Source organism: Paramisgurnus dabryanus, chromosome 1, assembly GCF_030506205.2.
Source record: "Paramisgurnus dabryanus chromosome 1, PD_genome_1.1, whole genome shotgun sequence".
In the NCBI taxonomy this organism is placed as follows: Eukaryota; Metazoa; Chordata; class Actinopteri; order Cypriniformes; family Cobitidae; genus Paramisgurnus; species Paramisgurnus dabryanus.
Window position 1 is genome coordinate 50,543,850 of NC_133337.1, and position 103,881 is coordinate 50,647,730.

Consider the following 103,881-nt stretch of genomic DNA (forward strand, 5'->3'; position numbering starts at 1 on the left):
GTGTCTGCTGAGTGGCGCATCCACTAAGTCGTATGCATAGAGATCCTGAGTTCATGGGTTTGAATCCCACCTGAGGCAGGTGTTAATTTCTTCTATTAAAGTTTTGTTCTTTCCCACCTATTCTTCTTGACCTGTCTGTAGTTCACATATGTTCTATTTTTGCCATGTTTTCTGTTGCTGCTCTGCACTGCGGTGGTTCTGCTCTGTCATTGCAATGCTTTGGGTACTTGCTGCGCTTTGTGTTCTTGATGCACCTTGGGTGGTCAGTGAGCATTGGGTGATTGATACCTTCTATGTTGCTTGCTGTGCTTTGGGTGCTCATTGCGCTAAAGGTGCTTGGCCCCGAATCGCTGCTTGCAGCTATATTTATTCTTCTTCTTCTTCTTCTTCTCCGAAATGGATCGCATTTTTGAGGGCCTAAACATACCCGAAAACTCATGAAAATTTGCACACGCGTCAGAAGTGGCGAAAATTTACATGTAGTATAGGCGTCAGAAGTGGGCGTGTAAAAATGGCTCGATAGCGCCACCTGCAAAATTTCAAGAGAACAGCCCCCCCACTACGAAAAACTTACAGATACGAAATTTGGTAGGATCATCTATTACTGCAAGACCTACAAAAAGTCTCTTGTAGCTAAGCTCTAAACCCCACAGGAAGTCAGCCATTTTTAATTTTCTCTGTCATTTTTAGACATTTCCAAGCGTCGTACTTTAACGAACTCCTCCTAGAGATTTAATCCGATCATCATCATATTTGGTCAGTATCATCTAAAGGCCTTTGCGATGCTAAATTGCGGAGCTTTTGACTTTTCATTGGAGGGCGTGTCCGTGGCGGCCTGGCAAAGTGTAATGTTTCGCCATGAAACAGGAAGCTGATGTAATTCAGGCATACATTGTCCGATCTGCCCCTGACTTCACACGTTTGATAAGGGTCCAGGCCTGAACACATCAACATGGCATAATTCAGTAACACTCATAGCGCCACCTAGAGGCAGCAGGAAATACCATGTTTGATGCTGTGACTTACTGCTCCTAGGTATTTAACCATATCAACATCATATTTCACCAGTGTAATCTCAAGACCTTGTGTGATGATAAAAAGCAACGACCTTGACTTTTCATTAAAGGGCGTGTCCGTGGCGGCCTGGCAAAGTATCGCTAATTGAATCGCATTTTGACAGGCTAAACAAGCTCAAAAAGTTATAAAACGTTGCACACACGTCAGAAGTGGCAAAAATTTACATGTGGCATAGGCGCCAGAAGTGGGCGTGCAGAAATGGCTCGATAGCGCCACCTGCAAAATTTCAAGAGAACAGCCCCACCGCTACGAAAATCCTACAGAAACGAAATTTGGTAGGGTCATATATCACCCCAAGACCTACAAAAAAGTCTCTTGGAGCGAAGCTCTAAACCCCACAGGAAGTCAGCCATTTTTAATTTTTGCTGTGATTTCTGTGCAAATTTTGTCATTTCCAGGCTTCGTACTTTAACGAACTCCTCCTAGAGATTTTGTCAGATCGTCATCATATTTGGTCAATCTCATCTAAAGGCCTTTGCGATGTTAAATTGCGGAGCTTTTGACTTTTCGTTGGAAGGTGTGTCCGTGGCGGCCTGACAAAGTTCAGCGTTTTCGCCATGAAACCGGAAGTTGTTATAACTAAGGCATACAATGTCCAATCTACCCCACACTTCACATGTTTGATAAGAGTCTTGGCCTGAACACATTTCAATGCCAATATTCAGCTTCAGTCCTAGCGCCACCTAGAGGTAGCAGTAAATGCCTTGTTTTACGCTGTGATTCACTGTTCTCAGAGATTTAATCAAATCATTATCATATCAGGTGAGACTGATCTTAAGCCCTTTGCGATGATAAATTGCGAAGATCTTGACTTTTCGTTGAAGGGCGTGTCCGTGGCGGCCTCGCAAAGAGTGATGTTTCTCCATGAGAAAGCTGTTGTAACTCAGGCATGCAATGTCCGACCTGTCACAGACATCATACGTTTGACAAGGGTCCTGGCCTCAACACATCAATGTTACAACAATCAAATACAATCATAGCGCCACCTGCTGCACAAAGGAGGTGTGGCACTTCAAAGTTCCTTTGAATATCCGCCTATATTTACCCACTGAAATTTCAATCCCCCTGGTTCATTGCTTTACTAAGGCCATAGAGTGGCGGTGCACATGCGTGCGAGGGCCCTTCCATCACTGCTTGCAGTTTTAATTATTATTTATTCTTCTTCTTCTCCAAAGTGAATCGCATTTTTGAGGGGCGAAACATGCTCGAAAACTCATGAAATTTTGCACACATGTCAGAAGTGGCGAAAATTTACATGTGGTATAGGCGCCAGAAGTGGGCGTGTAAAAATGGCTCGATAGCGCCACCTGCAAAATTTCAAGAGAACAGCCCCCCCGCTACGAAAAACGTACAGATACGAAATTTGGTAGGATCATCTATCACCCCAAGACCTACAAAAAAGTCTCTCGGAGCAAAGCTCTAAACCCAACAGGAAGTCCGCCATTTTGATTTTTTGCCTTGATTTTTGTGCAAATTTGGTCATTTCCAGGCTTCATACTTTAACGAACTCCTACTACAGATTTAATCCGATCATCGTCATATTTGGTCAATCTCTTGTAAAGGCCTTTGCGATGTTAAATTGCGGAGATCTTGACTTTTCGTTGGAGGGTGTGTCCGTGGCGGCCTGACAAATTTCTGCATTTTCGCCATGAAACAGGAAGTGGCTCTAACTCAGGCATACAATGTCCAATCTGCCCCACGCTTCACATGTTTGATAAGAGTCTTGGCCTGAACACATTTCAATGCCAATATTCAACTTCACTCATAGCGCCACCTAGAGGTAGGTGGAAATACCATGTTTTACGCTGTGATTTACTGCTCTTAGAGATTTAATCAAATCATCATCATATTCGGTCTGACTGATGTTAAGCCCTTTGCGATGATAAATTGCGAAGATCTTGACTTTTTGTTGAAGGGCGTGTCCGTGGCGGCCTGGCAAAGTGTGATGTTTCACCATGAAACAGGAAGCTGTTGTAATTCAGACATACATAGTCCGATCTGCCCCCAACTTCACACGTTTCGTAAGGGTCCCGGCCTGAACACATCAACATGGCATAATTCAGTATCAGTCATAGCGCCACCTAGAGGCAGCAGGAAATACCACCTTTTATGCTGTGACTTACTGCTCTTAGAGATTTAACCATATCAACATCATATTTCATCAGTCTAATCTCAAGACCTTGTGTGATGATAAATAGCAACGACCTTGACTTTTCGTTAAAGGGCGTGTCCGTCGCGGCCTCGCAAAATATCGCTAAATGAATCCCATTTTTGACAGCCTAAACAAGCTCAAAAAGTCATAAAACGTTGCACACACGTCAGAAGTGGCAAAAATTTACATGTGGCATAGGCGCCAGAAGTGGGCGTGCAGAAATGGCTCGATAGCGCCACCTGCAAAATTTCAAGAGAACAGCCCCGCCGCTACGAAAATCCTACAGATACGAAATTTGGTAGTGTCATATGTCACCCCAAGACCTACAAAAAAGTCTCTTGGAGCGAAGCTCTAAACCTCACAGGAAGTCAGCCATTTTGAATTTTTGCTGTGATTTCTGTGCAAATTTTGTCATTTCCAGGCTTCGTACTTTAACGAACTCCTCCTAGAGATTTTGTTAGATCGTCATCATATTTGGTCAATCTCATCTAAAGGCCTTTGCGATGTTAAATTGCGGAGCTTTTGACTTTTCGTTGGAAGGTGTGTCTGTGGCGGCCTGACAAAGTTCAGCGTTTTCGCCATGAAACCGGAAGTTGTTATAACTAAGGCATACAATGTCCAATCTACCCCACACTTCACACGTTTGATAAGAGTCTTGGCCTGAACACATTTCAATGCCAATATTCAGCTTCAGTCCTAGCGCCACCTAGAGGTAGCAGGAAATGCCTTGTTTTACGCTGTGATTCACTGTTCTCAGAGATTTAATCAAATCATTATCATATCAGGTGAGACTGATCTTAAGCCCTTTGCGATGATATATTGCGAAGATCTTGACTTTTCGTTGAAGGGCGTGTCCGTGGCGACCTCGCAAAGCGTGATGTTTCCCCATGAGAAAGCTGTTGTAACTCAGGCATGCAATGTCCGATCGGTCACAGACATCATACGTTTGACAAGGGTCCGGGCCTCAACACATCAATGTTACAACAATCAAATACATTCATAGCGCCACCTGCTGCAAAAAGGAGGTGTGGCACTTCAAAGTTCCTTTGAATATCCGCCTATATTTACCCACTGAAATTTCAATCCCCCTGGTTCATTGCTTTACTAAGGCCATAGAGTGGCATTGCACATGCGTGCGAGGGCCCTTCCATCACTGCTTGCAGTTTTAATTCAGTTTGTTTCTCTCTATCAAAGCGATTGGAGTTTCTCTACCATTGAGAGGGGAAAAAGAAATGGAAACCTGGAGTGAATTTGATTACAGGACACTTTGTTTTATTTCGTTGTATGTTTTCTGGCCACACGCTGAGCTTGATGTGTTGGTATTTTATGCAAGTTGTTCGTTGGTGGAAAACACGCAAACTGGCCACACTTTGACTGAAATGTAAGTTACTCAGTAATAAACTTCTTGTTTATGGATCTCTCAAAAAAAGCAATATCTCTCACTGCCATCACTGTCCCAGAAAAAGCTGTAAGATATTTTGGTTTCTCTGTCTGTCACTGCAAGGTGTGCCGTATTTGATAAGCAGCCACTTCCTTCGGATCAAAACCACAGCCAATACGCAGTGTAGTTTTTATAACCTCATAGGTCTAGGCGTATACAGGCTTTGAAAGGAATGGCTTAAATCTATGATAAGGCTGTCACGAGAGGAAAATTGCTTTAGTGAACGCTAATGCAACCACAAGGCAAACAGCCCATGCTGAGGATTATAAATAATTACACTGAGATCCTAAATTCCCGCTACCTCGAAATAATTTTATCACTGCTGTGATTGTTTTCCAAATAAATTGTTCTCCCTATGTTCTCAGTGGCTGAGTACTTCCTTTCATTGGTTACAAGAAAAATGAAGTGACGTGTAATTACTGATTCCCTCTCTCTCTCTCCTCTGTTGCCTTTAGGTTCCAGTCAAACTCGAAAACTAATCAACAAAGCGGTTTAAATATGAATATGCAAATTGTTGTCCCCGCCCATTCCGGAGAAAAGATGGATGGCACTGACGTTCCATGCACTCGTCTCGACCAGGGAACGGCCTTTCTTTCTCCTTCATACCGAGCTCACTCTGTACCCATAATCCCATCTGTTCATGGACCTGATTATGGGGAGGGGCCTGGAGAAGAAGGCGGGATCAACGGTGGTGGAATTTCTTCCAGCTACAATGTAATTAATCCTGAGACTGAGGCGGAGTCAGCGGCAAATTCCAGCCAATCACTTGCCAGCTCCTCTGTGATGGTACAGGATTCACAGACACTTAGTTGCTCAGAGTCTTTACTGATGTCAGGGGGCCAAATCAAACACAAAAGCCTTGTTACCTACACGACAGCCTTGGGATCAGGCACGGGCCCCGGGAGAGCAAAAACTGTCATTTCTATGACTGTACTGGGATCAGGGGTGAAAACCACACAGTATACCGCCAGTCTTCTGTCTGGAGGACAGGGGAATCGACATGTTCGGTCTACTTTTGGAGAAACTTCAGGACAGGAGCAGGGTGATGGTTTACAAACTCCAGATTTGGAGAGCTCATTTTCTGGTGGGTTTGGAGGTGTGGCCTGCCACACGTATCCCAAGAGCTGATTGGATAAATGCAAATGTCGTTTCGGAAACGTCACGTTGTTGGTGTTGATATGGATGGGAGCCCATTTGTGTTGACCAACCATCAAAAGACTTCATTTTGGAACTATTTTACTGCATTGTGAACTACAGAGACAACTACGGACAACAAAAATTTTAAGCGCCGAATTACTGACGACACGATGTGAATAGATAATGCGAGAAAGGTGACTATGGCTGAGATGCTGATTTAAAGAGGTACTGAAAAAGATTTATATGCCACTATTTAACAAAAGCTTCAATTTAGAAACCAAATAGTGTGTCATCTCAATGTTGTTTCTCTACTGTAAAAAAGAAAAATATAATAGATGTCAAAACTATATGTATGTCATATATGACATACCGAGTGACGAAAATAAAGATGCAAAACATGGTAATGCAGGAGCTTTTGTCCAATAATTTTGCTGTTCTATAAGCTCAATCCAGCTCTGTCTTTTGTCTGTTTTGCTTGAGGTCTTGAGAAAAAAAAAACAGCAGTTTCTCAATAAAATCTGAATGTCACCCTACATGATTTGATCAGAGAGTCCCTCGCCATGCTGATGTTCGCAATGAATGTTGAGCTTCAAACCCCTTCTGTTTTCAGCTTCATGAGCATCACAGTCAGGTATCTCTATCACCTAAAACGATCCAAGGAACGTGCTGAATGGATAGAAACATCCAGTCACCGTCTGTCTCCATGGCAACAGAGATCGGAAGAGTCTGATGCGGCAACCCTCTATCCAACAAGACCATCAACGGATTTAATCATTTACTTGTTTATCTGCTGTGGAAGTAGCTCTTGCTAATTAGGCCCAGACTCATTATTTTGCATCAGCTATTTTCAAACCGCAAAAGGGGAGGAAAAAGTTTCCTTAACTAGCTGATGTTTTCAGGTGAGGGTGTTTTTCGGCAGAGTTAATCGGCAGAAAGATTAAAGCGGGGTGTCATTGATGCTTGTTTTTTTCATCGTGCTTGCCTCGTAGACGAGCGAAATTTGTACCCCAAATCCTCCAGCTAATTCTCCTAGTGTGACGGGTAAAGACATTATATCTAAATATGAAAAATGAACTGCGGCTCTCCGTGTACCAACAATTACGTCCACTTGAGCACTGAAAAGGCAAATGGTGTTTTTTTGTAATTAATTTGGAGACAAATTTGTTTTGTCCTCTTATTCTCTACTGATCTTGCGTAAGCCGTTGGCTTTCAAACTCATAACAAATGATCCTTTCATTTTGTGAGAACATAACACGTGTTCAACCAACAGCTTAATATTCAATCTCAAGTCAATCTTTATTCCTGAGGGAAGGAGGCATGAAAATACGAATGTAATGTACAAAGACCAGGAGTCCTGGGTGGATATATTTTTGTTGTTGCTGTCTTGCTGTTAGAACGCCTGTTAACGTTTTTGAAGGGCACGCTTAATTACATTTACATTACATTACATTTATGCATTTGGTAGATGCTTTTATCCAAAGCGACTTACAGTGGATTCAAGGTATACATTTTGTATCAAGATTCTTTTCACATACACAGTTATTTTCATTGACAACCCATAGGAAAATGTTATTCTGGTCATCCCTGTAGACTGTGCAACAAAACGTTTTAGAAAACAGATTACTGTGCAAAAGTCTTGGCCACCATGCTATCATTAGATGTGTTGTTTTGCAATTGTATAGTGATCATATATAATTATTTCTCAGTCTCTTCATTAAAATACAACCAGAAAATACGGGAAACTTGTATGTAGTATTTAAAACAGTATAAAAGTATAAGCTAAAGTGTATTTAGGGCAAACTCCCCTTGCACTTGAGAAATAGCAGGCAGCGCCAGGATCTCTTAAACCTAAATGAAATTAAATCCTAATTTCTAACTCTAATCGAATGACTTCAGGACTTCATTCTCCTCAAAAAAGCTCAAGATGTGTTTCGTGCCAAGCGAGGTCACACTAAATACTGACTGATGCCTGAAAATGACATTTAGTTCTGAAAATTGTTTTGTTTTTAATGTGTACATATTTCCTGTATTTTCTGTTTGTATCTTAATAAAAAGAGTAAAAAAAGGATGAACATTAAAACTTTGCTAAAACAACAAAGCTGGTGATGGTGGCCTAAGACTTTTGCGCAGTACTGTACAGAACAAAATAAGATTTGTTGGTTCAATCTAAAAAAGTAAGTTTTCATGCTACCTTAAAACTTTGAGTTAATTAAACTTAAAAATATAAGTTGAATTAACTAAGTTTACTAATATTTTACTTTTTTACACATACTTTTTAAGTTGAACCAACAAATCTTTTTACGGTGCAAAAATATGAACTAAAAACATGTCCTATTGTCTAAAAAATAATTGATCAAAGGTTGGAGTTAAAGGAATATTCCATTTTCTTAAAAGAAAAATCCAGATAATTTACTCACCACCATGTCATCCAAAATGTTGATGTCTTTCTTTGTTCAGTCCAGAAGAAATTATGTTTTTTGAGGAAAACATTGCAGGATTTTTCTCATTTTAATTTCGCGTTCGTCCTCTGTGACCTCTTGACTTCATTACGTATTGTGTGGGGTCAGCTGGCGCATCACAACCGGATCTACATGACGAGAAGTTGTGGTTTAAAAGTGTATATTTGTTATTTTTATTGTCAAAAATGACAATCGTTTCGCTAGATAAGACCCTTATGCCTCGTTTGGGATCGTTTAGAGTCCTTTGAAACTCCGTTGGAAAAAAACGTTAAGTGTTGAGTTAAGTATTAAATGTTGTGCTCTATTAAAGTCCATTAAAATTAGAAAAATCCTGCAATGTTTTCCTCAAAAAACATAATTTCTTCTCGACTGAACAAAGAAAGACATCAACATTTTGGATGACATGGTGGTGAGTAAATTGTCTGGATTTTTCTTTTAAGAAAATGGACTAATCCTTTAAAGAATACAATTAAGTTATAAAAAGAAGATTAAATAAAAAGACATTAAAGGCTGAAAAAGTATGTTACAACCGAGGGGTAACCTTCCGATCTCTCTGATGAAGCCAATACGGAAGTGACTTAACCTGCAATTCATCGACTGGCCGCTAGAGGCTGGCTCCAAAAGGGAGTCAATTCCCATCGACCCCAATTTTAAAATGCCCAACTTTACAGTAGAAAATAATATGTTTAAAGCCTGGTACAAAAAGTGTTTTTGGTCTGTATTGCCCTTCATGACAACTGTGAGGGGGGTGAATTTTTTTGTAACTCATCCGTTTAAATTATATTAAGCCTTAAAGTTCTGCATAATTAAGGGCGTGGCCACTTGAGTGACGGTTGAACAGCCACTGCCGTCACTAGAGTCGAGCTAGGCTGGCGTGGTTTCAGCAACCAGTCACCTCAGCTTCACCCACGTCCCGCCTCTTTACCCATTTTCGGATATCCAAGAGTGATGCGCGGTGACGTGCGGCCAAGATGGCAAGGCAGGCACCGCCAACTTTAAGCTTCAAAAACGATCTTCAGAAACCTATGGGTGACTTCACGGACACTACGTCCATCTTTTTTACAGTCTATGGTTACAACAGAAGAACCAAATGAAACGGTAATGTGCAAGTGCATTGTGTCTGTAAATAAATGCTAAAACACCAGATTACTTAAAGGATTATTAAATCCTGATAATTGACTTACCTCCATGTCATCCAAGATGTCTTTCTTTGTTTAGTCAAAAATAAATAAAGTTTTTTTAAGGTAAGCATCATGATTTTTCTCTACATTGTAGACTTTAGTGGACCTCAACAGATCCCAGTTTCAAAGGGCTCAAAATAATCCCAACCAATGCATATGGGTCTTATCTAGCGAAACGATTGTCCTTTTCGCCAAAAAAAGACAAAATATGTACTTTTTATCTTGCACTATCCGTGTAACGCCCATCGCGACCTTATGTATTACGTAATCACATCAAAGTCACACATTAAATATGTTCAATGCACACTTGTGGTACTATTTATACTATATAAACTGACACAAAGACATTACTTTGTATAATTCCACATACAGCAATGTCAGAACGGTTCTTTCTCTCCACACTTGTTAATACTAGAGCGGTAGATTTGCATACATCATGCACGACCTTATAACATGATTATAAGGTTACGCTGGCGCATCACAAGGCTATAGTGCAAGACGAGAAGTTGTGGGTTAAAAGAAGCCTATTTATTTTTTTAATTTTAATGTTTTGCTAGTTTGGAGCCTTATGTCTCGGTTGGGATGGTTTAGAGCCCTTTGACGCTGCACTAAAACTGTAAACTGTTGAGGTCCATTAAAGTTTTTTGTGAAAGTGCAGTATTCCTTTAAATTGAACCCATTGCTCCGCTAACACAGTGCTCTGCTGAGCAACAGGAGCAAATTATTCCTCCTCTGTAATGATATTATTAATAAACACAGGATATTTCCTCAGGCGGGTCGCTAACATTACACTGAGTACAACAGCACTAAACTACAGGGATTAGACCAACATATGCTGGTGGGAGATGCGGGCAGAGCTGAACAGAAACCAAAATGAATGCAGAAGCAACATGTGAAATGTTTTCGTCAACCGAAATGAGTCGCAGTATCTTTCAAATTACTTACTGCCGTGTTTCCTTGCTTCCATTTTTTGATTAGCTTGAAGGCTTTTTTACAAAGAAGAACCGGGGCTTTAGCACTACCACAGAATGAAACTTTACAGTGGAAAAAGTGTCATTTTCTGATAACCGGTAATAAAACTTTCAGAATTCAAATCACAGCCCAAACCAAAACAAGAAAAGAGACTTTTTTGTTGGATGACTAGCTTTTTCATTATTCAATACATAATAGATTAATGAATACTGTCAGTGACACGGTAGATAAACAGATTGCTTATTTTTAATAGCCTAGTTTTGAAAGGCTGTGAAAAACTCATTGAGTGACAAAACACAGTTTATGGAAAAATGCGAAACTGAACAAATCCAGATTTAGATGAGGTGCAATTCGTGAAGACCAAAAATAATGAACCAATAAATAGATAATCCAGACACAAACCAATCGTGGGTGAAATTGTTTGCGTAAGTAATTTCCACATTAAGAATTGTGGTATGTAAATAAAAAGGAAAGTCAGGGTGTTTTACAGGTGCATGTGCGGTAGATATTGAATCTTCGTTTGTTTTATGATGCCACTTTTTTGCATTTTAATTAAATGAAAAATGACATAAATATATCACCAAAATTGGCATGTTTATATTTGTGTATTGCATTTAAACTCAAACTTAGGTGGTGAAGTAAAACTGTGAAAATGAGGGTTCATCTCAAGGGGTTTATGCAAGCAATACATTTACTGTACATGGTTAACATTAAGCATTTCCTTGAATCACAGCTTTCTGAGGAAGTTGACAGTGAGGTGGGTTGCATAAAAAGAAGATGGATTTCTCTTTACTCACTGGAAGAAATGACAAATGAGATCTATTACTAACTCAGCTGTTTCTTCAAGACAGTAATGAGATAAAATATAAAGCAAATAGAGACTTTTCTGTTCTCTTGATAAAAGCCTGAGAAGCTATGTAGGCAATAAGGAACGAGAGACTGTGCTGTATAGTGAATAAGTCACGGTTGAAGGGAGTTGCAGGCTGCAACCTCTACACCCATGCTGAGTTATTCACCATACAGTACTAGCCTCGACCTTATTGCTTTTTCAAAATGGTTACCACACGATACAAATATTAAAGCAAAAAAAACATGAATGAGTGCAAATTTCATGAGGTAAAATCACTTTAGTCAAGTAGATTTAGAATGCGCACAAAACAGAGAGAAAATTTGCTCAGGTGCGTGGAACAAAAAAGTTCAGACCAAAAAAGGTCTATCAAAATATATTTTTTCGCCTTCAGAACTGCCTTAATTCTAGACGTGTCATTGATTCAACAAGGTGCTGAAAGCATTCTTTAGAAATGTTGGCCCATATTGATAGTATAGCTTCTTGCAGTTGATGGAGATTTGTGGGATGCACCAGGGCATGAAGCTCCCATTCAACCACATCCTAAAGATGCTCTATTGGGTTGAGATCTGGTGACTGTGGGGGCCATTTTAGTACAGTGAACTCATTGTCATGTTCAAGAAACCAATTTGAAATGACTTTAGTTTCGTGACATGGTACATTATTCTGCTGGATGTAGCCATCAGAGGATGGGTACATGGTGGTCATAAAGGGATGGACATGGTCAGAAACCATGCTCAGGTAGGCTGTGGCATTTAAACAATGCCCAATTGGGACTAAGGGGGTTAAAGTGTGCCAAGTAAACATCCCCCACACCATTACACCACCACCACCAGCCTGCACAGTGGTAATAAGGCATGATGGATTCATGTTCTCATTCTGCCCGGTGCGTAACTCCAAGGTAAATTACTATAGTGATAGAAAAGAGACCGCACTCAGAGACTGAATCAAATACAAAAACTGTATTAAAGTATTAAACACTAAAGTATTAAACACTATTCGGTACTTTAATACAGTTTTTGTATTTGATTCAGTCTCTGAGTGCGGTCTCTTTTCTATCACTATACTCATTCTGTTTACGCCTGTCAACAGAAATCGAGACTCATCAGACCAGGCAACATTTTTCCAGTCTTCAACTGTCCAATTTTGTTGAGCTTGTGCAAATTGTAGCCTCTTTTTCCTATTTGTAGTGGAGATGAGTGGTACTCGGTGGGGTCTTCTGCTCTTGTAGCCCATCCGTCTCAAGGTTGTGCGTGTTGTGGCTTCACAAATGCTTTGCTGCATCCCTCGGTTGTAACGAGTGGTTATTTCAGTCAAAGTTGCTCTTCAAAGTTGAATCAGTCGGCCCATTCTCCTCTGACCTCTAGCATCAAGAAGGCATTTTCGCCCACAGGACTGCTGCATACTGGATGTTTTTCCCTTTTCACACCATTCTTTGTAAACCCTAGAAATGGTTGTGCGTGAAAATCCCAGTAACTGAGCAGATTGTGAAATACTCAGACCGGCCCGTCTGGCACCAACAACCATGCCACGCTCAAAATTGCTTAAATCACCTTACTTTCCCATTCTGACATTCAGTTTGGAGTTCAGTAGATTGTCTTGAACAGGCCACACCCCTAAATGCATTGAAGCAACTGCCATGTGATTGGTTGATTAGATAATTGCATTAATGAGAAATTGAACACGTGTTCCTAATAATCCTTTAGGTGAGTGTATATTATGCATATATATATATATATATATATATATATATATATATATATATATATATATATATATATATACATATGCAAAAGTGACAGTGCAAAGTGAATAAAAACAGACCAGAGATCAGACGTTTCAGCCCATGCTTTCTTCAGTGCTCATTTGAATCTGTTTTTATACACTTTGCACTTTTTCACTTCTGCATATGAAAATAAATAAAAAATATTTTTGATAGACCTTTTTTTCGTCTGATGGAAATGTATTCAGTGTGCAGACAATTCCTACAATTTATGAAGTAAAATCACTAAAAGCCTTTCTTCAGCTGGAACAAATATAATCCCTGACCTACTGTGAACAGCAATAAAATATTTAACATATATTTATGTTACATGCTAAGGATGCTGTACAGTAACACATAGTTGGGTACACTGGTTTAATTTATGATAAACCACAGGTATTAACCAATCAAGGACTGGAACTAAACAATACCACATAGCTGCATGTACTGTGTGTATAATGTCCTCTCAAAAAGTACACCTTATCAAAGGAACATATTGGTACCAAATGTATACAAATTTGTACAAAATTGACTTTTAGACAGCGTAATTAATTGGTTTAAAAATATTAATTGGTAATATTAATTGGTCTAAAAAAAGACCTTACCTTCCATCTCATCTGTTTATTGTTGTTGGAGCGCACTGGCAGCATTTAAACATAAATTGCTACTTGCTATTGGTGGCAATAAAACTTGACTTACACAAGTATGTACCGTTGACATTAAACACACGCCTTTGCAATTCTCATACACACATGCACGTTATCAGATGCAAGATAAGCATTATGGGTTTGGGCTTTGTGATGCTCCTTTCCACTGATATTGGTTTGCTTTTTGAACTCATGTACAGCAGAATTGATAGGAGCAATGCGATTATGCTTATGAGCTTAATTAGAAAGATGCTATCTAATTTCTCGTGCAAATACCATTACAGAAATCATAAGCAGATGAGAGAAGGGACTGAAAAGAGGCTAAGTAAAACAAATCTCAGTGGGTGTTCCCAAACATCGGTAAAAATACACTATTATTATCATTATAATATTAATAAAAGTTGTTTCTTAAAGATTTGGAATGTTGGTGGATTAATCAAACACTGTAAAATCAATGTTTTGCACAGTAAGGCATTAAAAATAGGGAAATAAAATTGTGATTTTAATAATTTTGGGCTGCAGAGGTACACAGTTGATATTTTGTTTCCCAATTGACAAATATGGTCAATGATCGCAGGTAATTGATTTTTAATAATGATTAAAGCGATAGTTCAGCCAAAAATGAAAATTCTGTCATGATTCACTCAACTCTCATGTTGTTACAAACCTGTATTCATTGCTTTGTTCTGATGAACACAAAGGAAGATATTTTGAGAAATGTTTGTAACCAAACCGTTCATGGATCCTATTCACTTCCATAGTATTCTTTTTTCCTACTATGGAAGTGAATGGGGTCTACGGACGGTTACAAACATTTCTCAAAATATTTTCCTTTGTGTTCATCAGAACAAAGAAATTTATGCGAGTCTGTAACAACATGAGAGTGAGTCAATGATGACAGAATATAATTTTTTTGGTGAACTATCCCTTTAATAAGTTGGACCTACTTAAAAGATTACTTCAATTGGTAACACTTAAAAAATATAAACTTTATCAACTATTTCGCTGCAGAAAATGTAAGTTGAAATAGATTTAAGTTAATCCAACTTTCATGTTTTATAATGTGATTGTGAATAAACATCAAACAAAAGTGGCACTGACCTGCAGTTTGGCCGCCCAAAATACATTAATAATAACAATATTATTTATGATTAAATTTGACACATCAGTTTACATTTTTATACAGTTTTTAATACTATTCCTGTATTTTCTGGATGTATATTATTAAAGAGACAGTCATTATCATCACACAGTCTTGGGTTCCATGCCCACACCCTGGGGATATCTCCATCCTAAGACTAGCCCAGTTCATTGTTGATGGTTCCAACCATATCATCACTGTGTAAAAGAAAGCAGAACATTGTCTGCAAAAAGCCGAAGCAGAACAGATGTAGTGTGTTAAGGGAGCCCTGCTGATCTCTGGCAAATAGACTACAGTAATCTGTTTTTGGTGTGTGCGAATAAATGAGAATGTGGTTGAGGAAGATAATGAAGAAGAGAGGGAGAACAAAAGTGTAAGAAGCAGCGAGGCAAGATGCCTCAAGGAATGTAAGAGATGGGAGAGAGAGCTGCGAGGAAAAATATATCAGGTTTGCTCAGAGGTCGCTTTGTTATAGCTCAAGAGGCGTGATGAGTTCTTAGTTATATTTCATATGCAGTAAGCAAAGTCAACCTTGTCTGAGATGTTTCAGCTTAAATACCTCAGGAAAAATTAAATAAGGCACATAAAAGAAAACTATTGACATACTGTAAGCATATAGACCTATACATTTTTTGAAAGACTAAAGTCCAGTGGCAGACGGTGACTTCTTTTTCTGAGGGCGCTCGATGCGAAGTTCGTCAGAACATATATGTAGCCCTATGTGTGTGGTTCCTTTTTTCAAAATATGTGTTCTGCGCGTTGAGTGATCCTATGTGCATCACGTGTCTTGTCAAAATAAGTGCCTGCTTCAGACGCGTCTAAAGGGTTTATGATAAAAGAGATTTGCCAGATATTCACATAATCTCATGCGTAATCAGAGTTTACTGTTAAGGGAGAGTCTTGCGTGTGTTTTGTGAACGTGAGCGTCTCTTTTATCATAAACGGTTTTGACGTGTGTGCAGCAGGCACTTATTTTGACAAAACATGTGATGCTTATGGTCAACCTTGCAAAGTATTGTATATTTGACTCATATGTGTCGTATGACGTGATACCATGCAATGCATTTCCTGGGCTACTACATTCTCCTATAGGTGCATGCACAACCAACATGTACAATGTACGCAGAGTTTCAAAAATCAGAAACGTACAGTACACAATCTTTTGATGACAACAATTGCAAAAAGCTTTTTCTGAATTTCTGAAAATGGTGAATGGTAATACGCAAGTGCATTTTGTGTTTAGACATTGTGTGACATTGCGTCATGCAAAGGCCGCAGTATAGTCTCTTCTAAAGTAAACACTCACATACAAGGGAATATACTGTACTTCGGCCGGATATGTTTGCAAAACAATGCATTTTTCACGTACAGACAACAACTTTGTACATAATTCCAGTTTACATGGATCCATAAAAATGACTAAAAACACTAGGGGCTCTATTTTAACGATCTGAAATGCAAGTGCGAAGCGCAAAGCACAAGTGACTTTGTGGGCGGATCTTGGGCGCTGTTGCTATTTTCCCGGCGGGAGAAATAACTCTTGCGCCAGGCGCAAATCAATAAGGGGTTGGTCTGAAGTAGGTTCATTATTCATAGGTGTGGTTTGGGCGTTCAAATAAACCAATCAGAACGTCAATCAACATTCCCTTTAAACGTAAGTGCGCAAGTTCCATGGTGGGTTGCTATTATTATGACGTATTTACCAGGCGCACACCAGGAGCGGTTCACAGCCGAGGAGACCGACGTTCTTGTAAGAGCAGTCAAAGAAAGAGAAGTTGTTTTGTATGGGGATGGGAGAAACCCGCCCAAATCAGCGTCGGTTAAAAAGGCGTGGGAGGAAATAGCCACAATTGTCTCATCAGCTGGCATCCCCAGGACGTTGCGCCAAGCGCTACAATGATGTCAGGAGACGGGGGAATCCCAAGCTTGCCAGCATAAATCGGGCATGCCGTGTAACGGGAGGTGGATCTGCCTCTACACAAGACCTGACGCCAACAGAGGACATTGCTGCATCCACCCTCACCGCTGAAAGGGTTTGGGGTGAAAGCGTGAAGATTTGTCATTAAGTGCATCTTCTTTATATGAGTAGGAAAAATAAGTAGGCTATAATAATGTATACTAATTAATATAATAATAATATAGATCATGTATAATAATATATAATGCAGAAAATATTATAATATAAAATATAATCATGTAAATTTTATATATCAACATTATTATAAACATTATAAATACCCTAATAGTGTCCGTGATTATTGTGTACGAGTGGTTTTAAGTTTTCGTGATTTTTGTATACATTTAGAAGACATTTTGATAGGAATGTTTTTGTTGAATCATGATTTGTTCGTGAAAGCATCCGTATGCACATCTCACGCACAAATTTGTGCATACGCATGCTTGGTGAATGGGACCCATTGTGTTGGCATGCCAGGCCAGTAGTTGGCAAAGTCACACGATGCACATGTGCATGACATCACCATTTTCAGAAATTTCCTTTGTTGTTTACATGGACACAATAATAGTGTCGTTTCAAAAAGTATACTTTGAAACCAGTTTTGCATGTGCGTGTTCAAGCCCCCAAAATGCCATTGTTGTGTAAATGAAGGGTAAAAAAAAACTTTTTAGTTGAAAACGGTGTTGTGTAAACAGACCCTCAATCTTTATTTGCATGTATCTTACTGAAATTTTTTTTTTAATAATAAAGATTGATCTAATGTGTGTAGACTACGAGAGAAAAGAGAGAACAAGTCAATAAAAACAGAACGCGAGATGAAGAGACAACTAGGACACAGTTAAACGAAAAGAGAGATAAAACACTTTTGTATGAGTCAGCCTCTTGGAAGATTTCCCGTTGTGGGGTCATGGGTCAGCACCGCTTAGACTAGATCTGTTGACCTCTCGCTCTCCTGACCGAAGTGTTTGTTAGGGTACTCCGGCGGTCAATGTTTCATCTGGACATACACCATACTCCACTTGACAAATGGTTTATGTGAGTCGAGATAATACATCATTTACTGGGAGGAATAAACAAGTCGTAGATTTACAGGTTAAGGTAACGTTTAATCACATCCACTCGTTCGTGACCACCCATACCTGCAGGATGAATAAATGAGTAATGTATTAAACGATAATCCCTGTCTGTGTTGAAAGGTGGAGTACGCCGGTTACAATTCTCGAGTGTGTGGAACACAGCTACTTACCGTATTATAGGACAGAAGTAGTACCATAACCATTAGTAACCTCTGCTACTCCAATGAGCAATCCACCCCCACTAATACTTTAAAGCCTGGCGATGCAAACATGCTGGAGAAAATTGAAAATGAAAAATCCACAAGGCTCTTATTATAACAGGCTTCACTCTCACGATGAAAAACGGAGCACCCGGCATGCTCAGATAAACTCTTTACAAATACAATAATTCAACATCTCATACAGTTAAGGATGCCAGTGTGATGACTATAATTTTATGCTTCCGTACAGAAGGCAGAGGATGTTTTTTCCGCTTGTTTTTTCCCATGTCTTTTCAAAACATGCCAGGAATCCACTGTGTTGAGAGCAAGCTATGCGCCTCTGTGGTCCAAGCTTTAATACAACAGTAATTTGTCACGAATGGCAGTTGCTGTGGCCCCACCAGGCTTTGGATCTTCTCTGCAGTCTAGACAACACTGCAAGATGGCCGCCCAGCCTCTCGCGAGCAAATTACTCTCGTTGTTGTCTACGTCGTTGACCCCGCTGGGACCCAAACTCTCTTTTGCTTTCTATGGCAACGCGCCAGTTTCCAGGTACTGCCACTTTCGCTTCAATCAGCAGGCCAATTTTTCTCTCTCTCTCATTCGCACAGACATACAGACACACACTTCTTATCTCGCTTAATTATTCTAATTAACATCACCACACAAACAACAACAAAGCCTCCTAGACCAGACCCACGACCGTGCAGAGACTACAAAGAGATGTTTCGCTTTAAACAAATCAAACGTTGTATCTGCTTCAATTAGCACCTTGCACAAGGGGAAAGTAGCACGGTTACTGTTACATACGAGATTTTTGGGAAAACACTGTAAGGAGTGAAATTAGTAGTTTCACCCGACAGAAACATTAGAGAACACGAAGGGGACTTTTATACGGCAATGATTTGAACGTTTTTATTCGGTTTGGCTGTACATTTACACAATGATATTTTGGGGTCCTAAATATGTAAACTTTTAAAGATGAGCTTTAAAGTGCCAGGTTTTGATAACTTCTGTGTAAACTACATACTGTAACTATGAATCTGTGATACTTTTATGCATTACTTGTGACGTTTATCTTTTATACGCAGAGATATGTGCACATGAACAAAACTGTAAGGAAGCCAGTTAAGGTGTTTACAGGCAAAACGAAATCGGGGTAATGAGCAAAAAACGACCTATGGCGATCAAATTTTGCTTATGCCGTTTGCAGATAAAAAAATGTTTTGCGCGTTTACATGATCTCACACGTTAACCGTTTATTAAGCATTATCAATGTAAGACTTCGCGTGTAAACGCACTTATTGGTGGCCTACAGTTTTTGTGCTGCTCAAGTTTCGCCTGACAGTTCCGCCAGACACGTCCCGAACAGGATTTCAGGTGCGTTCTCCAGAAGTCGCGTTGGTCAACCGCATACGTCATCAAGGTTTAATATATCTGGTTCCATTTCAGAAAAGCAACCGTTACATTTCAAGGTAAGAATGAAACTACAATGATTGTATGTCTTAAAATAAATTAATTTTAATTTTCTAATGTATTTTAACTGAAATGTGAGAACCTCGATGACGTATGTGGTCGAGCAACCCAACTTCTGGAGAACGAACCCGAAATCCTGTTCGGTGGACGTGTCCGGTGGAACTGGCAGAATGGCCACCCTATTTATAGTTGCGCCTACTTTTTCGTCCATCTAAATAAAACTGCTTGATGCTTATACCATCTTGATAGTATTTATCGCTCTTTAGACTAATGGGTATGTGCTCAGGCTCCCAATGTTTATTTACAAGATAACAACTACTGCCATCTACTGGCTTGGCAGATAATACAGCGAATTTAGTTAAATCAGAGGTGGGCTTTTCTGGTCCTGGTGGGCCACTGTCCTGCAAAGTTTAGTTCCAACCCTAATCAAACACACCTGAAAATCTATCAAAGGCTGCAGGATGGCATTGAAATGACATGTGTTTGCTTAGGATTCAAGCTATACTTTGCAGGACAGTGGCCCTTCAGGGCCAGGAATGCCCATCCCTGGTTTAAATAGTTATTTTTGACAACGTTGTCACGTTTATGTGAAATTTTTCAAAAACTCAAAGGAAACCCTTTTCCGTTTCACTACATCATTATCCTGCAAAAATAGCCTAAGACACAGGTGCACAAGTACATTTATACAGCAAGCATACAGCTCGCAAACAGACAGAGAGGCTATACGGTATGCATCAAGCTAGAAACCTGATCTCATGGGAAATCACAGCTGTTTTATAAGGTCATGATTATCTCTGAATTCATGACATGCGAATGGTTGAAAAAGTGTAATTATGTGAATATATTGGGGTCGAGCGCTCGCATCTGTGCGTGCTCCGGATCTCCGGTCAGTCAGTGCAAGGAAGATTGTTTTCATGTCGTATCGCTCTTAAAGGCAGGGTGCATGATCTCTGACAGATAATGTTGACCTTCCCCACACATACACAACCCAGTCAACGATGCGGTTAATAGACACGCCCCTTACTGCTGATTGGCTACAAGTGTGTTTTGGTACTCGGCCCGACTCCGTTTTCCAAAGTGTTTTTCAAAAATCATGCACCCCGCCTTTAATAACTCTTTTAACATCAATCAGGTCCCGAACTTAATCTTTCTTAATAGCTATTTTAACATCAAGCAAGTCCTGCGCATAAAAATAAATATTTTCTAATTCCTGCTTGTTTTAAAACCAAAACCAAAATGTCAAGCACAGAGCTCAGAAAGCATACAAATACATATCATTTTAGATATTTAGAGCATTGAGATCGCTAGACGAGGGCTCAATGTATTTATTTTTATGAAAACCTCAATTTTCACCAAAATCGACATTTATACTTTCTTTTGCCTCTAACTTAAAATTAGATGGTGCACATTCCGACTCATTTTGCCAGCACGGGTCACATTTGTCCATTTAGGGCTACTGTAGAAACATGGCGGCGACTTTCATGTAAGAGGACCCACAGTGTATGGAGATAAAAACGCCTCATTCTAAGGTAATAAAAACATATCTGTTTATTATGTATGGTCTTTACACCCCACTAAAAACATAGTTATGTATATTACATTATATTTCTGTCAATAGATCCTCCTAAATTTTACACATTCCACCTTTAATATATATTTCTTTAAATCACTAAAATGTATGGTTCTTCAAAATTACCATAAAAATTTTTCGAAAGCACATGCAAAGTTTCTAACATCTTCATGGGCCTCAGGGGAACAATAAACACCAGATTCTTGTTTCAGCATGAATGCCTGCAGCTAAAGAAGTGTGAAAAATACACCAAACATTATCGACAGTTCTGCATTCAAATGTGCCACCGAGCAAATGCAGTGTGAGATCAAAGCTTTCCTAGCACGCAAACACACACTCTCTATCTCTCCGACCATAAATCAAAGGTTTAAAAAAAATTGAGCTGGATTGTGATGGATAAGGAAAAGCACTGGGATTGTGAGCTGTAAAAGACTGCTACAGGATGTTCATCTTTCTCTGATGAGATCTGTTTGTGTCGAGAGAACCTTCCCAGGAGAAGTCATTGCAAAGGTTACGTCCGCATTGTCACAGACAAACACGCAATCCCAAACACACACACAGCATATCTGTCTGTCTGTGTCAATGTCTGCCGCACTAATTCCTTCCTGCCGGGGTCTGACTCAGCAGACCCGAGATGGATCTGGCAGGACGATATGGGGGGTCAACCAAGAAGACCCTGCGACTGCAAAGAAGCGCTCTCAAAAAACAGCACAACAAATCAAAAAAGCTGTGAGAGAAAACACTATGTGAATGACAGAAGAAGAGCAGGAGTTTGTCACATCTAAGTGTCTTTGTTCAACAAGCTGCGTTTCAAGTTCTTTTTTGTTTCTTGCTATTTCAATCTGGGAGACAAAGCTTGCGTTGAGTGCCATTACGTAAACCGTTGTGGTCCGTGACAAACAAGACAAAGTGTGGTCGAAAATGCATCTTCTCCGTCTCTCCAGGTCAAAATCAAAAGCGGGCAGATCAATAAATAATAAAATACAACTCGCTATCATAAACATGAAGGGCACTGCTGCGACCTTCTCAGGAGCCACATGAAAATATTTATCAGTGTCACAATTCTGTCTCTCTCCATCCACTTGATGGCTTGTCTGGTTTCCGTCTGCTACGGTCAGGCGATGGCAGTCAGGCACAAAGTGAATTTTTACACCTTTCGACACTGATGACCGCACAAGCCGCGAATAAAAATATCATCTATATGCTGGTGCCAGCGAGGCACAGCTGGCGTGGATGACAGAGTCTGACAAAGTCTTCTTCAGAAGAGTGACCTGCGGGATGCGTCCTTTGAGAAAGTCAGCGGGGTTCTGTGACGACAGAAACCGATTCACATGCTGTGAAATGAAGGTTTCGCTTTCAGACGCTTTCTGCCTCCGTCATTTCTCATATACATAGGGTAGTACGGATGACCTTTACTGTGTAAATGAGACGGGAATGCGGAATTAGAGTACGGTGTGACTGCTGGGTACGTGTATGTGATTACCGCTCGTGCCTTCTCATCCCCAGGTCGAATTGACATGTTGTGTCATCCTGTCTCAGTATTGTCCCTCATTTTCCTCCACTTTTATTTTCTGAGCAGTTCTCATTACCACTCACGGCAAGATTCTGCCGGATGGAGCTCAGGCAGGCTGGGCCAATTCTGGCTGCAGTAATTATGTTTTGAGAGGAAGGTAAGGACACAGACTTTCATCCTGATGATGGGTTTCAGCGCCGCCCTGTGGTTGTGCTGAGAAACAGTGGCCTCTAGTGGTCACAGCAGACATCTACAGACATGATTAATGGTGACTTGATATTAGCAATTCATTATATTAATATGGCACTTTTCTCTCTCAAAGTGTTTGGAGAGACTAAGGAATATCCTCAGCCACCACCAGTGGGCAGCATCCACCCCTTGGTGACGTGATAGCAGAGAAAAAAGATATTTACATTTACGCAATTAGCAGATGCTTTCATCCAAAGCAACTTATAATGCATTCAAGATACATTTTGTTATCACTCTCTGTGTTACATGAAAACCCATGACCTTTAGCGCTGTTAATGCAATGCTCTACCAGCTGAGTTACAGGAACATTGCCCACATTCCTCGGTGCATAGAAGTTTAGTAATGCTTCAGTTTATTAAAGGGGGCACTTTTCTGTTACAAACTCAAAACTGCTTTACCATCAGAAAAAGAGTCCATAATATAACTACATGATTTGGGGTGCAGCTTTTGTTTTTGTATGAGGTCTCCCATCCAGATAATAATGAGCTTAGTTTCAGTGAGAACCCAGGCAAGCACTGCGTCCGAAATCTTCCACTTCCATACTATATGGTAGGCGAAAATCAGTATGACAGTAGGCGAAAAGTACCTGGATGACCTACTACTTCCTGCTAGATTGTTAAGTGTGCATTCAATTGACACTTTAATATCACATGAGGCCACCCAAAATAATGGAAATCTATGAACCGGGCAGATCTTTAAAGGTGCCGTAAAATGTAAAACTATTTACCCAGGCATAGATGAATAATAAAAGTTCTGTACATGCTAATGACATATTGGAGCCTCAAACACGATTGTTTCCATTTAAACCTTATGCATGCAAATGAAAACAGCCCAATCTTAATATAACACCAACTGTGACGTTACAGTCGAGATGTATGCCCCAACATTAAATTACAAATTAAATTAAGTACAATGTTGTTACAATGCTAAAAACAAAGTTGTGACTGCTGAGTTAGCGCTATATGCTAGTTAATGTTATATGCTAACATTTAGGCTGAAGTTTTATTGACTTTATCGTTACATTTTGTAGGTCCATAATGAAAAAAAAAAACACAAATTTACCATTGAGAAGTGTTCATTAACAATCTCCAAACAATTGATTATTTCTCAAATTCCATATTCACACAGAGTTATTCAAAAGAGCAGCTCTGAGAAACAGCCAATCAGAGCAGAGCTCAAAATTATTATTCATGAACCTTTCAAGTAAGGTAATAAAAGATTTCATTCTGGGGCAAATTCTAGCATTGTAAATGGACCAACCTGATCTCACGAATTTCCGTGGCATAGTCACGGAATTTTTTGCTCATTTTTCCGTGGCATTCTCACGGATCTCCTCATATTTTCGTGGCCCTGCCACGGACTTTCTTTTCCGTGGCATTCTCACGGATTGGTTACTCAACTGTTTTGTCCTATTTTCTTACCATTGTCGCTTCGGTTTAGGGTTAGATTTACATAAAATGACATCCCTACCCAAACGGAAATATGAGGAGATCCGTGAGAATGCCACGGAAAAATGAGCAAAAAATTCCGTGACTATCCCACGGAACTTCGTGAGATCATGTTGCAATGGACATGTAAAACCATTTCTGGAGAATTTTTGCTCTTAATAAAGCCAGGTACTATCTACATAGATTTTAGAGAACAAATTAACATATTTATATTTCATTGCATTCTTTGGCACCTTTAAGTGATTTACCTATGTAAAGTTCTATCTCAAAATACCATATACATCATTTATTAAAGCATGTTAAAATTGCCACTTTGTAAAATGTGCAGTATTTGGGTGTTTTCTTTAAAATGCAAATGAGCTGAATTATGCATTAAATGCAAGTGCCATGGTTGGATAGTGCAGATTAGAGGGGCGAGATTATCCCCTTCTGACATCACAAGGGGAAACAAATCTTAATCCCCTTTTTTTCACATGCTTGCCGAGAAAACCAAAACTAAGTTACTGGGTTGATCTTTTTCATATTTTCTAGGTTGATAGAAGATAGGGACCCAATTATAGCACTTAAACATTCAGATTTTCATGATATGTCCCCTTTAATTTTACTTTTTGAACAACGCGTACATAATTTTTGGTCACAATTATTTAAAGGACATAAGGGCTCACACGACAATAAAAAAGCCCGATGCAGTATGAATACATTTTGGATACATACTATATAGGACTTCATCTAATTATATATCATTATGTACTGTCACAAAATGTGATTTTGGCCACAGCAAAGATCTGCAATAGCTGTAGGCTACAGAAAGCACCAGGGGCTCTTACCAATGTAAATATCTACTACTGCATCCCTCATGCCCTTACCTGCATTTAAACGTGCATTAAACTTCTTCCATGAGAGCGAAGATCAAAGAGATGCATCCTATCTAACTGTGCAGCATTAAATAAATACATACTAAAATCAATCTTGAATATAACCTTAGCATATTGTGGATGGATATGATCAAATGAAGTAAATAATTATAATTTAACGACCTCTCATCTCAAAAACCTCCTGTGCTGCATTAGAATCAGACAGCGCCTCCGCTGTCTTTAAAGACCAATTTGGCCAAACAGGTCAGTAAAGACGAACGTTCAGGTTTTATTAAGCAGAACTGACATGCACATACAGCACACATCTTTAATAATGTTGCACGCTGCACTAGCAATTTAAAAGCCACTGCTTTCTGCATAATGAAAGTAAGGATCTTTCGGGTCACAAGTCTGTGGGGATGAATGGAAAAGCAAACGCAGAACGCCGTCCAATAGGGAAAAACTGCAATGCATAATTAGTCCGACTGAATTCGCCCACTATGAATTAGCTGTGTTAGTGTAAATACACAGCTCAGATGGGCATTACAAGGTTTTGTTTTTGATTAATTACATTTGATAACAAGTCTTACTGTTCGACTTCGACATGTTTATTACATTAAATGGGATAGTTAGCATTTGTTTGGAGTTGGCTTTATGAACACGAGAGCTTCATTGACAGGTGTGGATGAGACGATATTACTACTGTAATGTCTTGGAAGATTAAATTCTTTAAAAGGATTTGCAAATCGCCAAGTGCATTAAAATATTCCTGTCACAATTGTCTTCATGTTCCTTTAATTTTTTATTTTGTTTTACTCTCTTTCTCTTTTCCCTCTGGCTAATGGTGACCAGGATGAATAGGTGGCACCTGAATAATAGCCAAGGGAGAGGAGTAATTATGAGGTTATGGGGTCTTTATGCTGAACATTAAAAGCCTGTGTAGAAATCAGGACCGAAGGGTGGCAGGGGAGAAAAGGGAGGAGATGAAATTACTCACGTCAGATTGCCCTTCATGTTATTACGAAGATTACAGAGAACATGTAATGGAAACGAATTAGGCTAAATTAAATTAAATTAGGCTAAAAATAATGATAACATGTAACAATAATGTTTGTTAGACATTGTTTAATACCAATATGGTAAATCACCTGCTTGGATTTGACATCATAATGTTTATAGATGTTATCTAATAAATATGTTACCAATAATAAAGCAGTGGGTCAGCACATATGTGCGCTGTTAGAACGAACTAGGCAAAAAATGCTCCCTACCTGTCACTAGGTACCCTTTCAAAAAGTATACCTTTGCACCTAAAAAGTTCATATCAGTACCAAAGAAAGTACATATTGGACTGGTACAAAATGTATACATACTGTATACCTAAATGCACATAATATGAGGATCTGCACCAGTGACAGCTTGAGAAAATTTTTTGAGAGTCTGAAATAGTTATTGCATTAAGTCTCCAAGATCAAAAAATAAGGAGTAAAAACATGATTAAATTTTTTCCTCTTTATATTTATTTATTTTTTGACAGGCGGATTTTAAAAGAGTTGTTTGTAGCACTGAAAAATGTTTATGGCACCAAGCAGAAGGTGGTTTTATTTCATTTCACTGAAAGATTTATTGAAGGTCCAAAATAAGGCACTACTATAAAGAGTTATAGGCCTTAAAGGACACTTATTTCATTGCTAAAAACAATGTTATTTTGTGTTTGGTATAATACAATGTGTTTGTGGTTCAAATCACACATAATTTTTCCACTTCCTGTACATTTTTGTAGCTCCAGATTTCCCTCTCTTCCTGAAATGCACGGATTTTGTACAAAACTCTAGTTGAAAAGCTCAGTGTCCCTGATTGGCTAGCTAATCTGTACGTTGTGATTGGCCTGAATACCTCTGAGGTCAGCAGGAAATGTGACGCTCCTTACCATGTTTGAAAGATTCGCTCACAATGCAATGCTGACAGGAGTTAACTTACATGCTGAGTCCGAAGCGGAAGAATTATGATAATGTCGGTCTTGTCTATACTAATCCCAGGAAGTAAACTGTTGCCTATAATCCGTGTGTTTGTTGTTAAGAGATTTACGTTGGAGACAATAACTCATGCCATCGTTTACTTTGGGGTTTGTACCTTTTGCATATGTTTAACATGTACTAATACACACGTACACATCAAAGGAAATGTAAAAATCGTGAATCGGACAAAAAGGCATGTGATCATTGTGTAACTAAGACACAAAACCAAAAACACAAACGCAGTGTTTGTGTTCAGTGGTCAGTAAAGGCATAAAATTGAAAGGTTCTTTTCCTCTACTCAAGCACTATATATGATCAAGGTTAAAGGGGGTTGGCATGGGTGGGTTAGCACTATTTGCTAGTTTGGTGCTATGGCAACATGAGTCACAGAGATACAATTACACTATGGAAAGGTAGGAAGAAAGGAATAGGTCAGATAACATCCTGTTACACAAAAGTGCACACGCACACATACACATTCATTCACCCATACAAATACTTTATATTCTATACTTTATATTCACATCTATTGAAACATTTTAACCTCCAAGATGAGAAAATAAGTCTATTTAATAACTATTTAGACCTGTCAAACACACCTGGGCTATGGGTCACTGCAGGTGACAGTTAAGAGGGGAGAGAGGGGTGAAATTAAACCTTAACACGAGAACAAAAGCCTGGCTGGAAGTGAGCAGTGGAGAGAAAGCGACCACAGCTGGTGAAAAGTTTGGGAGAAGAGGAAAGCGTGTAGTTGTGAAGTGTAAAACAGGTAAACAAACAGGTATACGGCAGTTATGGCACACTCAGAGGAGCTTTAGATCCACTTTGCATTTCAGTAGACCTTTTTCTGGAATTTAAGTTCATTCTATAGAAGACACGGATAGTGTTTGGCTTACTGACCACAGTGTCTGGAGACTAAGGCAGTTGGATCAAAAGACTTGAAAATACCGAAGTCTGCCTTTGCTTCTGTCCATCAAAGCTCTGCAAAGATGCTGCAACAGATTCTACGGGATATGTATATAGAGCCCGACCTGCTGGCTGAGCTGAACGAGGAGCAAAAACAAATCCTCTTCTATAAGATCCGGGAGGAGCAGGTGAGACGCTGGACCGAGAGGGAGAATAAATCTGACCTTCCTGTATGTAAGAAGAGTGAGTCCGCCTGTATCTTCTGTATTTATTAATTGTGCAATGAAAAAAATTCAATTGGAATTTGACTCATTCTGAAAATCTGGGTTTTCGTGTCTAATTTAAACCTGGACACAAACAAAAAGTTTAAAAAAAGTCTCTAAGTCTCAATATAAATTTAACCCAATCTGTGAAATCCAAGATGAAATCTCATTATCTGATTATGAGATTACACTCTAGAAAAATGCTGGGTTATTTTCAACCCAGCGTTGGGTCAAAAAGGAACGAGCACAGCCCCTTGGGTTGTAATTTAACTGGGTTGTTTCAACCCAAATGAGTTGTTTTAAACCATTGTTGGGTCAAATATTAACCTTTTATGGGTTAATTTAACCCAACAGCAGGGCTCGTTCCTTTTGGACCCAACATTTTTAGAGTGGATCATCAAAGTTTGATTTTACTCACTTATTTCACATTTATTTCAATATTTGACCTAATCTTACTCAGACAATATTAAAGGGACATTCCACTTTTTTTGAAAATATTCTCATTTTCCAGCTCCCCTAGAGTTAAACATTTGAGTTTTACCGTTTTGGAATCCATTCAGCTGATCTCCGGGTCTAGCGGTACCACTTTTAGCATAACTTATCATAATCCAATGAATCTGATTAGACCCCTACTATTGAAAGTAACCAAGGGGAATATTTGCGGGCAGTGCGTAATATCACTACGCCTGCTGCAGCCATGTTACGGCAGCAAAGTCCTTGATTATTACGCCAGAATGAGAGTATAGTTCCTAGCTATCTGCCTAGAAAATCGCAACTTTCAATTTTCCATCAGTCTTAGTATACAATGTAACTATAAAAGAGTCAAGTTTTAAATAGAAGAAATATCAAAACTCTTTGGTAATTTTTTTGTGCGATGCTAATGGACTAATCAGATTCTATGAATTGTGCTAAGCACGCTTAAAGTGGATATCAGCTGAATGAATTCCAAAACGGTAAAAATCAAATGTTTTACTCTAGCGGAGCTGCAAAATAAGCATATTTTCAAAAAAAGTGGAGTGTCCATTTAAGGTATAAAGATATCAATGTTATATTTTCACAGAATGCTCTTTACATTATATAGGATGATTTTATGAAAATCACAATTTTTTTTTATATAGGCAGGGTTACAAATGCTCTTAAAAGTGAGGAAATATTCTAGCTCACTAATTTGAAACATTGACCATTTTTACTCCTTTGCCTTTGATTTCCTTGCATCCACTAAAGCACACAAGATGCTCTTTGGCACATTCTCAAGTCATGCTAGGAAAACATCCCAGCAAGCAATTTCGTGTTAAAAAGACATCTAATACGTCTTAACACAGCCCAGACACCTAGGCTAAAACAAGGTAAAATAAAGACTGTCACTGAAAAGTTAAAGGGATAGTTTGGCCAAAAATGATATTAAACCCATGATTTACTCACCCCCAAGCTGTCTGAGTAGCATATGTCCATCGTTTTTCAGACAAACACATTTTCGGATATTTTAGAAAATGTTTTAGATCTTTCAGTTTATTAAATGTAATGTTACGGGGTCCACGACCTTCAAGTCCAAAAAAAGTGCATCAATCCTTCACAAAATAAATCCAAACGGCTCCAGGATGATAAACAAAGGTCTTCTGAGGGTAATCCGTGCAGTGTTGTTGTAGAAATATCCATATTTAAAACTTTATTAACGTAAATAACTACCTTCCGGTAGCGCCGCCATCTTAGTCGCGTCCGCATTCAGGGTGAGAGTTTACGTAGCCTACAGAGGCTACTCTGCTGCTGCTCTGTGCGTTAAAAGAAAAAGAAAAGTGCGTACACTACGCTAATACTCTCTCCTGAATACAGAGGAGTCTAAGATGGCGGCGCTACCGGAATGTATTTAATTTCGTTAATAAAGTTTTAAATATGGATATTTCTACAACAACACCGCGCGGATTACCCTCAGAAGACCTTTGTTTATCATCCTGGAGCCGTTTGGATTTAATTTGTGAAGGATGGACGCACTTTTTTGGACTTGAAGGTCGTGGACCCCGTAACTTCACATTTAATTAACTGAAAGATCTAAAACATTTTCTAAAATATCCAAACGATGGACATATGGACAGCTTGGGGGTGAGTAAATCATGGGTTCATTTTTGGCCGAACTATCCCTTTAATAGACGTCTAACCATAACCCAAAAAAGTAATGAAATAAAATAAATCAATAAATAAAACACTATTATTCATTTTTGGAAAAGTTATTTTGGAAAAACGACATGTTACCAAATTAAAGTGTATTTTGGCTAGAAGTGGATTGTTGCTGGGATAGATCAAAATTTGTTATGGAGGCTTGTGGAGTCCATCCCAAAAATATTAAAATAATAATAATGCAAAATACACATCCTCACTGATGGAGCTTTTTCGACTCCATGTGAAACAAAATTAAAAGACACAATTTACAGCTAAGCAATTGCTTTGACATAGCTAAAAATTTTCTGTTAATGTAGCATACAGAAGCATCCCTGGAGGAAACGTATTCCTCATAAATTCTGTTACAAAAGGTTAAGGCAGTTGTAAAAATGTGCAGGGTTAGGTTTACATCATCTTGGCAAGTGCAATGCTGTAATATCTCTGCATCAGAGAGCGTCACTGATTGTGTCTGAGCAATGACAGGTAATGTGCCCTTGTTTTCAAAAGTGCTAACATTATCTTGTTTAGACGTCTTGTTATGATGTTACTGCAGCGTACAAGGGATTGCAAAAGACGATAATCTCTTTCCGCTTTGTCGTGCTGTCTGTTTTATTTTGTTTTTATCTTATCTGAATACTCTCCACGGGTCTGGAGAGTAAAGGGAAGATGCTTTCCATCATCTCCTAATGCAGGAGATGACCAGAGAGGCGTTGAGTGGCTTCTGAGCTCAGATGGAGAGGTGTGGGTGTGGGTCATGGGGGAAAGCCCTGGGGACAAACCCTTTGAAGACATCGTGGAAGAGCTGATGGAGGAGAGAGCCAGGAAGCAGGCCCAGCAAGAAGCACAGGAACTCCGGTGAGCCAACCGTGGGAAAGGGTCGAGGGGAGGGACGTGGAGAAACTAGGGATGATGAGAACAGGTGAAGATTGACAGGATTCAGCTTATGTTTGAGAGAAAGAGAGATAGAGGGTAATAATGATGAAAGTAGAGAGAGATCGAAAGTGCATCACTCAACCCCTGCTGAATTTCCTGAGGCGTGTGAAGGAGGCAGAGATTGAAAAGAAGTTCCGAGATGGCATGGCGAAGGAAAAGGCTCGTTTCGCGGCAGAGAAATGGAGGGAGGAGATGGATGACAGAAAGGCAGCAAAGCAGGAAGAAGAAGAAGATGACCGAATTAGAGAGAAGCTTAAGGTGGGTATGGATGAAGGTTCGGCTGTTTAAATATACATGACAAAGATTCTTTTGAGAATTCTTAACAAATTAAAATAAAGCATAATTTTTCTGCATTTACTTTGACAAAATATCCCAGGGGATCAAATTAATGTTTTAGGTTTAAAACAAATTATGCTCAATCAAAAGCCTTTGTTAATAATGCCTAAACGGTTTCAGTCAGGCAATTTAACAAAAATGGCACCTGCTTCCAGATGGTGTAAAGCTCATTTTATTACTTAATGCATTTACATTAACTGTATTATGACTTAAAGTCGATTAAAGTGGGAATTTTTTATTTTTTAACCAATGTAATATCTGTGGGTGTCGCTAATACATCAAACACAGGCATGTCACGTATCCGTTGTCAGGTAAAGACGCAGTGGGCGTCTTTTTATAGACCGTTTCTGACTTTTTCCTTAACGGACATTATGAACAGATGGAGACAACAGGAAGAAGTTTGTTGTCGTCATGACAACAAAGTAAAAAGATATTTTAACAAAGACAAGGTCAGTAAGCAACGTCTCGCATTGATCTCACATGAACACGCATAATATTTACATCTTGCAGTTGTACTGCAGCGATGCCAATTGAGATTAACTCAATTAGGAACTTAGTATTGAATTAGGAACTTTCCAATAATGGCCCTTGCATTTGTTCTTTTAACAGGCATTTAATTATAGACTGATAATAGAGATGAAGGTTAATTAGAGATAATTACTGTGTTTCATGATCTATGAGTGAATTATTTAAAAGTTGATATCCTCGCACAATGTAGATAGTGATCTCTGATAGACAAGGCCAACGTTTGTACGTCTGATCTCTAATGGAGTCGAAGCACTGACGTTTGGGTTAATGACACTGTCCACCGAATTAATCATGAAGTGCTTAATGGCATTGCAAATGAGAAAAGTTACGTCTTTATGCTGTCTGGTACTCATTACTGTCAAATTTTACAGAAATGTGAGGAGGAAGAGAGAAAGAGAGGCGAAGAGGAAATTCGGCAAACCGAGGAGCGGCGAGCAAAAGAACTTTACATCTCTCTGAAGCAGGAGGAAAAGAGAAATGAGAGATATGACAAAGAATGGCAAGAACAATGTGCGGGAACACAAGAAATTTGGAAAAAACAGGTAGATGGGCAGCAGTGATATAAAGTAGCATATTTCTATTGAAATCTTTCACTGATTTCCACAGTGCAACGCTCCAAGGTGGCGGATGAAGAGATGAAATGTAAAGCGAGACGGGCTAGAGATGAATACAAGCGGCAGTCTTTGAGGGGTATCGAGAAGGGGCTGGTGGCCGGGCTAAGTGGACTGTTTCATAAAACGGATCTGAACCAATCGGGTCACGGCAAACGCCACGGAGCAGTCATCGAACATCCGGCACTTCGGGATGAGTCCAGCCATTCATCAGCTGCTGGTGCTGGCTCACTTACCTCAACCCATTACCAGGGGCAACAAAACTGCCGTTATTCCAGTCCAGTGACACAGTCGCTCACAGAATGGTGAGAACAATGTTTAAATTTGGTTGATAAAATTGTATTTAGGCTATTCATTGTTCGTTTGCTTTTGTGTCTAAATCTCGACGGACACAATAAGAAACAATGTTTTAGAAAGTATACTTGTGTCCTAAATGCTATATTACTGCATTTAACGCTTCATTGCAAGAATATCATGATTTTCAGAGTTTCAGTGCATTTTGAATGTGTACTGTTACTACATTTTTTTTTACAGCCCAATTTGGATTCGTCCTCCAAGGCCAAACTCACTTGAATCTATAATCCGCTGGTTTAAAGAGGAGCAAAAGCCAAAGCGAGCAGGATATGAGCGAAACAGCAACAACATCGCACCCTGGTTTCATGGTGGGCAGCTAAATCTGTTTAGTATTTTTGTCTTGTTTTCAGTAAAAATATCTAAAAATTCTTAAATTAAGATGCATTTTCTTGATTAGCAAAATGACCTAGAAAAAAAATTCTAGATTTAAGACAAAAAATATAAATTAGCGCTTTAAAAAATCTGCCTATGGAATAAGAAAAACTTTCTTGATTTCAGTGTTTATGAAAAAGTTAACTTATTTCAAGAAATATTTTCTTATTCAATTGGCAGATTATTATTTATTTTAATTTTTTGCTTGTTTTAAGCACAAATTCACTTACATTTTATATTATTTGTCTAAAAACTAGACTTATTTTCCTGGGTCTTTTGCTCATCAAGAAAATACATCTTAATTTAAGAATTTTTAGATATTTTTACTGAAAACGAGACAAAATAGTAAGTAAGAAAGTCACTTTTTTGCAGTGTGAGGAGAGTTGAAATCAGGTCAACTTTATGGTAATAACTAAGCTATGACGCGGTTTGGCGGCAACCAATCGGAAGACGGAAACCAATAGAAAGTTCCAGATCCGAGCATCTACTGTACTACTCTTTTTCTATAGCGTTTTTGGCAGGGCAGCCAGAGCATTTTTTGATGCTCTTGCCGGCAGTGTGAATGCACAGTAAGGCCTTATGCTGGCTTAATCTAAAGCCCGATTTATAGTCGTGTGTAGGTTCTACGCCATAGGCTATTCGTAGATATGCGTAGCTCTGCGTAGCCTGATGTGCACCTCGCAAAAATTTTAACAGCGCGTCAGATCTACGCGGACCGCAAGCGCTGTGATTGGTCCACCAGAACCCCTCCCGTCAGGTAAAAAAAACTGCGTCATAGGTTTTTTTTCGTTTGCGACGGTGAAAACAAAGATGAGCCAAGTTGAGGAGTGATTTAACATAAATTGCAACAAAAGTCGCTGTTTATTTACTTCCATCATTGCTGGTCTTCTCAAATCCTACACAACAAGTTGCTGTTTCCTCTTCGTTTGTGGGTTAACTTGCCAAGCTTCTTCTTCTCTGACGGTCGCGCTGCTACTGTAGTTACACGCGTGGATACTGCCTACCAGCGGTTTGCGCGTGTGTTTGCATGTCGACGTGGACGACGACGCAAAAGTATACATAAAAACCGTCGCGGCTACGCCGTAGAACCTACGCACGACTATAACGAGCCCTTAAGCCTTGTCTGTGAACCCAGGCCATTATTTAAATAAGGCCTAATCCTTTAATCTAAACATGGGAAAACATGGAAGTGTTTGGTGGCTTCTAAATTCGTCCCTGTTTGAATCCTAAGGAATGAATGGGGCTAGGCTAAATGCTAACATATTTACGACACGCTGTACAAAGACTAGTGCATACAATGAAAAAAGATAGGTATGTATTAATTCGTCTAAATTGAGGTAAGAACATAGTAAAATATTGAAAACCGGTGGTGTTTTCCTTTAAGCCATATCTCATGAACCGTCTAATGTTCAGATCAGACATAATAACATTGTAATGATACTTTCCAATATAAATTTTCTTTCCCTCATCTGCCGTCTTGGTTTAATTTTTTCCCTGACCTTGTCAAAGTGCATTCTGCATCCTCTGCGACACCTTGTGTGCCATCCTGCTTAAATTTAGCCTAAAACAAGGTATCACAGGATAATTAAGTTCTGCATAATGAACCTTTTGAAACAGCCTTTATGTGGTAAAGTATCTACAACACAAGGCTCATTAAGTTTTGAAACATAGCACAAGAGTAATGAGTTTGTATGCCATCCCAAATATAGCCCTCGATTAAATTGAGAAAATGATGATGAAAGAACTTTCTAGAGGAGGTAAGAGAGACAGAAAGAGTCGATAATTCACAGCTTGTAGCAGCTTGCTTAGCGGCACAATGATTGTGCGGCTTGTGATTGGACAATGATAAAAGTAATGAGCGCCTGAGTGATGCTATTTGACCAGGCAACATGAAAGCAATGCCAGCATCACTCGGAGATTACTGCAAAACACCTGTACTGCCTGGCACTTACAACTGGACTCACACTCAATCTCAGTCCATATCTCTCTCAACCTGTCTATCACTCTGCCTCTGGCTTGCTCTCTATCTCCATCTGTCTTTCTCACCATCACCTATTGCTCTCTCTGTACCTCTGCAGGAATAATATCACGGCAGGAGTCAGAGGATTTGCTGACGAATGCCGCAGAGGGCTGTTTTTTGGTCAGAGTGAGCGAGAGAATCTGGGGGTACACGCTGTCCTACCGCACCATCACTGGGTTCAAGCATTTCCTCATTGATGCCTCGGGGGATTATTACAGCTTCCTGGGCGTCGACCAAAACCGTCATGCCACCTTAGCTGACCTCATCCACATCCATAAGGTAAGAACCATTTTAGACTTTTCCCATACCTCTTATATGTGCTGTAGAGTACACGTGTAGCCTGTCTGACGAACACGCTCGCTGGGCGATCGCAGAACCCATGGGGCACGGGTAACGTAGATGTGGCAAGCGCAGCTGTCCTGCCATCTGTGCGTTTGATGGGGAGAATTGATTGTGTCGCTAATGTCTGTCTAGCATTGCTTTTCCCAGAACTGATGTTGAGATCTTTAGCTGATGGTCTGCTTTTCCTCCAGGAGGAGGTGATTACTACATCTGGAAGAGAACTACTTAAGGAGTCCTGCAGGCTGAGAAGCTCAATAGTTGACTATGGAGGCCTTTTCCAGTGATGTTTTTCTCAGTCTTTACTTTAATGCCGAGCATGCACATTATTTCAGAAAGTTGAATCTCAGAAGGATTTAAAGCAGAAATGGATATCGGTTTTGTTCACAAAGTGCATGTCAAGGTTGTTCTTTCAGATGTTAATAATAAGCACCTTTTAGTTGCTCTTATTTGCCTGTCTGCAACAAATATGTGACCCTGCTTGTGTGAAAACCCAGCTAATGTCATGTTTTTCTACATAAAAATCATCCTATATAATGTAAAGAACAGTCTGTGAAAATAAAACCTTGATGTCTTTAATATTGACAGAGTCAGGTCATGTGAAAGATTGAAATCAAAGTAAAATTCATGGTTTTAATCAAACTTTGGGTCAGGGTCACGATATGATCAATAGGATATGTCACACATCTTAACTTCTGTTTTAGATAAATTATAAATAATATTAAAAATGTTAAAATACAACATCTCCACTTGTGTGCATTGCAAGTCCTCAAGCTTGGCCGTTATTTTGGTTTCTTTGTTTTGCACCACCAACAGGTCAATCAATGCCATTTATTACCTCTTTAAGTCTTTTTGTTATATGCATTGACAATATAACTTAAAGGGACATTCCACTTTTTTGAAAATATGCTCATTTTCCAGCTCCCCTAGAGTTAAACATTTGATTCTTACTGTTTTGGAACCATTCAGCTGATCTCCGGGTCTGGCGCTACCACTTTTAGCATAGCTTAGCAAAATTCATTGAATCTGATTAGACCATTGACATCACTCTAAAAAATAACCAAAGATAGATTTAAGATTTAAAACTTAACTCTCTGTAGTTACATTGTGCGATTTTCTAGGCTGATATGGCTAGGAACTATACTTTAAAACTGGTATAATAATCAAGGACTTTGCTGCTATAACATGGATATTATGCATCACCTGAAAATAGTCCCCTGCTATTGAAAGTAACTAAGGGGACTATTTTCGGGCACTGCGTAATATCACTACACCTGCTGCAGCCATGTTAAGGCAGCAAAGTCCTTGATTATTACGCCAGAATGAGAATATAGTTCCTACACATATCTGCCTAGAAAATCTCAACTTTTAATTTTCCGTCAGTCTTAGTACATAATGTAACTACAGAAGGGTCAAGTTTTAAATAGAAAAAATATCAAAACTCTTTGGTTATTTTTTTGCGCGATGCTAATGGACTAATCAGATTCAATAGATTATGCTAAGCTAAGTTAAAAGTGCTAGCGCCAGACCCGGAGATCAGCTGAATGGATTTCAAAACGGTAAGAATTAAATGTTTAACTCTATGGGAGCTGGAACATGAGCATATTTTCAAAAAAAGTGGAATGTCCCTTTAAAAGTTCCAACATCCAACATTCATTGTAGTAAGAGCCCTGAATTGTTCCTGACAGGCTGCTGAGACCTTAACCCTAAACCTAGTGAGCCTGTAAGGTTAAACACCCTGTCATGAACCAAGCGGGGCAGTCACATGCATGCATGAATGCACTGACCGCGCATATGAATTAAAGTCAAAGGCCGCCTCATAATTCTTCACACGCTGATAAAAGGCGACACGCCGAGTCTAGTAAGTCTTTCCACCAGTCTCAACGATTTCCAACCCTGAAAGACAGATTAAAACATCCTTTTATCATTAGGCATGTTCCATGTCTCTCAGTATCAACATCACCACATCAGTTTCCTCTCTGCTTCCTTGCACACTCAGACACGGATGTAAGGAGGGATCAGATTTCTGTGAAGTGCATGGCTGACCTTGCTAATCTGCGCGTTGTTCGAGGGGAAGGAGTTATTTCAGCTGATGGTACCAACAAGAACAACACGGAGGCTGGTGAGGGGTGCAGGGTGACGGACAAAGAAGCTGTGATGAAAGAAAGTGGAAAAAACATTGGAAGTTTCAGTTTACCTTTATGCTTCCAGTCAAGTGAGAGTTTTTCCGATGCCAATCGGCAATTGATAAGGTGTGTTTGTTTACGTGTAAGTGTATCTTGGGGGGAAATGGAAAAAGAGCTGGGCATTGATATGCCAGGCCACCAGCGACGGTCAGAAAACAGTAACAAAGCCATTATATTCTGGATACAAAGGTTTCCTATCAAATGGTGAAAACATCAGAAACATGATAGCAATGAGCACTGACCAACAAATAAGCAATGTACAGTGGAGGAAATAATTAGTTGATCCCCTGCTGATTTTGTAAGTTTGCCCACTTAAAGGAGTCATAGCGTGAAAATCTGACTGTTTCCACGTTAAAAGAGACACTCCACTTTTTTTCGAAAATATGCTCATTTTCCAGCTCCCCTAACATTTGGTTTTTACCGTTTTGAAATCCATTCAGCTGATCTCTGGGTCTAGTGGTAGCATTTTTAACATAGCTTAGCATGATTAGACCATAAGCAACATGCTAAAAAATAACCAAAAAGTTTCGATATTTGTCCTATTTAAAACTTGACTCTCCTGTAGTTACATCGTGTACTAAGACAGACAGAAAATTAAAAGTTGTGATTTTCTAGGCAGATATGGCTAGAAACGAAACTCTCATTCTAGCGTAATATTAAAGGACTTTGCTGCTGTTACATGGCTGCAGCAGGCGTAATGATATTACGCAGTGCCCGAAAATAGTCCCCTTGGTTACTTTCAATAGTAGTATTTCAATATTTTCAGGTGCTGCATAATATCATTGCGCCTGCTGCAGCCATGTTACAGCAGCAAAGTCCTTGATTATTATGCCAGAATGAGAGTATATCTCACAATATGACCCCTCTAAAAAAAATTAAAATGTTTATTATTTTTTATGGTAGGTTTTTATTTTACTAATAGAGAAAGAATATAAAAAACCAGAAAAAATGTATACAGATGTTAAAAAAGGATTTGCATTTCAGTGGGTAAAATAAGTATTGGATCTTGAAACAACCATCAGGAATTCTGGCTCTCACAGCTTGCCACAGAAGAGCCATTTTTGGTTCCTCAAAGAACTTTTCAGTCAAAGATTCTTAAAAGAACTACTTCTTTCTTGCTTTTTATAATCTAAGGAACCTTTTCCACTACAAAGAGGCTTATGTGAAACCAAAAGGTTCTTTGGATGTTACATCTTCTTCATGGAGCCATACAAACAAAACTGGCACCTTTATTTTTAGTGTAAAGCAATACTAGGATGGATTATAAATTGTCACTTGCGGGGATCAAATCCACAATCTTCTGCCCATTAACCTAGATCTTTAACCACCATAATGCTACAACTTTGAAATTTCCCAAAGAGTCATACCACCATTAGACAGCCTACATAAATCATAGCTAGGAAAATTGTATTATTGTTACAGCCAAATGGTTTTGAGTACAAACAAAAATTCATTAGATAGCTTGGCTAACATGGTCTGGAAACCACTTAGCTAAATTCAAGAAGAAATGAGAAATTTTTGTGAGGAGCAGTGAAAAACAAATCTGTACTTTATGAATGGATTTAATGCTGGTAAAATTGTATTTATTGAACTCTGTGTTTCATGTTATGAATGCCGGTGAGAAATAAAGACATTGTTCTCATTTATAAGTTAACTATCCATTTAAAGGGATAGTTCACCCAAAATTAAAATTTTGTCTTTAATCACCCTCACATTGTCCTAAACCTGTATGAGTTTATATTCATTAAATTATTAAAGAGCCCCTATGGTCTAAGGGGTATGTTAGCATTGCATTGTGACCAAATCTTTCAAACATGCTAAGGAGCATCACATTTCCTGCTGACGTTATTCAGGCCAATCATAACGTACAGATTAGCTGGCCAATCAGGGACACAGCACTTTTAAAATCGATGAGTTTTGCACAAAATCAGTGCATTTCAGGAAGCCAGTGAAATCTGGGGCTACAAAAATGTACGGTATGTGGAAAATAATGTGTTTTTGAAACATAAACCCACGCAAACACATTGTATTATACCAAATACACAAAATAACATTGTTTTTACCAATAAAATATGTGACCTTTCATTTATAGTTGTAATTATTTATCAAAATATCTCTTTTAAGGGGTTTAGAACAACTTGAAGGTGAGTAAATAGATAGATTTTTAATGACAGAATTTTCATTTTTGGGCAAACTATTGCTTTAATGCTCTCGTCATCCAAAAAAAAGGTGATCAAAAACTTTTGGTGATCAAAAGTTGCTTAATCACCAACAAATCACAAGTAGACATAAAGCGATACTGCCTGCAATATCAAACATCTGCCCGTACAATCTCTGATGCTGACACACTGCAGTACAGCTGCTATTTATAGAGTTTTCATCAACCTGGCTTCAGCGTTTTGAAGATTTTTTTTGGGAAACTCAACTCAGCTGCAGTCAGTGGATTATCCGATTCAATAGTGCACAGCAGCACTAAAATCACTCCAACTCCCTATTAAAGTCTCTAAAATAAAGTCATCGCACAGGGCTCGACTCATCTGGGTCAAATGAGCAGCCAATACCATAACAGTAGATCAGTGGACTCACCCAGCTGTCCCCACATGACGACAACACTACTTGGGGAAAAGGTACTTAAAAAATCCATTATAATCTAATGCTATTGTATTTTCACAAAGGCAATAAACATTAATTGCTCAGCTTCATTCCAGACACACTGATTTTTTTTATTGGAAACCAGTATAATAAAACAAACATAAGAGGTTTCATCTGACTGGTAAAACACAGTATAGCCGTTTTGACAACGTGAAACTTTTTATTTTTTGTAAATTCCTTGACAGGTTTACCAGGCAGTTTCACTGTTCTTGTTTATGGGGAAATTGTATCCATTTTCAGATCTCCAGCAGTGTCGATAGCCACACGCCTCATCCAGCTTAGTAAAAACAGCTGGTGTGAGAATTAAGTCTCTAGCATATCGCATACAGGCCTGGAGTCATATTTATCTAAATCAGTTATGTGTTAAGGTGGCCTCAATTGTCCTTGGACGCTCCCTTCAGACTGGATTTGAGTTTCTTCTTCTCTTTCTGTCCCATGGAACGGTATACCTTCTTCCTCTCCTCCTTTTGTCTCTTTTGCTTCAACGTCTCGTCCTTCTCCTTCAGCTTCAGGAATTCTTTGTGCTTGGCATGCTGTTCTGTTCTCGCCTTCTTGTTTTTGTATGCGTACACTGAGCTTAGAGCGTCGAGCAATGCTGCCACCTGGTGGAAGAACGTGCAATTTTAATAATAATACCTGACAACAGATCTCATGTTTATAATTAAGATCACAAATATTGGATTTAACCCAAAAACCTTCATTTTCTGGGATCAGAGACCTGGAAAATCATTTTATAATTTTGCATAAGTCATTTGCATCATTTTAACGTATTTCTTGGCATTAAATGTTAATGACGTATTAAAAGAGTTTTATATAAATGAGTAAGTTTAAAGATCAGTGTTTGGTATACATTCCGGGTCGATAAAGGCCCAAATATGTAAAAATGATTGGCAAAATATTTGTGGATGTACTTAACTGCTCAATAACCATGAAAAAAGCTAAAATATTTGGCAAGGACAGCTGTGCCCGCTATGAATATTTACTATATTGCAAAAAATAGCAAGAATATTTTTCAAAATTCCCCTTATGTGTGAAACAATTTAATTGTTCAGTTCAATTGTTAATGATCCCCTGACCAAAAAAATTGGTTCAGATTCAATTCAAATGAACAAAGAACTGAGAGTTACATGCTTTTGGCCTTGCTGCTCTGAGCGACTCATAATGTTTGGCAAGTAGATAAAATCGAACCTTTAAGATGAAAAAATTGGCTTTATGAATCCAAGAAAAGATGCATTTAATGACTAAAAAATTCTGTATTACTTATTCATGTCAATGGTTAACAGATCTTGGAAGAAAAAGTGGATTTAAAAAGATAACCCCCCCATTTCATCTTTGGGGCAGGAGGATTTTAAAGGCGATTGATTAAGAAATTGGCCTGCAAGCTGTGTGTGGTATTTGCCAGGGACACGGATTAAAGAAACATGATATTTCTCAGCCAACACTCTGGAGGCTTTGCTTGCTGGATTAACTTGAAACTAATAGTGGATATTAAAAGCGTCTTTGTGTAATGACAGCAAAAAAGCTCACCGAGGCACAGCTTATGTAACACGGAGACGGATATTAAGACAGCACTCACTTTTTTCTCGTGGGGCTCTCTTATAACAGCCGGCCTGCTCAGGTCTCGTGGGGTTTTGCCCTTGGACTGCTGCTGTTTGGGTTTGCTCTTAAAGGGGAGGGCTTTCTGCAGCTCTCTAGGAATGTGGAGAGGGTTGAAATGTCGAACTTGCCTCACGACCGGCTGTGGAGATACAAACACATGTGAGGAAAGAATATAGGGGACTTAAACAAGCATTTTGTTTATGCAAGCGATTGTTTACCTTGTACAGAGAGTCCTGGTTTGGTTTGTTCCGGATGCCCAGGTCGTGCTTCAGCTGCCCAACCGTTCTCATACCGGTCCATGTGTCCTTCTTCCCAACAGGCATTAGCATAGACGTCACTGGATTATACAGTTTAGGAACCGAGACGGGATACCAGGAGCGCAGGAACACGATGTCTAAAAGACACAAAGGGGTTTACTTAAACTACTGGGTATTTTAAAGCCCCTGGGGATGATTTTTATTTAAACAGATAAATAAAAGTGAGGTTTTATCAAAAGTTACAGTCAACATTTATCAAGTAAACAAAAGGTGTCTATAAAAAAACGCTTAACAGGACATATGGTACAAATGAGGTGTGAAAAAATTTACATTTCTTTAACACGTCGTTTGTTTGCAAGTAATACACAATGAGCAACACTTCTACAGCATTTATTAATCATAGTTTGTGTTAATTTTAGCATTTAAAGGGATACGCCTGACAAATATTAAAATTACCCCATGATTTAACTCACCCTCATGTCTATCATATTTTTTCAGACGAACACATTTAGAAACAACTTCTAACTTTAAACCTCAAAAAAGTGCATTGTTTGAGTCAAAGATTGCAGTGTTACAGGAAGCTAGTTTTCTTACAAAACCAAATCAACTATCTGCAAAAGACCTTTATTAACCCCTTAGAGCCGTGTGAATTTTTTCTGTCAAAGATGGATGCACTTTTTTGGGTTTAAAGTCAGAAGTTGTTCCCTGATCCGTGTTTTCTACCATTATAAAGCTTGGAAGGGCAAGGACATTTACTAAAATAATTTCAAATGTGATCGTCTGAAAGATGATGAACATACAGTATGTATCTCAGATTAATTGGGGTTAAGTAAATCATGGGTTTATTTTGATATTTGGCTAGAGTATCACTTTAATAATACTTTTTTTTTTAAATCTGAAGTTTGTAACCAAACCGATCAAAAGCACCATTCACTTCCACAGCATTCTTTTCCATAATATGTAAGTCAGTGGTGCTTCTGATCAGTTTGGTTGCAAACATTCCTCAAAATATTATCCTTCGTGTTCATCAGGACAAAAAAATGTATACAGTTTTATAAAAACATGAGGGTGCACAATTATAAATAACACAATTTTCATTTTTGAACAAACTATCCCTATAAATCAACATTTAAAAAGATTATTTAATGAAAAAAAAAAACTTATTTTTGCACTTTTTTCGAAGTTTGGAGTGTCCTGGAACTTAAGTTCAGGTGCAACTTATACGTCAAAATTATTTCATATAAACCACGAGAAACCACGAGATTACCGTCTACATCTGCAAGAGACTGCTCTATGCTGCTCCTGTATTTATGTAATTCAATAGATTCAGTGATGCGGAATGAATTCGGGACCTTTTTGAAGTGTTAATTTAGCCTATTCAGCCTCCCAGGTATGTTCTGTATGATATTGTGTATCGTGTAAATAACTGTTTATGTTTATAAATCACTTGCCTTTCCAGATTAAATTTCTGTTCTTCGGCTTGGATTTTGTGAAATCATTTTTTAAATAAAAGTGACATATAGTCCAGTGGGACTAATATATGTTTTTCCTCTTCAAAACGAATTTTTGACTGATGCGACTTATCCTCCGGAGCGACTTATAGTCCGGAAAATATGGTATATTGCTTATTGTTAGCTCATGTTAGCGAATGCATTTATTAATGTTAACAAACATAACCTTATTGTAAAGTGTTACCATATATTGTGTTTATGGTGTCATAATATGCACACAGTATCTAGCTATTGATATAACAAAGTAAAAGGAGTCTGAGATTTTACTCCCCAAGTGTTCAAAATGTAATTTCCACTACATATTTTTATAAATCCCAATATATATTTGAAGATGCTACAACAGTTCACACGCTATAAGAAAAGCGTGTGTAATGTGTGAAATATGTATTTTGAGGATTTTATTTTCTCATTGTCCTCATTGCCCAAAGTATCAGAAGAAACAACCATAAGCAATAATCATCTCAAAGATTTAGCAGACCTATTAAGCTTGGAACACACAAACTGCATCACGCCAACATTTTTCCTTCCATGCCCATCTCTCCAGAGACAAGTATAATAATAATAATCAGTAATAACACCCCTTCATTTTAACAAGATTCTTGTTTATGTCCACTGGGTCTATCATGGGAGTTATTACATTCATAGACACTTCTGAGAAATAAAACACAAGTGAATTAAGTCCCAGAGCACAGCTCATTATACGAGCATTTAAAAAAAAAAAAATGCATCGGCCAAATGAATGCACAAAATATTTATAATCAAAAAGTCTCACCGCTCATCAGTAATCTGTCTTCAAACGTTCCTCTAAAGGCGCCCGGCGGTGTCCGCAGGGCTTTCTTTATCTGCCCTTTAATACCACTGACGGTGCGGACGGACGCGCCCTCAAACTTTGCCACCTCCAGGACGGTGTTGAACATTCCCTTAGAGTCGGAAAAAGAAAGTTATAACCAATTCTACGATGATCCAATTATTCAGAGAGCATAGGCATTGTATTTCAGGAGTTCCCTGGTGTGCTGTGCCGCTACGCTGCAGAAATGATCCTGAGTCTGCAGGACTCCCTACCTGGACGAAGCAAGTGTTCTTAAAGGTTTTATAAGGGTATCCAATCAGTTTGAGCTTCTTCACAATTGTAACCGATTTGTCGAGGTCCAGAACGACTCCGGTGGCAGCGATGCGGAAATTGGCCTAAGGGGAAATAAGATGAGGTTGAGTCAAAGAAAAAAGGAAGGCCCTTTCATCTGACTGTGGTTGTTGACTGAAGCTGTGACCCAGGCTGTGGGTTTGCTCCCAAAATATGCCGGTTACATACCTGAGTACCTGCAACAGACTGCACAGCCAAGAAACCTGTGCCCTGTGGTGTTATAGGTCCTGCAGAAGAGAAGAAAATTAGTAAATGCATTAAATGAGAGAAAGAGAACAAGAACAATATGCCACCCTGTCTATCAAAAACAGACTTACTCTCATAATCCAAATAGGAGCATCAAAGTTTGATTTTAATCATTGACTTCACTTTCATGCATTAAACAGTAAATCACATAAACACTAAAATCAAGGGATGTGTGTGTTGGGGTTGGTGCGCCTCATCTCACCCCAGATGGTGGCACCGCAGTGCATGTGCTCAGGTGTGTATTTCAGCAGGCGGTGACGTCCATTATGGTCCTCGATGTAGTAGAGGGGGATGGTCTGAAAGCGTCTCCAGCCCAGAGACAGGATGAGAGGGTCACGGGTTTTCAGGATACGACTGTGCCAGCGATGTTTCTTTAGACGCATCTGAAAAAGACATACCATGGTTTGTCAAAACAAGGGAAGTTGTGATGTACGTCTTTTATAGACATTTAAATGTCCTTGCCGGCTTACCTGCAAGTAGCCTACGTTGCCTTCACTCGCTCCCAAACCGCCGAGTAAAATAGGATAATGAGGGTCAAAGTTGGTGACGAACTCGCATGGCAAAGCAGGGATCTCCACGCGTACGTACATGCCAGGCCTGAAGCCCTCGTACTGAACCCGAACTTCATCATCCACATCTTCAAACTCTTGCCTGTTTAGCTGCAAAGAAGAACCATGTAATGGTTAAACAACTTAACATAAGTAATAACAAAACACGAAATGCACAAGTTTCAGGTGCAATTCACTCCTCTCCTGATCTCAAAATTACAGGTAATTTCAGTAATGATATGCATGGGTATTTGGAGCGAGGAAAATGTAGATAAATTCCTGCCCCTCTCGTAGCACAACTCGAAAAGTGCTGCAATTATCTGTGCTCCATAAACTGCAAGCATTCATCTTCTCTCTATAACAGGTTTAAGCTACTGAAGTGCTGTACAAATGAAACCATCTGTACTTGTTACACCGATTCAACTTTGACCTCTGACCTCTGCCTGTTTCTGCATCTCCTCCTTCAGGTCATCGAAGTACGTGGCATCCCCGTCATCATACTCTGCATCGAATCTCTCCTTCAGCCTCTTTTTCTTCTCCATACGCTTGTTCTTCTGAGCTTCATCTGCATCAAATTTCACAAGAGGAGCCTCCTCCTCTTCATCATCATCATCATCTCCATCAGCATCATCATCACTAGCTCCCTGTGTTTAAAAAGGCACAAATATATAATGCAAAATATTGAATAAAGCATGCAAATCAATTGATGTATATAAGAAGATATAGTATAAGTATATATGATCAATTAGTTTATCATCATCCTTTTAAATTCCTGTAAGAATAGAATAGTTCATTGAAACATATGTTTCAGTATGTTTCCATGGACACTGCTACAATTGACCAATCAGATTGGAGTATTCCACAGCGTTCTGTGACAATCCATTTAGTAAATAGTTTAAATATAAAACCTCAGTTTGGTCTTTATTCCCAGTCTTGGCCTTGTGAACTTCTCCTGTTTCCAAATCTTCAAAATCTCCATAGAGTTCATCTAAAGACAATATTGATGAGAAAATGTAAAAAAGTAGAGAAACACACAGATTCTCCAAATCAGAGAGTGGATTTATATATCTTACCGTCTTCCTTAAGCAGTGTTGCAGCATCTTTGTCCTCTTCCCATTTGCCAGTCACAAAACAGTCTCTAATAGAGGTCAGCATCTGAAAACAAGAGTTCTCCCTTAAGAAAATCCAATAAACTTGACATAGACAACAAATCATAAACTTTTAATACTAATTCTTACCTCGTTCTGGTCCCAATCATGGCTGCTGTCCGGCTGAAAGCGAGAGCAGTCCATCGCATCCGCTCGTACTCTCTTATTCTTCTCTGGTCGACTGACTTTAAATAAACCACCCAGTTCCTCTTCCTCAGACTCCTCTTCTTCCACCTCCACCACTATGGAGCAATAATTTAACAGAAAGAAATTAAATCAGTGGCATTTACATTTGAGACCCTGCCTGTGAAAACCCATCTAATGGCGCTTTTCCATTGCATAGTACCCCACGGTTTAGTTTAGTTTGGGTCGGGTCAGCTTACTTTTGGGAGCTTTTCCATTGGGTGCAGTACGTAGTACCCGATACTTTTTTTCGTACCACCTCGGTTGGGGTTCCAAGCGACCCGAGCTGATACCAAACGTGACGCGAAAACACTGTAGGTCACTGATTGGTCTGAGAGAAGCGTCATCGCTATAATGTAAATATTAGCTTTAGCTTACTGCTAGCTTGCGCTGTCTCAAGCAAACATGTTGTTATCTGTGTTCTGCTATAAGTTTCCAAACACCCTTTTAGCGATGAAAAACATCCACAGGTTGAGAATCCGGGACACAATAACAGTTTTTTCCAGACTTGAAGTTTGTGGCGGCACATTCGCGACGTGCACGTCTGCATTATAAATGCATAAATGCAACTTGACTGAGGCTCAGCGGAGCGCCGTCGACTGACGCCACGGGTCGGGTGTTTAAACAGAAACTGTCATGTGAGACAGAGGTAGTTATAAACGCGATGTGCAAACATCTATTTGTGGTGGCCAATTTTAATTTTGTGGCAGACTGAGAAATAAATGAATGTATGGGAATGTACAACAACGCTCTCACGTGTATGATGTCACAGCAGTAGGCAGCGTAAATATAACGACACGCCTATAATCCCTCCCACTACTAAGTGATACTAAACTCGATGGAAAAGCTAACCACGCCAAAGTGAGGTGAGCTGACCCGACCCAAACTAAACTAAACCGTGGGGTACTATGCAATGGAAAAGCGCCATTAAGGTCAATTTTGCTGATTTACAGTTTTTTACATAAAATCATCCTGCATAATATAAAGAACATTGTGTGAAAATATAACCTTGAAGTAAAGCCATGTCAAAGATTGAATAAGTTAAATCAAACTTTGATGCTCCAAATCTCATAATTAGATTATAAAACTTTAGCATGGATTTTACAATCAAGGTTACATAGGCAAAAGCAACTCATCGTGCAATACAAGCCAAGGTATGCGTGTTGATCTTGACTTTAATACGTGTGCCCTGGAATTCAAAGCCATGACCTTTGCGCTTCTATCGCAATGCTCTACCAGCTGAGCTACAGGAACACATCGAGTTAGGTCTTCTTTTTTGCTCACCTGTGCCGTACACTAACTTGCGCAGGTTAGGGGTTGCACGCTGTTGTCTTAAGTACGCATCTGTTGCCTTCTGGGCTAACCCTTCTTTCCAACGTAGCGCACCTGCAAGAGATACATTAACATTAACACAATGCTTTTGACATGTTAAAAAAAAGATAAGAAAAAGAGACACACTGGATCCCTGGGCAAATTTAGTATGGAAAAAAATAGCTTAGGATAGGATCGTCATACAAGAGAATAAACAAAGACTATGTGAATATGTGATGGGTGATTCTCGCGAAATTAGACTTTTGAGGTGTCATGAAACATTTTGATAAAAAAGTAAATGCAAAGTAAGAGTATCAAAATAAGAAGCATACAGTTACAAACATCTCTTCATGTATTTTGCACATGATTTCAAATGACATCATACCGACCAATTTTGTTGTTTAAGAGGAAAATTTTCATTACCGCAACGTGTCCATGACTGGATTTGGGTTTTTTGACATGGAAATATTTATAATAAAAAAATCAAAAAAAGAAAAAGCTTCAGTGCATGTTATACTATAAACATTTACAGTAAAGAAACATGTGGTATTTGGTGATCATTGGTAAATGTAGAGACAATAATAAGGAATATAAATGTGTCCCATTTTCTCATCCTCCGCAACAATTTTCAATCATTGTTTAAGCCCTCAAGGAACTAACACTTTCAAAGAAAATTGTTGGAAGGGACATAAATGACTGACACTTAAGATGGCTAACAGGTAAGCAGTTTTTATTTTTTTCTCTCCAGATAAAAGTTGAAATTTTGTTTGTCATAGTACCTAGACAACTTTTTAGTTCTCATTACTGAAACATGAGTTTGTAAATGCATATATTTAATGTAATATCATGTTGCGGTAATGATAATTTTTTATAATGATAACCTAAAAAATGTAAATAATTCTATAGGAAATATTTTTTAAATCCTTTAAAAATAATGGTTATAGTAAGTTCAGAACTTAATCTTATATGTTCCAAAAAAATTGGCTTCAATGGCTTTTTTAAAAAATCTGATGCTGGACACCTTTTAAGTCTGGATTTCGTGAGAATCACCCTGTTATTTTATAAGTACTGGTAACTTTAGGAATCTTTGGAGAAAAGATTATACATTATAAGTGCTAAGTTATTTACATGAAAGAGTGAGAAAGAAAGAAGTGGAGCTATGTGAAATGTTATTAAAGAGTCAATATAATAAACTAGAATTAAAAAAAATCACCTGTACATTTATTGTATTCGGCAAATGCTTTTATCCAAAGTTACTTACAGTGCATTAAATCAATATATTTTTTATTAGGATGCATGTTCCTTGGGGATTAAACCCATGACCATTGCATTGCTAACACAATGCACTACCAAGTGAGCAACAGAAACACACTGTATATTAGTTTTTTTGTTTAAATTAGGGCTGCACGATTTGGGTAATTTTTCCCATTGCGGTTATTCATGCTAATATTGCGATGTGCGATTGCGATTATAATAAATGGTATCATGAGTCAACTTGATGGGTTTTAAGGAAAATCCACACACAGTTTAGTGATAATGCTAAAATGTGTATTTGTAAAACTAGAAATGTTTTCGTATTGCCACGTGATGTAGCAACTGCTCAGTGTCAGTAATCCTAAATCCAAAATACTGCCATACAACAGACGTAGAGTTTTTTTTTTAGCTACCAGATCACTGTCAACCTCCTCTGCATCCATCTTCGCTCTGGTATTTCCGCGCTGCGCACACACAAGTGACGACGCACACCACACAGGTGCATGTCACACATGCACTACCTTTTTTGTTCGTTTTTCTTTCTTTTTTTTAAACAGCAAGGAAAATCATCAAACTGTTATCAGAAAGTTGGTGTTAACAAGTCCACACATGGATTTATTTAATATAATTGCAACATTTTGCTGTCATATAATTGCACAGGCTGACATTGCGATTGCGATGCGATTAATTGTGCAGCACTAGTTTAAATCTTCCGTTTTTAATTAAAGTGTTGAACATGAAACAAACAGGAAATTGAAGATGAAAGAAGGTACCTGCAGTTTCATAACCCATCTCTCCATCCTCCTCTGTATCCATCTCTTTATCCTCTGGATGCTTAGGTGATATCTCATTTTCTTCCTCCACATCCGAATCTTCATCATCTTCATCTTCCTCAGAGCAGTTGCCAGAGTCTGGACCTGAGCCTCTTTTCAAAGCTCCCCCCTCTTCCATGTCATCATCCTCTTCTTCACTATCATCATCTTCACTCTTTTCTAGCTCATCATCGCTATCAGCAAACACTGGCATCTCTGCCACCGGCTCCTCAACCTTTTTCTTCTTTACGGGAGGTTCTGCCTTATTCACAGCTTTCTTTCCCGGCGTCGCTGTATCTGCTTCAGTGTCCTCATCATCTTCGTCATCCTCCTCCTCCTCACTCCCGTCCTCCTCTTCTTCACTCTCTCCCTCCTCGTCGCTTTCACCATCATCATTATCATCATCTTCCTCCTCCTCCTCTTCATCAGCAAATACAGCTCTTCTTCTCTCTCTCTGAGTTTTTGCATCCCATTCTCGGCTCTCCGTAGGGCTCTGCTTCCCGCTGATTCATTCAGAGAACATTGTCAGAACATATATACATAAGTGGTGTTAAATTTTAAAAAGCTTTTAATAATGTTTAAAAGCGTGTTTTGTGTTCAAATCAGTTGCACTCTGTCTAGGTTCTTTTTAAAAGCAGGAATGCATCCTATCCATAAAACACTGAGATCTGCTGTGGTCTCAAACCGCCTGATTTAACAATCTGGATAATAAATAAACTAATAAGCAAATCTAATAAGCAAATCTCACCCGCTTTCCTGCACCTCCTCGGGTGCGAGCGCAGCAGTGCCCGTAAACAGCGACACTTTGCTGGCAGCCATCTTTGCATCCAAAGTGGCTTGTGTTCCAATAAGAGACTGAACGAGTTCAGTGGTGGGCCGCACGTCCTCCTGAAATGCACATTTCTTACACCATTAAAAACTCATTTCCAGCACATCAGTCACAAATCATCCTAATCACTCAAGCTCATATACCTTAATGAAACAAGTTTCTAATAAAGGAAACACTAGATTATTACTCTGTAATGGGCTTCGACAAGCTTGTAAGCTGCAGATAATATTGTGTCTGGCATTAAATCGACTGTAGTTAATGCTGTTATAGTGGACGCAGCGACAAGCTGTGACAAATTCTGACCTGCTGCTGCTTGGCATGGCCACCGGGCATATCAATGTAGACGGCATCCTTATCATAAACCAATCCACCGACTCCGGCCATGGGGGCATACAGCAGCCGTTCCTTTTCATTTAACGCCCTCTTTTTGAGCACCTCTGGTAAAGGGCAGGGGTCCGAAAGGAAACTAACGTCTGACACTGAGAAATCTCCCACACCTGCAGAGGAATGGCAAAATAAATCAGTGGTTCACAGTTTTTGGTTTTCAGTCATTTCCGTTTTGGTGATGTTGTGGACAGCATGGAAGAAGAAATACTTAACTCGTATACTAAAATGTAACTATGTGCAATGTTAGCAAACCTAATCAAAGCAATAGGCTTTACAATTTTACAAAAGGGAGACGAAACTGCTGCAAATGCTGTGCATCCAATTCTTTAAATACCAATGACACAAATCCCTAAACATAAAAAAAAAACACGTTGACTCACCGGGAATGTGGACCTGGCATTTATTCTTCAAGAATGTTCCACGCAGGTAGCCGTAGAGAGAGACGGTTCTGTCACATTTGGGATTTAGCCTAATAGCCTCTGGGTCAGTAAGATCTTCCATACTGCAAGAAACGCAATTATGATCAGTTATTATAATGCTTTTAAAAGCTTAAAAGCTCCCCCGTTCATATGTAAAGCGCTTTGAGTACTGAGAAAAGCGCTATATAAATGTAAGGAATTATTATTATTATTATTAAAAGAAGCATTTCAAAAAGAAACACTCACCGGTCAGCGACCACATAAGGGTGAGAGGTCTGCCAGCAGAGAGGTCTAAACTTCATGACTGAGATGAAGCGCCCAAGATTCTTTACTTCCTGCGTCTGGTATTCTCCATACACCATTCCAGACAGATAAAACAGTTTGGCACCCTGCAGATTAAACAAAGGACTTTCATATTCAAACAGTTTTCTTTACACAATTGTGACACTACCTTTGAAAACCAAGCTAAAGATTATTTTATAAAAATAATGCCTTGATATATTTAATATTGACTGAGTAAGGCCATGTTCAAGAATGATCATGTTAAAATGAATAGTTAAAATCAAACTCATGCTCATAAACTACATTAGGCGGGATCACATGTGTTGTTATTTCAAATAGGATTGTGGATATACCTGGTAAACCTCAGTCCAGAACCGATGTTTGAGACGTTTCTTTGTTTTTCGAAGAGTCTTGTTATTCTTGAAGGAGTCCAGATGTGTGAGGACACCCATGATGCGAGGGAAGCCGTGAACTTGACAAATGTTCAGAAACTCAAAGGTCTCCATTTCAAAGCCAAAGCTGGCATCGATCAGCATCAGAACCTAATGAAGTCCACATATTAAATACAGTTTTACCATAAATTACATTACCATAATTACATTACATTAATACCATAAATTACATTAATATCAGACAGACAATACTCACCAAGTCAGCAACCTTTGCCAAATCAATCATGGTGTTGATGTCATTATTGCACTCAATAAAAGTCAGACGACGTTTCTTACCTACAAATATTTAAAATAAAACGTTACATAGTCATTATCAGAATATATTAACATTATGTGTTAAAAGAACAATGAATCATGTACTGTATAATAAAACTGACCAGATACTATAGTCACAGGTCCACAGATGTCAGAAAGCTTTTGCCGTGTGTAGTTTTTGATCAGGCAGCGGATGAGGGTACTTTTGCCAACTTTTGGAGGGCCCATCACAACTACAACAACAGGTGGGGGTTCCAGAGGGGTACGGTCTACCAAAGGAATGTGATGCTTCTTAGTTTTAATGTCCTGAGTCCTGAGAAGAAAAAAGTGTTATAAACAGAGGTTTTAATCATCCTGCATTTTACAGGCAAATTAAAAGCTTGTAAGCTTGCAAAAGTGGTATGGTCACAATATAAAACTCATCATCATCGCTTATGAATTTAATGCAAGTTTTATAAGTTGGTGGCCATAGTGCTTGTACATTTAAAAAGTCTACTGTCAAAGCAACCAGTTGGCATAGGGTTCTGCCGCATAAAGGTGTCTGAGCACTGACCTGTGGAAGGTTCTTGCCATACGCACAGCTGACTGCACAGCAAATGCTCGTGGGTTCCTCTTTCGCTCATCCTGCTCATGTTCAGAGCCCTTGTCCTTCTTTCTGTTCTTCTTTTGGGCTTTGGGCCCACTGTGCTTTTGCTGGTGCTGTTTTTGCTTGTGCTGTTTCTGCTCCTTCCCTTCCATCTTTACTCTTCTGAATCCAATGATAAATGTAGAAGATTAGCAAGCACAGATCATGATGTAACCAACTAATCTTTAACGCAAATATCCGAGTGCACTTATGCAAGCAAACTAAATTACTTCAAAGACTCGGTAAGCAGCAATGTTAAATATGAATTTGCTTACAATACTAATAAATATACGAGCCTGTGAATGACGAACTTGACATCTATCAAATCTATAAAACAAGATGTTTTATTAATTTTATAAAATAAGTCTTCCGCATGACAAGTCATGGTGCAAAAAACTATATTCTTTGGCATACAGCATCGGTGTGACATTACAAGCGTTTTCATTTTATGTGTAGCAAATTAAAGTTAAAACCAATGTTATAGACAGAACATAGACTGTCTAATACAGCCTGCATCTTACTAGCATCCACAAAACCTTTCAATCTAACGTTAGTTACCTATCACGGTCACGGCCAGACTTACAAGAATAATGAAAACAAATATGTCTTTAAATCAACATATAAATGTTGAATATAAATCCCCTCTGTACATAAAGACATTGAAAAATACGCTTACCTTCCGTTATTATACTTTATTAAAAACTGATGCTTATATGTAGTGAAAATGTAAGAGTTTAATTCACGTTATCATATTACAGCCACAAGCATGCCTGCATCTCCCCACTGTTTACACGTGTGTTGCTCTTCCGGTTAGAAGCGGAAGTGGTTACGATCGACAACGTCTGTCGGGTCAAGCTGTCTCCATAATTAACGTTCCGCATAGCAAGTTTTTCTCGTCGTTAAATTAATTAGTTTGTGGATAAAAAATAAGTATAATAAAAAAGCTAAATAAATACCGAACTATAAAATATAAATACAATATATAAATAATCGTATAAATAACTGAATTATACGAATAAAGGTGATTGGGTCTCCAGTACTTAAGAGTTATGAAAAATACATGTTTGTATGAAATCCACAGACAAATTGATTCATTTTTAATATTTTATTTCAAATAAATATATATAAAGTAAAAGCAAGTGTCAGTATAGGTCAGTAGCCTTCGTAAAAATATGAAAAAATAAATATACCAACTGCACTGTAATACCTTTAAAGAGCATAAAAATAAATAAGACCAAAATTAAACTGGTCAAGCAAAGGGGTTCCATTTCCAATCTACTACTTAGTAGAAATAAATTAAAGTAAAATTAAGTAGTAAAATAAATAAATAATTACACAATGTGGATCGAACCTGCATTTCCACAATATCATGCTTTTCAGATAATTCCTAATAAATAAAGTCCAGAGGAACCATACTTGATTTCCCCCATATTAAAAACAATGTCCCTAATAGTGTCCTGGGTACTGGATTTTGAAAGATTACTGCAGATCCATCTGTCCATTGAAGTTCCACCAGGCTGGTGGCATTTCGCCAAGGACATCCTCCAGACACTGAGGACCCAGATCTGGAAGTGGAGCCACAGGCTGCTGCTCCTCAACAAGCCTGTCCCATGGGCTATCACACTCGGAGTATGGCAAATTTGGAGAGCTGATTTCCAGACCCATGTCCCAAAACGCAGAATCAGAAGAGGCAGGGGAAGTTGGGAGTGACTCCAGACCGCTAACACACTCAACTCTGGCACTTCCATGTGGGTAAGGAGGTGGTGGGTAGAGAAACATGTGACTTTCATCATTGTAAGACTGTCCAAAACTCTGCGCTGCTGGACTCCATGTAGACTCAGGAGTGGACTGTGTGCTTCCCCCAGAGCTCCAGCTGTCTGCCATACCTTGCGGATCAATAGGAAAAGATGGAGAGCTGGTCCCCATCAGTCTGCTTTGCCGTGGCTTAATAGTTGGTGTGCTGTAGTCCACTGGTGGAAAGATAAAGTGCTGTGGAGATGTCTGAGGCATCTGAGGATGAGGAATGTTGAAGGCTCCTTCTTGAATGCATCTCTGCTGTCCGTTGCCACCCATGCTTGACATGTAAGGGGGTAGAAAAGGGCTCGGCAGAGGAGATGTGCTGTCGAGCTGGGGTGAGGTTCTAGTGGCTCTGTTCTTTAAAGTTCTGGCCCTCTTGTTTTGAAACCACACCTGAAAGCAAACAAAATCAATTAGCACAGTTGCAATAAAAACACAATAAAAAGTTACAGTTACAATAAATACAGTTATCATATGATCATACAAGGATATTAAATACCTGAATACGTGATTCTGGAAGACCAGTGGCTTGGGACAGACTTTCCCTGACACTTATGCCGGGGTAAGGATCAACACTGAAAGCCATTCGAAGAAGTTCCAAGTGCTCTTTGGTGAAGCTGGTTCTCTTCCTGCGGCCTGCAATTTTACTGGCCTGTGAGTTTCCATCTTGAGCTGTAAGAGTGAAAAGATATAGTTATACTTATGTTCATAAACATAATTGATCCAGATAAAGACATGCTAGCAAGAACATTAAGATTAGAAAATCACTGTAAAATTGCTGAAGGAAAAAAAATTCTCACCTATGCAGTCTGACCACATATCTGATAACGAAATGTTGTTCACTTGTAGAATGTAATTCTGAGATGTGAGTAGGTCGAGCTCAATGCTCTGTTACTGCTCCTTGTGCTGCTGATTAAGGACTGGAGGGCTGTCACTATTTATACCTGACCTCCTAGGTTCAGGTGGGCTGTCCTAACATCTGTACACTTTGAAGCTTAAGTGGGCTCTATAATCTTTAACAGTTAAGTCACACCTTAATACATGCCACACCTTAATTCACACCTCATTCATCCACTTTCTTTTGTTGGTCATCAAAAACATAATGCTGCAAACATATTAGAGCAATTTGTAAGACTGTTGTAATGATCCTTATGATTTACTATTTTAAAACAAGTATTAAAGTGTCTCAAAATATTAACAGTTTTAAACTTTTAAACAAAAGATACAGTGTTAGCATATAAAATCTTTTAGTAAGGGTGGTAATAAAATAATAAAAAAAGTTTTTTATATTACCACTGTAATTAATTTGCTAAAATTTGTTGTTGTATTTATATAATTGTATATATAAAAAATGGTCATGTAGTGTTACAATATAAAAATGGTAATATATTAACAGAGAATTGCAGAACAAATGTATTAACTGTTATAATGTAATGATGTTGTTGTTAATTTTTATTTGTAATTTTAGGATTAGCATTTAAATTAAATATGCAATTCCATGCAAATGTCAACCTTATAATGAACGTAAAGTTTTAACCCAAAGTTTTTAACCATACTGATATCTCTAATGTCAATATTTGTTTGTTAAAATACCCATGCAAAGTCTCTGTTAAAGTTTTTTATTATTTTTTGTAATTCATAAGTGCAAATTTCTGAATTGTCACATCCATAAAGGAGAAATGTCAGAATCATAATGTTGTTTCTTCCTCATAAATGTGCATACAAAAATTGTATTAAAATATTAAATGTTCTTTGAAGAGCCGTCCCTTCTCCATGTTGGGTATTATTGCTTCTGGTCTGTGCCATTTAATTCATAGAATTATTACAAAGTATTTTGTCTCAATACTAGAGTACTTTTTTGTCACATCTATAACACATGTTTCTCTCATTTAAAACAGTAAACATGAGTATAGCCTAATATTTTTTTATGTCTGGGGTTTATCATCAAGAGTTTAGAAAAATAATAAATAGATGGGTCAAGATATTGGTCAAAAAATTAATGATTTTAGCATTTATATTTCAAATTTTGACTGCAGATGTCACATCCATAATGCTGGAATTGCTCTAATAATTATTTTCACTAAAATAAGCTAGTGTATGCAATGTAATATACAACAAAATGTATGTTTAAACAGCTAATATTATAAGATTATCAATCATTTCCCTAATCATAAACAATAGTATTGCAGTTTAATAATTTTCTCTTAACATATACAATCTTAGTGACAGTGTTGTGTTTTTATAATATACAGGAAATTCAAAAAGGGAAATTCATTTCCACTAAAAGTTTAACATGTGTTATATTCTGTTTAATCAACTTGAAAGATCACATGACATCATGGGTGCAAATAGGTCTGATGAATGTGCCAAAGCCTCTTTGATTGATATTCCTCAATCAGTTCATACAAAGACTGCTATAGTGCTGATTCATACCGTTTAACAGCTCTGATAATGCCCTCATGAATATGAATGAACCCCAGGCACATAGACCTATAACTGTATATGGTCATATTCTGACAATAATAAAACAACTGTGATTAATTACTGACATATTTCTTAACTACCTGAAAACAGCACATAAATGATCTTAATAAACAATAAATGCAATAATAAAGCTCAAACAAAAGCTAGTTCAATTTACATACCGCATTAAATTCAAAACCCATTTTATGTCTGATTATAAACTGTTTGCTTCTCTTGTTTATATTTTGTTAATCCATGTAAAATCTTGTAAATTGCATGGCTGGTTTATAGCATAAGTTCCTGCTGCAACTGGTTTGTATAAACCAGTGGGTCAATTATTATTATCAGGCACGTTTCAATACTGCAATTTACAGTAACGTTTATGAGGTTAATTGTATAAATGCCTTACTAACAATTAACCATGTAATCAAAGAGGTCAAACATTAAATACAGCTGTTTCAGAGGTTTAAATTTAAGAGACATTACTTTCCCCCAAAAAATTATATTTTATTATTGTAATCTATTTATCTCAAATACTTCACCTGTGTAAGGTTTTAAACAGTCACTAAACCAATAGTTTACCAAAGCATTGTGTTAAAGATATCAAACATGTAATAAATTTAATTTTACAAATGTCTAAGGGAAAATTATTTAATTTCTAACCTAGTCTTAACCTACCTTTGGCCTAATATATTTTATTATGCAAAACAAATCAAGTCCATTTGTGACATCAGTTATCCAGATTTACCTGATAGGATGTGGCCAAGCCAGCACGGGATGAACTGAATACCCTAAGACATGCCTGGTCACATCCCATCTTATGGTTTGAAAGCATTAAAATACTGCTACATGCGTTCGAGATAAAAAAAATAAATGATATTTAACCTCAGTGTTGACATTGCTCATTTTAAAAATATGATTTCTTACTTTAAGCTTATTTATTTTTTATTTCTAGTATGATTAACAAATGCATGTATCAACCCTAATGAAAAATCCAGCTAAGACCAGCATAAGCTGGTAGCTGGTTTAAGGTGGCAGTAGCTTTATCCCATCTTGGAAAAGCTGGTGAGTCCGGTGCTGTCCTAGCCTGACCAGCTTAAAAAGTGACAAAAACACAGCTAGAACAGCTTACCAGCAAAACCAAGCTGGGAGACCAGCTAAAACCAGCTCACCACTTTATGCTGGTCTTAGCTGGATGTTTCAGTTGGGAATGCACACAACAACAAAAAACATTACACATTTGCTTACCTTTAAATGTCATTAAAATACAATTGATATCCCTGCTGAAAAAACCAGCATACCAGCAAGACCAGCATATGTTGTGTTTTGGTGCTGGTTTGCTAGTGAACACCAGCTAAACCAGCATCAAACCAGCATCAGCACCAGCATTAGCACCAGCTAAACCAGCACCAAACCAGCATTAGCACCAGCTAAACCAGCATTAGCACCAGCGTATGTTGTGTTTTGGTGCTGGTATGCTCTGACCACCAGCTAAACCAGCATAGACCAGCATAATTCCCATGCTGGTTTGATGCTGGTTTTTTCAGCAGGGATATGCAAAGACTCCAAGAAAACTGTGGTCACTTAGAATTAGCATATAGTATAATAAATAAAAAGACAGTAATGTAAAGTCACAATATTAATGGGATTTGCTTCATTGTAAATACTAACGACAACTTTCATTACTTTAGATTTCATTTAGAAGTGGCAGAATTATTGTCAGTAATGTAAAATCACATTCATAATAAAAATACTGATAAATATCACTTTAATTCCTCATTAAAACAAATTTGTATTCAACAACAATTGTAGTGAAATGTTCTTTGTGTTCAGATAGTTATGATGAGTATTATTTGTAAATGGTGGGCAATTTGCATAGCAATTGTTACATAGTTAGATAACTACCATAGAGGAAATATCACCATCATCATAATAGCACAATGATTCAAACATCTATTTGCAGCATGTTTGGGCGCCATTAACATCATAGACTGAGCTGATAAACGCTGTTGTAACATTGGAGTAATGATACAGTAAATCAAGATGGCGTGCTAAGTTACATTGAATCATGGCGTCCCTAGTGTCTACAAAACAACAGCATGGCCAGCTCCGAAGCGGACAAACGCTACACGAAACTTAATTTATATTAATTCATCTGAAAATTATTATTTATCACCAGAAGGAAAGTTTTATTTCACGTAGATAATCTGACTTGAGAGAAAAACAGAAATATCTGTTGGTAAAGCCAACCTAATGAGACTTTGCAGGTAATCCATATTCATCCGCTTCGAGTTCCTGCCTCACGCGCTTCAGAGCAAGCGGAACCCGGATGGAACTGTCATGGCTGCCGTCACTGACCTGCCAGTCTGAAGAGAAAAGAGAGGTAAATTCATTTTAACTGCTCGATTTACAACGGGTTATTTATATTATGGCATATTTACATAACACGCGGTTGTAGCCATCACTTTTTAGAGTAACACGCGCTTGCGGCGACTTCGTTTTTAATCGTTTGATAATGTCTGGCGTGGGTGGGGGGCGAGTTGCTTTTTGTGTTTATATCGATAAATAACTATGTTATGGATGAAGTGTTTTTAGTGACGCGTGTGGATGTGTTTGGTCGCGGGATAGTTGCTGTGCATCAAGAAATGCACGGCCATCATTGTCGTGTTGAGTCGATTGACATGGCACTTCCTTTTTAGTTGGCTGTGCATTGTGCTTGTCCGCGTTTCACAAAGTTGGTGAATGTCAAGTTAATACAAATTGCCGACTTTAATTATTTGCATAAACAAGCTTTGTTGTTTGCTGTTGCTTGTTTGTAGCGCGAGTTGTTTTCTTTTTAAGTTTGTTTGTGCATCTGTAGATTGTGAAGTGCTTGATGTATATTAAGTCTGGTCAAAACTTTGACCAATGCAGCAGCTCTGGAATTGAATACACTTTTGCATTTGGGACATTGTGACATTACTGAAAAGCCTGGAAATGCATAAAGATATTAGGATCATACCAAAAGTTTACACTAAACACGTGAGGTTTTATTATATGTGTAGGCTAATGCATGAGTTTTCAAAAGTGACCCTCTCACTTGACATCTTGGGTAAACGTGGGGGTAAACGTGGGGGTCTTGTTAGACTGTAAGTTCACTTTATCAATATAATTTACATTGTGAAATAGCACACTCACTTAAAGAGGACATATCATGAAAATATGACTTTTCCATGTTTAAGTGCTATAATTGGGTCCCCAATGCTTGTATCAACGTAGAAAATGTGAAAAATATCAACTCAGTAACTTAGTTTTGGTAAAGCATTCTCTGAAAACATGTGAAAAAATAGGTAATTGAAATTTGGCTCCCCTTGTGATGTCAGAAGGGGATAATACCGTCCCTTAATCTGCACTATCCAACCACGGCACTGCCATTTAGTGCAGAGATTAACTAATTTGCATTTAAAGGACACACCCAAAAACACCACATTTGGCAATTTTAACATGTATAATAAATTATCTTTATGGTATTTTGAGCCAACTTCACATACGAACTCTGGAGACACCAAATATTTATTTTACATCTTTAAAAGTTCTTGCGAAATGTCCCCTTTAAAGGAAAATTGTTTGCATGGAGGTCATCAAACAATAAACTCAATTTGGTACTAATAAATGTGTCCCTGCCTGTGAAAACCCAGCTAAAGTAATTTTTTTGTGATTTACTGTTTTCTATGTAAAATGTTACATAAAGTGACAATATAAGCGTATGATATTGACTGAGTAGGGTCATGCCAATGAATGAAATTGAAGCGAAATAATTAGATTAAGAGACTATAGCCTGGAATTTACAGGGAGATTGTTGTAGGATTATTGAACGAATATTAAATTAAGACATTATCATCATCATTATCAAGGCATTGAGTACAGACAGAGACAAATAAATATACTTTTTGATATAAAATGTAGCTTGTGGCAAATTATTTCCTGTTGAAAAGTTCCAATAGTGTAACATTATTTTGGAGCTTTTCTTTAAAGCCTGCTTGTGCAGCCTTGACATTGAGATAATGACATTGAGATTATTTTAAAGTAGCATTTTGAGTCATTTTGTAATTGACTGCTCAAAAATATAATTTTAAGCTTAAAATAAATGTGACATGCAAATCAAATTAGTTTTTCAGTGTATTATATTTTTAGTGTGTTATATATCATTCAAAAGTGTTTTGCTCAACCATGCTACTTATGCAGCATGCCAAATCCTTCACAAGAACTACATTTTTCAAATGGCTTATTCTGTAATATACAGCAAGATCTATAAAAGACTATAGTGCAACTATTGTCACAAATAAATAATAGTGTTTATTATGAAAGATCACATTATAAGCATATTGAACTGTTTCTGGTCTGCTCTCACAAGTTTGAAAATAAGACAACAACACTTATGCATTTTTTTATGCATAATCGTAGTCTACACAAAAAGGGCTGTTTACACAATGGCATTGGCAACTAACTTTGTGAAGGTAATTATAGTGCTGTCCAGCTGAAAATACATGATTTGTGTAATAATTGAGGAGTTCAGATGCAATGCAAAAGCCTCTAAACGCCACCATGGTCAAAAATTTGACAACCAAATGCCCTCGGCATGTATTATACGTTCATCAAATACTTTTAGAAATCTGCTTAATCCCAGCCTCAGGTCATTCAGAAATACCGGTTTGTTTGCAGAATCTACTGAGTATATTTTTAAACAATACCATGTCAGACGCACTTTGAAGGTTTTGCAATTGAGTTCTTCATATATAGACATGACTGCATTGGAAATATGCCAGTTTATGTTAATAATAATAACAGTAGTGATAATACTGATAATAATTACATGTTTAATTGAATGTTTTTTTTACCTTTTCAGGAACCTTTATTCTAAAACATGGAGGTTGACTTGACAACACCAGATGATCCCCCTGAAAGCCATGACCAGAGCCAGGATGATGACACTTCGCTGGTCCAGGTTTTGCCTCTTGATTTTCCTTCACATCAGCTTCCAGAGACAGGGTCTTGCAATGAGCATGGTGACCAAGATGAAACAGTCCCTGAGGAGTCAAGTACCAATCATCTTCACACAGACAGCAAAGCTCCTGGAAGGATGCAGCAGGGTGCGATCTTCTCTGGAAAAATACTTAGTTTCTGTTGCTCTGAATGCAAAGACGACACCACTTACAGCCCTAATGACTTGCTAAAACATTTTCAAGGTGCTCACAAGGGAACCCTTCCAACGTATCCGTGTGACCTGTGCTCATTTTTCACCAATGAGTTTTCTGCCCTTCAGAGACACCGCATTGGACATCGAAACACTTTAGTCACATGCGAAATTTGCAATGACGGGGTGCAGTATTCGCTTCTTTGGCTCACCAGGCACTTCACCAACTGCCACAGCCACAATGGACATTTCCGCTGCAAAAAGTGTGACTTTTCGACAAGAGATGCAGGAACATTTGTTCAACACATTCATCACCACAACGAACGAAATCACAAATGTGTAAAATCTCCGCACGTTAGCCCGGCGCAAGGAGACCTTCAGAGGCATAACCAGGTGCATTCTGGGACTTTTCCTTTCTCCTGTCAGATTTGTGGCTACAGTGCAGCTCGTAAAGAGTACCTGAGCAAGCATCTTACTGTGACACACGGCGATGAGGTGGACAGGACGAACAAGTGGAGAGCAAATGAGGACAATTCTGGTGTCAATTCATCTGGACTTAAACTGTTCCTTAAAAAGACTCCTCCAGGTGGAGCACCTAGAGAACAACAGTGGATGTCAAAACTAAACTCCCTCCCTGCTGTAGGTCTGCTCGATCAGAATGGCAGATTGTTTAATCCTGAAAAAACTTTGGAGGAAACCCAGCAGTTCCTTGAGAGAGCTGTTGGAGTTACAAAAGAGAGTAATAAATGGACAAAGTCTCCCCTAAAGAGTGAGCCGCACCCCATTTCATCGTCAACACCGCAACCGCAAAAGTTACAAGAGCATGAGAGTAGTCCTGCACGAGAACTTCTGTATCCAACCAACAGTAATGGACTGACTGTTCTTATGGTGAAAAATAAAATTTCAATTCCACCAAATTGCACCACTAAAGTCATCGGCTTTAAGATGGTAGATGGTAAAAAACACTTGGTTCTTAAAGTCATACCAGCAAAACAAGAGGACTCCACTGAAAGTGAACTCTATAATTCACACATTGGTGAAGATAAAGAAAAAACGACGAGTAACCCCAGCTCCTCATTCTCACCGATCTCTCTTGTCAGTTTAGAGTCTGGAGAAGCGAACGATTCTGGTGCTAAAAAGGATTTGAAATCTTCAGTAAAAGAACAGTCAAAGGAAGTTGAAAATCACATTGACAACCATCTTCCCTTGATAGAGGATCCCAAAGTAAGCTCTCAGAAGGCAAATAAAGCAGGCTCTCCTTCTGTCTCAAAAGATCTTACACTTTCCCCATCTCAGAGAAGTCAAACCAACGGGAGGTCATCACCTCATGAGGAAAGTGAAAGAAGGTCTAATGATGACATCCAGCTAGAAAGTCCACCCAACGCACTTCCTGGTTTAAGTTGCACTGACATGCCAATGGCTAAAAACAAATCATCTAAAGATAAAACTATATTGTTGGATTCAGTTAGGGATGAACCCTCAGTATCTGCAGATGAAACCACAATTTCCAATGCAAAATCAGACTTGGAGACAACCATTTCTGTGATCTCAGAGGAATCACATATCCAGAATTCCGATAAATACTGTAGTAAAGTTTTTTCTGAAGATTGTGAATCATGTGATAATACAGAAGGGAATGCCCTTATTAAAAATCCTTTAGAGAAAAACACAGTCCACAGTTTATTGTCTGAAGAGGGACTTGATTCTGACAAACTTGACACCTTATTTGAGACGACATTGTCCTCAAATAAAGTGGTTAAAGATCAAATTCAATTTCCCCCCAAAGTTAGCTATGCTTCTTTTGACTCTAAAAACATCACCGTTTTAAACTGCAAGTCCTCTGAAGTAACTAAAAAAGATACAAATGTGAGTACTAGTACAGGTAAATTAAAAGATACCAAAGATTGTAATGCAGATATTGTAAATAACTCTCTCACTTCCCCAAGTCAAGAAGTATTTAGTTTTCACAATTATTCTAAAGACACCTCAGGCAGCTCACCTGAGTCACTGCAGCCTGATGAAGATTTACCGCAGGGGTTGGAGGAGGAAGAGGAGGAGTGCGAGGAAGATTATGGTGACTGGAGCTTAACTCTGCCTGCATCTCCTCCTCTTCCAAATGATCAATCTGAAGAAGATTTAGAAAGTAGCAAAGAGGGTGGGGCTAATGACAGTGACGCAATCGCTGAAAGTGGAGAGAGAGCATTAGAAAGAGTCTCGGACAGCGATATAGAGGTGGATGAGTGCATAGCTACTGTTGACGATTCACTACTTCCTGAGAAAGAGCAAGAAACTGGTTATTTGTCTGTCACGGACACAAACCAGGAAGGTGCCGCCAACGTGGGCGACAAGTCGGGAGTGAATTTGAACAATGCGGCCGTTTTGGGCAAGATACTTGAAAAGCACTCTGATGCCATCATCAGTCAGCAACTTGAGAAGGAGAGAGTAAGGAATACAGTACAAGAAACTGTCCGGCCAACCAAAACCACACTTAGGATCTTGCAGACACCTGAAGGAAAACAGCAGATGTTCCTTCAAACTGCGGAGAATCCGTACGCTGTGCCGGTTCAGCTAAAAAGTGGCGCTGGTTTCAAGTTGATTACCAAGTCAAGTTCTCCCAATATTAATGTGTCCTATGTACCTGGTATTGAGACGCCTAATAGTACCACAGGAGTGGCGTTTACTTTAAATGGAGGTAGAATTGGATTGGCCACACAAAATTCAAGCGGAGAAAGTAAAGGACAAACAGCTGCCCAGTTGGCACAAGGCACCCATGGAAAACGCTACTTTGTCAATGCCTCTGCTCTTAAAGGACCTATTTTGTTATCAGGTGCTGTCAAGTCTTCATCAGGGGAGCAGGCAACCAACATCCCACAGACTTGTTATTTAGTACAAAGACCACTCCCGGTTAGTCCGGTTAACAGTGAGTCTACTGGTGCGAGTTCTAAGACTGTTCTTTCAACCCGTCCTGTATTGGCCATGCCTGTCAACGCGGGAGACAAAACCGGTTCCCTACAGACTGGTAGACAAGCCTACTTGGTGAGATACATTTCTCCAGCTAAGTCAGGTGTGCTTGTAAATAATTCAGATGGGAAAGCTTCAAACCAGGGTAACCAAGTAAATGAAGGTGGGAAAAGAGTTTTCCTTAGAATTGTTAGAGGTGCAAATGGTGCCAGATTTCTTACTACCGCTCCATACACGACAGCCAAGAAGCCAGTATACGTTGCCGCTAGCTCTTTACAGTCACCTTGCTTATTTATGTCCACAGGCCTGACAACGTCTAATTCCCAAGGTCCTAAACTCATCCCTGTTCAGGTTAAACATGTCATATCCCCATCAAACATTCAAATGAAAAGCGGCACTGATCATAATGTAGCATTAAAGAACGTGCCACTCATTCTCAGTCCCACCCATCCACAAAGTAAAAGAAAGAGGAGGAGAAGGGCACTGTTCAAAGAGTTAATGGAGAGCTCTCCTAAAGTGAGGAGAATGTCAAGCAAGTCACCAGCTGACAAAGACGCTTACTCAATTTGGGAGCCTGCGGCCAAGGACGTGGAGAGAACGTTGAGGCTCTGTCCCTTTAGTCCGCTTCAAGAAATCAAATATCCCCGCCGAAACCAACCTGTTGTCGTGCTGAACCACCCTGATGCGGACATCCCTGAAGTCGCTAGCATCATGAGGTCAGTGAACAGGTACAAAGGAGATGTTCATAAAGTGATGCTGTCCGAAACTACGGTTAAAGCCCTTTCCGAGCTGAACCCCACCCATCATCCAAATGTACTTTCAATGCAGAATGCTTCCAACAGCGATGCTGGTGCTAGACCCAGGCCAGTCGGACGCACTGTCGCAGAGAGATTCATATTAAAACTTAAGTTAAAAAAGACGAGCAGGAATAAGTATGAGGTGGTGAGGTCCTCGTCTGGTGGTTCAGAGCAGCAGGCAAAGTTTTGTTGCTGGTTTTGCGGCCGAGTTTTCGGTAACCAAGAGGATTGGATTGGCCACGGTCAACGGCATCTTATGGAAGCAACTAGAGACTGGAATAAGATGTTCTGATGCAAATACAGAGCCCCTGGATTGGGCTTAATGCCATCCTTCATTGTAGAAAAACAGTTCTTTTATTATGATTTCCTTTTTTAATAGTACATTAAGATACCGTTAACCTGTCAATATTATTTTTCCATAGATTTCTCTTCAGAAGCTTTTTAAAGGGTATAGTGTAATAGAAAAGAGTTTGGTACCTGAAACCAGTTTGTATGTAAATAATTTTAACCCTTGTATATTTAAATATGGAAACTTTAGAGTATGTATAGAACGGAACTGTGAAAACTGGACACACTGTATGTTTATGGTGCAAGCAGGAAGATCACTGGTAAATAAAAGAAGGTGCTGTCTCTTATAGACCTCTTTAAATGCAGACAATTCAACCGATTCTCAGGTAATTCCATAATCTTTGTATGAATGGTCCAGTTTAAACTTTATGTACAAATTTAGTTGGCTACATTCGTCATACCTGCATTGTAAAAGGTCACAACACATTTTTACTTCCCATTAATGTCTTGGATGATTTAAAATTGTTAAAAATGAATGGAGTAAATATGTTTGGGTTATAAAATTGTTCGAAATGAATGGAAAAAAAAGATTTAGGTTTTTACCTGTGGGTTTTAGTATTATTTTAGGAATTGTAACAAACATGACGAGTTCTAAAAACAAACCAATTGGTTCCTGTGGAAGCCATTCTTTTAAAACTATTGCATGTTTTTTTCCTGAGGTGGTTTGCTATTAATACGCTGTATTTTCATGTTCTCATTTTGGTTGTTAGCGTCAGATTTACGTTTGGCTGGTGCCATGCATCTCCCCTCATTACATCAACACAGACCCGGGGTCATTTTAGTAGCAATAATGGACTTTAAAGTTGGCATCATTTCAGTTTTTGTCTCTGTCCTTCCTCTTTTTAAATGAAGAAATGCACCTGTATGTGTATGATTATGCTTTTAGGATTACACGGGATTTATTAAGATGCAAGCCAACAAACCTCAGATAGCCAACCAAACACTAACTGTACTTTCATTTTCTGTGATACTTGAGTCCCTCATTTTGCCTCAAAGTTTTGACTGGAGGGTCTTTTTCATCGTAAAGTCCAGATTTGTATGATTCTTACGTGCTTGGAGTACACCAGGTTGTTCGATATTGGTGCTATACCAATAACAAAAATGTCTCAAGTTCACTATGGTTGTCTGTTCATTTGTTGATACTTGTTTATAATCCATGTAAACAGCTATGGCTAAAGCATTAAAGCAGAGTTAAGGCAGTTAGCATATCTTTTGATTCTTTAAGAGGTCAACTGAGATTCTTTCCAGAACTAATAAAGTGTGATCTCGCAATATGGAGCAGTCAATTTGCTAATCTTTTTTTTTTAAGATTCCTTGTGTTGATTTTGGATAGTATGCTCACAAGTGATCTTATCTGCTACACTGTTAGGGTCTTCATCAGAGATGTTTTAATATGTTGGTCTGTAAATCTCTGTTCATGGTGCTTGATGGTGTAAGACAAAGCTTTGATGGCAGAAAGGTAATAATCCATCCTTGATTTAATAGTAGTGTTCAGTGTTCTTAATTGTTGTTAGGATGTATAAGTGGTCATTTCCTAAAGCTTTGCTTTCCCATGTTTGGACAGTTATTGTTGCAACCATTAGGTAACATTATCATGTTTTTGGACACGTTACTTCAATGTTCACTCTACGTTTGTTTCTCACCATCTGTGTGACATGACAATCACTGTTATACATGGGAAGTAGTGGAATTGTTTATGCAAACCATTAACAGCTGACTAATATTCGGCTCAAAAGGCCCAGTGTGAAACTAGTAATGCCATGCCTTGAAAGAGCTAAAATATAGTCTTCACTCAGTCACCTGTCAACCAAATAATGTTTGTCCGAGGCAAAAAAAATGTTCTGGTTGTAATGCCCATATCACAGGTTTTATGAGAGACAAGTTTATTTTTTTATGCTAAGTGCCTAAAATGTGATGCACCAGGTCGACACTATATTGTACTGTATTTACCTCCTTGCAGTTCCTTCTCTAATAAATGTAAATATCTTTGAAGATGATGATTATTTTATGACTCTATAATGTTTGACACTTTTATCATACACACAGTTGCCCATTTTTATTTATTTGCTTTTTCAATATACTGAAATTAACACAACACTCTTTGAACATTCCAATGTTCGGGTACAAAAGTTGTCACTGGGATGATACATTTATAAAAGGTCCTAATATTTTTTTTAAGAGGCACCACCCCAGTGACATCTATAGTTGTACTTTTCTTGTACCTTTTGTTGTAGTGTAGTGGTCAAATAAATTGGGCAATTTGGGTTAAAATAATTTGGAAAAAAGCCAACCGAGGTAAAAATGAAGTATATTTCAATTTACTATAAATATACTTTAGTACGTTGTAAATACTAGTATAAATGTTATACACTACAAATATACTAATTAAAATTATAGTTCTACTTAAGTAGTAATTTATTCCCCTTTTAAAAAGTATACTAATAATACTTAAACTGATTTTTAGTAATTAATGGTGTCTTAAAATAGCACAGTTAAGTAAAGATGTTCATAAATTTATCTTAAGAAATACTAAAGACAATTTTTTTTGGTATATCAAGTACAAAATTAGTACTTGAAAATAGTACATTTACTTAAATGGGACATTTTACAAGACAAATATTTGGGGTCCCCAGAGTATAAATGTAAAGTTTAAGCTGAAAATACCATACAGACAATTTATTATTGTATGTTAAAATTGCAACTTTGTAGTTGTGAGCAAAAATGTGCCGTTTTGGGTGTGCCCTTTTAAATGCAAATGAGCTGATCTCTGCGCTAAATGGCAGGGTCGTGGTTGGACAGTGCAGATTAGAGGGCGGTATTATCCCTTATTGACATCACAAGGGGAGACAAATTTCAATTAGCTATTTTTTTCACATGCTTGCAGAGAATGGTTTACCAAAACTAAGCTGGTTGTTCTTTTTACATTTTCTAGGTTGATGGGCACACAATCAAAGCACTTAAACATGATAAAAGTCAGATTTTCATGTAAAGTGTATTTTAGTGCATTTCTTTTTCCTGCGGGCAAACCACAGCATATTAGGGAATGTGGGATTTATTTGAATACAAAAGTACAAAGAGAAACAAAAAGCTCCCTGGTAATAAAGCATACTGTACATTGACTACAATTTTATCTGTTATTAATATTTGATTCTCTTTTGTGGTCATATTTTGTAGTCGTTGTCTTTTTAAACGTTGTACATGTGTTGTCATTTTGGCCAAGCCTTGAATTTTTCATCACCTTAGGTCGCTATACACATTTTAGGTACCGTTGCTATTAGTTACTTTGACTCTAGGTGGCAGTATTTCGTAAGGTTATAAATTCACAACTGGTCCTAATGAAATAGCCTGAATTCATAAAGTATGGTACAGGAAACCGAATGGTATATTTTATGTGCCTATATTTATACATATTACTTTGCTCTGTCATTTATAATAGAGTAAATGTTAATGTACACATTACTGTGTGACAAGTCATTTACATTAAGAGTTTTAAATTGATCACTTTTTTTGGAAATTCATCTTCTGGAATGATCATGATGACATGCCAATTCAGCAAACTTTATCCCATGCAATGAATTTTTATATTACTGTAATTATAGAAGTTTCTTTGACATATTACAGTGGTATTACATTGCCAGTTATTGGATCATACTAATTTTACACTGGATGCGTCAGCAGCAATTAATGTATATGTGCGTGTGTGTACCTGGTAATTATCACGTTGTGAGAACATTTTGAGGTCCCCATGAGAAAATAATGTTTCTTTAAAATGTGAAGTAGCAGAAAGTTTTCTGTGATGGTTGGGGGTTTGGGGAAAGGAATAGAATAGAATATACAGTTTGTCCAGTATAAAAACCATTACATCTATGGAATGTCCCCACAAAACATGAAAACCAGACTGTGTGTGTGCGTGCGTGTGTTTAAATCACTAATTTAGTAGCAATGTAAATATACATAAATATGTAGCTTAAAAGAACAGAAAAAAATGTATTTAAATATTCAATTTTATCTAACTCTGGCTTCCGCTCATTACTGAGGTCTCACCTCATGATAACAATGGCACAATTTTCCCCGAGCTGATTTGCAACGCATCATTATCCTGTGTCATAATAAGGATGTTAAAGATGCATAAATGAAACATTGTATCTAAGGACCCTTGTAAATGACACACAATCAAAAAGATTACCGATTGGAGATTGACCGACTGATTTTGGTCTGATTAATCATACTAATATTCATTGCTACGCTTCATTAAAATCTGTGCACCCACAGTGCAAGGCAAGTAAGCGAGTTCTCTGCTTTGACAGGATTTAAATAGGTCAGGCTTGTACCAGAGCTGTCTGCAGAGTGCCTCTGACTTCCAACTATTGAAGTGGTTCAGGCCATGAAGTGGCCTGCGGGGAAGAGGGCTGGCAACCCACTCCATGACAAATGAAGCATTAATATTTCTTGATGATAAAGAAGTAAAGAAAAATAAGAGACTATTCTGTTGCCATGCAGTTACAATAGGCTATACATTTACAGCATGAACCCAGTTAATGCACATTTATCACCTGTAGAGCGTACCATGAAACTACTTTAATGTAGAGCCCTATCTTTAAACTATAACTATAACTTATTCCTATAATCAGAGGGAAATGATAGGTCAATAAGAATGATAAAGAAGCACATTACCCTGACTGTTAGCCTAACTTCACTTTATTGTAAACCTATCTCTTAAATCTGATTGGTTTATTGGAATGTTGTCTCAGGGTCAACAACAATACTGACCCAAGAACATCTATCACTTGGCAAAATCAGGAAGGTCTGTGCTGATGCGTGAGAGTTTCACAAATACATAAATTGACAGCCCATGCAGGACTTCCTATCACTGGACAAACATGACTTTCACAGAAAATATATAAATATTTAGAGGACTTAAATCCTATCAAGATATGAAAAGACTTTCCAGTATTACAAAAAAATTATCTAAAAAACATACCTACCCTAGCTTTAAATAATAGTGGCTATTTATATGACCTGTCTGCTTACAGCCCACACCCTACCTCTCTCTCTGTCTCTTTCTCTCTCTCGTCACATGACTCTGAGTTGTGCTTTCTGTCCATTACTTCTCAAACAGAACAAAGTAACCTGCCTGCCTCCACAATACCATAAGGCACTAAAAAATAGGTCACGCAGCCCTGTTAAACTCTAAATAAATAATGCGTCGAAGGGTGAAGCAAATGCAATTCTTTTGGTTGCACTCACACACTGGGACCTCTCCGAAGGCACGTATAGTGGGCTCAGTCTTGTCTTCCATAGTCTTTAATTGTCTATGTTAAGGTTTTTCCCATGTGTTCCTCTAAAGCTGGGTCAGAGACATACCGATCTTTCTGCAGCTCTGCGGATTGTCAGATTGGGGGGAACAGGTTCATTAAACACATAGTTTAGCCAGGAAGTCATCTGTGACAAGTACATACAGCAGCTAATTTCTGCATGTGTGTTGACCTCCGCCAGTAGGTGGCAGTGAATAGCAGCGCCCCTCCGTTTTGACAGGATTATGTGATGGCGATCCTATGTGGCGATCACGGCGTTCATTTCCGGAACATTTAACAACAGCACCCATGGGTCACTCAGTGAACCTAACAATCCAATGAAACTTTGAATTCGTTTTTTAGCTTAAATGGATTTTGCAGTTGGTGATCCACTACCAAAGTCTAAAGCAAAATCTAATCTATAAATTTATGTGCTCTTAAACATCGACAATATATGCATTTAGAAGATAAGCGTGCAGTCTCCCACTTCCGTCCACAAGCATTAACTATTTTTATGACGTCATTTGACACTTCAGCGTCCCATCAGATTCAAGACTGCAAGAGTTTTTTTGTTATTCTACATACAAAGAAGAAGTGGTGAGGATACAGGCTGAATTTTATTATTTTTCCCCAGTAGACTAAGGACGATTGCACCCGTTTGGAGGATATTGTTAATAAAAAAGCAAAGAAGACCTGTATTTTTTAAGCTAATATAGTTTTCAGCTTAATTAATTAACGGCCGACATGTTGTGTGTATCAATCTGTTCATTTTTGTATACTTTTACTGGTTAATAATATAAAATAATTAATAAAAAGGTGCATGTAAGCTAAACGTTATTGGCCATTTTACAAAGGGGGAGGAGCCACTCAATATCTCCAACCACAACTTCCTGTTTTACTAGAATTTGTCACTGTTTCAAACAAACTGCGCATTTTAAAGTACCTGCATGGATCATTAACACATTCGCTTGCATTCGAGCTGAATAATGATGTTTGCTTATCTAAATAAAAACAGAATTCCTCTCGTTCTAAATATTTCATAACACTGACTGGTGACAATTTTACCCCAGGAAACCCTGTGGGCCACTAAATGTTGCAGCAAGCGTTCAGTATAAAACATTGAAAAGTTTCCAAACCTCGACCAGCTGTTGCTAAAAATTGTTTCAGACGTCTAGGTTGGATGGCAATTCATCATCATCTCCCGGTTGCTACAGCTCGAAGCTGATGTCAGAGTCCTTGACAACAGGATGCATGAGGAGGGATCAGCTGCGCGGGGAGGAATGATGAATAAACAAACATCCGAACCCTGCAGCTCTAAATACTGTCAGACACACGACAAGCTTATGTCGACTCAAGGCCCAAGGCTTTCCTTCCTGATAAATTCAGGAATGAGTTTGAAAAGACGCTGGCATTCGGCTGCAATGGATTATGTGAGAAATAGGCCCAATTAAAGTACACATATTTTTAACCACTATGGGGCAGTCATATGGCAACGTATAATTTTATCTAACAAATGGCCTTGTTGGAATTTAAAAGGGCAAGAAAAAAATCACATGCTTTTTTAAAGAAACATGACATTTACAAGTACCATCCTGAAGGGGAATGTGCGTGGTCCTCAAATTTAAACACACACAGCTATCAACATACACAAATCAATCTAGATAAATGAGAAATATGATATATACACACACACACACCTAAATGATTTTTAGGAACACCTGTTCAATTTCTCATCAATCCAATTATCTAATCAACCAATCACATGGCAGTTGCTTCAATTCATTTAGGGGTCTGGTCCTGGTCAAGACAATCTCCTCAACTCCAAACTGAATGTCAGAATGGGAAAAAGAGGTGATTTAAGCAATTTTGAGCATGGCATGGTTGTTGGTGCCAGAAGGGCCGGTCTGAGTATTTCACAATTTGCTCTGTTACTGGGATTTTCACGCACAACCATTTCTAGGTTTTACAAAGAATGGTGTGAAAAGGGAACAACATCCAGTATATATCCAGTATGCGGCAGTCCTGTGGGCGAAAATGCTTTGTTGATGCTAGAGGTCAGAGGAGAATGGGCCGACTGATTTAAGCTGATATAAGAGCAACTTTGACTGAAATAACCACTCGTTACAACCGTGGTATTCAGCAAAGCATTTGTGAAGCCACAACATGCACAACCTTGAGGGGGATGGGCTACAACAGCAGAAGACCCCACCGGGTACCACTAATCTCCACTACAAATAGGAAAAAGGGGCTACAATTTGCAAGAGCTCACCAAAATTGGACAGTTGAAGACTTGAAAAATGTTGCCTGGTCTGATCAGTCTCGATTTCTCTTGAGACATTCAGATGTCAGAATTTGGCGTAAACAGAATGAGAACATGGATCCAACATGCCTTGTTACCACTGTGCAGGCTGGTGGTGGTGGTGTAATGGTGTGGGGGATGTTTTCGTGGCACACTTTAGGCCCCTTAGTGCCAATTGGGCATTGTTTAAATGCCACGGCCTACATTAGCATTGTTTCTGACCATGTCTATCCCTTTATGACCACCATGTACCCATCCTCTGGTGGCTACTTCCAGCAGGATAATGCACCATGTCACAAAGCTCGAATCATTTCAAATTGGTTTCTTGAACATGACAATGAGTTCACTGTACTAAAATGGCCCTCACAGTCACCAGATCTCAACCCAATAGAGCATCTTTGGGATGTGGTGGAACGGGAGCTTCGTGCCCTGGATGTGCATCCCACAAATATATCTCTATTTTTTTTGAGGGATCGATTATATTATTTTAAACTTTTATGAAAAAGGAAATAGTACTTTTAGTTATAAGTAACACAGTTGTTTTTTGTTTTTTCTATACTGTAGAAATGCACATATGTATGCTTTGTGAGGCAGGGACAGAAGCATGTTGTTGTCTCTGATACTCAAGGTGAGTTAGATTATAAACAAATTGAATAAAAAATGTTCAGTGTTAAATTTCTCAAAAAACACAATTTTAGGACATTTTTAATTAACAAAATTAAAGTTTCCATTATACTAGAGTTGCCATGACAACACAAAAATTTTGACACACCAAAAATAAATAATTCATTTAAGTAGAGCTATAATTTGTGTTTAAAAAAGAAAAATCAAATGTACCATTGTTAGAACGTAATACTAAATTTGGCAAACTTAAGAACATTATATGCTTCAGTGGATTTCTACTCGCTACTTTAATAGACAGAACAGGAGCACAACATCTGGTGATAAAATACATTTATTGGAAAATGTGACAAATGTTAAAAAACCTGGCTTTGGGTCTGGTCAGGACACAAATCCCATGTGCTGACCAGAGATGACTGCAGCTCTCAAATGCTATAAATGACAGGGATGAATGAAGTGGGTCAGATGAGTAAATATTAAGAACAACAAATGGTAAGGCAGGTAGACAAATTTAATTGTCAGTGCTTTAATGGAGAGCTTAACATCATCCATGTGCTACACACCTGCAGAATGCATGGGCTTGTTTAATCAAAGTTCTTGCTTTAATTTGGTGGATCACTTTGGGATATGATATCAATTGCATGCAAATTTATTTCTTGTGTGGTTTTATTAGTGAAAATGCAACACAATCCCTGAGGTCACAAAGAAACACAACACAAAGAATTTTCCACTCCAGTATTTTCTTCTGTTGGCATAACTCAATGGCACGCTTTATGAAACAAAATAATACAACCTTTACAATCTTTGACCATAAATGAGCACAGAAATAATAATAAATCATGTGTTTGCCATCATTTATTCACTGGTAGTTTCACAGTTAGATAAGCTTGCGGTTTTTAGACAACACAAGAATTTCAAAGCTTCAAACTTATTTCTGTGTGAAGTTAGCACAGTGACAACAGACTGTATAAACTCTTAATGAGAAACTGTCTCATTTATTCAAATATGAAAAGTAAAGCTCTTGTTAATTGGCTTAGAATAAATATAATGAGCAATGACAAGTGAGGTCACTAGAAACTGTAGTGTTTCCAAGGAGCTTCATGCATAACTGATGATTTCTGTATAAGGCCATTTACTGATACTGATTGGCACCTTATTGTCAGTAACCAAATAGGCTATGTGCATACATCATATCTGCAGTTCAAAACACATTTTGGCTGGACACCACTTTTCACGATTTGTCGCCATGGAAACACAAGGACGGATATTTGTTTGCTTTTTTATGTCTGTAGACGAAAAAACGATCACTCGGTTGTGATAACCACAACACATTGTACCTGGTACTTTAGTGTAGATCTCAATATTAAAGGTTTTGTTTTGATTAAATCACAACACCTGAAATAAAAAAGCCACCTTCACCTAATTAGTATTCCTGTAGCTCAAATAGTAGCACATTGCATTAACAGCGCAAACATTATGGGTTCGATTCCCAGGGAACACCTACGAATAAAAATGCATTGTAAGTTGCTTTGAATAAAAGCGTCTGCCAAATGGGTCAAATGTAAATTCAACATAGTAGCAACACATGATGTAATATCTGCACATAATGTAATAAGTATTACATTATTATTGTAATTGAATGTTCATAATGTAATAATTTTCTCAAAACGTAATAAAATTTTGAGCTCATAATGTAATAATACATTTTCACATAATGTAATAGGTGTAAGAAATTTATTAAATTATGAAACACTGTGGCACCTTAATGTAATTGAAGTTGATAAGGTAATACTAGCAAATGATTTAAAACAATGTTTAAAATATATTAATACATTTTCAATATAAATAAACAAATGTTTCATTGTGACCATGCTGATGGATTCATGCCATTCAAGCCCATACGTTTAAAGGTCATGTTCTTTCTGATCCCATTTTTTAAACCCTTTAAAGTGTAATGTTGCTACAATAGCATAAATAATACCTGTAAAATGATAAAGCTCAAAGCCGGTTTGGACTACAGCCCTCTACTTCCTGCTTTAATGATGTCAGTAGAACAGTTTTTTGACTAAACTCCGCCCACAGGAATACATCAGTCGCCAGCTAAGCTAACAGCAAGCTAAGCTGCTATCGAATCAAAACACACTAAACAAACTACCCTATTAGAACACGTTCCATATTTCTGAAGGAGGGACTTCATAGAACAAGGAAGACATCAGCCCGTTTTGAGGACGGTGAAAATAGCGCTATACAGATAAGTAAATTGTGTGAAAAATACTGCGTTTCTTTACATGTGAAACATGAACACATGTTATATTGCGCACTGTAAACACAATCAAAGCTTCAAAAACACAGAAAGAACGGGACCTTTAAAGCCATAAGTGACTTTGTGTTCTGCCGGTTATTCATGAATTTCCACAAACTTAATAATACTTAATAGATTTTCCCCAAATCCTCACCGTCTCACCCTTTAATTTTGCAGGTTTATTTTCTTGTCAATTCATTTATAATCCCCATTTTCAAATTTTTACTGTGGTATGCGGGTTGGGAAATAAAAGATTTAGTATTTGGATTATTTATATACAAAAAGTAATAAAACTGGCGACGTTCTGTTTGTTTAAAATAAGTCAAAAAAGCACATACACATGTTCTGATTCAGAGATATAGGTCCTGCTAAACGGTTGCTAGGGTATTCTATTTGGTTGCTAAGTGGTTACCATGCGGTTTCTATGGTATCCCGGGGTGGTTGCTAGGCTGTTGCTACATGGTTGCTAGGGTACCCGGGGTCATTTCTAGGCTGTTTCTATGCAGTTGCTAGGTGGTTGCTTGTGTGTTGCTATACTATTGCTAGGGTACCCGAGGTGGTTGCTAGGCTGTTGCTATGCAGTTGCTATAGTGTTGCTATGTGGTTGCTAGTAGGGCTGTAACGATTAATCGTGCAAATGCGCGTTTTCCCATTCAATGAATTTGAATGAGTTACGGTGAAATCCCGGCACATCCTAAAGCCAGGGGGCGCTCTCGTGCAGAAACTCCCTTTGTGCCACAGAAGAAGTAGCATTACAAACGGTATTCCAGGGAAATGTCTGGAGGAATATTTATATCGCTGTTCTTCAAATTATTTCAGGTATTTTCATGATAATAAAGAATATTTTGAATGATTTTGTTTAACGAGTGTTGCTTTTTTAAATGCATGTTATAAACGACTGAAACTCATAATGATTTTAGATTGATAAGGACTTCCTACTGACCAAATGCCGTATTATATGCACAAGCTGTACATGTAACACAGAATCGCAGCCTTGCGATTCGGAATCGATTTCAGACAGGCATTTTTAATGGGACACACGATTAATCGTTACAGCCCTAGTTGCTAGGGTTCCCAGGGTGGGTGCTAGGGAGTGAATTGGCATCCACCAATGATTACAGTCAAAGCCACGAAGCAAACGGGACCACCCATATGTCTTTTCTGAGATATAGGTCTTGCTAAATGGTTGCTAGGGTATTCTGTTTGGTTTGCGTCCCACAATGTTTATGCTTAGTAAAACAAGCACACCCCCATGTTTTTACGATGTATAAGTGTGATGCTTGGCATAAATGTTTAAAGTTTACAATTATTACAGTTATAACAATATTTTTGTGAGTTTATAATGTAATTAATTTCTCATAATGAATAAAAAAAATTACGTTTTGAAAAAATTATTACACTATGAACATTTCATTACAATAATAATGTAATACTTATTACATTATGTGCAGTTACTACTTTATGAGTTGCTACATATGTCCTTAGTGGTAGTTCATGGTTTAATAGTAAAAAATGCTGGTGTTTCCCCACTCAGACAAATTTTTACTAAAATTCAAACCAGAAATGTGGAAGATATTCTCTAAAAGAGAGGACTCGCTTTATGCAAATGCAAATCTTGTGATATGGTATATACACGCAAGCGTGTCGACACACAAACATAAACACATGTGCTCTTTTCTCTCTCACCCACACTAAACACATACATCCACAATGCACATTATGTAACCGTACCCAAAACACGTACAAAAATCTGTTTGATTATAAAAGATGGTCTAAATGAAAAGCATGGCACGTGTTGTTTGCTGCCATTTCAAAATGACAAGTACGAAAAACTTTAGACGAACCAAATGAAGTCGAGATGAAATCTGAGAACAGGTAAGTAGAGGTTTTAATGCCTCCTTAAAGGGGAAGAGAAGGTATGATAAAGATGGTGAAGGAAGAAGTTCACAACAGAGGGACTACACAGTAGCTTAGCTCAGAGGAGAAAGGGCTTCTGGGTAACAGCCCTGGGACTACACAGTAGTTTAGCTCAGGCAAGAAACAGCACTACACAGTGGTCTCATTTTTCCAAGGTCCAGTCCTAATGTTACCTGTGGAATCAGAGGTAAGCAGGTAGTCCTCATGTTGGCTGTTGTTTCGGCTCAATGTCCCTCTCCGGCTAAGGGTACCTTTCCGGCTGAGCGTGGCCTGGGACACAGATGCCCGTGGAGGGGTCATATCCAAGTGCAGCATAACATCCTCTTTATCAGCCATCTTGGCACAACTGTACAATAGCGGCCCTGTGTCAGGATCCTCTGCCTGGCAGGGACTGACAAAGGGGTCAACTTTGGGGCAGCATATGCTTGAGAATGGGTCTGTTTTGGGACAGCTCATGTGTCTGTGGCAAGTGTGTCCTTCGAGGCAGGAAAACTGACTGTCTAAGTGTGTGCTATGGCAGGAGAGACTCTCGAGGTGGGGACTCGGGCTGGGACAGCGCAACTGGTTGTCGGGGTGGGAGCTGTGACAAGACAGTTGAGTATCCAAGTGTGAGGTGTGGCAGGTGAGAGGGTTGTCCAGGTGGACGCTGTGAGGGCTGTCTAGGTGGGAGCTATGCATGCTGCCATCCATGCTGGTGGAGGTCAAGTGGCACGAGTAGTCCCTGAGGCAGGGGCGAGGTCGGTTAAAGGAGCGTGTCTTTGACCTGTCCTTTAGGCAGCTTTGGAGGGGGAGGGGAAGGGTCGGGCGGGGCAGTTCGTCAGGGAGGGAGTGTGGGCGGGAGTTCCCAAGCAGGGGGGAGGGACTGTGCAAGGTGGCGCAGCAGGTGCTCGTATGGTTCTGGGTGGAGGGAAGTGTACCCAATTTACAGTGCAGGGATGGGGAGTGGAGGTGTGGGGAGAGCAGAGGTTTACCTGGGCAGGATAAGTCTGCCTGGCAGTGGATTTGGTTCTGGCCGTGGGATGGTGTATGACTGTGACTTTGGGATGGTTGGCCTGCGTTTCCTGTTGCTTCCCCATTTACCTCCACCTTTGGTTTATTGGGGCAACAGGCCCACCACCGATGCCAGACGTCATCCCGTTTGGCGCAGTGCTGAATGAGCAAAAAAAGCCCCAGTGTGACGGAAAACGCTCCGTACAGACAGCTGAAGATCATGTCGAGAAAATGTCCCTGTGATACGGCCAGTGCCCCGAAAACCCAGGTGGCCAGGAAGAGGAAAAGTGTGAAGGCGGTAGCCCTTAACTGAGCTTTGAAAGAGTGCTCGTTGGCCAGCATAGAGGCAGTGATGGCTGTGCAGCCCGTATGGTCACCGTGCTCGCCTGGCTCTCCGCTGACTGCGTGACAGTGGCCGATTTCAGCTACAGCAAGGCGCTGCTGTTCTTCGGTCATCGCCTTCAGCTCGTACTTACGCTCCGGGTGCCGCTTTAGCTGCACAAATGTGCAGAGAAAATAAATGCACATGACCAAGACCAAGAAGGCGATTGGACCGTAGAAGCCTCCGAGGCTGGGTTCCCAGGCCATCCAGCAACTGCACCACAGACAGAGATGGTGATTAAACTGACAGTGACATTTAAACTCAACATGTAATTACAGTCTACTTGGTCATTTATAACAATAAGATTCAGCTTCCCAGAATCACTGATTTGTGAAATTTACTGGCTCACTAAAACCGATTAAACAGCACAATTGACAGCTAATTGGGCACCAGAAACAAGTTGGATACTCACTAAGGGGCATCATCTCTGCTACCGTAGTTGTCCAAGCTAACAGCAGTCGTAACTCCCACAATGATAAGTGGAATCCCACCACTGACGAGATAAAACCTGAGTAGAGAAAATAGAGTGGGAAAAAGACAGGTTTTATTTTAACATACACAGAGTGCATATGTGAAATTGCCAGTGAAATCTAGCCTATTTAAATATGCATTAAAATTTGTCTTTAGGTTCATTTTCACAGAATGTTCTTTACATTATGTAAAATGACTTTATGTAGAAAGTCACAAAAATTGACTTTAACTGGGTTTTCATTGACATGTTCTGTGAAGGTCAAGACCATTTTGTGAAAATATAACTTTGATATCTTTAATGTTGACTGATTAAAGTATGTCAAATATTGAAATTAAAGTGAAATTAATGGTTGAAATCAAATGTAAATGCTTCTTATCTCATAATTACATTCTGTAACTAAAGCCTGGATTTCAGGGTCACATTTATGGAAATTCCTTATAATAACTGTGAATTAAGTAATGATTCTGGTTTCCACAGTTAATTGTTTTAAAGTTTTTGTTCAGCAATTTTGAGGGATAGAATAATCAAAATTATAAAAAAATTATAAAAATCTAATTATAATTTTATATTGAAGAGAAGACCATAAAATAGAAAACCCCTACAGTAACATTTATTGTACTTTTATTGTGCAAATTCTCTGACTATAGACCTTTTGCATGTTTGCAAACAAAGATGACGTTTTTTGTGGGCGGAGCAGAAAGTGAAGTGTTTTAGCGTTAAACTGTGATTTTTATGGATCCGGTGTTCTGTCAAAGTCTGTTTCACCAATGTTTCTTTTTAGTGTAATGTTTCTTATAGCGTTTTCACCACGTTACGTTTATTTTTTAGATAAATTAAAAGTTTAAATGGCTTGGCTACTGATATACATACATTAAAGTCCTCACACATTGAGAATTAGCTTTGGCAAAAATGTTGTAGTATGTAAAATGAGCTTATGTAACATACTTGTCCCTATTCAAATAAACTTAAATAAATAAATAAAAAATATGTGTGCATGTATGTAATGTATATGTATTGTTCTTTACTGGTAAATAAATTATTTTTACAGTATGAATCGCTAAAGTACATATGAGAGCAATACTCTCATGTATTCTATATAATATAATTTATTAAATATTTCATTATGTTCCTGTTTTCTATTATTTCTTCCTTATAGCCTACATATTTGCTCTAAAATTATTATAAAACTATTATGTTTACATACAAATTAATTTGAATAGGCCTGTTTATATATTAATTACACTTTACATCATTCGTGTGTGTGTGTGTGCTATTTATTAAGTATGTAAATCATAATTTTAGAACAAACAGGAAGACGACATATATAGGCTAAAATATAAGGTAAAAAGAAGTAATAGAAGATGGAAAAAATATGAAATATTTAATAAACGGTGATATTATTCATATTATGAAGGCAAATCTTTAATCATTCTAAGTAAATTATAAACGTAACGTGATAAAAACGCTATAAGAAACACATATAGTGGGAAAAGACTTCGACAGAACACCGGACATCTTCTCTAATTATTTTCGATTCAAATTATTAAAAGATTTCCAAATGATTTCATCACTCCAGTCTGTCCGTTTAAGGGCTTATTGCAACCATAAACACCTACGTTTATCTTCAAATGGTGTCTTCGATGACGGTATACTATAAAAATAAAGGTCATCTTTTTTGGGCATTCCTAGTCTGACACTCAACAGCACAACAAGACATTTTCTTGTTCTGAGTTATCTTGCTCATTTCACTCGTGTCTAATGCATTTCCCCTGTTTTTCTGTCACCACATTGCACGAGCAGCTTGCAGTGACGTAACTGTGACATCTACTCGCAAAAGGTCTATAGCCCTCTTCAGATGGTTTGTTTCTCTATTAGGATGTCTGTAAAAATATATTTGCATGCCTCATCCGCAATAAAACTCATGCGTTTGGAATGAGATAAATTTTGCGGTGGATGTGTAAGTTAATAATTTGAAACACCTGGAAATGCGCTGCTCATGTACCGGTAGTTAATCATATGATCGTTCACATGACCCAGATATTTGGTTTGTATGTATATGTAATATGTATAATGGATTTTCTTCTCTTTATTATATCAGCTCCCACTCACTGTAGTGGAGCGATGATTAAACTTTGCTCCATATACTTCTCATCATTTCAGTTATGAAGGTGTCAATGTGTTTAAACTGCACGCAAAGAAAGATGCTTTACTGATTCAGAATAAACGCAAAGTCTGTGACCATACAGTGCTAAAAGGAAGTGCAAAATGACTTTTTCATTGATCCCCTTTTAAAAACTTACTGCCTTCGTGTTAGTCAAAAAACAGTAGATAACTCAGCTGGGATTTTACACGGGAGAAAAACAGACATTTTGGATTCGGACAGCAATAAAATCACTCACTACCATACCTTTACGTCCCCACACAAAACAATTACCGTCAGAATAGGGCTTTTATGTCTCCTAAGCGCTATTGAGATGTGGCTAGTTTTCCTGTAGGACGTGTGAGAAACTGACATTTTACAAATGTAGAGATTTAACTCCTGTCCGAATCTGACAAGTCGGATTTTCTCATAAGATCTCTGTAAAAATTCCAAAGAAATTTCTTTACATATCTATTTCTATCTACCTTTATTGTTTAATAAAGATATTTCATGCATTATTAACACAGTTTAAGATTTGTTTACTTCATACTTCACATGCAAAGTGTCAAAAAAGCAGTTGGAAGTGTTGCAGAGTATTTTTGTACCAAATGCTCTTCGCCAGGGTTCGTAGAAGTTTCAGAAAGTTTTTTTCGCATACTGGTTCAGCTGACGTTTCAGTGGTAAGCTATGTATCACTGTTTTTAAATGGGCACTTCCCCCGGAAAACCATGTCCACACAATCAGCAGGAGAGCAAGAACGCTAAGGCATTAATTCACGCGACAGCTTTGTTTTACATCAAGACTTAACAATGACAAAGAAGAAGTGTGTTTTTGGATGTAAGGAGAAGAAAGCCAGCATTATGAAAACAATGGATATAGTTTATTTATCCGGGGTAGCAGCAGGGTTTGTGTTTGTCTAACACTGGATTTCATTGAAAAGTCCCAACCGGGTCATGAGTTGCAGGCGGTAAGTAAGACTTCTGTGTTTTGTTGGAAATAGGCGCGTAAAGAGTGTAAAATGTTGACTTGTAACTCGACCCTCACGCGGTTCGTAACTCCTCCAGAATTTTTTTGTACGTTATCAGAAAGAATTAGTAAAGCTTATCTGTCTTTTATAAATCTGATAAAACTAAAGACTATTTGGAGATATGAAGAATGTGATACTACTTTAATGTCCAGTATATTATAATGATTACGGTAATGAGCCTATACATGGGTTTCAGTCATGTGACTTTTTACGTTATGCCGCCATCTTGAGGACCTACCGAGTACCAGTAGGCTACTGACAAGCATTGGCTGGCTTGCTACGATTTACGGATTTCTTATCTTTTACTGTCTATGATTCTTATGGATACGGGAAATGGCTACGAAAGACAACATGTCGCACCTCGACTGTCATGAAAAGAAACGCGACTTTAAAAAAATATACCTTGGTTTGGGTGTGATGCCTACTCAATCCCCGATACGTTCTTCCAGCCGCTGTTCGCTGCTACCGAACTACCACTATTTTACAACACTAAGGCGGCGCGTCACAACATGAAACTTTGCTCGAAGTATCACCTGGATCTCTACTCATGAACGCGAACATTGAGAACATTGTTTGTGTACACAGAGTTTAATAAAAAGAAAGTTTTGTACAACTGATTTTGGCTGTTATGGTGTCTGCTCGTCATCCCTGCCAGACGGAAATAATCGATTTCTGAATGCGAATGAATGAATCTCATATGAGGCTCCTTTTTCAACTAGAAGGTCAATATTGTTTTTCACTTGCGACAAAACAACGAATTATCTGTGCATTTATATGGAACTATGCTTTAGGAGCTATCCATCTTTACTCTCCTCCCTCCTTACGTTCCATTCGCAGATCGATACATCTAGACTGGGAAGATGGCGGCGAGCGGAAGCCAAATCAACCAAAGTCAGTTGTTCAAAACCTTCTTTTTAGTAAACTCTTTGTTCACAAACAATGTTCTCAATGCTCGAGTTCACGTGTAGAGACACAGGCGATACTTCGAGCAAAATATCATGTTTTGTCGAGCCTTCTTAGTGTTGTAAAAATAGCGATTTTGATGCTCACAACATATTGAAGGCATAGCTTCTAGTTCTTTTGCGACCACTTCAGGTCCTCAAAATGGCGGAAGACAAGAGAGTGACGCCAGATGAAACCCATGTATTGAATGAATGCAGGTGTATGCTTGGAAAATGGCATTGATGAGGGGTTGATCCCTGTGCAGTCTTTGCACTTTTTGTGGCCTCTGGACAATAAATTCTTTTGAGCTTTTTGGGCCAATTTTTGTGTGCAGATCTCTTTTGTTATTTGACTTTATAGAATACTGAAGTAAAATACAGAGAGGCTTTTTTGTCTTGTACACATTCCATGTAACAGACAACAAACATGTATATAATCCGGTCCAAATATGTTAAAGTTGATGTTTTGACAGTTTTTCTGCGAGGCATGTCACATCCAAGCGTTCTTTTCCACAGACAGTGGCAAGAAACAATGAATCACACTTGGACGTTGATTGTTGATTCACATGCGCAGCTGACAGAATATAAGACATGCACCGATCGTCATGACAACGAATCTGATGATTACAGTGCACTGCATATTTTGTTATTCTGTCCACATCAAAGACTGCAGAAGTCACAACCCTCGTAAAAATCATATGGTTTCTGTATTTTTCTTCTTTTAAATTGGTCAAGAACAAGTTAACGATTCCCAACTTTTACATATTCGCAAATTCATTGGAATATCTGCACTCTACCTGAAAATAGTAGCTTTAGGGCGTGGTTGTGTGCGCGGGTCCCTGTCCTGAGGTATGGGGGGAACCTTTGAAACCTCTTTACAGATATTTCTGGCAGTGAACAGTAGCCAAAGCATGCTAGAGAGGGAGGAGTAGTGCAAGATAATGCCAACCTGTCAACAAACAAGAAAAACATTAAACATTAAAAGCTCACTCAAACGGAGTGGAATGGGCACAGATGTGTAAATATGAAGTCTGTTGATGTGCGTGTGTGAAGCCTCGTTGATGTACTGAGGGGAAGTTTGAGGTAATCCTCCTCAGACAGTGAGGTCATGCTGTTTTCCACTTTGCTCCAATGCACACTTACTATATCCAACAAACCCACTCATCCATATATGACATATATGGAGCGCTAAATGTAAATTATTATGTGCTGCCATAATTTGGTTTTCAGATTTACATCAATGAACACAAAAATTGCAATTTATTATAACTATAGGACTTATCAGTACTTTATGAATAAATAATAGAAAGAACTGCTAATCTTGAATGCCATGCATGATCACAACTTGCTGCATAAATATGCAATTAAACTGTTCAAGGTGTTTATTTACAAGGTCTTTGACTGTGTCTTATCCAATCAGCTATCAGCTATATTACATGTACTGAGTTTTTAGTCTTTAATCTTTACTTGAGACTTACATTTTCATTTAGACTATGGGGCAGTTTCCCAGGCACTAGTTATTTTAGGACATTTACAGGTGCTTGTCATATAATTAGAATATCCTCAAAAATATTTGTTAGTGATTTATTTCACTAATTTCATTCAAAAAGTGAAATTTTTATTTTATATTCATTAATTATACACACAAACTGATATTTCAAATGTTTATTTATTTTCATTTTGATGATTATAACTGACAACTAAGGAAAATCCCAAATTCAGTATCTCAAAAATTCGAATAAGACCAATACAAAGAAAGGATTTTTAGAAATCTTGGCCAACTGAAAAGTATGAACTTGTATGAGCATGTACAACACTTAATAATTACTTGGGGCTCCTTTTGCCTGAAGTATTGCAGCAATGCGGCATGGCATGGAGTCGATAAGTCTGTAGCACTCCTCAGGTGTTATGAGAGCCCAGGTTGCACTGATAGTGGCCTTTAGCTCTTCTGCATTGTTGGGTCTGGCATATCGCATCTTCCTCTTCATAATACCCCATAGATTTTCTCAGAGGTCAGGCGAGTTTGCTGGCCAAATAAGAACAGGGATACCATGGTCTTTAAACCAGGAACAGGTACTGTAGCTTTGGCACTGTTTGCAAGTGCCAAGTGCTGTTCGGAAATGAAATCTGCATCTTCATAAAGTTGGTCAGCAGCAGGAACCATGAAGTGCTCTAAAACTTCCTGGTATATGGCTGCGTTGACCGTGGACCTCAGAAAACACAGTGGACCAACACCAGCAGATGACATGGCACCCCAAACTACCACTGACTCTGGAAACTTTACACTGGACCTCAGCCAAAGTGGATTGTGTTCCTCTCCTCTCTTCCTCCAGACTCTGGGACCCCGATTTCCAAAGGAAATGCAAAATTGACTTTCACCAAAGAACATAACTTTGGACCACCCAGAAGCAGTCCAGAAGTGAGACGCTTGACACAAGGAATGCGACAGCTGAAACCCAGGTTTTGCATACGTCTGTGCGTAGTGGTTCTTGAAGCACTGACTCCAGCTGCAGTCTACTCTTTGTGAATCCCCAACAAATTTTTGAATGGGTTTTGTTTCACAATCCTCTCCATGGTGAGGTTATCCCTATTGCTTGTACACTTTTTTCTACCACATCTTTTCCTTCCCTTCGCCTCTCTATTAATGTGCTTGGACACAGGGCCCTGTGAACAGCCAGCCTCTTTTGCAATGGCCTTTTGTGTCTTGCCCTCCTTATGCAAGGTGTCAATGGTCGTCTTTTGGGCAACTGTCAAGTCAGCAGTCTTCCCCATGATTGTGTAGCCTACAGAACTAGACTGAGATACCATTTAAAGGCCTTTGCAGGTGTTTTGAGTTAATTAGCTGATTAGAGCGTGACACCAGGTGTCTTCAAAATTGAACCTTTTTACAATATTCTCATTTTCTGAGACACTAAATTTGGGATTTTCCTTATTTGTTAGTTATAATAATTGAAAATTAAAAGAAATAAACATTTGAAATATATCAGTCTGTGTGTAATGAATTAATATAATATACAAGTTCAACGTTTTGAATGGAATTAGTGAAATAAATCAACTTTTTGAGGATATTCTAATTACATTACGTAATACATAAGGGTCACGCTGACATGTCACACAGCTAGTGCAAGACGAGAAGTTGTGGTTTAAAAGTAAAAAATTACAATTGTTTCGCTATTTAAGACCCTTATGCCTTAGTTGGGATCATTTAGAGCCATTTGAAGCTGCATTGAAACTGCAATTTTAAACTGCAAACCATTGAGGTCCACTAAAGTCCACTATATGGAGAAAAATCCTGGAATGTTTTGGAGGTGAGTAAATTATCTGGATTTGTTTATGATAATGGAGTAATCCTTTTAGATATGTCAGTACAAGATGTTTTTAAATTAAGCCAGCTCAATAGTGCATTTTAGTCTGGGGCTAGGATAAGCCCTGTCTGGGAAACCGGCCTATAGATTTATATTTATGCATTTGGTAGATGTTTTATACAAACTGACTTACATTGCATTTAGGGAATACATTTGATCTGTATGTGTATTTAATGGGATCAAACCCATGAGCTTTGTGCTGCTAATGCAACGCTCTACCGGTTAAGCTACAGGATTCCACATGAGCTACTTTTCATCCCAAATCTATTCTTATACATCTAGTCATAAATATTATGTTTTTAAAATAGGTTGACTTGGTTTAATAAGTATGCAGCTATGAACATAACTCAATTAATCTGACTCATTTGTCATGACTGGCAATTGTCTGTGATAAAGGAATAAGAGCTACAGTTTAAAAGGTTACAGCAATTTTAGTGCCCCAGTACATTAGCCTTTCAACAACAAGCAGCCTTGCCAAACAGAGCCCTCTGTGCCTCAATAAATGGCATTCATGCCAACTCAGGAGTCAAAGAGGCCATATGTTTGTGACTTTGCGCTCTGAGCCACAGATACTGGGCATGGATGATGCCCAGTAAAAACAGGGTGGAGAATTGGGAGACTTACCACTTGACAGATTACGGGGTACTTGATCTGGTTGATGCCTCCTGCAAACACTCCAAACGTCATGGCAGTGTGGAAGAGGAAGTTTAAGAGCATATGCCAACCTTTCCTGCTGATCCGGATTATGCTGCAGACACACATACGCACGCATGCCTTTATATTTCAGGAGGGCAGACAATCACGCTACGAGTAATAAACAAATAATTTACTAGAATAAAGTAAGAAACAAGCCATTCAAAGTTTCGTCTCTGTAGACAAAGTATTTCTGCAAAGTGGCACACTACATTTGCCTTTGTACCTCGAGGGTCAGATGGTGCCTTTCTCTCCAAAGAGCTAGCATTACTCATTAAGACTATCTGTGACAGGTAAGGGTCTGATACTATAAATACTGGTGGTCTGACTCGGGATCATGGCAGTATCGTAGCAGTCTGTCCCAAAAACAATTCCTGCTGTGACCTTAAAGTGTGAGAAGTAAAATAAAGGCTTACATTTATAACCGAACCAAATAGTTGTACATACAAAAAGTTTAAAATACAACATTTATGTAGTAAGTCTTAATGCTGAAATTTGTCCATAGAAATAAACAGAAGTAACCCAAAACCCTGATGCAAATTTGGAAAAAGAACCCAGAGCACATCATAGTGTGCAGTCTCACATAGCCAGACCTTTAAGTCAGCCAAAATAATGCTTAATAGAAAGTCTTGTGTGTAATGTGCATCAGACTGTGGGTGGTCTGTATGTATAATTTCTGAGGGTGAAACTAGTTGGATGATAGCAGAGCTGTGTGCATTCATGCATAAATATAAATGAAGTTCATCAAATACAAATTCATATCACACAACCTCTGAATTACCTTAATGCATTTATGTGCCATTTTCATAATTCTCGATGCACCTCTTAAGTTATACTGCATTGATGGGGGGTAGCATTTCACCCTCTTTCATATTTCGCGATGGACAGGACCAGATTTTCAGTGATAATCAATTACTCATTGCATGCACAGCTTATTTTCTAATCATTATTGTATTTAGCATTATAAAACTCATACCTGTGGTGTACGATGTATGTCATGATAGAAATCAGCAGGCAAAGTAACATCACCGCAGTGCAGGCATACACCACTGGGTGCAGATAATCCCCTGGATATGGAGGGAAGGACAGCACCCTCTTTAAATCCTGTCAATGAAATCAGAAAGGATGGTTTAAAAACTGTCAGGCTTTAAACAAACTCCTTGTACCAGTTTTACACATCAAATAAACATGACAGTAGGGATACATGGCATGAATAAGCAATTTGATATGAAAAACTGACCGGTTAAACTTTGTGCATCTGTCTGGATGTGAAATGAGAAAGAGGCAGAGTGGGTGGGGCAGACAGGGAGAATGAAAAACAATGGTAGAGGAAAGCTTTGTCCCTGTGAGTCAAAGACAACGCCTCCATGCATCAATCTCTTTCAGCATATCTATTTTATCACCAAGCCCGAAGATCCCCTTTGTTGTGTGCCTGAAGGGCTTCTAACCCTTCGGCAAACAGCACCATGAATGTCTCTGCATTTAAACTGACTGAATAGTCTATACACCAGTGGTTCCCGAACCAAAAGTGGGTCGCAGGCTTGTTCTGATAAGATCGCAAAAAGCTGAGAAAACAATAATGCTACATGCAAACAATACAATTTAACTACTTACAACAGTCCTGTAAAGTTAGGATAGCAATATATAAATAAATACATACAAATGCCTAACAAGGGAATATCAAAAAGAACACTCATATTTTTTGCTGTTACCTAAAAGATTTTTCATCAGATCAAACTTTATGGTCTTTTGGTGCAGATTTATCTGTCATGTGGTAATATGGATAACATAAACTGCAGCAACCAGACATAAAGCAGCTACAAAAAGGGCTGACGCAGCCCTCCAAAAAGGTGAAATGTCAGACAAAGCTGGTTGTAAAAACAAACTGAAGGAAAGGATGGGTCTGAAGAGCAATCCAGAGTTGCCATGTACCTTGGACAGGTAGGTGTCATTTTCTCAGTAGTAGCTTGCAATGCATAAAAGCACTTTATTTGCACACTAAAACCTAGACTCTAAAAAGGCTGGGTTATTTTCAACTCAGCATTGGGTCAAAAAGAGACGGACCCAACATGATAGGTTTTAAATTTGGGTCAAATATAAACATTTTCTGGGTTCATTTAACACAACGGCTGGGTTTGTCGCCTTTTGACCAGAAAAAAACCCAGCCTTTTTTTATGTACTACTACTGAAAAATATGACTGTGAGCTTTGAATTACTTTCTGTCAGACAAACAAGACCAAGAAATAGTGGTGGTTTTGTAAATGTGTATATTTAAATGCGTAACTGTACATTTAACCCTAAAAATGTACTAGCTAAGTATTTCCACCTGGGAAGGAGAGGACAAGTTTGAGTTTGAATAAACCTAAAAACATCATAGAGCATTTTTAAAAAATGTTGCATATTTTTAGACGCATGTAGTTTATGATAATACAGCAAAATATGAATTTATAATCATGTGTGGAGTCTCTGCTTAAAATTTCTTCCAAATTTAAAACCTAAATCCTGAAGCAAAACCAACATTACAATCCACATTACAATGGGCACTTTCTCTTTGTTCTCCATCTTAAAACATCTGACACCTTATTTAAAACATTCATCACTCTTTTTCTGTCAGTATAGTGAGTTATATTTAGCTTATATTAATAAGAGGCAATCAGCAGAATTCTATTATGCACAGATTGTCCATTTTAAAATTAAAGCAAACCCTTTTACCAAGACATATAAATTTGTCTTGTTCTCATAACAGATTTGAAAGACCTACAGGCCTGTGACACAAGTGGTACAAAGTCAGGAGAGCCAACGCAAGGGCCTATGAAGGCATACATAATGAAACCCGTGCAATAAAAATCTGCAAATGAAAATTAAGCCAGGCTTCTTAATTAGAAGATTACTTAATTCTGAATAAATGAAATAATTTAGCTTCATAATAATTAGGACTAAATTTGTTGCACTTGAACCAATTATGCCTCATTTCCCACAGTGTGTGTTCGTCCTCAATCCAGGGCGAGATCAGCACAATTGCAGCCCATTAATCACTTTCGCATAAAGCATCACTCAGCGTCACATTATTGATCCTTTGACCTCAGTTCTTCAGCAAAGATAGCGTATCTTTAATGACCCAAGACATTGAACCATTGTTGCACAGAAACTTAATGCTGATTAACACCACCTCCTGTAGTGGGGCAAACATCAAACAGGAGGTGATCCCAATCTGTGCATTGAAAAGTATCCAAAACATGCATGCAGTGCTTATCTCAAAATAAAGATGCAATCAATGTCACCTAAGTACAGAAAAATCTGCCAATATATGCAACTTCAAGGAATGTCTGTGGTTAAGTGAAAGCTGTGTTCAAGTCGGTTAGAGCCGGTGGTGTAATGGGCAGTGCTCCAAAATCTGGTGCAGACACTCTTTCAGAGACCCGAATTTCGAATCCCAGCTAGAGGTCAATTGCTGAACCCTTACCCCTGTCTTATACTTTTCAAATAAAGGCAAAAATGGCAAAAAAGTAACTTTTAAAAAATGCAAGTCTGTTAAAGGGGTGGGTAAACATAATGGTAACACTTACACCTCAAAATAAACTCTGTAGTTAATGCATTAGCTAGCATAAACCAATGAACAATACTTCAAAAGCATTTAACATTCTTAGTTCATGTTAATTTTTTCATTTACTTATAATTTTTTTTAATCAAAAGTTAAGTTTATGAACTATCATGAACAATTGCATTGGCATAAACATGAACAAATATTATAAATGCTGAAAAACTATATTGTTAATTATTAGTTCATGTTAGAGAATGCACTAAAGTTGACAAATACAACCGTATTGTAAAGTGTTACCAATAATACACATAGATGATCTGGACCTGCTAAAAACTTTATAATATGGCCTCCGTCAAACTTAGCCTGGTCTTAACCAATCAGTGCACGCGTTAAAAAAAGGTCACGGAACAGCAAGTTAGTTCTGAAGAGATGCCATTTCAGGTCTCTGCCAATGAGCACGCAGAGAGGAAGAAGATCATCACTCTGCTCACTCAGCAGGCACTGCAATAATAAAAAGCACTGACCCTCTTATTGCTAACACAATGTATTTCAAGTAGTAGGCTAACATTTCAGACCACATGGAAACCACGTTCAGTGAAAAAAAGTGTAAATTCAATAGCCTTACCATCTGGACCTTGGCCAGAATAAAACTAAATCTATGCTAGTAAATGCATGCTAAAACTGATAAAACATGACATCTAAAATCAATTGTAAAATGTGTCCCACTGAGAGACGAATTGTTGGGAGGTTTGAGAAAGTGATCATATGAGATCTGACAGATTCAATTCTGAAGCAAATGGAGTCAGCGAAACAATACGAAGGGCCGGCTGCTGCTTTTGCATTGAGACAAGCTGTGCTTGCATTTAATATGATTAGTAAAATGCCATCAGTCTATGGTCTCTATATTGATTAGGGCACATTCATACATTCTGTGGCTAATGTGATTGACACTTGTCTTTTCTCCCAGGCCCTTCGAGGAATATTATATTAATCGAGGTGCTGAAACTGATTGAACCATTCAGCGCTTTAACAGGGTTGCAACTGTTCGATCTCATGAAATTTGTTCGTACTAATGTTATAAGCTCCTTGTGACTCCACTGTATTTATGGCTTTGATGCATCTGTGAGCATTAAGAAGGTTCTTGGTTTCTCCTTCAGTGAGCATGCTCATCTTAGAGACAAAACTTGGTCAATCAGTCTGCTCCAGTACACACACCCGTATTTCCAACAGAACATGACTGCTTGTGTTTGCTTTACACATGTATAGAAGATATTCACATACAACACATTGTTCACAAAATTATATTTATACAATGTAGACACAAAGCCTGATATATAAGTCTTGTACAGATGCATACATGCTTGCTCCTCTCATGTCCTCCCTCACATTCACTTAATAGCACAAAACAAAACAAAAACCCATTATATAACCACCATCATTGTATTGCCGTTATCCATTAGCATACATTTAACAACTGTAATTAATTACAACATGTCTATAATTAAAAAGTGCTGTTTAAAGCAGCTGCTGCTTTGTACATCTCTAAACTCTTTTACATTTACAACTTATATTTACATGTATGCCTTCGGCAGATGTTTCTATCAAAAGTGGCTTACATTGCATTTAAGGTAAACATTTTATAAGTAGGTACAGTCCCTGGGGATTAAACCCAATATTTTTGCACTGCTCACACACTACCCTACCAATCAAGCTTTGGAAACATTAGATGCAAAATAAATTATTATATGTGAAACTGTAAAAATGTATTTACCACCCACAAGACCACATACAGTGATCCTGTAGATCATCTAGTAGAGCACTGTGTCATCAGGAATTTGATCCCACACATACTGATAAAATACATAGGCCTTCTTTGAATGCACCGTAAGTCCCTTTGGATAAAAGAGTATGCCAAATGCATAAATGTACGAAAATATGCTAAATGTATGTGTCTCAACTTGTTGTTAATGTAACTTTACACAAAAATGGCAATATCACTTATTACAAGATCAGATCAAGTCAATCCTTAACACAGTCATTTATTGTGTAAGAGTCCCTGTCCTTGGTTCTTAAAACAGATAAAGCATTGACGGCGCTCTCCATGGTGCTGTGATCTTACGTGCTTTCTTTTGAATGACGCAAGTGATCTCAATGGCTGAATACAGCGACGGTAGACGTCATAGAGAAATACAGACGTCATAGGGAAGGTAAGGCGAGCCTCACACAATTAAAATCTCGACCTACGTCACAGACCCGCGAGAAGACTGTAATGAGCTCTTACATTAAAGCAGTCTCTTTTGAAAGTAAAGAGACAACATCCCTGAGGAAAACATCCAAGGCCACGGACACGCGCCACAGTCACTCGTGATGATTAGCTGACAACGACAATTGATATTCATTGCACGCGCTTTCCAGCATCCACATCCACCAGTGCGGTTACCTTCTGAGTCTGACTAACCCCTTACAGGAATTCAAAAGACAAATTGCTTTAAACGCATCCAGTATGTGTAATTAAATGAAGTAAATTTAACAGTGTAGTGGTATTGAGCAAGCATATGCACTATATATACTCGCTCTTGCGCGCGGGTGGCGTTCAGAGAATGCAGCGATTATCTATAGTGATGCCATTGTGATGCATCGCTTTAATTTTGTGTGCTAAAATGTTAGCCTATTATCACTGGAAAAAACAATCACTTTGTAGAAATCATTAAAAGTTTTTTTTGTCTCTTGACAGCATTTTAATAGGCAGCAAAGTTTCTTATGACGCTCATTGTACCTTAACTGTGACTGAAACTGAGGCACTTTAGTGAACGCTCACTCACCATCAGATCTGCAAAGTAAGGGTCCAGGTTTAGTGCAATGTTGTCAATGAAGTATCACGGTCGCTTATGATGTGGCCATCTGGCGCGTGGCCCTCGTGCACGCGGAAAGAAATGGCATTCCGACAGGCGGTGGGGGGTTCATTCTCCAGCCGGAGGCTGCGGCGCTCTGCTCCTGAAACGTCCGAGAAAAACACAAAAGAAAGCCAACATCACCATTAGGATCCCCGTTTGAAGTCAGAACTGAAGAACCTGTGTCATTAGCGCCTTTTTGCATACGGCACGTGCGCTGGCTTTTCACGCTTCTGTCGTGACGTAAGCGTTCGGTTTTCGCCGGTGCAAATTGCAAAGCACGAGCATAAGAGGAACACAGAAGAATGGCATCTTCCTCGCTTTGTCTATCAAACATTATTTTAAAATGTAGTCCCACTGCGATTTAAGTCACCGGAGAACACCACATCACAATTCCTCTTTTGTAAAATTGTAATCCTATTGCCTGAACAAACGAAGCCAACACCCCTTACCTTGTACCAAAATGGCACACGCAAGACTTCCATCGGCAAATGTTTTGAAATGGTCGTTTTATAAGATACCCTGGTTTGTGAACATCACTCACAGCATCAGCACCACGAGATGATGCACGTTGCATTGTAAATGACTGCCTAGGAAAACGTCACATTTGCTGCATATAAGCTTACCTATTTTAAAGAGAGCAACTGGTGTCGTACCCCATCTTTACGTCCCGTTATCTGATAGACTTCAAAGGCTTGAGCGTAAATACTCCATCTCAAAGGAAGGAAGACCAATAACCAGTCAGATACCCCATTTAAATGCAATACAAAACGCGGTGGGAAGATAGCACGTTTCCAAAAATACCGTGGCCCAATTCCCTGGGTAAAATTCCAGTCAAGCCCAGAAAGCGATTGATAAGTTTTCACTTTACCGTGGGATCTACCAAGCGGTAGGAGAGAGTGTGTGAAAAGTGAACGTCATTTGTCGCGTGAGAGGCGCTGTTGAGCGCGCGTGCTCCCCACTGCAGAGGTGGAAATGGTTGTGACCGTCTGAGCTCGCGGGCACATCACCGCAGCAGCTCTGATTTAAGGAGACGACCAACCGGGTTTTACCCTTCGCGAATGGCGCGTTTTGTAGAATCACATAGGTCTTCACCCCTTAATGATGTTGGTTAAAAAACATACTGAAAATAGTAGGCGTTTCTTACTCATCCTAAGACGCGCGCGCGCGCGTGTGTGTACACAGGTTTCTATTGTGGGGTTCAAATTTCCCAACAATGATAAAAGTCTTTACACTCTGAAGAAAAACCAACAAGACCATCACATGTTGTGTTTTGGTGCTGGTTTGCTGGTGACTACCAGCATGGGATGCTGGTGGTCTTCAGTATACCATTATCCCATGCTGGTCATACCAGCAAGACCAGCATTGTTTTCGAGCTAGTATGCTGGTGATGACCACCAGCTAAACCAGAACCAGTCCAGCATGGACCAGCATGGGAATATGCTTGTCTTTGCTGGTTTTTCCAACAGGGTGGTTATTAAACAAACAAACTAAATAATACAAATTAGTTTAATAATTAAAAGTCAAGTTTAAAAAGTTTTATGTGAGGCTTAAGTTTAAGGGTTGGGTTATGGGAAATGGAATAAAATAGCCCTATAGAGTTTGTACAGTATAAAAAGTCCTCACAATATATAAAACGTGTGTGTGTGTGTGTGTGTGTGTGTGTGTGTGTACCTGGTAATTATCACGTTGTGGGGACCAATTGTCCCCACAAAGATAGGAATACCAGTATTTTTGTGACCTTGTGGGTACATTTTTATGTCCCCATGAGGAAACAAGCTTATAAATCAAACAGGATAATGTTTATAAGTAGAAGGGTTTCTGTGATGGTTGGGGTTAGGGAATGGGGTAGGTAAGGGGAATAGAATATACAGTTTGTATGGTATAAAATGCATTATGTCTATGGAATGTCCCCACAAAACATGGAAACCAGAATGTGTGTGTGTGTGTGTGTGTGTGTGTGTGTGTGTGTGTGTGTGTGTGTGTGTGTGTGTGTGTGTGTGTGTGTGTGTGTGTGTGTGTGTGTGTGTGTGTGTGTGTGTGTGTGTGTGTGTGTGTGTGTGTGTGTGTGTGTGTGTGTGTGTGTGTGTGAGAGAGAGAGAGAGTGAGAGAGGGCAAGTGAGAGAGAGTGAGAGAGAGCAAGTGAGAGAGAGGCTTAGAGAAAATGTCCCATGTTAATATTTTATCATTAACACTTGAGAGATATTTAAAGCTATGCTAGGGAACATTTTCTGCTATAGTGGTTGATGGTCTCTTTACATCCTGATATGAATCACTAATTAAAGTGGTCATAATGTATAGCTGAGGACCAGGATAGGGTGCCTATCTGCCTGTCACACTATGTGTTTGCATAAGTCTGAGCACCCTGCTTGCACACAATTTTATGCTTTGTGAAAATGTAGTAAGTAAGCCTAAATCCAGATTTACACCCATTCTATATCCACAGTCACACACAAGTAAAAGCATCCTTAATTTATTATTAAGCAACTGACGTAGGTGGAACAAAGACACCAGACGACATGTTTGTGATGTCAGCCTTTTATATTTGGATTAAGTTTAGAACGGACTGCATACCACACTGCCTCTCAGCATGTAACCCTTTTAATTTCCTCTTTAAACTGCATAAACAACCTACTTACTACCATGGTAAGTCACAGTATTGTTTTAACTTTTACACCATCACCCACATCGCTTAAAGAAAACGGTGTCTCCAGCTAAACACGTGTGTGTTTTATCAGCAATGGAACAGCTGCTTGTTTTTTTTTATTCAGTGACCTCATGTTTTTACAAAAGTGTGTCTGTTTTTTATTGTTTTTTTCTGAGACTCATTATACACAGTTACACCACAATGCAATTCAATGTGGTTATATTAGCATGCTAATTGAAATTTATAAAGCGATTGCCCTGGAGAATGCTGAAAGGTCCCTGATCCAGTCGTTGTTGCGTTAAAAGCATAACTAGCCAAGCGTAATTAAACCCCGAAACATGGTTTCCATGCCAACAAGGACACATCCCCTTGACTGTTTCAATTTAAGGCTAGATGAAATAATTCCTCCTAGGAAAATTCTAGCCAATTTTGTTGTATTGAATTGTACAAATAAACATCAAACGACTGACCAATTAGACACATACAGACAAAATGCTTACCTTTAGATCAGTTATTGATGCGCGCTAGTTAGTAAAGCTAAAGTGGTCATATCTGAGCTTAGATTCATTGGGAAAATCCTAAATTGATTGTAGATTGTTAACCTGTGTAAAAGACTAAATTACTAAATAAAGATTAAATTGCACATGTTCTTCTCTGCCAACTTGCTTATTTTTTAATGAATTGCAAACGTGCCATGTCAACTCATAATCAAGCAAGATGAAAGGGATGTGTGTCTCCATTGAGTGTTCACATTTGGGAATTTAAAAGCAAGCTAAAAAAAATGTACAGTCCCATTTGTCTGTTATCACTCTAATATTTCTTTGCCCGGCTCCTATGAGGCTCAGTCTGAGTGACAGCTCTGTCTTAGACAGAAAGTGCCTGTCAATTGTCACATGTGATTTATAGGCCGCTAAAATATTTGTCAGTATCCGTTTGGAAAGGCTGCCTGAACCAATCACTGTTCTCTATAAATATCCATTGTGCTAGAGCTAAAATACAATAGGATCGTGACATGTGGTGACAGACTGGGTCAGTCATCAGCCTCTTAACGCAGCTGTGCGAGTTCAGATCCCAGAATGAAATCATGCTGCGGATAAATCAATGTGCAAGTTTAATAAAGAAGGGTACAAGTTAAAAGTGTGAAGATATTATCAACCCCGAAACCCCATCCCCGGAATAAATGCACATTTAAGTAATTATGCTGTCAAATGTTACACTTGCAAGATAATACAGTGCATTAGATGATGTCTTTTTGGCATCAGTAACATAACAAAAAAAAAAAGGAAAACATTGGATTGGATGCATTGTTATTGCAGGAGTTTGGCTAAAGCAAGCGCTAAATAATGGGTAGCCAAGCAGTGATTGCACAATAACTAGCAAGTGGCAGCACTTTGCATGGGGGTTTAGAAAAACAATAGACAAAGCACTTGCTTTCGAACGTGAATCATTCCTAAATCTGTGGGTTCAGTTGCAAAGATCAGCCAAATTGATTATTAGTGTTGAAACTAAATAACAATGCTACCAACTTCATTTATCAGCATTAGCTGTGCCAAAATAGTGTACTTTTTGTAGCATGTAGTGTACCTACGTAACTATTATTTAAAAGGGGCAGCTTGATAGCTGAACTACTCAACATTTTAAGTAGCTTGGCAAGCTACAGTTTCAAGTATAATTCAAGTATTTCTGAAGTATGACTAAATGGATTTTAGCTCTTTGATGGCTAAATATGAAGAGTAGTGATTTTAGTTTTGTAGATAATGATTGGAAGAGAGTCTGAAATAAATTCACAAATGTCAAGAATTGAAAAGGGAAAAATCATACATGATTCATATTACTTTCAACAAAGCGAAAGCATGACCTGCTACATTGACATAGCAAAACAGCAGAGTAAGGCTTCAGTCACACCAAAAGCGCTTTAAACGCTTGCAAACGCAAGGCGCGACGCACTGCCTTTTTTAAAAAAAGAGCAGTGCGACGCGGCTTTTCATATTGCTAAGCAACCACCGAGTCAGCTGTCTTGTCAATCAAATATTGAAGCGTGAGCGCTCTTTTGCTGTTAACTGTCATATCAGCAGAAACTTTAAAAAGAGGACGCTTGCTCTGACCTTGTTTGAGGATGAGAGGTGCACAAACACGCAGGAGAGAGTGAGCGAGTGGAGTCCGGTTCTTCAAAGCAACTGTAAACTTCACTCACCACAACGTAAGGCCCGCCTCTCCCCTCATTCGATTGGACAATGGAAAGACACGAATGACGTCGGGCGCTTCTCTGCTCTCAGCGCTCCTTCAAAAACGCGTGCGCGGCAGGCGGCAAAAAACCGCAAGGCGCTCGGCGTAAAGGCGCTCGCATAAACAACCCTTAGGGGTTGTGTACACCAAAACTTTTACGCCCGCGGCCGGCGCATGTTTTCAATTGTTTCCAATGGAAGCTCGGCGTTTTTCAAATAAGCCAGCAGCGAGCGGGTTTTTTCCGCGCTGAAAACCGGCGCTCGGCGGTTTTCACGCGCTCGGCGCTGAGAGTCTAGAGTTGAAAGAGATTCAACTTTGGGAGAAAAGCTCCGCTCGTCAATGTCAGTTCTCACACGGCCGCCCAATCACAGTGGAGCAGGGGCGGGACATTACCACAGCAACCAACCGGCTCGCAGCTGAAGTATCACAGCTATCAAAGCGCTCAGCTGATGAAAGCTGGCACTCAGCTGAAAAACAGCTGGCATTCGGCGTCCTCAAGGCGTTTTCAGACGCGTTTAAAAGTTTTGGTGTACACAGCCCCTTAGGGGCCAGTCACACCAATAGCGTTTATGGCAGTTGCAGGCGCCTTTTTTGAATGATATTCTATGGGCAGGGCGCGTTTGCGCGCTGTTTATGCGCGCCGAGCGCCTTGCGGTTTTTTGCCGCCTGCCGCGCACGCGTTTTTGAAGGAGCGCTGAGAGCGGAGAAGCGCCCGACGTCATTCGTGTCTTTCCATTGTCCAATCGAATGAGGGGAGAGGCGGGCCTTACGTTGTGGGGAGGGAAGTTTACAGTTGCTTTGAAGAACCGGACTCCACTCGCTCACTCTCTCCTGCGTGTTTTTGCACCTCTCACCCTCAAACAAGGTCAGAGCAAGCGTCCTCTTTTTAAAGTTTCTGCTGATATGACAGTTAACAGCAAAAGAGCGCTCACGCTTCAATATTTGATTGACAAGACAGCTGACTCGGTGGTTGCTTAGCAATATGAAAAGCCGCGTCGCACTGCTCTTTTTTAAAAAAAGGCAGTGCGTCGCGCCTTGCGTTTGCGAGCGTTTAAAGCGCTTTTGGTGTGACTGAAGCTTCTCCGCTCTCAGCGCTCCTTCAAAAACGCGTGCGCGGCAGGCGGCAAAAAACCGCAAGGCGCTCGGCGCGCATAAACAGCGCGCAAACGCGCCCTGCCCATAGAATATCATTCAAAAAAGGCGCCTGCAACTGCCATAAACGCTATTGGTGTGACTGGCCCCTAACTGAGATATTAGAAAATGCATAAGTGACAAGAAAAGTCACCTGAGACTGAAAGTGAATCACAGTTCATTCTGGTACATGAACCGACCAGACATCTTGTTACTATGGAGACAAATCAGCTCCACAACACACTCGGTCAAATAAGGTCAGAGGTCAACAAAATTCCAGTGGATTTGGAGGTTAACATGATGTGTTTGGGCAGCGTGTCAAAGTGTGAGAAACGCAACACATCCCCAGACAATCAAAGTGCATCTAGCAGAGACGAGATGGGTTTTTACAGTGCTTCAACTCAGTGATTTAAAGAGTTATTAATTGTGTATGAGGACATGTCTACTGGGAAATGCAATGTCAAACAGGCACCAGAGTAACTCTACATTTCTACACCCCAATGCATGCATTCCCTTACAAGCAAATAAACCTTTGGAAAAAGCACCTCACTCTAATTTTAGAAGACATGCATGAAGCTTGAATGAACATTGCTGCTGCAGTGTCTGTATGATGTAACTTAAAGAGATAGCTTAGGTTAGATGCATCTTAAGGTTTCTAAAACAATCACTTGCCTCTTAAGAAAATTAGCAGTTTCTGAACAAAACGTACAAGTTATTAAACTAAATTAATAAGAGCTTCTAAAAATGCAACACTAAATGCAAAAAGATGAAGAGTTTGGGTGCAAAACCCTCTAAGTGCAACTGACATGCATTCTTGTAAATGAGCATACAGTATTATATCAGCCTCTTATGTTTAGCTTTAGCAATGCAATGATAAGGTTATTAGTCAGTAAATAAATGCCTTATTTTCACAAATGTTAAGTTAGGAATTTCATTGGTATTTAACAAATTTGATTTCGAATTTCTGTCTTTCACTGCAAAACCCTCTAAGTGCATGCAAGCTTTTTGGCAAAAAAACTTAACTTAACAGTAAACAGGAACAAGACAGTAAACAGATGCAACATCACTTAAGATAAAACTAGAAACATCGCAAATGATGAAAGTCAGAATTTTAAAGGTAAAAAATGAAGACACTGAACCACATATTTCGGGGCGCTATGATGCATGTGGCTGCAACATTTAAGCTTACATTTAACTTTGTTGAAAAATGGATGTCGTGTTTGAAAGGGGACACATCTGACTTTTTCCATGTTTAAGTGCTATAATTGGGTCCCCAGTGCTTCAATCAAACTAGAAAATGTATAAAAGACCAACCCAGTAACTTAGATTTGGTCATAGGACAATATTCTGCCAATAAAGTGGTATTTCTGTAT

General features: G+C 38.7%; 6 protein-coding genes across 8 annotated transcripts in view; 3 read left to right on the top strand and 3 right to left on the bottom strand.

The window, feature by feature from the left end:
• The window catches only part of nrg3b (neuregulin 3b), a 216,590-nt gene extending 210,250 nt beyond the window's left edge, over positions 1-6,340 (top strand). For both annotated transcript variants that reach the window (XM_065262651.2, XM_065262652.2), the window contains exon 9: positions 5,126-6,340. In XM_065262651.2, the coding sequence (XP_065118723.2) occupies positions 5,126-5,798 (673 nt within the window). In that variant the 3' untranslated portion in view covers positions 5,799-6,340. The remainder of the gene's footprint in view (positions 1-5,125) is intronic.
• A 21,433-nt stretch (positions 6,341-27,773) lies between these two features.
• sh2d4bb (SH2 domain containing 4Bb) lies at positions 27,774-36,591 on the top strand. Its single transcript, XM_065262744.2, has 8 exons — positions 27,774-28,326; positions 31,193-31,355; positions 31,535-31,691; positions 32,669-32,807; positions 32,904-33,213; positions 33,443-33,570; positions 35,713-35,933; positions 36,188-36,591. The coding sequence occupies exons 1-8, from the start codon at positions 28,167-28,169 to the stop codon at positions 36,278-36,280; spliced, it is 1,371 nt and encodes a 456-aa protein (XP_065118816.2). The 5' UTR covers positions 27,774-28,166; the 3' UTR covers positions 36,281-36,591.
• A 4,290-nt stretch (positions 36,592-40,881) lies between these two features.
• On the bottom strand, positions 40,882-54,900 carry bms1 (BMS1 ribosome biogenesis factor). 2 transcript variants are annotated; one of them, XM_073815364.1, is made up of 23 exons: positions 54,767-54,900; positions 54,019-54,213; positions 53,588-53,778; positions 53,407-53,486; positions 53,112-53,300; positions 52,723-52,865; positions 52,438-52,559; positions 51,974-52,167; positions 51,590-51,729; positions 50,803-51,344; positions 48,749-48,850; positions 47,372-47,523; positions 47,207-47,288; positions 47,042-47,121; positions 46,571-46,777; positions 46,056-46,244; positions 45,788-45,968; positions 45,508-45,566; positions 45,261-45,383; positions 44,971-45,118; positions 42,649-42,824; positions 42,408-42,569; positions 40,882-41,433 (listed from the first exon to the last, which is right to left on the bottom strand). In XM_073815364.1, exons 2-23 carry the CDS (start codon positions 54,201-54,203, stop codon positions 41,206-41,208), a joined length of 3,675 nt encoding a protein of 1,224 aa, XP_073671465.1. In that variant the 5' UTR covers positions 54,204-54,213; positions 54,767-54,900; the 3' UTR covers positions 40,882-41,205. The 2 variants fall into 2 exon arrangements, with proteins under 2 accessions (XP_073671465.1, XP_073671466.1); XM_073815365.1 differs by having other exon boundaries at positions 54,019-54,210; positions 54,767-54,899.
• Positions 54,901-55,353: 453 nt separating this feature from the next.
• mxtx2 (mix-type homeobox gene 2) lies at positions 55,354-56,706 on the bottom strand. The gene is made up of 3 exons (XM_073814459.1): positions 56,688-56,706; positions 56,387-56,559; positions 55,354-56,280 (listed from the first exon to the last, which is right to left on the bottom strand). The coding sequence occupies exons 1-3, from the start codon at positions 56,704-56,706 to the stop codon at positions 55,570-55,572; spliced, it is 903 nt and encodes a 300-aa protein (XP_073670560.1). The 3' UTR covers positions 55,354-55,569.
• A 3,911-nt stretch (positions 56,707-60,617) lies between these two features.
• On the top strand, positions 60,618-69,597 carry LOC135744407 (zinc finger protein 518A). Its single transcript, XM_065262511.2, has 2 exons — positions 60,618-60,733; positions 63,236-69,597. Exon 2 carries the CDS (start codon positions 63,254-63,256, stop codon positions 67,571-67,573), a length of 4,320 nt encoding a protein of 1,439 aa, XP_065118583.2. The 5' UTR covers positions 60,618-60,733; positions 63,236-63,253; the 3' UTR covers positions 67,574-69,597.
• A 6,564-nt stretch (positions 69,598-76,161) lies between these two features.
• adgra1a (adhesion G protein-coupled receptor A1a) lies at positions 76,162-97,448 on the bottom strand. Its single transcript, XM_065262841.2, has 7 exons — positions 97,131-97,448; positions 96,436-96,607; positions 91,049-91,176; positions 90,004-90,127; positions 86,812-86,963; positions 81,847-81,942; positions 76,162-81,647 (listed from the first exon to the last, which is right to left on the bottom strand). Exons 2-7 carry the CDS (start codon positions 96,436-96,438, stop codon positions 80,192-80,194), a joined length of 1,959 nt encoding a protein of 652 aa, XP_065118913.1. The 5' UTR covers positions 96,439-96,607; positions 97,131-97,448; the 3' UTR covers positions 76,162-80,191.
• Between the last annotated feature and the right edge of the window lie 6,433 nt (positions 97,449-103,881).

Coding starts and splice junctions, on each gene's coding strand:
- sh2d4bb (XM_065262744.2), top strand. CDS start 28,167: ATGCTGCAACAGATTCTACGGGATATGTATATAGAGCCCGACCTGCTG. Junction 32,808..32,903: donor CAAAGAATGGCAAGAACAAT/GTGCGGGAACAC, acceptor TGATTTCCACAG/TGCAACGCTCCAAGGTGGCG. Junction 33,214..33,442: donor ACACAGTCGCTCACAGAATG/GTGAGAACAATG, acceptor TTTTTTTTACAG/CCCAATTTGGATTCGTCCTC.
- bms1 (XM_073815364.1), bottom strand. CDS start 54,203: ATGGAAGGGAAGGAGCAGAAACAGCACAAGCAAAAACAGCACCAGCAA. Junction 51,730..51,973: donor GCCATGCCAAGCAGCAGCAG/GTCAGAATTTGT, acceptor TGTGCATTTCAG/GAGGACGTGCGGCCCACCAC. Junction 42,825..44,970: donor AGACAGATTACTGATGAGCG/GTGAGACTTTTT, acceptor TGTGTCTTTTAG/ACATCGTGTTCCTGCGCTCC.
- mxtx2 (XM_073814459.1), bottom strand. Junction 56,281..56,386: donor TTCCAGAATCACGTATTCAG/GTATTTAATATC, acceptor GTTTGCTTTCAG/GTGTGGTTTCAAAACAAGAG.
- LOC135744407 (XM_065262511.2), top strand. CDS start 63,254: ATGGAGGTTGACTTGACAACACCAGATGATCCCCCTGAAAGCCATGAC.
- adgra1a (XM_065262841.2), bottom strand. Junction 90,128..91,048: donor ACATACATCGTACACCACAG/GTATGAGTTTTA, acceptor GTGTGTCTGCAG/CATAATCCGGATCAGCAGGA. Junction 86,964..90,003: donor ACCCCGTAATCTGTCAAGTG/GTAAGTCTCCCA, acceptor GTTTGTTGACAG/GTTGGCATTATCTTGCACTA.